Genomic DNA, 144,179 nt, shown 5'->3' on the forward strand with positions numbered 1-144,179 from the left:
GTTGAATCATCGATGAAGGTGACATAATATAGTGAGCCTACAAGAGATGGAACTGGGGATGGTCCCCATACATCAGTATGAACCAATTCTAACCTTTCTGCCTTGGGTGTCTTGCCAATCTTTGCAAAACTGACTTTCTTTGTTTGCCAAAGATGCAATCCTCGCATAGTCCGACATCTACATTCTTTAGATCCGACAACTTCCTTTTGACAGAAGTATCTTCATTCCTTTCTCGCTCATATGGCCAAGCCTTTGGTGCCATAGGTTTGATTTTCCATCAGCATCTGCTACTGCAATGATATTCTCTAAATTTGAGGTTACATAGAGAGTACCAGTCTTCTTACCACGAGCAATGACGAGTGCTCCTTTGGTAATCTTCCATTCACAGCCTGAAAAAGTTGTACTGTATCCTTCTCCATCAAGCTGTCCTACAGAAATCAAATTTCTTTTGAGACCAGGAATATGTCTCACTCCTGTCAGCTTCCAGGTGGTCTGGTTTGGCAGCTTTAGTCGGATGTCTCCTTTTCCGACGATCTTCAAGGTTTCATCATCAGCAAGATGAACCTTCCCAAAATCACACTGACATAGTTCTCCATGATTTCTTGGCATGACGTGGAGTGGAAAGATGCCCCTGAATCCAAGATCCATGATTCAATCGGACTGTTGACGCTTAGAATCATGGCATCACCTGTCTCCTCTGTCATGTTGGCAGATCCTTGTGTGCTGGTATCTTTCTTCAGTGCTCGACAGTCTCTTTTAAAGTGACCCTTCTTGCCGCAATTATAACAGGTAAAATCTTTATTTCCTGTTCTTGATTTTCCCCTTCTGGATTTCGATCTGCCACGATTTGAATTCCTTTCTGAAGTTCTCCCTCTGGACTCCGTGTGCAAGGCTGAGGAGGTTGATGCTTCACCCGATTCTCTCCGTCGAATTTCTTCGCTCAGTACCAGATCCCGAACATCGTCGAATTTTAATTTGCTGTTTCCCGACGAACTGCTGACTGCTGTAACGGTAGCATTCCAACTGTCTAGTAAAGATGATAAGAGAATTAAAGCTCGAACTTCATCATCGAATTCAATTTCCACTGAACTCAACTGGGTTGTGATTGTGTTGAGTTCATTTAGGTGTTGTGCCATCGATGCCCCTTCCGTCATCCGCAAATTAAATAATCGCCTCATCAAATGAACTTTGTTTGAGGCCGATGGCTTCTCATACATACTGGAGAGAGCCGATATAAGACCCGCCGTGGTCTTTTCCTTTGCTATGTTGAAAGCAACATTGCGGGATAACGTCAGTCGGATAACTCCGAGGGCTTGTCTGTCGAGAAGAGCCCAATCTTCATCCTTCATGCCCTCTGGTTGCTTTCCTGAGAGGGGTTGATATAGATTTTTCTGGTACAGAAAATCTTCGATCTGCATCTTCCAAAAGCCAAAGTCCGCACCATCGAACTTTTCAATTTTCACCTTCCCTTCGTCTGCAGCCATCGCTCCCACTCGAATCTGGCTTCTTTGAATCGTTTTTGACAATTTCTGCGAACCGCCGTGTATTTGAACACCTCCGTCGACAAATTCGTATCGCCGACAAAATTTCACTATTCACGAAATTCACTATTCACGTGAATAGTAACCCGCAGAAAAAATTGGCAAAATTCACAACCAAAAGCTCATGATACCAGTTGTTAGGAAATATAACGAGAACAAGTAATTTCCCTATAGCCAGATTAGTGAGAATACGAAATAAAAGCGGAAAAATAATACCCGAAAAATTGATAACGGAGTTCAGCCAATTATTCTTACGTCTCCGGACTGCTGCAGATCTTTTACTGAAGAGAAAAATTACAAGTGTTTACAAAACACACTTGAGAGAGAACTGGAAGATTTTGGGATGATTTTGAAGCTAAATGAGCTAGGGTATTTATAGTTGAAACTTAGGGACTAATCTTTGAAAATACCCTAAAGTACAATGACTAAATGTGTGATTTACCCTTGCCCAAATTCAACAAAACACAACAGCCCCTATTTTTGAATTCAACCGGCTGCCATCTAGAATGGCAGCCATCTAGAATTTCAACAGGGTAATGACACGGACTTGATGTGTTTCGACTCAACCAAATCTCATGAGATATTTAAAAAAAATTGGGAATTGAGTTCCCAATTTTTTTAATCAAATCTTTATTTTATCTAATAAAAATATGTATATATAATTATATTGAGTCATGTGGGGTATGAATTTTTATGCTAAAAATTAAATTAGATTTTAAATTAAATGAAATTTCTTTAAACTTGGATTGAATCACATGATAGATAAATTGATATATATTTAAATTAAATTTCAGATAAATCGAAAACTTCAACTAACCCTATCCCTACCCACATTTATCAACCGCGCGTCTTGGATTTGAAGTAAATGTTCATTGCTACATCTGATTTTGGCCATACATGTTGAAACAAACTTGGTGACATTCAAAGCATTGCTTTTAAGACCTTAAAGGTAACTATAAAAAGTTATTATATTATAATAGTAATATTTTTTATAGCAAAATTAGTAGTTTATAGCTAATCAATAGTTTTCAAAGCACACCAAATATTTATGATTTACACATCTGCTTATTTAATCGGTACAAATATCACACTTTTAATTAGTTAAATATTAAAAATATTATATTTCATAATGTTAATACAAAAAAACATTTGAAGTACAAAAAGACGACACATCATTAAAAGTAAAGTAAACTATATGTTTAGAGATCTACTTATTTTTCTAATTTTATATTGATGATTTATTTTTAAATCATATATGATACTAAGTTTTTGTTTTATTTTATTCATCCTTTGTTAAAAATAAAAAGAATTATTGATGTGATATATTTTTATTTTATTAATGATAATGTAATATTATCCTATGATAATATATTAATAAACGAAATGTGTATATGCGATTTAAAATATTTTTTGAGATGAGCAAGGGAATTGGGTTGGGCAAACCTTTCAGGTTTTCTAAACTCTGTGACAGTCTGGCTCATACTTAGCCTGACGTGGCAGAATACTTGATTTTCCAACGCAGAGCGGGAGAGAGCTGATCAGGTAGCCACGTGTCCAGTGGACAAAATTGGCGTGCATCATTGGGAGGGAACAACCCACCTGTCTGTAAACATACCAACAAAAATGGGTCCCGCCCGCAACAGTTACCCTTTAACAGATTCTCTCCAAATTTAACATAAAAAGTGAGTAATGCCTCAGCCCTTTGCCTCTTTCGAGAAGCAACACTTAAGCCTTTAGATAGTATCAGCCCTCAAAGGTTTTAACTTTTAACTGATTTCACTCAGTCAATTCACTATTAAGTAGATTCTTATTTATTTAAAAATTACTTATATTTTCATTAAAATAATAATATCATAAATAAATATTAAATTTATCGTCACGAAAGAAGGTATCGAAACAAACACAACCAAAAGAGATGTTATCGAAACAAACATTACTAGAAGTATTTTTCAACAATAAATAGAAGTTAGGGTTAGCGTTAACTAGCGTATGAGATGTTTTACTCTGTTAATATTTTTATAAAAGATTTTTTGGCGATGTTTTAAAAATTATATCTTAATATCAATTAAAATTTAAATATAATAATATTATTTTTTTTATTACCCTTCCACCGAATTTTTTTATACAAAATATCTTAAACTCAATATTCAAGTTAATTATCACTTGAATAAAACTTATTAATATAAATGACTTTATTTTAATTCTAATAATATTTCGATCTTGAGTTATATTACAAATTTTAGAAACTATCACAAAAATATATATTCTCAATCGACCATTAATAATAACAACCTAATCATACAAAGTATAAAAGAAAAAGTAAATTAGCCTTTTTTTTCCTTATAATTTTGTGGGGGAAATTGATTCATATTATCTTTATATCCATGGAGGATAAAGTATCACAATGCGTTGCCACTTGGCTGTCTTTTGAAAGTAGCTTATTTCCTTGTTATTAATTTGATATGATAAATATTAAATAGAAAAATATCTTGGAAAACGTGATAACGTGAAAATCATATGTATCATTGCTTTTAAATTGTAATGGTATATTCTATATAATAACTATTTTTGAAATTTTTTTTTAAAAAAATAATTATGATTTTATTTAGAAAAATTGGGATTTTCAAATTAATTTTAATTATTGTGAATTGAAGTCATCATTGATCATTGGGTCAGGGGCATATGTATGTGACTCCTTAGGGGAGTCACTACACACCCATTATTTTGATAAAAATGTTAAATTTAGTTTAATTTATTAATAAAAATAGAAGAAAAAAATTGCATACCCAAATTTTTTAGAATATAAACATTAAAATTTTGGACCTCATTTTTTAATTTTTAGATCCGCCACTACTTTGAGTTAGATAGGCGAATACCTAATGAAATTTAGTATTTGTTTAAAGATTTTTAATTATTTGACAATAAATATTTATACCTATACATACATGGTGCTTAAATCCGAGACCTCAAGTGATTACAACCAATTCCTTAACCACTTTAATCGCTTAGTTCGTGTCCATCATTTTATATTAAAATATTGACAATTAATTTAAATGTCTATTTATATTTAAAATACACTTAGTTTTGAGTACTTTATTATTTATATTTTAATAATCTTATTATTAGATTTAGCAATATAATTATACTTAATGTATATATATCGATTAAATATCTTCACTATATTGATATAAAGTAATACCTTTATAAATATATATTTATGGCTAAATTTTTAGATAAAATAAATAATTAGATACTTTAAATTGACTGTAAAATTTGATATTTATTATTTACGTGAACTAAACATTTAAATTATTAAAATATTCTTAATATAAGATTTATAAAAAAATGCAAAACTTATTTAATTTTATATTAACGTGGTGATTTCTTTGTATTTTATAAATTATAAAAATATCTCTTTTTCCATAGTCACCGTTAGTGTATTTTCTTCTTTATAGTTGTAATTAATTGTGGCATCAGTCTTAATATTAATAGTCGATCGTTAGTATTCATTATTTTTCTTTTGTTTTATTATAGAATATCTTTATTTTTTATTCTCAATAATATGTTTTTTTGTACATATTCTTCTGTCTTTATGACACGTTTACAATTGTTTTTGTTTATTTTTTTAGGGTTGGATTTGATACCGTTACGACTGATCAATGTGACACTTATTTGTTATAATGATGATATTTCCTTTTTTGGACCCTCAGATTGAATTTGGATATGCGATTTATGTTGGTGGATAGTACTTTCACGTTGCTCGATTCTTATTTATTGTATGGCGGTGATATTTCAATAGTTTGATTCTCTTTTATGGTTTGTTTACCGATGCAATCAGATGTATTCAAATTTATTTCATTCGTTTTTTACTTTTTTTCATGTATGATTTTTATATGATAGTAAGTAATTAATTTTCTCATGTTTAAGAAAATATGCTTATTATATATTTATTTTATAGTTATAGTTGTAAATATTAATTGTAATTTGGATATTTTCTATTTTTAATAAAATTAATTGTATCTATAAAAAAATATATAAATTATAAAAACATAATTTTATTAAAAACGAGAATTTAGATGAATTTAAGTTTTCAGTAAATACGTTTGATTATAGAATGAGATTTAAATCAGTTAAATAAAAAGAAAAAAACGGTTGCTCGAATAGAGTGAGATACAGAAATCATCTTACGGGAGAAGACCTGAATCACCTAATCAATAAACAACTGGATGGTGTTAACACGTGTCACGTGATGAGAAACTGGAGATCTCAACTGTATTTGTAGATTTATTATCCGTGTCTTCGACAACGAATCCGAACACTTTATTTCTAGCCAGAATCCCAACACTAATAAGAAATTCTAAAAATATTAGAACTTTTATATATAAAAAAGAATATATTTATATGATATTTAAATTAGATATAATTTATATAAACTTTAATACCAAATACATAGATAAGAAATCAATAAAATAACAATAAACATATGAATAAGTTCATAAAATAATAATATATAGATTTATATTTAAAAAGTTAATTTTTTTATAAAAAGAGAGGAATTTAACTATACATGTTAGAAATTTGAAAACCAAGGAAATATCAACAAAAAATAATAAGGTATAGGATACGAGATTTAACATGATTTGATGTTGCCTAACTCTACGGGCAAGATGAAAAATAATCTACTATAAACGTAGAGAATATGAATGATACAAACACTTGACATCACATGTATCTCAAAACTCGTAATAAATATTAAAATTCCGTGTATCTCAAAAACTTTTAATATCCCTACAAGATTATCTCTGCATCATAAATCTCAAAAGTTGTAGAGTTCCCCAAAAAGATTATATCTCTCTAAAATAATTATCTCTCACATTTTCTAAAGGCTAAGACATCATCTCTATTTATACAGTCAAATACTTGATTACAAATAATTATTATTCCATAAAAGACATTGCCTGAAATAAATATTTATTTTATTAAATAAACTTAATTATCAAGTAATGTTCAACCTCCAGAATTATAATAAAAATCCAACTTAATTACAAATTGTAATTTGAGTCAAAATATAACAAATCTCCCAATTGAACCAAATTTCATTAATATTTAGTCTTCATGTCTTCGACAAGTTCAATATTTATGTACATATGCACTCCCACTATGTCTTCAACGATTATAATTTTTATATAATCTCCGTTGAAGCAAACGAATTACATTCTCTTACATGTCTCCAAAATCGCTAATAAAAATTCACAATAATAAAGTCTTTCAAAACTCTACAGCCTGAACCACAATTCTGATACCACTTGTTAGGAATTTAAAAGTAAAAAAATAACCAATACGATATCAATATAGAACAATACATGCACATAAGATGAGATTTAATGTGGTTTGACCTTGCCTACCTCCACAAGTGAGAAGAACAATAATCCACTATAAACTTAGAAAACACAAAGAGTATAAGTACATAATATCACATGTATCAGTATAGTTATCAAAATCCGATGTATCTCAAAAACTCTCAACATTCCTATAAAATTCTCTTAAACATAAACCCTAAAAGTTGTAGAGATCCCAAAAAAGATTACATATCTCCAAAATATTTTTCTCTTATTCTAAAAACTAAGACATTATCTTTATTTATAGAATCAAATACTTAATCACCAAGAATTCTTATTCCATAAAAAATATTGTCTAAAATAAATATTTATTTTATTAAATAAATCTAATTACCGAGTAATTTTCAATCATTAGAATTATAAAAAAATTCAAATTTAATTACTAAATATAATTTAAGTCAAAATATAATATTATATTATAAGAGAGATTGTAAAAATTCTACACGCCTACAAATAAACGCACAATTCCTAAAAACTCTAGCTACATATTTTATATAACGAAGTTTGACGTGTTAAAAGAATTAAAGTCCTGGAACTAGAACAATCCACATTCACGAGATGATCAGTTAAACTTATCTATCAAAACAGATTTCAGGAACAGAGGCTATGGGAGACTTCGAAACCCCAAATGATTGTTACATATCCCATAAATTGCAATACATAAATTTATTTCACCATATTCATGTGAACGTCATAATGATTGTCCTCTCTCTTGTAGAACAATCGTGATATATAATTTGGTAAGGCTTAGTTCCCACAAATCAGATAGTGAGCCGTCAATTGTGATATCTATCATATTCCCGATCAATTGTGATTTTTCATTACTTTAATTTTCAAGATTTTCATTTGCGATTATCGGTAGATTCTTAATGATTTGATCATCTGTTGTGATTAATTTATCGATATAAATAGATTTTTCGTATCTATTTGTTTGTTTGATTTATAGTAATTATATATTTGTTGTAATATTATATATTATTTTTAATAGTATTTAATAATTTTTATTTTTATAAAAAATATATAAAAATATAAAATTATTATTAAAATTGCATGATTAAAATTATTGTTTATTAAATTTGAGATGATTATTATTATGTTTTACTTAGAATATAACTTAAAATGAATAATTATAATTCCCTACGTATAGAATTTTATTTTTTTTCTTCTATAAATAATATATTCATATAAATATATACGATATGAATGTTATATAATAATTATTATTATCGTATTTATACTTAATCATGTCTATCCTACGACGAGAAAATAGGGAGGGATAGTTATCTCAAAATGACAAGAGCCGTGGCCATGCCCAAAAAAAACATCCCATCAGACGAATCTAAGCTACAAAACAAAACAGCAAACATAAAATATATTCTGCATATCGTTTTTAAAACACAAAGGAAGACAAAAAACGGTAACGTTTAACATTATCACGTATTTGACTCATATAAGAAACGCCGTGTTTTTGACAGCAAAAAAGGCTCTTAGCAGCTTCCCTCGATGACCCTTGTACATGAAGAAACCAATTGCAAACAAGTTAAACCTGCGAATGATCACACATTGTCCTTCACGTAATCCGGATTAGTCAACCCTTCGAAAAGTATTGGTATCACTAATCAACAACTGATCTCTATTATTAAGTGTCAAATCAAGTTTACTTGCGCCAGCCCCCATCACATGTAATCTGATCTCTCTGTTGAGAAAATAAATAAATATTTGAGCGGCTTCTAGTAAAAAGAAAAGAATTTATGAAGTTCTCTTTAAACGCGGAAACACCAACCGTAATTATTTACATAAAAATAAATTAATTGGAGTGGCTTCTATTTTATTTTAAGATGGATGTGGTACAAAAAGAATTCCTTAATTGGATGTGGTACAAGTGGTGAATTTGTAAGGTCAAGTTCAAATCTTACCACCGTTATTCTTGATAGAGAATCTGTAAATTCCTATGTACATCCCAATTAGGTCTTAGATATGTCCTAACCCTGAACTGGGAGAGTCACCCCTGACTTAAACTTTATGTAACCAGAAAAAGAAAAACACAACTATATAAACTATTAAGTGCACATTTTCAACTTAAATTATTAAATTAAAATCTTATAAAATAAATATGTACTTGAATCTTAAGTTGATTAACATGGTTGCTAATTTAATGTATAAAAAAAATTAATCTATAGTCTGTGTAAAATTTATGCTTTACATTTTATTAAAGATTTAAGATTTAAAAGTTTAGTATATATAATTTAAAATTTATGGTTTAAGATCTTAGTATTTAAGAGTAAAACATATAATAATGTTGACTCAAAAATTTAAATATCTCATATATTAAATGATTTTTAATTAAAATAATATAAATATAAACATATTACATACTTTAATTTAAAATTTTAATAATTTAGACATCATATAAAAATAAAATTTAAAATGTAATTTTAAATATCCTTGGATTTTATTTGGATTAGATTGTATACATAGTTTGTGTTCGAATATAGTTTTCTCACGACATTTGGTTATGATTTGCGATTGTCGATGATCTTTCAATAGTTTGATATCTTATTATGGTTCATTTGTCGATGTAGTCAGATTTATTCGTATCTATATCTTACTAAGTTTTTAGATTAGATTTTAACCCTACACTTGTATACTCATCTATGATCTCAAGTGATTAATTTTTTGTATTGATGGTTATAAAAATGTATTTAATTTAAGAATACATTATAAATATTTACTATAATTTTAGATATTTTATTATTTTTAATAAAATTAACTATTCCTTTTTACATAATTATATATATTTGTTTTTTCACACTGATATATATATACGAAATATGGGGAATAGGAAAGAACGGCGACGGCGTTACCGTACCCGCAAGTAAGCACTGAAATTTTGACATCCAAATTATACGAAACAAAAGTCGGGTACGGCGCATTCCGTTTTAAAAATAAATAAATAAAAAGAGAGAGAAAAGTTGACACCAAGAAAGGAAGTGTGATTTGTCTAGTTGGAGAAGGGGACATGTGGGGTCCTCGATGTTATGACACCACTGGTCGACTTCACCTCCTTCCCTTCCACGCCATTCCCCTATCTATTCTCTATTCTTCCATGTACGGAATTATTTTCAGTAAATAAAATAATTATTATTTACAGTCGTAAAGCCTCTTTATAAAGTGAATCAAAGTGGAGTGGCATCCTATGCTTTACCCTATATCTTACATTTTCGGCTTTCTTACCCAAATTTAACCTAAAAAAATATTTACCAAAATAACACAAATTGGATCAATGCTCATTAACTATTTTGACAAAACACACCTTTGCCTACGAGAGAAAATGGATGCTAGATCAAAAATTAATCACCCATAAATGTTATTTTGACAATTAATTATTGTGAGGATGCTATTTGAGTTAAAAAAAAGCCTACATTTTCTTCTTTTTTTTCGCTCTACATATTTAGGTTAGGGTTTTAGCGTTTGGTTCTCATTATTTTCATAACCAAACCTAATATTTAGATTAGGGTTTTAACCAATGCATTTTCCCTTTTCTAATTGTAAATTTCATCATTTAAGACTTAAATAAATGGCATTAAAAATATGCATTTGGAAACTTGAAAATATATATTAAAAAAACTGGTTTTCCCTTTATCTTTAAGAACGAGGATACCAAAATTTAAACAAAGTATTTATGGGGAGATTGATTATCGTGAATAGGGAATTAATTGCTAAAAACAGCTTGAAGTTAAAGATAATAACATTATATACAACATGGGACTTTATCATAAAATTTATGTTGTTTGGTCCTAAAATGAAAATGGTCCTGCTCTATTTATGTAACATGTGTATTTCAATATTAATATTCAACGGACTACGGAAATATATTAGAGTACCGTAGGTTAGACGAGAGTAATGTTTAACGCCGCCTAGGGTTTTATTATTATTTTATTTTCCTCTTTATATTTATTTATCGGTGATGCTATTGGTCTTTAATCAAATTATTATTATCTCTGTTTTATCATTATTTTTTTGTATTATTTATTTATTTACTTAAATTTTTTATATATGTATCTTTGAGATTTTTTTGATTCACAAGTATTTTATATCTTAATGAAAATATTGAATGTTTTTATGTTCTTTTATCATGTTATTTTAAGGATTAGATTTAAAGTTTTCTCCGTAATTGATTATTTTATTGATTTGTTCATAATTTAGATCCTTAAATTGATATTCGAGTATTATAAATGCTCACAAATCACTAAAATTAGATCTTACTTGGGTTGTTGTAAAATCATTTTATCAATGCCGTCATTTTTCTAATAGTTTATGATGATTATAAAATAATATTTGGTCAAAAAATTTCTTAGGGGCTGTTTGTTTACTCCAGAATGATTAAGCACCGAATGATTCAAATGTTGAATGATTCAGAGGCATATGAATTAGCTCTGAATGTGACATGCTGTTTGATAGTGACTCTGAATCATTCAGAATGTACTTATGTGATGAATCATTCAGCACTGTTTTGCTGAATCAGTCAACAATGAATCATTCAGAGGTGCGAAACAAACGCGCTGAATGATGAACGGTTTAGCATTCAGCGCTGAATGATTCCATTAAGAGGCAAACAAACAACCCCTAAGTCACTAACACAGCGCACACACACCCCTAGACGCAACTGCTTGAACTCATTATATCTAAGAATAACAACACTCATTTTAACCACTAAGACCATTTAATGGATATTCAATATCATCATTTTTATGTTAGTGGTAATGATGTTTGTTTATACATATCATTTTCTTTTTTATTTTGTTAGTTTTTGGTCATATCTTCATAATCATATTTTAGTATTCAATGACTAGTTAATATTAGTTGAATCTAATTTTTGTAAATGTATCTTATAATTTATATATTTTTAACAAAATTAGTTATTACTATTAATTAAAAAAATAACGTAGTGTTTATAATTTTTGTCTCCTAATTAATTAATTTAAAATTTAAATTATATAAAATATCTGAAATATGACTTTTATGTAATTCATCTTCGGATGATTATGCCGTATAATTGAACAACCATAATATTAGTATTCTCATAAATAAATCAGGTAGTTGAACTTTCAAAAATAAAATATTTACATATATTTTTAAGATGTTAGTTGTGATCGACTAGAAATTTCTTCATGTAATTAGCAGTCACTTACGGTTAAAATAAAATAAAATAAAATATTCACTAAATATGTTTTTTCTTCAACTTATAAAAATATAATCGAATTAAGTCGATCTCATATTTACCCTTATAAAAGTATTCAGTAATAATTATTATTATACAATTATCCAAAATACTGTATATATAACTCTCTTATTATTAGAACAACATTCAATTTTTATTTTTTATTTTTTCCCTACCTAAGACAATTTTGGAATCCACTACCATTAATTGTTGGCAGTCCAGAAATAATCAACTAATGTTTTAATTTTTTAATTAATTAAAAAGGGGAAATGATAAATTTAATAAGCGAAAATTAAACAAAGAAGAGTACCTGAACAGTCGTGGGTGCTGAATGCTGATTCATACGTTTGACCTTCTTATGAGTCCTCTCGTCAGGCGATTAACTCAGAATTAGCTGAACTGAGTTTACACCGAGTTTGTTCATTTGGTTGTCAATTTCCCCACCCGCAAACAATGAGCGTGGCCATCACTCCCTATACAATTGACCAAAACGGTTGCGTAGTACACGAGCCGGATATAATCTCAAAGAAAAAAAAACCGTATTTAGTCGTTTTGCTTGCAATAAATTTACCACTTTCGAAAAAAACTCACAAAGCATCAAACAAATAATTGGTAAATAAGAAGCTGAAACGGTAAAAATATTTTTTACGGTTTCTTTATTTCCCTTTAACCTTTATCTGATCTCTTAGGCAAATAAAGACGGATGATCCCGTCATACGCACGGCCAACGGAGGGATATGGGTTAACGGCAATAAGACCGTAAAAACAATTACTGATCGGGGCTAAAAATGTAATTAACCATACCACGAGCTGTTTTACTGTTAAATTATTATGTTGTTTTTTCTGGTTTATTTGCTCTTCCTTTTAAGGCCTTGTTTTGTGCCTTCCCATTCTCACTTTGCTTTTTGTTTTCCATTTTATCATCTCTTTGCTAAGCGCACAGAAAAGAAAAGAAAAAACATACAGAGATTTAGAGATAGAATAGATATATTTTTAGATAGATTTCTAGATTTTAGGGATAAAGAGAAATGAGAACGAGGAGAGGGATTTGTTACCCTAGAGACGATGCTTGTATTGATGAGTCTGTAGCTAAACGAAGAGACTTTGATCGGTGTAACATGGGTTGCCGTAAACGGCAGAGATTCTCGCCGGTGGTTGCCGGGAAGAGTGATATGTTTGATGTTTTACCCGATGATCTTGTCATTTCTATACTCTCCAAGCTCAGGATTTTAGGGATAAAGAGAAATGAGAACGAGGAGAGGGATTTGTTACCCTAGAGACGATGCTTGTATTGATGAGTCTGTAGCTAACGAAGAGACTTTGATCGGTGTAACATGGGTTGCCGTAAACGGCAGAGATTCTCGCCGGTGGTTGCCGGGAAGAGTGATATGTTTGATGTTTTACCCGATGATCTTGTCATTTCTATACTCTCCAAGCTCAGCTCTTCCGCTTCTTGCCCTTCCGATTTCATCAACGTGTTGATTGTGTATGTCGTTTTCTTTTTTATCTTTTTATTACTGGATTTCTTGTATCTGGTGTATTTTTCTTTTGTTTCTTACGGATTTATTGGTTAATTTCGGGAAACAGATGCAAGAGGTTACATAGCTTTGCACTTCAACCTTTGGTATTATCGAAGGCCTCTCCGAAATTGTTCGCCGTTAAAGCTGAAAAATGGTCGGAGTCTGCTCACAGGTTCTTGAAGTCTTGCGCCGATGCTGGAAATGTTGAAGCTTGTTACACACTCGGCATGGTGAGTTAACTCGGAGAAAATGATTTGTTTTCTTATTGTTTTTGGAGAATTTAAACATTCTCTAAATGGTTAAAAGTTTTATGATTTGCAACAGATTCGTTTCTATTGTTTGCAAAACCGGGGGAGTGGAGCTTCTTTTATGGCAAAGGCAGCGATTAGTTCCCACGCGCCGGCGCTTTACTCCTTAGCTGTTATACAGTTTAACGGAAGCGGCGGCTCTAAGAACGATAAAGATCTTAGAGCCGGTGTTGCTTTGTGCGCGCGAGCTGCTTTTCTCGGGCACGTCGACGCTTTGCGTGAACTCGGTCACTGCCTACAAGACGGTTACGGCGTCCGACAAAACATAACCGAGGGCCGTCGTTTTCTCGTCCAAGCCAACGCCCGAGAGCTTGTTGCGGGTTTATCTTCAGCATCCGTTTCTAACATCGGTACGCGCTCTTGGCTCACGTGGACCCCACACCCGATCCCGCATCCCAACAACCGTCATCCGACCGTTCCCGGATGCCCGTTGTTGAGTGATTTTGGATGCAATGTACCTGCGCCGGTAGCGCATCCGGCGAACCAGTTTTTAACGGAGTGGTTCGGTTCCAGAGACGGATTTCCCGGTCCGGGTTTGAGGCTATGCTCGCACGTCGGTTGCGGGAGACCGGAGACAAGAAAACACGAGTTTAGACGGTGTTCGGTTTGTGGTGCTGTTAATTACTGTTCACGCGCTTGCCAGGCTCTTGATTGGAAGCTACGACACAAAGCCGAGTGCTCTCCGGTTGAACGGTGGCTGGATGAAGAAGACGTCGGTGGCGAGGGAATGGAAGAAGCCATTGCCGAAAGCTAAATACGGTAACGGCGATATTAACGGCCATGGTAACGTTTCAGTTCAAGTCCGTAAAAAAAGCAAAGTGAAAAATGAAAATGTGAAAAGAAAAAACAAAGGGGGCAGCTTTTCTTTATTTCCTTCTTCTCTTTTTGGATAAATTCCCTTTAATTATCTCAAGGCCTAAGCGTATAGACACTTTGATCAATCTTTTTATAATTACACAATTAACCCCATATTAGAATTCCAATTGACAAACGAGTTACTAATCACGTATTAAGCTGTTGCAATTCCAACTTTGCTTCTAGGTTGTTCAAACATTGAGCAAATTTGTCATTCATTTCACTTCCTATTTATGCTCACGTTGTGGCTTTTTGGAATTTAATTGGTTATAATGAACAATGATTTCAACATAATAAATTGAAGGAAGTAGTGATGAACCGAAATGGGTAGGGTTAAAATTTTTACTTATATATATATATATTGGATATGTTTTTTTACATATTTAATGGAAATATAAGTTTGTTTTAAATTCTTATAGTCTAATATAAAATTATGTGTCCGTATCGAGACGAAAGTATAATATTAATAACAAAGTATAAATGAAACAAAATTAGGTGGATGAGTAACCAAACTACCATAAAATTTTGGTTTATATCTTACTAATTGCCCTAGCTTTATGGTAAAGGTAATGGAATTCCTTGTCTCTTAATGTCAAAAGAAGAGTAGAAATCCATGCTGTTTTTTCTTAATACATCAGTATCTAAATGCATATTATATGAATCCTTAAATAAATAAATCAAACAATTGGGAAAACGAGAATCAGTCTATAATTAAATGATATTGGTGAATTATGTTTAAAAACAACCCCAAATGAAATGAGAGATGAGAAGCACAATTTTCATTTTCCAAAGAGGAATAGGGAAATTCTTGGTGTGTTTTGAGGCTTTTTTGACCACCAAAAAGTCATGTCTTCATTTTCCCTTTTTTTTTTCCAAAGGAGAAATTTGCTATGACTTTGTTCTTCATCATAATTCATAAATAAATAAATGAGGTGGTGCCATTAGAAAAATTACATAACTAATTACAAATTTATTATATATTTTCTACTTTAATTACTGAATTATTATTAATGTTTTATATTTTATTTTGATCATCGACTATTAAAGAATTAATGACAATACTAAAACAATTTTTTGAGTCTAATCACACACACAAAAGTAAAGTGTATAACCAGAGTGGAGAGGGAGATTCAAACCTAATACTTAATCAAGAATCTAGTTTGAATCTCTCCCTCTCCAAATGCACACCTAATTTTTTTTTTGTGTGTTATTAATTTAAATATAAGTTTTGGTGAAAAGTTAACATATATTTGACTCAGCTTGGCGTATAATTGCTTTTACAAAGAATCTACCCTTTCACAATTTAGTTTTTATATATCACCATCTTATTGGTTCAAATAAAATTATTTAAGATCGACACAAAATAACGTGAAATTTTAAGAAAATAAAAAATTATGTTAACGTTATTGTTTGTTTTTTAACATTTGATTATTAATAGTGATAATTTTACTTAAAAATAGTTCGATGATCGAAACTAAAAAAATAATAGGTTAGTGACTAATAGTGTACTTTACCCCACTATTTTTTTTACTAAAAAAATCAGTTTATATTGGATCATTATTATTAAGATTTATGGTGGTAGTCCAAACCATAAGCCCGATCCAGATTTCTTCCTTGCTATGACTTTGTTCTTCATCATGGATTCATATTTCTCGACCAAAATCTACTTCAAACTAAACCTCTATCCATAATTATATTTTGGGTTTTAGTGATTAAGATTTGGGTTGAAATTAAGATAAACCATCAAATATTTAAGGTTGTCATATCTCATTAATGAAAAAATATATATCTACAGTTAGACAATATTGGCATTGTTCAAATCTTCCATGTCGAACTGTGAGTTTTTCTTGATGGTCTAGTTATAGTGTGAGATTATGGAGTTATGCATGTCGAAGTTGAGATGGACAAAGATGAGGCGGTGGAAATTCTCAACTCACGTGGCTTGGTGCATGAGCCGACGATCACCTGAAGAATCAGAAACATGCTCAAGTTGCAGTGGACTGTCAAGATTGCTTATACACTCCGGGAAACTAACAAAGTTACTGATGGCTTTAGCTGGACATGATCACGACGGAAACATGAGACTCTCAATACTCCAGGAACCACACAATGAAACCCAAAATCTTCTCACCGTCATCAGGGCTGCGTCGAGAAGTATATACATCAAAACCAAAACCAAAACCATGGCACCCTTTCATGCATTTATCAAACCAAATTTCCCATATTTTCTGGCTTTAAGCTTATCTTTTGCTTGTATTCGTGGATTTTAAGTTTAAAATAAAAAATATATACTTTTACTTCGCTTCAAGTGAAAATTAATAATACGTTAAATTTATTAGGGAAAAATATACAAATGTTCACTAATATTTGAGTAAAATTTTGTTTTTCCCGCTGAAGTTTCAAAAGTAACAAATTGGTCATTAACGTTATCGATTTATAATAAATCGATCACTCACTGTTAACAGCTGTTACTGCAGTAACAAAATGCTGATGTGGCACGTTAAACCAACTGACCTAGAACCGTTTGAGCATGTAGGATACCCTTTGACCGATTATTTGATTCTCCTCTTTTTTTTTTTTTACTTTTTCTATCATCTTTTGTTTTGATTTCTTATCGTCAAACTTGCTTTCTCCATCATCACCGTTTGACTATGGAAGGCAGAGGAAGACATGATTTTGAAGAACTATATAGTATATAGAAATCTATGACGAAGGCAACTGAGCAACCGTCTCTTGAGATCAGGTCTTTATAAATGTATATGCATTGCTTATATATATATAAATAATTGGATTTGCAGGGTTGAAGAGAGGAGGGAAAAGTTGCAGATTGAGATAAAAGAATTACCTGAGGCCAAACATCAAATGCGGAGAAATGTCTAAGGAAGAAGACGACCTCATTATCCGAATGCACAACCTTCTTGGCAACCGGTTTGTATTTTCCACCTCCCAAACAAATTAAACTATGGAATTTTTATTATTTTACATAATTAATTAAATCATGTATACATTGGTTAATAATAAAAAAGAAAGAACATTTGTTGAGATGATTTTAACTATGGATTATTAATTTGATTAATAAATTGTAGATGGTGGGGACTGAGGAGACTTCTTAGTACATTTGTGGAGTGATGTTGCTAATGACTTTTATTTGTTTGAAACGGCGCCATACTATCAAAAATCATTTCCCAAAGAAAATGTGTGAAAATGGTTGCACCATGCAAACTTTTACTACTGTTTTCAAATGCTATATAAATTGGGAGCTACCATCCCCTTGTGTTCTTCTCACCTCTCTATCTTCTCTTTCTTGTCGTTTTGCTATTAAGAGATTCTCTTGTTAACCTTCTATGTGACTGCTAGGGCATTGGTGCTGCTTGTAATATGCTTGCTGGTCTTGCATGAAGTTTGTGGTTCGAGTTCGACCTGTTTCTCTTTATTTTTCATTTGGGGTTCCATTTTTAATATCAATGTTCTTATCTTTTTTATGTTTAACAGCCCGCATTTCTGGCCATGGATGCTCTTATGATTATTTTGTTTAGTTTTTTTCTAACTGTTGAAAGAAATTTATGAAAATATCGGTGCTTGCAGATGCTGCTGCAGGTTGATTTGAAGGTTGTTAGCAGTATATGTGGTAATGCAGTTGAGGACGTTAAAGAATAGTTTGCAGGTGGTTTAGATTTTTTTACCTGTTAGCAGATGGTTTAGAGTTTGTTTATAATCTGTTATGAGCAGTTATTGTTGTATGTGTACCTATATAAACTTGGCTTAAGTGCCTGTGTTGAATACAAGATTGATACATTTTCTTGATAAGCATACTGTGCTTCTTTATATGGTATCATTCGCCATTCGTCGTGGTGAAGTTGCTGTTGCGTAACTGAAGTTGGTGTTTGCGTGAAGGTCTTCATTCTTCGGCTGAGGATTGCGTCAAGAAATTGCAAAATGTTCACAAATAAGAAAGTGAATGTGGTTCTTGATGAGACAAATTTTCTGCTTTGGAAGCAACAAGTCCTTCTTACCGTGAGGATTCATCGTCTCGAAGGGCTGTTGACTGGTGCGATGCGAGCTCCACCGGTGATGGTCACTAATGAACATGGTGTATCAGTTGCTAATGAGGCTTACGATGACTTTGTCGCTCAGGATAGTGCTTTAGCCTCTTGGCTCCTGTCCACCATCAGCGCTCATCTGCTACCTCAGTTTGTTGGTGCAGAAACAGCTACTGCAGTGTGGAGTACTGTTCTGCAATTCTTTGCTAATCGATCCACGACGTCGATTATGAACTTACAATACAAATTACAGTCTCTTAGAAAGGGGGAAGATAGTATGAGGGTATTTCTTACCCGAGTTAAGGAAGTATGCGATGGCTTGGCATCCTGTGGCAGTCCAGTTCCTGTTGTGGAACACATTGTCAGCATCCTTAAAGGACTTCTAAGAGATTATCAACTGTTCATGGCTGTTATAACGTCCAGTGGTGAGTCGCTTCCTCTTGATAGAGTGTACACTATGTTAGTTGATGCTGAAACTCAATTAGCTGCGTTTGCTGCCCAAGAAGAAAATGTCATTGCAAATGCTCATGTGGCTCATGGCACGATCAATAATGCTGGTGGTGATAGTCGTAATCCAACATACCGTTTTCAGTTTGGTAGGCGTTCGGCAGGGCGTGGTCGAGGAAGACCACGTGTACAGTGTCAGCTTTGTGGCAAGGTCGGACACCTTATCAATCGATGTTGGCATAGGTTTGATGAAACCTTCACTGGTGTAGATGTTGATACAAGTCAGTTTCAAGCTAAGCAGGAAGCATCAAAAATAAACTTCACTGTTGTTGAAAACTCGAACTGTGATTGTTGTCGCACTAAGAAGTGTGGAGTAGCTCAAGCAGATGAGTCATCCTCTACTCGTGCTGAATTAGCGACTGGTTTGAATCAATGAGTGGTTGATTCGGGTGCTACACATCATGTTACACCAGAATCTAAGAATGTCACTCAACGAGCTGAGCACTTTAGCCCATGTAAGCTTATTTTGGGTAATTGAATGTCGTTAAAAGTTAATATGATTGGTAGTACTTCCTTGTCATCGTCATCTCGACAGCTGCTGTTGAATGATCTCTTATATGTACATGGTGTAACAAACAATTTGCTCTCGGTTTTAAAGTGTGCTAGGGATAATAGAGTGTACTTCGAATTTCATGCGCATGGATGTCTAGTTCGGGATAGCTCTACGATTGAAGTGTTGCTGACAAGGAAAGTAAAAGATGACTTATACGTGTTTTCGGGGACTGGCACATCAAGTGCTTGTAATAAAGCCCGAATTGATGTTGTTGATGGTAGTAGCTCTAGCTTGTATCACCTTTGGCATAGGAGGTTAGCGCATGCCAGTTATAATACTGTAATAAAAGTATATAAAGCAGTTGATGTGTCATTCCCCTCCAATATGAATGAAACATGTGATGCTTGTTGTGTTGGAAAGAGTCACAAGCTGCCATTTCCTCATTCGACCACTGTCTATCATCAACCTTTTGAATTAGTTTTAACTGATCTTTGGGTACCAGCACATGTTGCATCCAAAGGTTTTAAGTATTATTTAACGTTTGTTGATGCTTACTCGAGACATACATGGATTTATTTTCTGCAAAACAAAGCTCAAGCTGTCTTGGTATTTCGGTTGTTTCAGAAGCTAGTGCTAAAGCAATTTGGTGTTGCAATTAAGTCAGTCCAAAGTGATTGGGGAGGAGAGTACATGAGCTTGTCTCGGGTCTTGTTACAAGAAGGGATAGAGCATAGACTCTCATGTCCACATACTTCTGAGCAGAATGGAATTGTGGAGAGGAAACATAGACACATCGTGGAATTGGCTTTGGTGCTGTTAGCACAAGCTTCTATGCTTGTGCAATATTGGTTTTATGCTGCCAGGACTGCTGTGTACTCCATTAACCGGTTGCCAACAAAAGTGTTAGATGGTGTGTCTCCCTATGAGAAGCTGCTTGGTAAGAAACCAGACTATAATTTGATGAAAGTGTTTGGCTGCAAGTGTTTTCCTCATTTGAGGCCATTTTAAACTCATAAACTTGAGTTTCGATCTCAAGTATGTACCTTCTTGGGGTATAGTTCACAACACAGAGGCTTTTTATGCCTTGCATCAAGTGGCTGAATCTATGTCTCTAGACATGTAGTCTTTGATGAGAATGTATTTCTGTTTGCGGGACTTTCTAATAAACCGTCTACAAGTGCGGGTGAGGTAGATAGATCAGACTCAGCTGACCTGGAAATTGTGACTGATGTACAACAATTAAGAGCAGTTACAGAGGCTATGGAAACTGCTGATGGTCTGCCTGGTGCTGTGCAAGAGGTTTCAGGAGGGATGTCACTTGGAGGTGGTGCATCTGCTACTTCAGGAAATTTTGATGAAGGGTTGGCTTCTGAAGATCAATCACAGGTACATGGTTCTACTGATAATATGCAAAATGATAATGTTGTACAAGATACCTTGCTTTCCAATAATGATGTAGATGTTGTTCAAGAACCATTAGTGCCTAATGTACCTGCTGGAAATACCCACTCTATCCTCACGAGGAGCAAGTGTGGTGTGTTTCGACCTAAGGCGTATGTGATGGCTTCAGAAGCAGTGGAACCAATCAATGTGTATGATGTATTAAAATCTACCAACTGGAAAGCAGCAGTGTATGCTGAATTTGATGCACTACAGAGCAATGGTACATGGACTGTGATGAAGCTGCCACCTAGTAGGTCAATTATGGGGTGCAAATGGCTGTTCAAGCTAAAAACTAACCCAGATGGGTCAATTCAGAGATACAAAGCTAGGTTAGTTGCGAAGGGCTATTCACAAGTTCCTAGGCAGGATTTTACTGAAACGTTTAGCCCAGTAATTAAATTCTCTACGATTTATGTGGTGTTGTCGTTAGCTGTAGCGAGGCAGTGGCAGCTGCGTCAAGTTGATATAAATAATGCATTCTTGCATGAAGACGTGTACATGCAGCCGCCGCCAGGCTTTGAGCAATATGCTGACAATGGCAGCCACTTTGTTTGCAAATTGAATAAAACGCTGTATGGACTTCGACAAGCGCCTAGAAACTGGCAAGCACGGTTGAAACAGTGTTTGCTTCAGCTTGGATTCACCGAGCCTAGGGCTGACACGTCGTTGTTTGTTCGCAACAATAGTGGGGTTTACACATATATGCTCGTATATGTTGATGACATTGTTTTCACCGGAAGCTCAAATGCAGAAATTGATGATGTAGTACAACAATTAGGTCGCGTGTTTGCCTTAAAAGATTTGGGTGAGCTTGGTTACTTCCTTGGCATTGAGGTTGAGAGGTGTGAAGGTTCGGTAGTACTTAGCCAACGTAAGTATATTCTTGAGTTGCTAACAAGGACAGGTATGGATAAAGCGGGCTCGGTGGTTACACCTATGGTGTTGAGTAAACTGCAGCCTGATGTTGGTGAACTACTGGAAAATGCGAGGGAGTATCGTAGCATTGTTGGAACACTGTTGTATGCATGTCATACTTGGCCCGATATCACCTATATTGTGAATCTAGTAGCTCAGTACATGCACGCACCACGATAAGGTCACTTGGTTGCTGTGAAGAGAATCCTTCGGTATCTTGCGGGTACGCTTGAGTATGGACTTGTGATAGTTCCGTATGGAGTGAATGTAAAGATAATGGCGTTTGCTGATGCAGATTGGGGAGGTAATCGTGATGACAGGAAGTCGATTTCGGGACAATGTGTGTTCTTGGGAGATAATCTTGTGTCCTGGACGTCTAAGAAGCGGAAAACAGTCGGAAGATCCACGATGAAAGCTGAGTATCGCAGCGTGGCAGATGTAGCAGCCGAGGTGACCTGGATTGATGCTCTTCTTTCAGACATGGAAGTGGTGAAACAAGGAGTGCCGGTTATCTGGTGTGATAATAGTGGTGCTGTGGCCATGAGCAGTAACCCATTGTACCATGCAAAGGCTAAACATGTGGAGCTTGATGTGCATTTTGTGAGAGAAAAGGTTGCTGCCAGACAAGTGGTTGTGAACTATGTTCCAGCAAGCCATCAGGTTGCTGACGGGCTTACTAAACCACTATCCAGACCTTTGTTTGAACAGTTTCAGTCTAAAGTTCAGGTGTTTTCATTTGATAGAAGAACATGAAAAGAAAGCAGGGAGAATGTTAGCAGTATATGTGGTAATGCAGTTGAGGACGTTGAAGAATAGTTTGCAGGTGGTTTAGAGTTTATTACATGTTAGTAGGTGGTTTAGAGTTTGTTTACAATTTGTTATGAGCAATTATTGTTGTATGTGTACCTATATAAACTTGGCTTAAGTGCCCGTGTTGAATACAAGATTCATACATTTTCTTGATAAGCATACTGTGCTTCTTTATAAAGGTTGACAATGAACCAACAATCGGTGCTTGGAATAGGCAAAGCTTTAGGACGGGGCCATCAAGACCAGATCCCTTGCACCATAATGGTGGTAGCTCTAAGAAGCCACGAACTGACCCTTAAAATTCCTAATAGTCAAACGATGATAATGGATAAGCTTGACGAGTGAGAAAACAAAACAAAAGAGAAGTCAAACAGCTGATCAAAGGATGCCTCTCATGGTCAAACGAGGTTAAGTCAGTTGGTTTAACGTGCCACGTCAACATTATGCAGTAATAGCTGCTAACGAAAAAAGACTGATTTGTTATAAATCGATATATTAGTGACCAATTTGTTACTTTTGAAACTACATTGAGGAAAATCAAAATTTGCTCAAACATTAGTGACCATCTATGTACTTTAGCCAATTTATTAAGGTTTTAGTGGAAAAATATTATCATTTTTCCTAACTATCTTAATAAAATTAATTACAAAAAAATTAAATTTATTTTTATAAAAAATATTTTCAATTTCACTCCTTTATATGTGTAAATCATTATTATTTAGTTTTATTTTAATAAATGTAAATTTTAAATCTTTTAAAATCATTATTATTTAACTTTGTTTAAATATTATATTTAACAATTTAAATATTAAATTATACTCTATAATAAATCATTAATTACACTTTCATTTTAATTTAAATCACTCAATTCATACTTTCAAAAAAAATAATTCAATTCATATAATAATTAGACGTATATAGAGATAAATAAAGCTCTTATAATACATAGTCCATAATAATTAATAATTAAGATTATTATAATATAAACAAAATTATATTTATAACTTTAAATTAATTATTACTTATTTAATCAAAAAATTAATTATTACTTAAATCTTTATAATTATATAACAATTAAATTAAAATTTAATATTATAAATAGTATGAATTAATTTGACATTTTCAATTGTTTGTAGGAGGAGGAATAGATGGGCAGATGAAAATTAAAATCTATTCGCAAGTCTATAATCCATGGACCTTAGCCTAAGTTATAAAGGCAATGATAATATTTTTTATCCCAAAGAAACTGGGCCGAGTTGTGTTGAGCTTTAGCCCGAGTTTGGCTCCCCAGTTGCTCTACAATCTACATCGTAGGTTTCCCAATCTTCGCTTCGCTTTGCAAATTCAAGACTCTTCCTCTGGTAATCGCTAGTTGAAATCTTCGAACAGGTATTCCTCCTCGATCCTCTTTTTATTGGGTTTGTTCAATTATATTTTTTTATTGAGTTTATTTGTTAAACCTTGGGGTTTCAGCTCTTGTTTTATTTTTTCCGGGAAGAAAATGGGTTTCATAATGGAGTTCGCAGAGAATTTGGTGTTGAGGTTAATGGAGGACCCAAAAGAGAGGGATAGGAAATTCAGGGAACACGTTTACTCGATGAAGGATCGATGCGCTAAGACCAAGGAGATGTGGAGTTATCCACTGCGGCCTTATGGGTTCTGGACCTTTGAGCGCCACAATGCTCAGCTCCGTTGGGATCCTCAGATCAGCCAAGTCCCCGGACGTAGGGATCCTTATGACGACCTTCTTCAAGACAGCTATGCTCCCTCCTCCAAACGAAATTGAGGTATAATTATTCAGCAATTTCTGGGATTTTATTCATGTTCTTTTTATTATTATTTTGGAGTAAATTGTCTATGGGCATTGGATTTTGAGAATTGTATATCTGTTTCATTATTCGGGTTTCACTGGTTTGATCTGCACATTGAAGTTTGTTGATAGAAACATTTTAGTTGGCTTTGGGGCGGTTCACCCCTTCTGGTTTGGACGTAGAGCCGCAGCTGGTGGTGGATGGATCGCCCATAGCCGCCACAACCAAAATGCTTGCATCAACAATTGGTGCGCGTGGATTTTTTTTGGGGATGTAGGTGAAAGAAAGTTCTAGGATCAGTTTAGGGTTTAGATCATTGTTATATAGTTTCTTGATTTCTCTTAGGTCTGAAACTCTGTTTGATTTTAGGGAGAGTTCATTCATGTTGAAATAATTGCACTTCATCTCGCCTGACAGTTATTTTAATAGTTGGTGGTTCCAGAAAGTGTTAGAACTTGATCATTGTTTCCTAAGGTATTTTTCTTCTAAATTTCAATGCTTTCCCTGGGGTTTGAACGGTTCATCTTCATCTTAGAATTTCTAATTATTACCCTAATTTTCCCTTTGGAACATATTTATGCTCACTGTCTGTGTTGCTCGGACTTGGGTGTAACTGTACGATATGTGTATATGATATTGGTATTTTCAACTTCCTAAGAATTCGAATCGGACTTTAACATGAATTTGAAGGCAAACTATTTGATTTCTCTTAAGGTCTGAAACTCTGTTTGATTTTAGGGAGTTCATTCATGTTGAAATAATTGCACTTCATCTATCCTGACAATTATTTTAGTATTTGGTGGTTCCATGAAAGAGTTAGAACTTGATCATTGTTTTCTAAGGCGTTTTTCTTCTAAATTTCAATGCTTTTCCTGGGGTTTGAATGGTTCATCTTCATCTTAGAATTTCTAATTATTACCCTAATTTTCCCTTTGGAACATATTTATGCTCAGTGTCTGTGTTACTCGGACTTCGGTGTAACTGTACGATATGTGTATATGATATTGGTATTTTCAACATTTTCTTTGTCCCCCCCCCCCAACACACCAATGTATTTATTTAGAGGTTATATCCCTATGCTCATATCCAGATATGTGTTGGACACATGGTTTTAGGACATGGAAACATTAAGAAGATTGAAGGGTCAGAGTAATATAGCTCTCCATCATTTTAAAAGTATTGGAATGATGGAGATATGTTGTAATCAGTTCAATTTCTTTGGGTGGTGTTCTAAGAATTCGAATTCGAATTCGACTTTAACATGAATTTGAAGGCAAACTATTTGTCCATTAACATTTGAACTTGTTAGGATTAGTATATATTCCACAAAATGTTTTATTAAGTGATGCAAGCTGATAATTGCAATAAGAAATCCTTACTTTGTACTTGTTTTATTTAACAAGCTATGGAATAGTTATGGTGGTCGAGTTTTGACAAAACGCTGAATGGAAAGTGAATTTACAAGTTTTTATTTCCAACCTCAAAGTGATTTCTAATAGTATTTCCATTGATGTAGGAATCAGAAGCTGTCGGTAAATGGTTTGGAGTTTTATATACAAATGGGAAGTTGATACGTAACTATCTCTTTGAATTTGCTTTCAATTGTGCTGCAGGAAAGTGTCAAAACTTATTTTGTAGTGTACTTTTGATCATTTGGGAATTGGAGTCTGGATTATGGGTGGAAAATGATTGTCCATGGAACTCAATGAGTAAGACGTTTAAGAAAATAAATGCTTTGTGTTGGTAAAATATTTTCTGTGTTTAAATTCATCTTGTTTCGGTACAAGTTGGAAGCCATGATTGGTATACTTGGCTACAGATTCTTAGAGCAAACATCAAAATATTTGCCACTTTTATCAACCATTCATACTTTGATTTACATTGCAAAGAGTTTAGAACACTTGGCCAACGAGGAACCACTATTAAGATTTCTCGAAACCAAACACAACTAGAGGAGAAACGAAATCCCTAATACGACCCAGAATCCGAATTGGATTTATGATCATCTACATGAGTGAGAAAGGTTATCCGAAACATATGATAACCTTTCACCTCAACTCCTTCACCAAGCCGTTGTAGTTTTCCGACAATTCAGCTGCTTTGGAAACACAAACACCGAGTTGGAAGTCGAGTTGTGATTCAGTTTAACCCATAACTTGGTTGAGTTTACCACCAAGTTCAAATACTTGGCTGCAGCGTAATGCGAAGCTCCTCTTGATCCATTGGTTCGAGCCTCGTCTACTAGTTTCTGAGCTTTTTGGACCAAACCATGAGCTTGGCTGATGCTGGAACATGCTCATATAATGTGTGAAGCCTCGTCTACCTACAGTTATTTTAGTTAATACAAATTTATTGATTCATTCACACAACCCAAGCAAACCTCTGTTCTTTTAAATACTACAATTAAATTTAACCGACACGATAATTAGTTTCACACCGAGAAAGATTACGAAAAAAACAACAATATACGTCCTTGATGTACTCTCGTGAAACATTACTCCTCCAATCCCAGCTAGAAAGAGAACAGACGAATTATAGATCTTGTTTAGGAAGGAGAGGGTTGAATTTTTATGAGAAAAAAAGAGAAGTTTTATCTTTGAAATACTGAGGGAGTTGGAGAGATTTAAGGGGTTTTGACAGGGTAAACATTTAGTTGAGGTAGAGTTAGAATTAATTAGACTACAAATCACAAAAGAACGTCTAGAAAGGCTTCGTACGTAAATTCTCATTTTAGTACTAGGGATGAAACGGTAATTAAAATGTTTTCTTTCTTTATCAAAGTTTATGAGAAGGAAAAGGAGCCGGTATCTTGTCCACTATTTACTTCAAAAGGGAAATTTACCAAACAATTTTAAGTTGGGTTTACGCCCTGACATTACATTCCTGCATTCCTTTCAAGGAGCCTGAGATTTGTGGCGCTTCACGTTCTGAAGGATAGGCTCCTTGACCTACCAAAAGAATACAAGGGCAGGATACAACGTAAGAGAGAGGAAATAATTTTAACCACCTCTGGATCTTCATGATTTAAGCAAAACTAAAAGGAATTAAAAACATACCGTGCTTGTCTTCCTTCCTCGCTTATCTTGTGACGGTCTACTACAAATATGGTCTATCTCATCCAAGTTTCTGTTAACTCGGTCGTGGTCACATCCTGGGACAGTGCTCTCTCTTGAAGCTATTGGCTAAATAAATTACAAAAGGAAACATCTTAGTTAAGCTTTGCAGAACATTGTGAAACTAAAATATTCGGTATGGATGGTGAAGTAAAACTCAACCCAATTTGAAAAAATTTAAATAAAATTTGAGTTATAAAATAGTAATCAAATAATTAAAAAAATAGTAATTAGTGCATTGGTTTTTAAGTTTGAGTCGTGTCTCTCAACTTTGTATGATATATATATATATATATATGTTAGAATCAATTAGTATCATAATATGATAAATATTTACAATTAAACTTAAAGAAAAACTTGAGCAATTGGACTCGACTCAAATTTAAAATCATAATATGAATATATTTACAATTAAATTTAAAATCTGAAAAATAACACCAAATTCTTAAAATCTCTTATTCTAGTTCTCTATACTCCAATTGCCGGTCATTTCCGACCACCCATTTGTCAGTGAACGATTATCCATACGCCCCCGATCATCCACTAACCAACCATAACTCTTGCTATAATCTCAAAACCCAAAATTCCCAAATTTCTACCCTTTAATCTCTAACCTTTAATCCCTAAAATCTCAAATACCCAAACCTAGTAATAGTCATCGGCCACCCTTAATCTGGAATATAAAGTTGCCGATCTTAACCGTAGGCAATCATTACTTTTATTTATTGTTCTAATCGGTTGAGGTTTTGGGTTGTTTTAGTCGGGTTTTTTATTTAAAAAAAATAAAATTTTCAAAAAAATAATATAAATACGACACACGCCTTTTAATGGATTTTTTTTAATGATAATTACGGTCGAGACACTTAAAATGATAATATTTATAATTTTAGATACCTACATTGGCCGAAAAAAATTTAAGTGACTAAATAGAAAAAACAGTATAGTTTAGAGAATTTATTTGTTTATTAAGCCATTTTAAATCGGGGCATGCACATTTTAGACTAGTAACCATAGTAGACACTCATTCCAAACTCCTAACATAGCTGTCAAATCAGAGTAAAGGGTCTCTATCTAGTGGGAAAGAGGAATGGCGCCTTCAATTTGACACTAACCTGAGCCATGCTTATGGGGGAGTTTCCGTTGTCCCTGTTCTTTGAGATAGTCTGTTCACTTTGGTTCATGTCAGATCGGCCCCTCATGCGTGTAAGATCCGAACCAAAGGAGTGGAGGGCGCCGAATGTAGAAATATCCCTGAGGTTGCTTCCTAATAAACAGAAAAATATGCTCACGGTTTAAAACTTCATTCGTTGCTTAACTCTTAACAACAATACGAAACAGGTTCAATAGAGTACCAGGTCTCTGCATTTCCGGATGATTGGTCTTGTTATGTGGTTCATTGGTATCCATATCCTGCTCCAGTAGAAAGAGATAGAGATTTGCTTGCACAAGTAACAAAAACAAAAAATTCCAAGAATTACCATTGGGTCATTGGTTAAAACTCTCTTGACTTCCTGTAGCTCTTTCTCTGTCAGATTGGAGCGGATTACACGTTTGCCTGCGTTAACAACAGATCAAACACAGAGTAAATTATCTTATAAGACCATGTGGAGGAAATTGTTACAAGAGTGGCAACACAAACCTAGCCTACGGTTGCCTTTAGCTTCGATAAAACCGTCTCGTGTCATCTTATTTATAATATTTCGAATAACTCTCTGATTTACTTGTCAATCCAGCTTCTTCTGAAGTTTTGCAGCCGACACATACGTCATTGGAAGAGCATGGTACAAAGCCTAAAGTTACAATAATGAAGTCAGAATTTACAAACTGAGAAGAGAGCAATCAGGCAACCCTAACAAATTGCAAGAAATACTCAAGAAAACAACAGAAACTTGTTCACTTATAAGTTGCAATGACTTGAAATTGAAAAGCCTCGTGCATGTTAAGGTTTATGTTACAAAAAAGGCAAAGCAAAGCAAAGCTGAGAAATATTACTTGAATACCTTCATGTACATGTGATCTTCAACCTTTGGAAATTTCTGAACAATGTGGACTTGGCCATCCATTTCTTCTTTAACCGGAAACTCATAATCGGATTTCTGGTATTATTTTCATGATATCAAGGAGAATGATCTAAAGTAGATAATGAACATACAAATTTCAAATGTAAAAGAAATAACCTTCTGCTTGTTTATGATGTAATCGTCTTTTCCACTGCTTGATAAAACACCTTCCTTTAACAAGTTTGTCCATTATTTCTGATATCAATCAAAAGATATTAAAGTAGTAACAGGTAAAAATAGAAAACTTATTATAATAGAAGTTGAAAGGAGTTCAAATCCAGCACTTTAGAGTACTCCCTTTATGTTTAAACTTCAATTTCGACCAAATATTTCATTACCTTCTGTCAAAACCTGTATTTGTTCGAAATACCTTCTGTCAAAACCTGTATTTGTTCGAAATAGTAAGATTACAATATAGGATTATTACAACAAAAAGAAACTGCAGGATATCAAAAGTAAACCACCCTCACCTAATTTAGAGGCCCTATTGATATAAAAATAAATTAGGAAAATAATATAGCGCGTTTACCACTGAGATATCGGGGAAATTTGAGAGCACATCAGTAAGTGCAATAGTGTCAAGATGAAGATTATTGATCCAATTCTTCACACTTTCCAACTGTTGTTCATCTTCCATGTGATCTTCAGTATTATCTGTGCAGCAGTTATCAGATTAGTAGAGTTGCGAACAAACCTAATCCAGAGAAAGAATCTCATAAAGGAAGTAATAGGAGGAATTTAAAAAAAAAAAACTGTTAACGACTTTTTTATTCTGTTCTGATAACTTTAAAATGTTACCTTCATCCACCACGCTATTTTCTTCTTCTGGTCGTTGCGTATCTGGCAGAGCAACCATCAATCAGATTCTCGCAACAAAAGCTTATAAAACAAGATGGAAGGGACAGATAAGGTTTTGTGAAACAATTTAATTACCTACTGGTGCCACAATAAATTCTTCTTCTTGTGATTCACTAACCTGAAATCAGTAGTAAAAAATCGAAGACGTCAACACAAATTATTTGGATAATGGGAGAATGGGTTAAAGGGCAAGAGTATATAGACTTAACAAAGGATACAGTTTCTTTACCTCACTATCAGAATCAGAAGATTCATCTCTTTGAACAGAGTCAACACCGAGGCTTACTTCTTCATCTTGAATGTCATCATTTTCATCCCCACAAGGGTCAAGTACACTTTTCACCTGTACAAAGTTACAAGTAACGAAAACTTTGATTAATATATGAACCACAAATCTGAGCAGACAAAAAGCCTTCAAAACATTACCTTGAGAGCTAACACAAAATGCTTGCTGTTGACATTTCCAACTTCCATCCTTAAAGGATTTTTGGTCCACGAATTTTGAGCTTCATCTTCCATGCAGCCTCTAAAGAAGGGAGGCTCATAGTCCACTGGCTGTGCGTGGTTGAAATTAATGCATTACAATAAATTACATACCATATTTGTTAAGGTTGAACCTAGAAAACTTCTCCAAAAAGTGAAGTGAAAACAAGAAATCACAACATAGACAAACAAGTAACAAGTTGCTTGAGTTCAATATTCGAAGAAGCAAATACATGCTCAACAACCAAATACCAAATCCTCGTACGTGGACAATAAGAATTTCACAATTAATTTCCATATTTTACTAAGCAATTGGGAAAATTTTAAACTAAATTACTCCCAAACTTCAGGTAGAGGAAACAAAGGCTTCATGGAGAAAAAAAGCATACCGTCACATCTTCATAGTAGAGAAGTTTCATCAATATAGTACGCTGAAACAGAAAGATAAAACAACTGTCACAATTAACAATACCTTTGTTATTGAATGTAAAATAAATATTTACAAGGCTTAGTTGCTAAGATTTACCTCTTCGGGCATCTTATCCAGAGTTCTCATCAGCTGAACCAGAGTACGAATCATTTTACAAGCAGAATTCCTGAAATTTTAAATTGTCACAGAATTTTAACTTAAAAATGGCGGCTCTAAACAAAAAGGGACAGAAAATTGTACTGGTTTGAATGAATCGGATCTAAATCACCTCACTTGATTGGGAGTAACTTCAGAGGCTGAGTAACATTTGAATGCTTTGCCTTGCTTCTTGTTTCTAGTGCGATTAATATTCATTGAAACCTCTTGAGAATCAGAATTGGAATAACTAAAAGAGACTGCAAAGAGAAGCGGTACTCAATTTGTCAAATCAAGAATCAAACCATTAAAGCTTTGAATATGATAATAAAAACGGCGACAAAGAAATTTTACATGAGTATTCCTCAATCATTGCTCCATCTATCGATTCGCATATGCAGAACAACAGTGTTATCAGGTACTTTTTCTGTAATGCATCATACACACCTGCGAAGAAGATAAATTATCAAATAATTAGAGTCAGAGATAAAACGATTAGAACAGGAAAAATAAAAAAGGATAAGAATCAAATGAAAACAACTTGCCTTTCTCCATCCAATCAATCAGTCTACGAGACTCCGCATCCAACGGCATTAGCTTCTTGATCTTCATCTCTTTGATGATTGTCACAATTTTCGAATAATTAGCCAAACAGATTTTGGAAATTTTGAAAAGAAATTTGAGAAAGTCTTAGAAGAAGAAGCTAAACTAAAGCAGGAACGGATTTATCGTTGAAATAATTTTCTGGAAAAAGGCCTCTGATATAGCTAATATTAAAAATAGCAATACGAAGCAAGTTCCTCGCCTATTCGGAGAAAAATCAATTAACAAAGATGAGATCAACTTAAAATATTTAACTAAAGCTTCAAGTGACTATTTAAAAAAAAACTGATCCATAATCCATTTAGCAGCAAAATTGATTAGAGGAAAAAGAATACAGAGCAATTTTTTTTGGCGAAGTTGCGACGAAATAGAAGAAATCAGTACTTATATTAACAGCGGGCTTTTATATACAGCTCGAGACATAAATTACTGAAAATTTGACTCAAAATGACCATGCATTAACATGAATCATGATATCATCTACGAGCAAAATTTTCATCGAAGCTACAAAGGAAAATGTTCAGATCGGATGTGTATTTGGTGCATATAATGCTTTTAAGATCTAAGCTTCCTAGAGATGTTAAATTTCAGAACAAAAAACGAGAAAGGAGATTTGGTTTCTGCGTACGTTTATCAGACTTAGTTTTATCGAAGCACTGTAAATTTGAAGATAAAAGAACTATGTTTATAATCAGATCAAACAGGCATAAACAAATCAAAGAATTAACCACGAAAGGAACCAAGTCTAGAAACAGCGAACAAGGAAACTCAACCCTGTATCAAGCCATCAAATCAATGCGACGAAGCAAAAGGAAAAGAGAAGTAAACTAGATAGTTTAATTTTTTTTACCAAAAGGAGGGAATCCTGCTCGGTCATCTCCGCTTCTTTAACTTTTTGTGCAAAAACCTGACACGATGAATCGGCCAAAACCAAAACGAGGTCAGAGTAGAAAGAATATGAAGAAAACGTGAAATCATGAAGATGATGCGGAAATGATTGGATTCAAATCGGTTTCAGAGCTCACCATTGTTGGAGAGTTTTGAGAAAACTGAGTATTCAAATGGCAGAAAGAGAAGAGAAATTTGCAGAGAAAAACTAGAGTGTTTGGCTTGGAATTTTGAATCGCAGAAAGTAATAGCGGGAGAGAAAGTAGCTTGGAGAGTTGGGGAGTCGCTATTTATAGAAGGTCGGAATATGTTTAACAACGGTTATATCACACATGCAAACAACTGTGAAGGGCGGTGAGGTATAAAGTTGTTATTTTACATTAATGCTAAGGGTGTTTTAGTCATCACGACCTATAATCTAGTATTTATTTAGATAAATTATACATATAATAAATAATATATCAATAGAATACGTACAAACCTATAATCTTATGAGCAAAACATTAATTTTCTGTTTCATTCTTTTCCTAACAAATAGGAATTTTTCTCTCCTTGATGATTTTTTTTCTTTCATTTCATTCCATTTCATTTTTTTACGATATCCACTTTTATTTTTCAAAACCACTCATCATATTCGAAAATATTTCATTATTAATGTAAATATTTTTCTACCTAAATTAAAAATAAAAAAGGTGAGAATTTAGATTTAATCTCAAAATAGTCAATATTTTGAAATAATAGATTAAAAATTGTTAGAAGTTAAAGTTTGTTATTTTTTCTGTTTTACTTGTAACTAACTAGCAGTTAGTTAGATAGAATTATATATATATATATATATATATATATATATATATATGTAGTTTCTACCGTTTCTTCTTCGTTTTTTTCCATCTTTTCCTCTTGGCATGTGCTCATGGCTCTTACAATAGATTCCAATCATCCTCTTTTCCTGCATCCTTCAGATACGCCATGAGTTCATTTAGTATCGCATCAGCTCACTGGCTTCGAAAACTATAATGAGTGGAGCAGATCCATGTGTATCGCACTCTTGGCCAAGAATAAGCTCGACTTTGTGGATGGAAGTTGTCGAAGGAAAGATTATAAAGGTTTATTGCAATCTCAATAGGAGCGATGCAATGCGTTTGTGCTTTCGTGGATTTTGAATTCTGTGAGTCAGGATCTCTCTGCTGGAATTGTATTTTCTTCGAATGCAGAAGTTGTTTGGAAAGATCTCAAAGAACGGTTTGATAAAATTGATGGTTCTAGGGTTTTCTTCTTGCATCGATCAATTGCCACTCTTGTTCAAGGTGATTCGTATGTTTCAGTTTATATTACTCGACTCAAACTTTTATGGGATGAGTACACTACTCTTGTTCCTTTTTCTTCTTGCGATTGTGAGGTTGCACAACAAAATTCACTTCATGTTGTTGAACAACGACTCTTCCAGTTTTTGATGGGACTGAATGAAACTTACTCTACGCTTCGAAGTCAGATCCTCATTATGAAGCCTCTTCCTACAATTAATCAGGCATACTCTATGATTGTTCAGGAGGAATCTCGTCGAGTTCAGTTATCTGGCGCACCTATTGAAGTTTCTGTAATGTTCTCGAATGTTTTCAAAGGAAATGATCGAAGGCAGTTCAATGAGACTTGTGAATATTGTAAAGTCAAGGGCCATAGTCATGATAGTTGTTATCGGCTTATTGGTTTCCACCAGATTTCAATTTTAATAGGAAGAAGGCTCCTCAGGCTGCAATGGCGGTTAATTTTGTGAATTCTGTTAATGGAGAGGTTGAGACTGGTTCGGTGGTTTCCTCTCCTGTCTCAACTATTCATACTTTCACTCCTGAGCAGTATAATCAGATCTTAAGCCTGTTGAACAAGAGCTCGGCCTTAGATTCTAGTGTGAATCTTGCAGGTACTGTTGCTTGTAGTTTACCTGCTTCCAATGATATGTATGTTCGTTGGATAGTTGATACTGGTGCAACTGATCATATTTGCTTTTAAGGGCCCGCAATTTCATGTTTCATGTCCTTCCCATCATTATGTCCATATGCCTAATGGTCAAACTGAATTAGTATCCCACATAGGTTCTCATAGGTTGACTTCTGATCTTGTTATCTCTAATGTCTTGTTCGTTCCTAGTTTCACCCATAATTTGCTTTCTGTTTCTCGACTTGTCAAAGAACATGGTTGTGTCATTTCTTTTTATCCTGACATTTGTATCTTGCAGGATCTTTACACTGGCATGATCAAGGGGTTTGGTAGAAGGTTTAAAGGGCTTTATATTTTTGAATCCACTAAAAGAGCTATTGATTTGTTTTCTACAAAAAAATGTAATTCTTTGGTTAGTTCTGGGAATATTTCTTCTGTTAATTATGTGCTTACTGCTTCTGTTTCTAATAAAACTAATCTTTGGCATGCTAGATTTAGGTATGCTTCTGCTTCTGCTATGAGAAAATTGTCTTCTTATGTTTCTGATAAACTTGATACAAATGTTGTTAATGATTGTAGTGTATGTCTTTTGGCAAAACAAACCAGATTTCCATTTCCCCTTAGTCTTACTAGATCTTCAAAACCTTTAGAACTCATTCATATAGATTTATAGGGTCCTTATAAGATATATACTCCTAGCGGTCATAGGTATATTTTGACTATTGTTGATGATTACACACGAATGACTTGGGTATATCTCTTAAGAGTTAAAAATGATGTTGTTCTATTTCTCAAGCAGTTCCTTTCTTTTAACTCCACTCAGTTTTCTTCTGATACTAAAATTTTTAGAAGTGACAATGATACATAATTTTTTAATTCTTACTGTACTCCTTTTTTCTCTTCTCTTGGTATTTTGCACCAGAGTTATTGTGTTCAGACTCCACAACAGAATGGAGTTGCAGAGAGAAAGCATATACATCTTTTAGAAGTAGCTAGGGCTTTACATTTTCAATCAAAGGTGCCTGTTAAATTTTGGGGTGAATGTGTGTTAACAACTTGTTTCATTATAAACATACTTCCTTCTTCTGTTTTGCAATGGAGAACTCCTTAGAGTTTTTGGTTGTTTGTGTTATGCTACTGACCCAAAACCAACAAATAAATCTGCTCATCGAGCCTTACCTTCTGTTTTCATGGGATATTCTAATACCAAAAAAGGTTATCTTTTGTTTCATCTTACTTCTAAGAAGTTTTTTGTTAACAGGGATATTATTTTTCATGAACATGTGTTTCCTTTTCATTTTCCTGTTCAGGCATATTCATTTTTTCCTTTTAATCCTTCTATTCCTGATTCTGAGTTCTTAGTTCTTTCTTTTGGTCAACAACCTGTTCTTGTTGTACCACCTAATTCTTCTTCCATAACTGAACCTGGGCAATCATCACAATAGTTAGAATCTGCTATAGGTCCAGTAGCTCCAGTCTTAGTTAGGAAGTCTACTAGGGTTCCTAAACAACCTCAATGGTTGAATGACTTTGTTTGCAATTTTGTTTCTACTTCTGCTTATCCTATTTCATATTTTATTTCCTATAATCATCTTCCTCTTGTTACACAATCTTTTGTTTCCTCCATTTTGCATCATGTTGAACCTAAATCTTATCATGAGGCCATTCAACATCCGGAATAGGTGTGGGTTATGAAGGATGAAATTCTTGCTCTTGAAACAAATAAGACTTGGTCAGTTGTATCCTTACCTTCTGGGAAAGTCCCTATTGGTTGTAAATGGGTTTATAGGGTTAAATATAATGGTACTGGTATTATAGAAAGATTTAAAGCTCGTTTGGTGGCCAAGGGTTATAGTTAAAAAGAGGGTGTAGATTATGTGGATACCTTCTCACTAGTGGTCAAATTGGTTACTGCTTGTTTTCTTCTCGTCATTGCTTTTGTTTTTTATTGACCTTTGTTCCAGCTTGATGTGTATAATGCCTTTTTACAAGGTGATTTGTCTGAAGAGGTGTATATGGAAGTTCTTCCTGGTTTTTGCAGTCAGGGGGAGAATAAGGTATGTAGACTGCAAAAATCACTTTATGGTTTGAAACAAGCATCTAGACAATGGAATTTGAAGTTAACTGAGGCTCTTTTAGGTGTTGGTTATGAACAAATCAAATTTGATTATTCTTGTTCACAATGAAAAAAGATAAGAAGATTGTAGTCTTGTTGATTTATGTTAATGACTTGCTGATTACTAGCAATGACAGTGTTTTGATTGATGATTTAAAGAGTCTTTTGAACATGAAGTTTAGAATGAAAGACCTTGGTGAGTTGAAGTATTTTTTAGGTCTTGAGATTATGAGATCGAAAAAATGGATCTTAATTAATCAGCGCAAAATATGCTCTTGAATTGATTGAGGAAACATGAGTAAGTGGTTCAAAACCAGCAAAGACTCCCCTTGAACAAAATGCTAAGCTTACTACAACAGAGTATGATGAGCTGTGCACAAAAGGAAGTAATGAAGTTGATGAGTTATTAGCTGACAAGAGTGTTTATCAAAGGCTCATTGAAAGACTTATTTACCTCACACATACCAGACCATATATATCTTTTGGTGTGCATTACTTGAGTCGGTTTATGCAACAACCTAAAGAATCTCATTTGCAATCAACATTGAGGATAATGAGGTACATAAAAAAAATCCTAGTAAAGGGATCTTGATGGATTCAAACAGTAGTTGTGATATTGAAGCATATTATGACTCAGACTGGGTTGCATGTCATATTTCAAGAAGGTATGTTTCTGGTTTTTGCATTAAGCTTGTAAATTATTTGATTTCATGGAAGTCCAAGAAACAGAATACAATAGCCAGATCATATGCTGAAGCAGAATATTTGGTTAAATGGTTTAGTTAAAGAACTTGGATTAGAAAGGAAGTATCCAATCAAGCTATATTGTGATAATAAAGCTACTCTTCAGATTGCAGCTAATCCAATCTATCATGAGCGCACAAAGCATATAGAAATTGATTGCCACTTTGTAAGGGAGAAAATACAAGGACTTATCAAAACAGAATTTGTATCTTCTTCAGAGCAATTAGCAAACATATTTACTAAAGCTCTAGGAGTACAACAACATGAGTATCTTGTATCCAAGTTGGGGGTAAAAAATATCTTCTACCCACCAACTTGAGGGGTGTTAGAAGTTAAAGTTTGTTATTTTTTATGTTTTACTTGTAACTAACTACTAGTTAGATTAGAATTATATATATGTGTAGTTTCTATTTTAAAATAAAATAATATGAGGTATTTTTTTCATCTGATTTTAACAAAAATAGTATTATTTTAATTTGATTAATTGAAGTTTACTTTTAATAGTAAAAATAAATAAAATGATATACTAATAAAAGAATAAAATTTTCCCAACTTATACACACTTCCTTTTGCAACAAATGCCGCTGTTGTGAGATTTCAAATTTGATATCATGCGGTTGATGATGTGACAACGGGCACAAGTGTCCCAATGAAATTTTTGTTTTCCTTTGTAGAATAAAGATCCATTTTTTTTGTCAGTCACCCTGCAAAAACAATTCACCGTGCTATAATGTATTACATAATTTGGGAGTTTTATCTTAAAACTGTCAACCGTACATGGAACATGGTGGTGCTTCTGATGGGGGTTTGCATCTGTAGTAGATATTTCCAGGCAGTTGTTGGAGTAGCGGGAAATTAACGGTTGGCTTGCCTTGATGCTATTAATATCGCAGGTTGATGACTCGTTAGCGCCTAAAATGGATTGGATTTGGAATCTTTCGTGCTCAGAACGTATTCGTTTCTTCGTGGCATAATAACAAAATTACTTAGAACATTTTAATTTTGGGTTAAAACAGACCTTATTAGATTAAAATTGTTAATTGATCAACTATCAACATATGTTATTGACGTAACATATGATACATCACCCCAAGTAATGACATAACATGCATCATATCACTTAAAATAGTGACATAACATGTACCACATCAACAATTAAACACATGAAAATACCACGGCAACATGTCTTGACTATTAGTCAACTAATGGTTTCCATCCAACAAAACTATTTTGACCAAAAATTAGAGCGTTGGAGGTTAAAAGCTCCAAAATAAAGAATATAATACAAAGCAACCATTTATACAAACGTTGGTGATAATATTGTCATTATACCTTTCTTCACAAAGTAGTTCTAGAAAGGTTAAACATGAACCAGATCCACACTCGAAAAGGCATCACAGTTGATTATTGTTGTTTTCTATGCTTAAATGAGATTGAGTCAATTGATCATACTTTTCGTAAGTGTGCTATTGCATGTGAGGTTTGGCAGGCTATAGGCATTATACATTAAATCAACATGATTTATTCTCTGTTGATTTTCATTGTTGGATACCCGAAAATTGGAATAAAATTATATGAAAAGATACTGTTTTTGCAATGTCAATCATGGATTACTGAAATATTATTACAAAGAAAACATACCCCTCCAAGAATGGATTGGTCAAAGGTAAGAACAAAACATTGTTAAACTGCCTACAGATACAGATTAACAAGGTAATGCCAAATATTGAAAGACAAAATGCTTATTATTATTATTATTAATATTTATTAAATTACTAAATGGATAACAAATTCTATCCAAGAGTGCGACCCTAATCAGATTGTAATAATAGAAAGGGAAACAATTGCCAAAATGTGGGAAGAATCCACTTGTTTCAATTTTCTATATCTCATCAGGTGAATCTTTAACCTTCCAACAAAATATAACCAGAATGGTTACCACGAGGATTATTCAAGCAAGTACCTTTATCGTGGAGGAGGTGGAGGAACATGGGATTTCGCCATTCCCACCCATGCAACGATTCCAACAGCAAGGATTACCCATCCAAATATATCATACTTCAAATCACTGCTCTTCTTCTTGGCAGCCTGAAAATATACAAATAAATCAGCAAAAATCTTCTATCAACTTGGAGAAAAGTGAAGGGACACTGTCATATTTGTAATGTTTCTTTGGGCTCAGAAGTCCGAACTCCATGAATAAAGAATCCATCCATAAATATTTCATTACATCCATTAAATGAAACAGTTATGAAAAAGAAAAAACAGCAACTATGTCTTTGAGGTCGTCGATCTTGAACACGATGTCTGACAAAACTAATTATTAGAACACTTTTTTCTTTATCTACTAAGCAGGACTTTTTTATTACCTAAACCTTACTAAAGCAAAAGTACTAACGAAGATCTATGTTAACAAAAAGAAATTCTTTTCAATAGGAAATTACTGGCAATCCCTCAAACAACTGTATGCAATGCCACGTCTTCAACTTTCTGTTACAATTCTCTCTCTCTCTCTTTTTTTTGGGGGGGGGGGCGGGGGTAGGAATGTCCATTGCAACTGTTATTGATGAAGTGATTTTGGCGCAATCTTACACCGATGTGGAAATATTTACTTGAGTACATCGTTGGAGAACTAAGATTAATGATTTGAAACCAACCATAGCATAATCAAGGCTTACATATAATTATAGGAATTAGTCATTCACATCTGGTAATACATAATGAACTTATGAATACAACATAGTAATTGCTAACTTAGCTCACATGATAAGATAGGATAATGCAAGGAAGCACTTCCATGGAAAAAAATAAGGGAACAAGCAGGGAATGTTTGGAAGTCGAAGAACATGACTACTAAAAATACTCACAGTTGAAGTTGAAGAAGCTGAAGATGCCCCACCCATAATCTGTTGGCTAGCTGCAGCCTTTTGGAAGTCCAGATGTATCTCTGGAGCCTAAGAAGACGAACGAAATCCAAACTTTATTAGAAAGTACATGCAAGTTGCAGCAGGACGACCACTCAATCCACACTCCTTTTAATACTCGTTTCTTTTTCCTCAAGAAAATAAACAATATCCATTTGGCACAATAGGAAATTAAAGAAATTCAAAACAGCATAACATTGATAAAACAAAAGGAAAACATCAATCCCACTAGCCTGCTGTAGTAACAAAATATCTTATTATGTACTTAAGAAATAGCCATAACTTTATCATTGATGAAGTTTATATCAAATAATTATCACTTCAAACAATGCAGCTAAAAAAGTTAAAACATTAATTAAGTTATATACCAAAGTTTGTGAGGTTTTATTCACATAAGGCATAAATCTTCATGAGGTGTCAAAAACTTCTAGTTGTATAATAAAGGAAAGCAAGTTTACCTTAGCAGCAACTTCCAAAGACTTTCGATAAATCTCATTGCCTGGATCCTACCACCCCAAAAATTCACCAAATTAACTACCAAACTCTCGATTTAGAATTTTCAAAACACACAAAAGAGATAAACAAAGAAGTTACCGCATCAACTGCTTTTTGGAAAAACTGAGCTGCCTTATCAAAAGAAACTTTTGCCTCATCAGAATCCGTAGTCATAAATGCAGTAGTTGAGAGCGCGTTTCCCATGCACCATAAAGTTTCATGCCTGGATGGATTTATCGCCAACGCCTCATCAAATTTCGAAATTGCATCTAAACGATCAATATCCATAGCATTAGCAAAAATAATAACAAGTGGAAAATATAACATATTATTAAATTCAATAACAGGATGAGAATACCATTTATCATATTATTTGCATCCGAAACAGTCTGAAACTGAGCTAATTCGAGCAACGCCCCTCCCCATTTGGTTAAATTCTGAAACCAAATTTAACAGACAACAATGAAATTCAAAGCAAAAAATTAAAAAAAAAATACACAAATCTCAACCATAGGAGAACATTGCGAATAAAAGAACCAAAACCCAATTACTGTCAAAATCGAGCAATTTTAAACAAAGAAACGGATAAATATATATTCTTCAAAAGGAAAAGAACGGAGGCAATAAAAAATAGAAGGAACCTCGGTGTCAAGAGGGTCATTGGCGTAGGTGGCTTCAGCGGTTTTTCGAGTGTGTTCGGCGACCAGTAGGCGATCGAAGTCAGCTTGAGAAAACTCCATTCCAGTTATTGTTTTCTTCTTTTAGTGTTGAAACTGATGAGGGTGGCCGCTAGGGTTTTATGTTCTATTCGATAAGTGTTGGGAAGGGAACATACGGTATGAGCAATGCGCGAAGTTGGACTAAAAGACCGTGATGTCCCTCGGTATTTGGCGCTCCTTTTGCCTTGACTCTTTTTAGGGTCAACAATAATATTTTTTTTTTTGGATAAATAAATTTTTTATTTATCCAATGAAAAGGAACAGCAAAACATCCCAATTGGGATTTAAACAAAGTTACTTACAACAAAAATCAGTTTAAACTCCAATAATTATATAAGTTCATATTCACATAGTCAGTCCTATTGAAGTTTCTGTCACTGAGATTGAATCGAACGAGGTCTTTTATATCTTTTAAGACTTGATCCACTGTTCTTGATTCTTTCCTGAAGATCCTTCGATTTCTTTCATCCCAGATCGAGTAAATGTATGTTGTCCATGAAAGTTTCAGGATGGTGGTGAGGAGTGATTTGCCTTTCCAATGTTGAGAAGCCCATCCAATTCTCGTTTCCCAGGTAGTATGCATGATGCACATGTTAGAAAGACTCATGATAGAGTTCCATAGAGAAGTAGCAAAAGAACAGTCCATAAACAGGTGATTTATAGTTTTAGTCAACTCTCGACATAAGCAACATAAATCATCAGAAACGATACCCATTTTAGAGAGCCTTTCCCGAGTAGGAAGTCAATCAAGAATAGACATCCATGAGATAATACTCAGCTTGGGAATGTGCAGTGGAAACCAGATAACTTTATGCCATGGTACCTTTGCATTTTGTTCTCTCAATTCCTCCCATAATTCTCTGGTTTTCGAAATCCCTTTGTTAATAATAGGGATGGCTTCAGTCCTTAATTTGATAAGCTTCCTAAGACACCAGCTGAAGGAAGAACTTGCACTGATGCTCTGCTTTTAATAACATAACAGTAAGTCCATGCAACCCACGGTGATCCATCAGCAGCTAGTAATTTTCGAATGAGCTGAACCATGCAAGTTTTATTCCATGTTCTGATATTTTTTAAACCAAGACCCCCTTCAGATTTGGGTCTGCAAATTTTGTCCCAACCAATCCTAGCTCCTGATACAGCCTTATCTGATCCTTTCCAAAAGAATCTTGAGCAGAGCTGTTCAAGTCTTTTAATAACTTTCAAAGGAAGTAAAAATTGCCTACTCCAGAAATTCACCACACTGTAAAGAACAGATTTGATGAGCTCAAGTCTTCCTGCATAGCTCAAGAATTTTCCAGACCAATGTTGGATTCTTTGTTTGATGCTTTCAATAAGAGGCATGCAGTCAATTTCAGTTAACTTTCTGATAATAAGAGGAAGTCCATGATATTTGACAGGTAAGAATCCAAGTTTGAAACCAGTAGCAGATTTAATATTGTCCAGAATTCTAGAGGAGATTCCAGCAGAAAATAATTCAGTCTTACTAACATTTAGCTTTAGGCCAGACAACTCATAGAAGTGATCAAGGACGGTGATAACTCCAACAATTGATTCAAGGTTTCCCTTGCAAAAAATTAAAAGATCATATGCGAAAGATAAATGAGTGATGCCAAGCTTTTTGCATTTAGGGTGATACCCGAATATGCCTTTTGTAGCAGCAATATTGAGTAACTTAGAAATGATATTCATAGCAAGCACAAATAAGATAGGTGATAGGGGGTCACATTGTCTTATTCCTCTTTGACCCTTAAAATAACCTATTAAACTCCCATTGAAGGAAATAGAATATCTAGCTTCTCTGAAACAGGCTTCAATCCACTTAATAAAAGGAAAAGGCAGCCCTATCACAATAAGAACAACAGATAAAAAGTCCCAATGAAGAGAATCAAAGGCTTTATGAAGATCAATTTTGAGGGCACACCTTGGAGAAATGTGTTTTATGCCATATCCTTTCACCAATTCTTGAGCGAGGAGAGTGTTATCAATTAAAGATCTACCTTTCACAAAAGTTGTTTGGCTAAGAGATATAATCCCAGGCAGTAGTGAAGTCAATCTTTTGACAAGGATTTTTGTGATAGTTTTGTACACCACTGAACAGCAGGATATAGGTCTGTAGTCCTTGACATGACTGGGGTTTTGAATTTTAGGGATCAAAGCAATAATGGTTGAGTTGAAGGCAGGACTGATAAAATTCTCTTGGAAGAAAAATTTTACAGCATTGATGACATCTTCCCCTACAACAGTCCAGGATTTTTTGAAAAAAAATGAAGTGTAGCCATCAGGTCCTGGTGCTTTATCATTTCCTTGTTGAAATAATGCCTCCTTGATCTCTTCAGTAGTGATGTTTTTAATTAGGTCAGAGGCAGCTTCACTGGAGATATTTTCTTGGAGGAGGTTTTTTAGATATGAAGGATCAGTTGGGAGGACTCTAGGATCAGAAGTTCCTAGTTGTAATTTAAAGAAATCAATGATCTCTGTAGACATAGCATCAAAGGACTCAAGTCGTTTCCCCTCATTATTGACCAGTATTCTAATGGTATCCCTTTTATGATTAGAAGCAATGGCCATATGAAAGATTTTAGAACATTTGTCTCCTTCTTTAATCCACTGGATTTTTGCTTTCTGCCTAAGAAACATATGCTCTATCTCCTCTAAGGCAGTCATCTCCTTTTGAGTTTTCAATTCTTTGTCCATAGAACTGATGCCTTTAAGAGTTTCAATTTGAATTTGCTCCAATTCTGTCTTCTTAAGTTTAACTCTAACAGAAATGTTACTGTAGAAGTCTTTGTTTAATTTCTTTAGGCAAGGCTTGAGTCTTTTAAGTTTAGAGAATAATTTCTGCATAGGGTTACCATAGGAAGGTTGTTGCCAAGACTGGTGAACAACTTCCAGGAAGTTTGAATGGGTGGTCCAGAAATTGAAAAATTTATAAGGTTTGGGTCTGTTTGTTAATCCAAGCAAGACCCATACAGTGATCCAAAGGGCCAGGGGCAGTGAATTCTACAAAAGAATTTTTGAAAGTAGTAGACCAATGAGGATTGATGAGGACTCTATCTAGTTTTCTTGCTAGGAAAGAATCCTTTTGTTTGTTGCTCCAAGTGAATGATGGGCCAAAAAAAGGATGGTCATGCAAGGAAAGATCTTGAATCACATTTTGGAAGTCAATCATATCAGCAGAAAGATAGGGTCCAAGGATGCATATAAAAATCCGAACACAACATAAAAAAACTTGACCCGAACCTGATTTTTAAAAAAAAAAATAGACCCGACCTGGTCGGATTTAAATGCCCATCCCTAGTTAAACGATGCATATAATTTCCCCTTTTTTTTATTTAGCAAAATCTATAGTAAATGCTAGTTTGCTTCTGTATTCGTATTTGATTAGTTATTAAATTAATGCGTTTCTTATTGAGTAAATAAAAGTTGAGACTAGTTATTTATTATGACGCACCAAATATTACAGAAATCAAAATATCTTCCATTCTTTTTCTAATTGCAATGACAAGTGTTAACCTAAGAATTCAAAACAAAGGACATCAGATACTTACATAGCAACTTTTGACAAACTGAATTTATTTTCTGCGAACATATAATTTTCTTCTTCAAACTTACAATAATCTTTTCCAGCTACTAGTGCAATAAATCAGAATGGATGTATCATAATTTCAAGGTGACAAGGGCCCGGAAAATACTGATACCACTGAAGCCGTTTCATCTCTTGGGACAGGGGAAGAGTTGAAATTTGTCCGAGGAAATATCCTTTTCCCTTGCTCTTTGTTCCCTTCTTTTATGAACGATGTACTTTGAGTCACTGCGCTTTTGCTGTTTGATCCTAGCTGCTGGATGCTCAAGGAAAGTCTCCTGTTTAAAGGGGTTGCATTGGCAAAACCTCCATTTAAGCTCTTGTTTGAAAGGCGCCGATTATTGGTGGTTGGCTTAGATGTAATGAAGTTTTCTTGCTCGATGACTACCTGGCTCGGACCTTCATCTGCTGAGAATTTTTTCTACATATTAGAGAGGTCTGGTTAAACAGGCTACTATAAATGTTGAATTTTGATTTTGGTTGAATGTGGAATTATACTGACCCGTTGCCTTTGCTTTTCTTCTTCTCTTTCTTGCCTAGACAGGTTGTACTCTTCCAACATTGCCAAAAGAGGTACCTAGATAACCACAGTTGTCATTCCCTCATGGCAGCTTGTTTGAGATTAATCATGCTTGATATGTTATATGAAAAACATAATTTCAAGTTAGTACATGTAGAGTTTTTAAAGCCAGGGATCCAAGTAATTAGTTCAACATCTGAGAGTTGCATGTCTTGACGCATTCCATGATGGTTTTCCTTTTCAACATTTATTTCGTTTGTTAATTACTTATGATCTATTTGATAATTTTCTTGTGGAGGTTATCTAATTAATGTTATATAATCATGACCTAGACGGCAAAAGCATGTGGAAGTTCAGGAATAACTAATCAGAAATGTTAAATCTAAAACCCAGAACATAAAACTGAGTCACTTATGCTGGGTCTTGTTATTTTTTTACAGGTGCTGGATATATATTGATCTTTCTGTTTTTTAATTACTGTCGTGCGTACTTTCAGTGAAGAACAATTTTTCTTTTTTCCTGTTTGATTATATGCACAATATTGTTAAACTATAACAGAAACCTACTTTTTTGTCAATGTGTAATCAGAGGAATATATGGTTTTACCTCATCGTACAAGAAAACTTTCCTTCTTTCTTCTTCCCAACTCTTGGTTTTTGCTATGAGTGAATCCACCAATGCTGCATGAAACTGTTTTCTGAGAATCTATATCTCGAAAAGTACATACTTACATTTCATGTACACAATAAGAGATTAAGATTCATTGTTTGACGCTTGAGAAACCTGCTTCAAGTTATAATGCTAAAGGCTTCACACAATCTAATAGATCATGCAACTTTTGTAACTGTCTAGTTCAGGTTAGTTAACGAATTCGGTGTAATATTTGTAAATGCTTATGCAAGTTTAGAAAAGTTTTCTGGTTTGAGTCAATGCCATGAGGAGTGCTTTAGCGAGATTTAGTTCCATAGGGAATTATCTCTAATGTGATGGAGATTTTCCTTTTTGTACCTGGGATTTTGTTGACTGTTACTCGGGCCCTTTCTGCACGTCTCAGGTTCCTATGAGCTCCCCTCCTGACAGAATATCTATTCTCATCCTGAAAATAGTTATGAAATAGGAAATGTGAAGCAGATTCAGCTAGAGATATAGCCAACTAGTTATGCAGAAAAATTGTTTTAAGATCATTAACCATGCTATATTCTTCCAGCCAGCGTTCCTCATCACGAGCTAGTATCCATTTCTCCACCTTCTCCATTATGGTTTTTCTGCTGGAAGCTTCTTCCTTTTCTCTTGATATCTGTTCATCTATGCTCATGAGGAGCTCGGCATGGTCAATCTCCCCTGTTGTACATTATATAGTTAGGTCCTGGCCTCCTGGGTACTTTAGATTTGAACTAGAAGAAAATAAAATTTGAAAACATATGTTATTTGTTCAGTCCCACCTGTGTTTATCAGGTTTAGTATATTTTCCATCTCCGATCTTGAAGGAATCTCCATGTGAGATTTATTGCAAATGTCTTCAAGCTCACTCTGTTTCTTGAGAAACAGCTCTTTCATTTTGCTTGCCTTTAATTGATCCAATCGCTTGACTTCGGCTTCAGCCTTGAAACATTTAAAAGAAACTTTTAAGTTTGTTGTTACTTTGATAGTTTGAGGTGATGGTGGTCTTATACAAAAACCTGTTGGATTATCTCCAGTGTAAGGCTTCCGGGATCAGATACTTCTGCCGATGAGACTGACAATAGATCAATAACATGAGAAAACAAGTAACGGTCTCTATAGGATGTATCCATTAGGCTCCACAAGTTTTTCAGTGCTTTACCAAGTTGGTGAAGCTGCAACGTTGACAAAAATTCAGCTAAAGATTTTGGCATGAAAAAAATTTACCTTATGACAGAGCTGTGGGCTGTCAAGGGAAAGGAAGAACAAGTGATTGTGGAAGAATCTTATGTCGTTCGTGGCAAAAATTGTGAACTCAAGCAATCCACTGTCTTCTCTTTTTACTTTTTAGGCTTTGACTATGATTTATTTTATGTTGTCCTTTATGAAGTTAGATAACAATTAAGAACTATGTACTTTTTGCTACATGCCAACAGCATGGTGCCAGAGCCCCTTGTAAGATCTGTTCAGAAAAATAATGGCATGACATTTTACCTTCTCAAGTCGCTTTTGTTTTTCTTCTTGCAGAGACTCCACAGTGCTGTTGAGTTTGGCCAAAATACCATCACTTATGTTTTTCGAAATTCCACACAACTCATTCAAGCTCGGGTGAACCTTTGTAATAATCATGGAAGATTCCATCCCCAATGTTGCTGACAAATTGTGAACAGCTGCTATATAGTTTTCCACTTGCTGGAGTCTGTTGTTCTTCAGAAGAACAAAACAGGAAAGAAAAGTGAACAGCTGTGATGCAACTTCCTTGATAGAAAATTTGAGGAGATTATGTACCTTCTCATTGTAGAGTCTTTGTAGCTCGTTCTGATATTCCTCAAGTTTCTTCAAAGAAAGATCATTCTCGTTCACTGTGACATTTGTTATCGAGTCATCATACTCCGACTGACCAGCAATTTCGGCAGATATTTTCTGGATTTGCCCTTGTATTGCTCGGAACTGGTTTACTCTCTCTTCTTTCCTCAACCGCATCTCCCGCAATGCTGGAGTAATGGAATCAAGTTGTTGCTTTATTGTTCCTGACATTTTCTCTGGCTGCAGGCACAATAATTAGGAGGTCATAAAACCAAGCAATGTACATTTACTCTTCCATTATATTGCATCTTGACTGGATCAAATGCCCTTCTTTTATCCAATTTGACCAATGAAAAGGAAAGTTGTTGTCAATAGTTTAGTTTATGACAAAAAATTAATGAAATCTAAATTGCTTTGTAAGGTACCCGTCCGGGAAGGGAACGTTCACCAAGGGACAAAAGAAGGTGAGTGAATTCAGCTTCAGATTCAGCCAGTTCCTGATGCAGGCGAGCTCTTGACATATTGGCACGGTCTACTTTTCTCCGGTACACCTCCAGACATTCTTGTTCTAATTCTAGTAGAACCTTCTCTCTTTCCGACTGATCTTCTCCAACTTCATTCCATATCATCTATTGCGTCACATATCACAATATATGATCTGATTACAACCACAGCTTATGTAAAAATATCAAAACCAAAATAAAATAAAATTTGATGAATCTCTTACCTGCAACTCTTGAAGTAAATATCCACATGAAGTTTCTAACAATGCAGAGCTTCTCATTCCAGGAGGCGCTTGGAACGATCCCATCCTATCTGTCTTTCAGTGCTGGTTTCTGCTGGGAGGCTTGAAACTGCTAGAAACTGGATGCTTTGGCTTGGGCACTGGGCCTAAAACAAGGTGGAACCTGTTGGTTTGAGTTCTTTGAGATGCAACCAAACCATGTTGTGAGAAAGAATAATAGGGGTGTGAGCTTTTTGCTTAAAAGACAAGGCTGGCAGTATTAGGTGCTAGTGAAGCTTTGGGTTAAAGAGTCATCCATTTTTCTGGATTTTCCAGGTTCTACCTTTCCACCTCATCACTATTTTGATTTAAATATGAAAAGAAAAGAAAATATAACTCCCTCCATCTTGTTTACTTTAGGTATGTATTGTAAATCAAACATTATATTGTATGCATCATATTTACATTCATCTTAGGTAAAGTCTTTTTAGATTATATTTTACAGCAACTTGATTCCTAAGCAATCTGTGTCCTAATGGAACATTTCTTCAATCCTTTGTTAAAATGTCAGAGTCATAAAAAAAGTTCCCATATGAATTTCTGATCTTTACTCTAGGATGCTTAAAGTTAGAAGGTCAAAGACAATATTCCAAAATTGCAATAATTTTGAGATTCCTTCCATAATTATGATTAGGACCAAAACAAATATAATATTCATTTGAGAATTTGGGAATAGTTAGAGCATCATTTTCAGCCCTACACACCTACACATTCCACCTCATTCACCTTTCTAGCAAAGATTTTTATAGGAAATTAAGGTGTGTCTTCCTTATCATTATCCCATTGGGGCTCAATGATTTTCTGGGGATTAGGTTTAGAGTGAATTAGATGCCAAGAGTACTGAGGACGGCCAAAGCAGGGCCCCCTACTATTCTGAAAATTTATACTTTAAAACCAAGCTCCATTTACTTTTGTAGTTAAAAAGAGGTTGTCTGGAAAGTGAAAGTGAAAACTATGTGGCTGCTTTGCCAATTGCAATCAGGGAATGCCAGACTAAAAGCTTCTGACTTAAGACTTGGGACCAACCGTAAGGCAGTTGGCTCAAAAGACACATTTTTTTAGTCATTTCTTATAGAATGTTCTGAGGGTTGGTTTATTATCTATTCTTAATTATAAAAGTTGAGTTGGTATCACGATATAATAGCATAAAATAATTGAAAATCTTTCTTTAAGATTTTAGCACAAGTAGCGTTGAATTTTTTTTAACAAAAGACTAATGAATTTATATAGAAATCATTTACCTCTATAGTTATTTGTTGAATAATTTTCAAAATGTTTTTTTTATATAAGATACTGAAATTCACTCGCATCTTGAATGTGATAGGATCTAGTATTATTTGAGAATTTTAAATTTCTGGTAAATGAAAAATTATCGTGGTGAATTGAAATGTCAAAAGATATATTTACATTAAATAAAATTAGATATATATTAACCAAAAAAAAAAGACGAGGGGTTGCACAACTTTTGAAATTAAAAGCGCATATACATGTAATGGAGCTAAACCTGAACTACTAATTTTGGGGACTCCTAATAATAAGATTACTTATGTGGCTAGCAGAGAAGGGTATAGGAAGGCATGTCTTCAATACGCAACACATCATCCATCAGGAGTTCTCTTTCCAGTTGAGCCCTTGTTGATTTCAACACATCCTGTTTTGTTTACCACCCACCAACCCATATATTATTACTTACTCAAAACTCACACTTTTATTATTGGGAAAAATAAGAATGTTGGGCTTCTATTCTTACATTAAACTCCATGTACGTGGCATTTCTCTCCAGCCATTGTTTGTCCATAACCACGAATGCCACGCAGTAGATTAAGTCAAACGCCCTTTCATTTTCTGTTAAAAAAAAGGTGTATCAGTTGTTTCATCACTATTAGGTAACCTATTTCACTCGTATAGTCGTACTTCACTTGTATTTGGAAATGTATATGCAGTCACGGACCCACACTTACTTGCTCATCCTGACGTCTGAATTTTCTTTTTAGTTATTGATTTTTATAGATATTATCCATCCTGAAATTTTATTTGTGTCCACACACTATTGTAAAATTTTGTGTTAAAGTGTGTCCACCCTAAAAAACTATTTCTGAATTCGCCATTGTGTATATGTGTTTAACATGGTTAGATTAGGTAAATCCCATTACTTTGTTTTACTAGCAACACTTGCTGGCTCTTACCTGATAATATCTGTAAGAAAACTGATCTGATAAATGTCCTAGGTTTCACTGCAAATCCCCATAATTTGGCATTAGCTTTCATCTTACTAACTTCAAGAAACTTGAACTACTAGATATGATATTTAGGAGTTGAAAATAGCATAGTTAAGGTATTCATCACCCACTTACTGGCATCAAGGTCAAGCATTTGCATGATCATGAATGTGATATTTACGCCGGCAACAGCAAATGGATACTCCCAAGCAGATCGCTTTCCACCTTGCTTCTTTAATAAACGTTGAAATGACATCTGCAATAACAAGTCACAAGATTGAACAATGCATTATCATGACGGTGGTAATTGACTTGTCAGCCGAGGATCCTCAACTATATATAATTGAATCTCCTCACTAAGTACTCAAAATCGAATGGAGTGTCAGATATTTATGTATCCAACAATGCTCACGAGAATGATATACTTGCCGAGAATGTCTTGGCAAAGAATAACAGGTTCTCCAAAGAAATAAATCCAGCACCTCTGTTTGACAAGGAAAATAAATCAGAAAACGAGAACCAAAAAGAGAAATAATTTGCCAAATAAAAGCTAACCTAAAATCAGTAGATGGATCCCTTCCCTGCCATCCCATTTCTTTCCACTGATCCGATATCAAGCCATGCAGTTCCTTTCCAGGGTATGTAACAGACCATAGTGCTCTCAATGCTTCCTGTCGCCATGAAAATTGTAGGTAAGTTGGCTGAAAGAAAAGAACATGGAACTGATAATTTAGATTGCATTTAATTTAGGTACAATTATTGCATCGGTGTATCCTAATGAAATTGGAAGATTTTGTTGTTCTCAGTAGATGTAGAACATAGGTCTCTCTGATCTAAGTTGGTGTCCTCAATGGACAACGCTGAAGTGTAAAGTAAATGACCGCCTTCATATCAAATTTCTGAGAAATAAAATGAAAAATACAGAATCAAACCTGATGATCAGGCCTGGAACTGTCAAAGTACACCTTCATCCTGTGCCTCAACTTCCTCAATCTTTCTTCCTGCAATTTGCTAACGGAACTAACATATGTAAGGAAATAACATAAATTAGGAAAAACAGAATAACCAGCATAGTGCATACTTTTTTGTTGGTCAGTGTTTAAAGTGAAACCATTATTTACTTGCCTGTTTGGGTGTCAAGTTAACGCAGATCCCTTCATATGCTCCCTTGCGCTTGAAACAAACACAAGTAAGGCCCTTACCAATCCAAGCTGGCCTTCCACATGCTGCACCATCTGCATACATTGTTACAACCATTGGACTTATTTCTTTTTCACGTTTCCCATCCAAAATCTATTTACAATTACTGCTTCAAGCCCAAAAATAAGTTGTTTAAAAAAATGAAGTGAAAAACAAAAGAACTTTCATGAAACAAGCAGAAACAAGGACCATTTTTTGTGCTTTCGAAACTGGCTGAAAAGCTGAACCGAACCATTTTACATCAGTCTATAGTTCACTTGACATGTATGAAAGAAAAGGAAGGAAAAAGGGTCCAGGTGGTGCCGAAACTCTCTTTTCACGTCTAATTTTGCTAATTCCACGGAAGAAATTGGTTCATGAATTCTGGACTTCGTCAGATCAATAGCGGCTTAGTGGGTATGTAGCGGTTCTTGGTCTTCTCAGTGGCACTCGCATGCAAGGTGGTGGGGACCGCTACCAGATGACTGATCTAGTGGATAACGTCATTAATGAGCACGTTCACTCGGAAGACGAGTTTGTCGTGCACGTGCTCCTACGTTTAATATTCTATACAACAAAGTCCAGATTTACGTATTTAAGCCCATAAACACCACGAATTCAAAGCAAAATAATCACACAAAATGTATTACTTCAGAATTTGAGCACGCGCATGAGCTGTTTATTGAGGACCTCTTCCCCGACCAAAAAGACATATCTAAGAATTATTATATAACAATAAAATTTGATGTATATTTAATTTAAGTTTAATTTTTTTATTTATTTTAAATATGATTAAAAAATTTAATTTTAATTTGATATATATAATATTAAAATAAATTTTAATTTAATAACACAGTTACAATGTTGTACATATTGACTTTTACATATTTTTATCAAAATTTAATTAACAATATATATATATATATTTCAAACTGGGGTGACATTGATTCAACGTATATTTAAATTAAATTTGATATGATATGACTAAACTTGAAAAAAAAGAATAATCTAAAAATTCAAAATCATAACCTATTAAGTACAATTTGTTCTCTAATTAATATTTATGTTGTAGGTTCAATATCTATTAAGAATAAAATTATTCTTTTCCTCTTTTACTTATAAATTATTAAAAAAAGAATTTCTATCGTAATATATTAAAAATAAAATCAAACTTCACATCAAACTGTCAGCATCATACCAAAATCAGCTACATGAACAGTGGTTTTATCTTGTGACTACACAAAATCTATAAAATAAAAATTTATTTAACACACATGTATATTATTTACATAGTCTAATGTTTAGGTTAAGTATTGAGATACGTTCATGTGCTAGTGACATTATAATGTGTTTTATGAGGACGAACCTAGGCTAATCATGGACCACAGACGGAAGATTATTGAGCTGGAACGCTACAGAAACCCTAAGTTGCGACCAATCCGGCATGATTCCGCTAAAAATCAGTTCAACAATCGATCCCAACCATTTATCGCACGACAAATGGAGATTAATCAGGATTTTTTCTTTTTCTTTTGGGTCTTGAAGTCAAAATGAGTTAAATCATTTCCAGATTCTGATTGAAGGAAAAGGATCGTCTACCAGTAGTCCTTACTTATCTCCCCCACTAAAAAAATATTCTTCATAATCATCATATTTTCCTCTATTATTTTTCGATCGCGTCCGAAAAATAAAGAAAAATCAATTTCACAAAATCATAAATCTGACGAGAAAAAAGCCGAAACGGAATACAAAGAAGCTGAGCGAATCGAGAACTCTGGAATCAACGGCAACGCCATTGTTGTGTTTGGGAGCAATAAATAAGAATCGCCGCGAATACATATATGCAAATAATACAAATTCCGTTTACAAATTGAGCATCGAAGAAATACCTGAAGAAGCAGAGCCGTGAGAGCAACGGTTAAGGGAAGAGGAAGGGGAGAAAGCGCGGATCGCAACGCAGCTTCCTTGATTCCTAAGGACACAACTCATTTTTCTATTCGCACAGCAAAACGCCTTTTTGTAGCTTCTCGATCTTTATTAGAATAGATATTGAGAGCATACATTATATAGAAGGAGGAGGAATCTATCTCTGTTTCTGTTGGGACCGGAGTTGTTCTTATGCCAGTGAGGGAAAGTGGGCTAATTATCAAAAATCATAACTACCCCGATTCACTCCTTTGTTTTGTTTCGGTAGTTGCAAGAAGAAAAACAGATTATAAGGAATGTGACTTTTTTAGGCCTAACTTTATTAGTTTAGTTTTTTTTTTTAATTTTATTTTGGTTACTATAGAGAATTTCGAGTATTTTATAAATAAGTATATGTATTCAATTATCATACTATATGAATGTCATTGAGTTAAAAATTATCCTAGACAGTTTAAAATCAATAAATTTTGGTTATAATATTTATAAGGGTAAAGTATAGTAATGGTCATTGAACATTTCTGAAGCTTGCATTTAGGTCCCCCAACTTTTAAAACTTACAATACAGTCTCCTAACATTTATTCTGTTTGCAATATGGTCCCCCAATTTAAACCACCGTTAGAAATTAGGGTAAATTATATAAAAGGTTATTAAACTTTTCAGACACTTGAATTTAGGTCTCCCAACTTTTAAAACTTGCAAAACAGTCCTCAATTTCATTCTAAACCCCAATTTCCAAAGTAATTCAATTTCATTCTAAACCCTAAATTCCAAAATAATTCAATTAAATTCAATTATGTCATATTTATTATTATTTAATTTCATCTTATTTCATGTGATACATATTTTTTATATAAATATAATAGTATAATTCTTATCTGTTGAAGAAATTTTTTAATTAAAAAAAGTAGTTAGGATATAGAAGAGGTTGAAAATAATTCAAATTTTAAATTTATAAAATGTTATTTTGACGTATAAATAAAAGTGTAAACTACTAGGTTGACAACTTAACTATCTAGCCCTTTTTACTTTTGTCATCGATCTTTTAAATTTATCAATCATACAACATAATTATTTAACTATTTCAACTAAGCCACTAGTCGTTACCAATTGATACAAATGATGAAGTGGCAGTTAAAAGGAATTGACATTATTATACATTCAGTCTTTATTATTTATATAATCAATTTGGTCCTAAATTAAATAGAATTTAATAAATTAATCATTTAATTAGGATCTGACATGTGTTAGCACATGATCATGACACGTGTCATTGGTGACACATGTCACCACCTAATTATTTATATATGCTATCAATTTGGTCCTAAATTAAATAAAATTTAATAAATTAATCATTTAACCAGGATCTGACATGTGTTAACACATGATCATGATATATGTTATTGGTGACACATGTCACCACCTAATTAGAAGAAAATTAAGTTACAAAGAAGTAAAATTTGGGTCTTGGGCAAACTCAAACCTGAGTCACGCAAATGAAATATACAGGGTGGAACCACTAAGCTAACACCATCGTTTGTGTTAAGAGATATACAATAATACATATACTAATAGTATGACCAATGCCAGGAAAAAAAGAATATAATGGAAAATGGAAATAATGAGATTTGAACTTCGGCAAAAAATTTGAAAGCAATAAATGATGGGAAAATATTATATTTTTTCACAATAAAAAATATTATATTTGATAAATTGTTTGATAGATTTAATATATTTTTTAAATATTAGTTGATACAATATTTTAAAAGAATAAATTTAAGATTTATATATTTTTAAACTAAATTTAATAATTATATTTTTCATATTTATAATTCATGATTATATATATAATCTTAAGTTGAGTATTTCTAATATAATTAATAATTTTAATTTCTTATTAAAAATAAAATATTCAAAAATATAAATGATTCATACATTAATATATGAATATATATTTTTTATTTATACATCTAAATATAAATATACATTTATATAAATATATTTTTATTCGTATATTGAAATATTTTGATTAAAATATAAACATATTTTAAATACTAGTTTATACAAGAAAAATAAAATATATCAAAAATATAAATGATTCATACATTTAAATATAAATTGAATCATTTATATTTTCTATACATCTATATTTAATAAGAAAATAAAATTATTGGGGGACTGTTTTGCAAGTTTTAAAAGTTGGGGACCTAAATTCAAGTGCCTGAAAAGTTCAATGACCGTTTATATAATTTACCCTAATTTTCTAACAGTGATTTAAGTTGGGGGACCATATTGCAAACGGAATAAATGTTGGGGGACTGTATTGCAAGTTTTAAAAGTTGGGGGACCTAAATGCAAGCTTCAGAAATATTCAGTGACCATTACTATACTTTACCCTATTTATAATTATCATATTATATATATATGTATATATATATATATATATATATTAAAGTTTATAAATATAATCTTTTAAAGTTACACTCATTAAATAATTAAAAATAATATATATATATATATATATGCATTGTTGTTAATTTCCGGCTGGCTCATGTTAATCTCATCTTTGATATGTATTGTTTATATTATTAGTATAATTGTTTTAAATTTTAAATTTATTTTTTTTATTTTAATCAAGAATGACATCAACATAATATAAATGATCTAAAAAATCTGTCATGTTGGCATAAAAGTTCCTTATAAAACGTATATTTTAAAAAGCATCTTCACTTATCACATATTTATTAAAAGAGTGTCATTTTGATAATAATTGTTTTATATATCATTTTAATAAATTAATAAAAGTTTTAACTTTTAGATCGACCGTGGTCAGCTATAAGTCGGCGAAGCTTTTTCAACAATAAGAAAACAGAAGTGTGAGGGGAAATGCGTGGGAGTGTGACTCGTGGCGGGGAGATGCGTGGGTGAGTCAGGTGGGGGATTAATCGTAAAGTTTTTAGAGTGTGTTTGGTTGGTAGAATATGAGATTTCTATAGGAATAGATTCTACATTTTTTTTGTTTGGTTGGTCGGGAATGTCATTTCTGGTAATCTTATATTATTAATAGTAGATTTTTAGGGTATATTATCGGGAATGTCATTACCTCTTTTTCCTTAGGTATTGTTGGATTACCGGTGTTTTGGACTAAAATGTCTTTAAAAAAAATTATTTAAAAAATATTTTTATTCTGTCATTGAATAATAAAAATTTTACGAATGTTAAATTACAAATTTATCCTTAAACTATTTTAGATTTACAAAAAAAAATCTATAATTAAAATTTTTTTCATTAAATATTTTTATATTTTCTATTTTGTAAAATATTATATAAATTTTATGAATTTAATTTTTTTAAAGAAAATATATAAATATTTTCTACCTTGTTAAAAAATAAATATATAATAAGGATAATTTGGTCAAATAAATATTCTAATAAAAGAAAATAACTTCAGTGACTAAAAATGTCTTATAATATACGATTTTAACCAACTTTTTTTGGATTTGCGAAATTGATCAACAAATTCGCAACGCGAACTCCAATTTCGCAACTCAATTTCTAAATTCGCAACGCGATTTCCAAATTCGTAATACTGAATTTCAAATTTGCAACTCGATTTCCGAGTTGCGAATTTTGTTTTCCCAACTTGATTTTTGAATTCGCAATACGAATTTTAATTTCGCAACATGTTTTATTTTCGCAACACAAATGTTTTGGGTATATAACTACGCAGCAGCAGCAGCAACTCATAACCTAAATCCCTAAATCGCAACTCTTTCCATCTTCATATATCACTCTCTCCAGCGATATCCGTTCCTATATCCAACGACATCCTTCCCTATCTCTAATTTTTTTTATATAATTTTATTTCTATATAAATTTTCAATGATTTCTCTCCCAAATTATCAACTATCAACTTAATAAAAGTATGTTTTTCTCTAAGTTAGTGATGATATGTAGTTTATAGCTCGTTTGTTTAGTAAATTAATTTACAATTTGTAGAATGAAATCATCTAATGTTGATCATGTTTGGATAGATTTGTGTTTTGGAGAGTCATAGGAGAATGTTCATGGTGTTTTACAATATATGTCTTTACCCATGAATCTTCAACTAAAATTGTCATTAAAAAAGTTAACTTATGAAACTCTAATGTTACGTGTTGCAAATAAATTGAATTTAGAGCCTCTAAGTGGATTTAGGCTATCTTATCAGAGAAAATGTAAAGTTTATTTGTTAACCAACAATGAAGATGTTTAACGATTCATTGCTTACATTAGTGTTTCGCAAGAAGATGATGTTACATTGTATGTTGTTGAACCTAGAAGTAGTGAAATTGAGTTAGTAGCGGGTAGTAATCAACTAAGTTCTTCAACCCCAGTTTATGGTGCTCACAATGTACAACGTTGTTATCAACCTCAAAATTTAATGGTTCCACCACAATTTCATCACCAAGGAAATTTTATTTCACCACATTTTCAATTCCAAACACAATATCAAACACAATCTCAAAACCCACAATCTTTTCCTAATCCAAATCCCAATAAACTTTCAGCATCAAATTTCGGTTTTCGTATTGACCAGTTAGACGATAATGAGCCAACAGAAAAAATTGTGAGTACTAGTCAGTATTCGAAATTTGATCTTGGTCAATACCCGGACTTCGTTCTTGGTCAATACTCGGATTTTGATTATGTTTTAGAAGAAGAAACAGACCCTGCGTGTAATGATTTTGATATTGGTCAATACCCGAATTTTGATGATGAAATAGCCGCTGCCGAGGAAGATGTTGTTGATAATAATGAGGAGGAAGTTACGACTGTAAATGAATATGTTGAACATCCATTCTGTAATTCATATAACCCTGAAGAAGAAAAATAAGAAGAAGAATTCCCTGAAGAAAATAAAAAGAAGAAAATGCCACGAGAGTATAACTGAAATATGCCAGAATTACTTCAGATACCGGAAGAAGAGTTGGTAAAGATAGCAGTTGATTGCTACACAAAAGTTATTCGTATCAAGAAAGATGATTGTTTTGATACAAATGAAGACTTGAAGATAGCTTTGTATACAAAATGTGTGGAAGATGACTATCAACTAAAAGTTAACAAATCAAGCAAAGATCGTTTCAAAACAAAGTGTATGATTGACAAAAACTGTACGTGGCGTATGATTGCAAAGAGGATAAAAGATTGTGAAATATTTCAAGTTAGGACTTTTATTGATAAACATACATGTTCAAGAACCCAAGTTTTTTCTCACCATAGACATGCAAACAAAAAGGTGTTGGGTGGTTTTCTGGCCGAGTTAATGTTTTTGAATGGCATGGTATATCGGGGACATGAAATTATGACTGACATGAATGCTCGGTCCAAGATTAGTATCTCATATTCTCAAGTTTGGAGAGCCAAATGTTATGCCTTGGAATTGTTGAGGGGGTCTCCAGAAGCATCATTTGCCCAACTGTCGGCTTATTGTCACAATTTAAAGCTGAAAAATCCTAGGTCGGTAACTCATATCAAAACAGATAGAGATTGACGCTTTGAGTTGCTGTTTATCGCCATTGGTGCTGCGGTTAGTAAATCAATATAATTTTGTTGACTCATTTTTGTTAGTTACATGCATTTCACATTTAAATGATTATATTTCTTGTGTATATTATTTTGTAGATTCGTTCGTTTATTACTTGCATGCGCCCAATTATTATAGTCGACGGAGCACATTTGAAAGATCGATACCTTGGAGTAAACTTATTAGCAGTAACCATGGATGCTAACAATGGGATACTACCAATAGCTTACGGGGTTGGCAAATCTGAAACCTCTGATTCATGGACATGGTTTATAAGGCATCTTATGGATTGCATAGGTCCTATTAACAATCTGACAATCATATCCGATAGGGTAAACTCAATTGACAACGTTGTTAGAAGGTGTTTCTCAGATGCTTTTTATGGACTTTGTGGTTTTCATTTGTACAGAAATCTAAAATCAAGGTATGCTGGTATAAAAAATCACAAATGGACATACTGGAAGGCTGTAAAAGCTTATTGGAAAGTGGATTTTAATAAGCATATAAATTGTTTAAGACGTGTTTTGCCTCAATGTGCTCAAACACTAGAAGATATCGGGTTTGAAAGATGGTCAATAGTACATCAACTTGGAGCAAGATATGGTTTCATGACGTCTAATAGTGCAGAATCAATCAACGATTTAAGTTGTCATTCCCGGAAATTACCCATTACTATGTTAATGGAGTTTTTTCGAGCCTCTATTGAACAATGGTACTACAAGAAAAGAAACCATGTAGGTATTATTTCTTTAAATTCGTAACTTATCATATTTATATATTTTACTAAGTATTATTTATTTAAATTTACGGGAACATTGGAACGTCGTGTTACACCATGGACTGAAAAAAAGATAACGAAATGTGTTGTGAAGTCAACGTCATGGAGAGTTGAACCATGTTCAAACACTTTGTTTGAAGTATTGGATAATAACTTAAATGGGCTTGTTGATCTAAATGCAAAGACGTGTAGTTGTATGAAATGACAAACATCTGGTTATCCGTGTGGCCATGTTATAAAAGTTGCTCTTCATCTAAACCAAGATGATTCAAGCGCATACGCTATGGATTGCTACACTACAGAAGTATATCGACAGACTTATACCGAGATTGTCTACCCTATTCCACATCATTCCGAGTGGGACATACCAGATGACTTACAAACAATTTTTGCCACCAGTCATGGACATCAGACTACCTGGCCGACCAAAAAATCACGATCGTATACCATTTAAGGGTGAAGAAAAGAGGATATCGACATGTAGTTGGTGCAAGGAAAGTGGTCATACAAGGTTGACATGTGGATCACCATTGCCATCACAATCATCTTTTCCTCTACCAAAATATGGATCCTCATCAAAATCCAAAGCTCATATGGTGCCAAGCAAAAGAAAATCAAAATCGTAATCAAATCAAAATCTCAATCACAACCGGCTTCACCTTTTGGGACTTATTAACGTAGGTGATTTTTAAATGCAAACGTTGTATTATGTGTATTTTATGTGTGAATGCATACATTTTCAGTTAGACATTCATTAATAACTTGAGTTTGAATATTGCTATGATCTGTTCAGTTGTTTTCACTTATCAGATTATTGTCTATTATCTTTTTGAAGGTGTTTTCCTTGAATTCGCAACGCGAAAGTCAAATTCACGTTGCGATTTTCGCGTTGCGATTGTTGCAAAAGTCAAATTTGAAACGCGAAAAGTAAAATTCGCAACGCGAAAATCACAAAGCGAATTTGACTTTCGTAACCATCGTAACGCGAATTTGACTTTCACATTGCGAATTTAACTTTCGCATTGCGAAAATGTACCTTCAACAGGTCTCTTTTGCCTTTAACATAATACATATTGAAATTTTCTTAAACAACAAATCAACTTTAAACAAGCAAAAAACAATTCTTATTTACACATCTAAAAAAAAATCAACATCATATTTAACCCCAGACAGTATCCAAATGCTCCTAGCAATAGCGAGCTTACATCCAAATACATTCACGTAGCTCACTTCAAGATTAACCTGTAGAAACCAAACATTTGCTCAAAAATAACACTTTCTACACATCTAAAACCAACAAACAACAAATTATCTAGGTACTTAACCAAACATTTTCAAACCAATAAAGAGTATATATGTTAACAACACTTGCTCAAACTTACCAATTTGTGTTGTTTATACACACTTTTAGCTCGCAGATGCAGGTAGGCAACGTTTCGCATATATCGCTCTAGCCATAAAATACCGAAACCATAACCCTACTGCATCTCTATTTCTATATGTGGGAGGTAGAAATTGTTTACTTCTTGTCGTCAAACGTTCCAAGCACATACATACAAGAGGACCACAATCCCCTCTGGCTCTCTCCGTTTGATGTGGCGCTATCTCGTCTTTGATCATTGTCACTTTAAACTTTTTTGGCTTCTTGTTTCCAGAATTAGTCCAATAATCAATCGCATCCAAATATTTAGCCAAATGAGCGTTTCATCCCTTACAAATAATATATCTCAAATCAGACAATGGTATGTAATTCAACATGCTGTCATATACTATCATCTTCGGGGATGGGAGCTGAAGCTCGACGAGAAGCCAATGACGACGTTCCAAAACAGGGATATACACATGCAATCATAAATAATAATTCATTGCGCACATCAAATAAAATTTATGAACACCTTTAAAATATTCAAAAATAAATACTAACCTTATCGACCTCCCACCACGCAGGATAAAGTTTAGCTTTTCCATTTCCCAACACATATGAAGCGTCTCTCTAATCCTTCAAGTGAGCTACGTGAAAAGACGAATACATAATAGTCCATTGCGTATTTTTTATTTTCTTCAATTTCCTTATTATCAGAAGACATGACACACATGCATCAATATATTGTTTTATAAGAAAATACATATATTAGTGAATTTAATAAATTTTAAAAACAATTATTCAAAATGCAATATAAGAAGAATATAAGACTTATTCCCCATTCGAAATAGCCATTCTCTTCAACCCCTTATAAAACACACCACCAAGACCGATCAAGAAACAAATGCATATCATCGTCGATTTTGCATATGTCAGCGTAACACCCCTGGCTCCGCTCATGTAGATAAAAATCAATTGCGGTCTTAGCCCAAAGGGTATTATCCTTAATTGTGTCCGGTAGTTTTCTCCTCTCCACTTCAGATACCGGAATGGTACTGACTGATAACTGATACGAAAGCCAGCTCTCATCCATCATATCGGGCACGCAAGGGGGTTTATCAATATGTCGACATAATATGCTATGTGAATCGGGCTCTTGAACGGTAGGAGGGGTCTCTTGAACGATGATAGTGGCCTCTTGAACAGTGGGAGGGCCTCTTGAACGATGACAGGAGAATCGGGCTTCTTCTTATGGAGTCTTGGAACTAATGGGATTAAAGGAGACGTAATGGCACGTGCACGACGTCTGATGCGTGAACCCCGTCGTGCAAGAAAAACCCAACGTAAAACATTTACATTATCGGGCCGCTAAAAATAAATTAATACATAAATTAGTAAATAAACAAATAAATAATGCCGAAAAAAGGTTATTTGCATTTTTTTAGTATAGTATTAAACAAACTTACCTCATTGCGTAGAGTATGAACCTCATTCTGTAACGATACAACAATCTCACGTAAAGCGATTACCTTATCACGTAAAGTAGATACCTCACCAAGTAAAGCAGATACCTCACCACGTAAAGCACCATTGTCATCGCGTAAAACCTCTACCTCACCACATAAAGACTGTACCTCATCACGCCATGCACCATTGTCGTCACGTAAAGTACCGACCTCCTCACGCAAAGCACTGACCTCATCACATAACTCCCCTAACTCATCCCGTGGAGGTAGAGAACAGGGAGATAAATGTCGTGGCATCTTTGCCGGTCGCCTATCATGAGGTGATGGTGGAGAAGAGGCTCGATGATGTGATGGAATAGGTGATGGCTCTCGTTGTGGAGGTGTATAATCGGCTCGATCAGGTGATGACTCTAGGTGTCGAGCGGTAGAATCGGCTCGGTCAGGTGATAACTCTCAAAGTGAGGGGTGCTCATCATCCGTGTCATAAAAAAAAAGCTAACTAGCTTACCACCAATCAGTGGAAAGCTCAGCCTCTGTGGGTGTCAGCCTCTGTAATGGATAGTTGGCCTCCTAAAAATATAAAAGCTCAAACAAAGTTAAACGTCTACTAGTAATAACTTGTTTATATATGGTAATATTTGTGTTAACTTACATCATTAATCGTCGTATATGGTAGTAACTCTTCTCAATCCAACAACCGAATCCTCCTCCAGGAAATAGCCCTAGGAATATCATTTGAATTTTTGATCGTAATATGTATGCATGCTGGGAAAAGCCTCAAATACCCAAATATACAAACAATATAATACACAAACATTAGTAATTGTTAAATAATTAATTATAATTTTGGAAACATTATATAGAAATTCTTACCTTAAAGGCCCAAATAAAGTCTGCCAAAGTGTATTTGGAACCATGGCCATGCAAACTTTTTCAGTCCTCAAAGGCAGACGAACTCTTTTCCAGGTAGCTTTCCATAGATATGAACCCCACGAAAACACGTTCCATGCATTTAGGTCTTCTACCAATAATATTAGGTCCTCAGAAATATGTTGTCAGGCCTCTTTGCCTAAAAAACCGGTATGCAAAAGTAATAAAAGGCATACTCGGACAACATCGAGGTCATCCATCCGAGTAAAACCATCTTTAACAAGTAATCTTTTCAAGTTGTCGACGTGTAAACTGGGCTTCGCCTTTGCCAGCTCAGGAAACACCCGAGATAACCATGATGGGCGGGCGATATGACTAGTATACCGACCTACTTCATAGTGTCCGAAGCATAGACCAGTGATTAAGGAAAACTCCTCCCACCCAAAATAAGTATATGCCAGTGGAAGAAGAAACCATATCTCTTCATCACCACATTGTATCCTCTCGGGTAGATCGTTAGTCATGGTCTGAAGAAACAAATGGGTCAACATAGCATCTCCACCTGGATATTGTACTTTTAGCTATGGCCCGAAGCAAGTATCCTCAAACAATTTTCTTTGTACATGTGTAAGTGTCGACGCAATTGTAATGGCTAGGCTTAATTTATTCCTTAGAGTCAATGAAGCCGAAAAAAAAAATTTAACAAAAAAAAATAAACATACCAAGTTAGATATACCAAAAGCTACAAATTATACACTATAAACAGAAATGATATTAAACAGTGAAAACAAAGCCAAATATGTTTCAAACTAGCACGGTATTCACCCAAGTCATTATTCTATCATAGTTCACAAAATGCATCAGATAACATTCTAGAAGTAAGCACTTATATAAACATTTAAAATGACAACATATAGGTTTAGTGCAAGTTCAAGGATAACATAAAGAGTAATAGTTTATTCTTGAAACTTAAATTCGCAACACTGTGAAGTTAGTATTTATCTTTGTTTTTTTGTTGAAGTAATGCAATTCATTTAAGTTTCAATTTGCAGAAGAAGAGTAGTTTCTAAAACTTAAAATCGCAACGCGAAAATGAAAATCGCAACTCGAAACTAAAATCGCGTTGCGATTTTCATTTTCGTGTTGTGAATTTAAGTTTTAAAAACTATTCTTCTGTAAATTAAAACTTGAATGAATTGCATTACTTCAACCAAAAGACAAAACAAAGATAAATACTAACTTCACAGGGTTAAAGACTAAACAGTTTAGCAGTATTGGCAGCAACCGAATGAATTTACTAAGCAATCTAAGTGAAAGAATTAATCTATTATTGAAATTATCAGTAAATTTATCATCAATTTAAATATGAAAAATCTAATAATAATACAAAAATTTTAAAATAAAAATAATTAAAAAAATTAACCCTCGGTGTTTGATTTTTCATTTGTGGCTGTGAATGGTTGTGAGGGTGGCTCTGAGATATGAAGATAGAGGGGGGTCGCCAGATATGTGGACGGATTTCGCCGGAGATAGGGACGGAAGTCACCGTAAAGAGTGAGAGATGGAGATGAGACTGAGTTGTGATTTAGGGTTTTAGGTTATGATTTGTGATTATATTGTTTACATTTGTGTTGCGAAATTAATATTGTGTTTCGAATTCGAAAGTAAAATTCACGTTGCGAAAATAAACACGCTTTGCGAATTTGACTTCTGTGTTGCGAATTTGGAAACTGAGTTGCGAAATTGGAATTCGTGTTACGAATTTATTGGTCATTTTCGTAAATAAAAAAAAAGTTAGTTAAAATCGTATATTATAAGATATTTTCGGTCACAGAAGTTATTTTTTCTAATAATCTTTTATTCTTTTAACTAAACACGATAATCTTACATTTCTGTTAAACCAACCAAATATAAAATACAACATTTCCCGTAATCCTATTCTCTGATAATCTTTTATTCCCACTTATAATCTTACATTTCCTTAACTAAATGTACCCTTAGCTATTAAAAAATGAGAAGGCTGATGAGAGTTTACTTGACTTCCAGTGTGTTGTCATTTGTCTACGGGTGCTCTGAATTTGCTGATTTGATGTATCCGACACGTGGCTTTGCATGTTGAGATTAAGCAAAAACTGAAAAAGGCAAAAACCAAATGAAAGGAAGCCGTTGGTTTCTTTCGAGACTTTTAGAAAGTGTAGGGCAATACGCCAACACGAATCATGATGTCACCCAAAAACCATTTGCTTCTATTTGTTTTTTTTCTTTTTCTAAAAAAAAAATACGAAAACATTATTAACCATGGTTTAAGATTGTATATGGATAGAATAAACAAACATGAACGTATATATATATATATATTTGACTCATTTATATTTATGAATAAATTTATTTATTAATCATTTACAACCTCATTTATTTATCAATAATATTTTCTTATAAAAATATTAAAATAATATCTCTCTATTTATATATTTAAATTTCAACTCATTAATCTAAATATACTCATATACATATTTATACCATTGTGAGTGTATGTATCTCTCATTATAAACAGATATATTTACAAATATATAAATAAATATATTTACGAATATTAAATAAATTGAGTTTAAATATATCAAATAATAAACAAACAAATACGAATAAACAACTATATTTATTTGAGTCTTACACAAAAAAAACTAAAATATTAGATCATATCCGACTTACCTTGCTCACCAGTCACCAGTATACTGGTAAAACTCTGGTTCATGAGCTTGGTAAAGTTGACCCATGATGTTGGCTTGTGACTTCCTACCTGCCTTTCTTTGTTTCCCGCATTGAGATATTACAAAAAATGAGGAGAGAAGAAAAAAAAAAGATAGTGATTTGCAGTATCATAAAAACCAAGAATATGAGATCATCTCTTCCGCCGCCACCAATCTGGAATTTTCAACCTTCTATTCCTATGTATAGCAAGTTCGACCCCGGGAAGCTTGTGCTTTACCTGTCTCCATAACATATACACCGCATCTTCCTTCTTTGGAGGGTACTGGAATTCGTAATGATGGGAAATCTGCTTAAGCCGTTTCCACATTTCAACCCATCTGTCCTTTGGAAATTGGCGCAGTTTATTGACCAAATAACCCGGCTTTAATGCTTCTTCCATGGAGAAGAAAATTGAGAATTCGGTGTAATCGATTTCGTCCTCGAAGGGAAGCTCGATTTTGTCGCTGACAACCACCGGAACACAATGGCTCACAATCGCATCGAATAGTCGGCAAGATGATGGAGTGTCCCCAGCAGGATGCAGACAGAATTTCGACAAGCGCATTCCCTTTGTTGACTAACACACAAGGCGGAAGAAATAAGATGTATAGTATAGCGTAGTTATTGCATTAACATTTGTTAGAAAAATACAATCTGAATTACTTTTCCTACAACTCGAAGAGGAGATTACTTTGTTTTATATTTTGAATGTAATAGAAATGATTAAATAAACTGTCTAAAGCATGGATGGATCGAAGGGTGCAGTCGTACTCCTTGGAAATTTTTAAATTTTCATATAGTTTACATATTTGGGTTACGACGATAGAGGTGAACCAAAAAATTGCAGCCGTGGTTTTAAAGAGAGTTGTACGCTTAGGACGGTGAGTAGTCTCTGACTCAGAGAGAATCTCTTCTCAGTCTTGCATGAAGGGTTTATATAGTAACTCTTAATACAGGTGTTAAGCCTAGGGTCATGATGACTATTCGTATATTAGTAGAACGTATGGATATGACCGACTGTGTATTTATTTCTGGCAGATTATATAGGCCTACAAAAAATCATGTCAAAAGATTGTGGGAAACTTGAAAGATAAAAGTACGAATAGTCAAGCATGGTAACTAAAAGTAAGAACTAATGTTGATCGGAACGTCTAGAAACTAGATATGCAGCAGCTTACCATTTTAATGTTAGATGGGGTTGCTGCACTCTTTTCGTAGTGAACATCAGCAATGCCATTCAATATCTTAGCGAGTTTGACTCGAATTTTGCCTTCCTGCAACAGAAACAGTCTCGATGAGTAACATCATTCAGAACAGAAATTTTACAAATAGAATATTTGCGTCTTAAAAACATACATCTTTCCTGACAGTGTTTCCCCTGAAGAAAATAAGGGTAGTTCGATTCTCATATGGGTCTAGAGGGTCATCATCTGTAAAGGATTCCACCACGTGTACATAGGGGGAAACTACATCTTTGCTTAGAGTTGACATGTTTCTGGGGTAGCGACCAAAATCTACAATAATAAGAATAGATGCATTCAACTGCTGTCGATGAAACCTGAAAGCATTTGGATGTGTCATGGGAATTACATGGTCTCTGCCTCCAGACCTTTGATAGTACTTGGATTGTCGCAAGAATTCCACTAACTCGCCCTAAAACAAGAGAAATATACATTACATTGTATTAATAGATATTAACTGCACAAAACTCAAATGTCGGTTAATGCACAGATTGGTAATTTAGCATAAAAGAAATCCAACGAGTGAAGCGTGATAGTAACTCCTACAACCGTGCAAGTTCATAACTAGGGAAGGTCATGCGTCGGGTTTTTTGCCCACCTGAACCTGACCCGAAAAGTAAACCTTTTCTCTATGCACCTGACTCGACCTAGTTTTTAGATAAAAACCCGCACTCGACTCGACCCGACCTAACCTTACACACACATATATATATATATATAATTCATTTTATTAGGTAAAATAAAGGCCTGATCCCAACTTGATCCATCCTTCCAAAATCTTTTTTGACTCAATTGAGTCTGGTCAAAATCTGTCAGGCTCGGTCATAACTTTTCACTGCTTTCTTTCAAATAGAAAAAGACGTCATATTTATGTTACTTTAGAACAAAGATGCAAAGAACTTGTAACAAATCCTTCTGTGTTTAGTAATCACTATCATCAATGATAATGAATCTATATTTGCAAGTATAAGGTGCATCATGATCAAAAGATTAACTCAAGTATAAGCTGCATAGTTTATACATTGTCTGAAAGCTATATTTTATTAATAAATTCTAAAATATCCAACATGTTGTCCTTCCACGATGCTGTGCTAGTTCCTAATGACCAAACCATTGGCTAATACTTCAACAAGTCAAAAACACCAGCAAAGCGCCATTCATTTACTTTCATAAAATCAATTTGCAATCTCATCCTTTTTTCCATTTTAGTGAATTGACTTATGAGTTAAACAAGTTACCAGGAGAACGTATTATTTTGCTAACTTGGTTCAAACTTTTCCACTGGGTTCTTGTGTTTTGGAGCAACCACTGGAAGTGATTTTCGAATTTCTCAAACAGAATGGAGCAGGATCAGCTAAATTGCTATGTCAGCTCCGACTCCTTAATCTACTTTCATTCCTTTACTCAAAACTTATTAAATCATTAATCGCGTGCCTATTTAAAACAAAAGGTTTCCAAGTTAATTTCCAGTGAAAGAAACAAGGCAAGAGCAAAACAGCGCATTAAACCGCAGTTGATATAAATTAAACAGCTTAAAGCGATCAATTAACTTTCCAATAACCTGTAATTGGCGGTCGACCTCCGTCTCAGGATCCGTCATGTTATGTCCGTGCGTATTAACACTCAACGAAGAAAAAAAGGGCACGAAAAAGGCGTCCGCGGTTTCAGGATCCGAAACCCTAACCGCCTCCCTCTCTTCTCCTTCGCCGTTGTAAAGCAGCGACGCCATCAGCCAATATTCCACGCTGTGTTGCCTCCTTACCCCTCCATTGGCGGGCCACAACGGCAAGTTCTCCATGATCACCGGACCCGCTTCCTCGGCGTACCGGCGACCCATCATGGCGACGTTGAATTTCCGAGGGAGGTCGTACATGTAAACCCGGAGAGGACGACCGGTAGCACAGATTGAGCGCTGCGCCGACTGTAAAGAAAAGAAGTATGACCTGATATCAACGTTGCCGATATAGATTGAACATGAAACCAAGAAGATGATCGCCAATGCTAAACAAATTGCCGCTTTACCGTACATTTTTCTTTTTGTGCTTTCTGTTTCTAGCTGCCTTTTGATGCCTTCTTAATTGATGATTTCGATTCTGTTATTTTAACACGGGTTAATTGCATGAGACATCTTTACATTTTGAGTTAAATTTCAAATTAATCATTAAATTTTCAAAATAGTTAAATTGAATCTTAAAATGTGTATAATATTTTAATCAGATTTCCCATTAATAAGATGAGTTAAAATTGAAATAAAAAATAATATTTTCTCAAAATATATTTATTTGTTCTTTCCGTCCAAATTAAATCACGTGAATAGACTAGAAATAATCAAGTTTATATACTGAAACATAAATAATAAATAACATTTGAGTTAATTGCAGCATGCATCCCCAAACTATGTCTCTTATTATAAACTGGTCCATAAACTTTTGAAAATTTTAATTTCATTCCTAAACTATGACTCCCACTCTAAATTGGTACCTAAACTTTTGAACAGTCCAAATGCATCCTCAAACTAAGACCCTTATTCTAAATTAGTCCCCAAACTTTTGAACATTTCAATAATATCCCCCTAAATCATTCAAAATTTTGAAGTTGATATTAGAATATTTAAAAGTTTGGGGATCAATATAAAATGAGGGTTATAGTTTGGGGATGGATTTCGTATGTTCAAAAACTTGTGGACTAATTTAAAATGAAAGCATTGTTTGAAGATGAAATTAGAAAGTTCAAAAGTTTAGGGTTTGATTTAAAATGAGGACAATAATTTAGGGACATACGTTGCAATTAACTCATAACATTTTCACCAAACATAACATAAGCCTGTTGGATGATAATTAATTAAAACAGGTATATTTTTTTTTGATAAATCTAAATAAATATAAGGTAATATTTGTCTAAAGATTCTCAACTCTTTAACAATAAACACTCATATACGTTGCAATTAACTCATAACATTTTCACCAAACATAACATAAGCCTGTTGGATGATAATTAATTAAAACAGGTATATTTTTTTTTGATAAATCTAAATAAATATAAGGTAATATTTGTCTAAAGATTCTCAACTCTTTAACAATAAACACTCATACTTCCCGATACGTAATACTCTAACTCAAGACCTCAAGAGACAATAAAAGATCTTTTTAAATACTAAGGTCGAACAAAATAGACCTTAATGTCTGATTGAATGATCACTTTAATTATAATTCTTGTTTAAACACTTTAACTCTGAATATTTTAATTTTTATTAAAATGACTATAGTTTTAAATAAAATTAATATTTAATTAACGATTAGTATTTATTGCATAATTAATAGTTGTTTTTAATATTATGATAATTTTTCACCTAACACACGATAATATTTAAAACCCATTTTTTTATTGTAAAAAAAAGAAATCAGTTGTTGGATGCGCATCTCTATAGTGATTGACCCATAAAATATGATTTTGGGTTGGACCATACATACAATATACCTTTCTCCTCATTTGCTTAACTTTTGATTTCTTAGCCTAAAATCCAACCCTAAAAAATAATCCAAAACCCTAATCCGTATCAGTATATTTGTCCAAATTGTGTTATATTCGTCGTTGCTTTATTCTTCTGCTCGGCGCACCCGCAGAAGCATAACACCTTAGGAAGCAGGAGCAGCAACGACTAACGAGATCAGCCGCCATGGTTCATTTCTCTTAAATTTGTTCTCCCAGTTTATATTTTGAAGTCTCTTCTTTGTTTTATGAGATTTTGTAACACTGAACTCCAATTTGTTTTGAACCCTTGTTTCTTGAGGTGAAGTATTCGAAGGAACCCGATAATCCCACCAAGTGTAAAGTCCCATTTTGTTCATTTTTTAGCTTTTCACTTTCCTTTTTTTATGATGATCAGATTTGTTGTATGGAAACTAATGGCGATTGGTTGACTTTTTGCAGCCTGCAAGGCAAGGTGCTCTGATCTCAGGGTTCATTTCAAGGCATTATCATCACTTCTTGATATAATTTGACTTAATTCTTGATTCAAAGTTCGGAGTTTTGTTGAATATCCCCGAAAATAATCATTTCACAGTAATAAATGATTGTTAAATTAGATTTAGATTAGCTGGTACAGTAGTTTTTTTTCAAAGCATTTATACTTGTATTAGCCATCATATTTGATGATTAAAGACTGTTGTGGAACTTCTCTGTTTATTTCATTGCTTGGGAGAGGATTGTTATGTGATTTTCAGAAACTTTTATGATGCATTGTTTACCGTTATAGATTTGTTTTTGGCTGAGTATTTGGATTCTTAAACCTGATGAAAAAAGCAGGTCTTTGTTGCCTTTTTGTGAACTCGGCTCTTGTAAACTTCAGGAAAATTACTTGTGCATTTTTCTTGGGTAAAGCTCTGGATTTTACTGGTGCCTGATGGTTCAGTAAATGATGCTACATTTTGCAATCCTCCTTTAGGAATTTAGTTGCTGGATTGATACATATGAGTTCAATTGTTTATTGAGGTGTTTTGATGATGTTTGGTCCTACTTTTGGTTGAGATTTTGTATTCTTAAACCTGATGTAATAAAGCAGGGCCTTGTTGCCTTTTGTGAACTAGCTTCTCGTAAACTTCAGGGAAATTACTTGTGCATTATTCTTGGGTGAACCTCTGGATTTTATCGGTCCCTGAAGGTTCAGTAAATGATGCTAAATTTTGTAATCTTCCTTAAGGAATTTAATTTCTGGATTGATACATTTGAGTTCAATTGTTCATTGAGGTGTTTCGATGTTCTTTACTCCGATTTTTGGCTGAGATTTTAATTCTTAAACCTGATGTAAAAAAGCAGGGCCTTGCTGCCTTTTGTGAACTAGGTTCTTGTAAACTTCAGGAAAATTACTTGTGCATTGTTCTTGGGTGAACCTTTGGATTTATTGGTGCCTGAAGGTTCAGTAAATAATGCTACTTTTTGTAATCCTCTTTAAGGAATTGAGTTTTGGGATTGTTGTATGAGTTCAGTTGTTTTTGAGGGGTTTTGATGGTGTTTGGTCCTGTTTTGGCTGTGATTTTGGATCCCCAAACCTGATGTACAAAAGCAAGGTCTTGTTACCTTTTCTGAACTAGGTTCTTGTAAACTTCACTAAAATTACTTGTGCATTGTCCTTCAGTGAACCTCTGGATTTATTGGTGCCTGAAGGTTCAGTAAATGATGCTACATTTTGTATTCCTCTACAAGGAATTGAGTTTTCGGAATGATATATATATATATATATATGAGTTCAATTGTTTCTTGAGGCGTTTTGATGTTGTTTGGTCCTATTTTTGTCTAAGATTTTGGATTCCTAAACCTGATGTAAAAAAGCAGGGTCTTGTTGCCTTTTGTAAACTAGATTCTTGTAAACTTCAGGAAAATTACCAGTGCATTGTGCTTGGGTGAATCTCTGGATTTTATTGGTGTCGGAAGGTTCAGTAAATGATGCTACATTTTGTAACCCTATGTAAGGAATTTAGTTTTTGGATTGATATGATATGATTTCAATTGTTTCTTGAGGCATTTTAATGTTGTTTGGTTCGATTTTATGTTATATTTCTCTCCTTCCCTTTTGTTATTTGTTGCCAATTTTGTGCTGTTACTGTTTCCTGGTGCTCATCAGTGGGTTATGGTTCTATAGAACACAAGGGAGACAGCTTTTGCCCTCAGAAAGTTGCCTTTGGGTAAGGCCAAGAGGTATTTAGAGGATGTTATGGCCCACAAGCAAGCCATACCGTTCCGACGCTTTTGTGGTGGTGTTGGTCGAACTGCTCAGGCAAAGAACCGACATTCTAACGGACAAGGTCGCTGGCCTGTAAAATCTGCCAAGTTCATCCTAGATTTGCTGAAGAATGCAGAGAGTAATGCCGAGGTATGCCTAGTCCCTTTTTTTTGAGTATCCGTCAACTGTTCTCTTTTCAGGTCTAACAATTTGCTGTGAATTTCTCAGGTCAAGGGTTTGGACATAGATGCCCTCTATATTTCTCACATCCAAGTAAACCAGGCTCAGAAACAAAGGCGTCGTACTTACCGTGCACATGGAAGAATCAATCGTACGTATTAAAACCATGCACTTATTGTTGTATATAGATTATTCCATGTAGTTCCCATGTGTTAATTGGAATCTGTTCTCATTTTCCCAGCTTACATGTCTTCTCCTTGCCACATTGAATTCATTTTGTCCGAGAAGGAAGAGCCTGTCAAGAAAGAGGTAACTATTTTTGAACTTTTATACGAACATTCATTTTTCTTGAAGTATCCATATCCGACCTATCAATACGTTTGTTTTCAGCCTGAGACTCAATTGGCAGCTAGCAAATCCACGAAGTCCCAAGCCTAGGTGATTCCTATTGAGCAATGCTATGAAGGAATGGTTTCTCACTTTTGTTTTTCCTTATATTTTGAAGTGGCTTTGAATTTTTGCAACATAGAATGGGTTTATTTTCTTTTGGTCTTCGAATCATGTTTAGTTTAATGTTATCTGAGATTATTATTTTTAATACGAAATCATTAATTATCAAGTTAATTAAATAAACACCCAACTAATTATATATGCTCATTAATCAATGAAAAATGAAAAAAAAAGGTTTAAGGTATCTTTTTTCCTTAAAAAGATCTAAGTCAGGTAATCTTAAATAAAGAATATTGTAGGAATATTTGAAAAAATATTTGAAATAAAATTGAAAAAGATGCAACATTAACTCCGAGATCTGAATTAAAAATTGTATTATGGAGTTAAGAATTTTTTTGGATAATTCGATAATAAAAATTAAAATGTTGGTATTTTAATATATTCATATGGTATATAAATATTTATATAAAACATTTTTAATATAAAAAACAATTATTTATTTAGGAATTAAATAACTATTTAACTTAATTAATTGATAGTACAACATTACTTTTTTTTTATCTCATAATTAATCTAAATTAAATAAAAATGTGATCTAAAAAATTCTTCACCCACAGACCACAGTGGCTGGCGAACAATTATAGCAGTAGTCAACAATGGTTAACTCGTTAGAAGCAAATGCAAGTTCTTTATTTATTTCTCAAAGAGCATTAAAAAATTCATAATCATTAATAAATCTTGCAAACTTGTCATGATATCTCACCTTTTATTCCTTGTTTATAGACTCTACTCAAACCTTAACGTGCCTTAGCTGCCGATATTGCTTGCTTATGTGTTTTGATATATCCAAGTTTCCTCTTAACCTGCACTGGGTATCAGCAGTGCCTAAACGGCAAGTTATCATCTCCTTTTGTCTTCTATCTTTCGTTGCTTTTTGATATTGTAAATCTGAAATGGTGAAATAAATGAAACCCCATCAAGGTAGCATTGCAGGAAATCAAAAGCATATTAAAATAACAATGTTAAACTCTGTAAAAACCAAATTCTATAAGGTCTTGCCATCATCTTGTCCCTGTCAACCTCTTAGCTTAGCTACCCCATTTCCCATATATGTATATATACAAGTATAAAACCGAGCTTAATCTGAGAATTCTAAGACTCGGGCATTAACTGTACAGTATGGATTGCAAAAGGATAGATGTAGTAGACGGGACGAGAAGTAGGAGCTTTCGCTACGAAGACTACGGTAATAGAAGAGCCTTTTTGCGGAGCTATCCTCTTCAATGGGGTGAGGATGAATGTAACACCCTCAGACCGATACGGGTGACTTGATCCGATCCAACGTGTCACATTAAAGCTACTAGAGCGACCCACAATAAAAAGAACAAAAAAATTAAAGGTTTTATTAAAACATATAAAGTTACAAGTGTAGAAATCTTTCAAATCGTAAAACATAATTCGTTCATACATCCCATCATAAAAGTTTCAGACTCAATATAAAAATCAAAATGTGACCTACATGCCCCCTAATTACACTTGTACCATACTCTATAAGCAAAGCCGAAAGAACTCTCATTACTTAAGTCGATAGCTACATTAGATCGATCTTTTAACCTGAAATGGTGAATAAAAGAGTGAGCTTTGGGAAGCTCAGTAATACAGAACTGCCAGGTGATGCTGAATAAACATCTACAGGTTTTCATGATGAGCTGATGTTCTACTGATATTTCTTCAAGTAAAATACAGGAAGCTTACAGTTCAGAGGACCAGGTTTAGGAGATCAGAATAGGGTGTTTAGTGTGTTCCCACAAATCCAGAATAAATAAAATCATAGATTAAAAATAATAGTATTTTATTTCAGTAAAACAAATTTTTAAAATCATTGTAATACTCTACTCGAACACTCCATATGCAATCTCTCAAAACTGCATCCATAAAGACTTACTCTAAGCACACAACAAAGGAGCCACCATAAGGGAGTACCTTGGGGCTTATAGGCCTACCCAAGGATCACCTTAAGTCCGTAAGGAATTACCAGCTTGATCAGAACTGAACCTCCGTACTCCAGACTCCTACCCATACAGTATCCAGTAGAAATCAAATTAAGCAGTAAACTATAATATCAAAATTATGATCCAATAAAAAAATTGTAAAAATGACAATGTAGTTATTTAAATCACATAAATGCCCTCCACCCGGACACCATATTCAATTCCCAAGAACTGAATCCATAAGGACTTACTCTAGGCCCAATGGACCTAGGAGCCAACCTAAGAGAATGCCTTGCGGCCTGAGAGCCTACCCAAGATCACCTTAGGTCCGTAAGAAATTACCAGCTTGATCAAAGCTGAACCTCCATACTCCATAATCCTACTCAGACAGTATCCCAATAATCGGTTCATATCATAAACAGTAAATTCCATGATCTATAAATCAGGCATAATTATATTTTCCAGTGGAAACAAGTAACCAAAGAGCATATATCATGTAGCCATAGTTTACAAACAGTAAATCAATAATTCAGAATTTCGAACAGTTAAAAGACTCAGTAAATCAATAATTTCGGTAAATCACATTCCAGGATAGATAAAACAATCATATAGTACATAAGGAACACGCTAGAAAATTCAGTTATATAAAATTTAGTAATTCAGTTGCATAAAATTCAGTTTTTTGGTCCCTAATTAAATTAAATGTATTTTATATAAAATTTGGGGTGTGACAATGAAGATGAAGAACAAACAGTGACAGCATCCAAAGGAGATCGTACCAGAAAGAAGCCTATGAAGAAGATGATGCTATCTGTCTATCATTGTAGTAGTGAAAAGGTCGTGATTTTGAGGAGATTCAAGGATAAGCTTACCGTTTATGTCGTTGCTTGTCTCCCGATCCGCTTTAAGTCGTCTCTGTTGCACTAATTTCAGTTTGATTCTTCTGTGTTTATCATCTTTATTCTAAATTCCGGATTTCGCTATCATGCATGGTATAAGTATCCTATAAACCTTGTGTTTAACTCAATTAGTTCATATATCCATTCTAAAGTTCAAATCTTTCCATCTGCAATCATTTTCTCTATTCTCAAACTACAGCCTCTTTTATACCAAACTAAAACCTATGCATCCTCCACACGAAAGCTGTTATTTTAAATAGAAACAAACTGAAATTACAATCAGCAATGGAATGGGTTTCAGTAAGACAGTTGGCACATGAAGAAAAGGAAGACAAGTCGGTTTGACAAAATAAACGAAAGGAAACGGATTACGCAATTGCATTAGTCCATTCACCATAAGCTTTAGGTACACCACAGGTAATGTTAGAAGACAATGAGAACATAAAAACAATCAATAAACAACAATCAGAAAAAAGAATGCTCAGGAACCTTTGAAATAAGTTTTCAAATAGTTTTTCCAAAAGTGTTAACAAAACTCTTTCCATCATTCAAACATTTTGAACATGCTAAATTTCAACAAGAGGCACATTTGCTCACATGACAAAGACTGTATCCGTCTTCTGAACAGTCACACGGTGTGCTCCTTGTTCAGAAAATATTATTGAGACGCCCATTGTGAAGCAACCAACGGCCACCCAGGGACTTAAGCGTTCACCTGATTCAAGAAATATACAAATTAGTCCCACAGATTGTAATGCATTACTAATAAAAGGAACACTTGTTATGCAACTCTACTAATAGTGGTCAGGAAATAAATAGATATATTTGTTTTATGGGGAAAAAAAACTTGTGAGGTATAAACGAGATATTTGGCCAAACATTTACATTAACATGCCCTATTAGATAAATAGCACAAGAAACAACTTATATCATTATGTGATTTCCTGCAAACAAAATCTCATATCAAGTTTATAACAATCATTGTTCATTCAACACCGATTGAAGCAGTGAACTCAAAAGTCAATTGCATTTTAGTTGGTATAAACAACATATGGAAATAGATTTAGTTGCTTCTAAACTCCAATTATGGAAATAATGATGGAACATCAAACTCAGATAATTATTCTTATGGAACAATAACCGATCTAAAACCCCATTTCAACACATTCCAATTCTAACTCATAACTTTATGAGATTTTAAATCCAAAATAAAGAACAACTTCTATATGCATAGGTCTAAACTTGTGTCATTCATTTTTAGTCTCATTTCCAGCATCATTTCAGATTCACATTATATGTCCAAAGACGATTCACAAGGGGGATAATGTAGGCATGACTATTCCAACTTTTCAATGAGATTAGAAAGAAATAAATCAAGCAATTCAACAAGACCTACCTATTCTGGCCGCCTTCCAAAAGAAACCACGGAACCTGTCATACAAACATATTAAACCGTATTAGCTCCAATTCTTACTTCCTAAAAATGGATTGTGATGCCAAAGTTGAACCTATAGTTGCTAGACATATAAACAATATTAGCATAACCAATATGGATACTAAAGAGAAAAGACAAAGAGGACCAAGATTAACTGGAGTCATGCAACTTTAATTTATCTTAATAGATAAAAAAAATAAAGAAGTTGAGTTATCCAAGGAGATCACAAGATCTATTAAAAAAAAACTAAAAGTTTCTCATGTTAGGATTGAGAATTCTACTTCCAACTTCACCAATGCTAAGTTACAACTATATCATTGTGACCATATTTGTTGCCTTGCCAGTTGCCCCCAAAACAGTCAATTTAATTTGCAAAATTACATCAAAAGCAAGACATAAGACAAAGTAAACTAGAATGCTCAAAGTTGAGAGAAGGAAAAAATACGAAACAGTCTAGTTGATCATCTGTTTTCCCTAATATTTCTCTATTGCATATGGGAATCAGGGTTTTATTGTTGTTGTATCTTTAAAAAGTAGATAAAATATCAGTTTGATCCTTAAAAATTAGATGAAATATTAATATTTTATTAGAAATGAAGGAAGCTGGATAAAAGGCTTTACGACAAATATTGGAAAAGCTTCAAGTGCTACGGCAGAAATCTGGGGAATCAGACAAGGAATGATCCTATCAAAATCGTTGGGGGCGAGAAACCATATAAATATAAGGGTAAAGTATAGTAATGGTCACTGAACTTTTCTAAAGCTTTCATTTAGGTCCAACTTAAAAACTTGCAATACAGTCCCCCAACATTTAGTCCATTTGCAATATGATCCCCCAACATTTAGTTTGTTTGCAATATGGTTCCTGACCGTTTGACGTCGTTACACTACCGTTAGTACGTTTGCAATATGGTCACTAAACTTTTCAGGCACTTGCATTTAGGTCCCTAACTTTTAAAACTTGCAACACAGTCCTAAATTTCATTCTAAACCCTAAATTCCTTTTCAATCTCGAATTTCATTTTTCGCTTCTCTCTTCTCATTTCCAGCGTAACTTTTCAGTCGGGGAATTATTTCACTTCTATTCTGATGGACTAAATATCTTTCATAAGGAGTACTAAAAGTTTTGATTAAGAAGAAAGAAAGAAAATTAAATGGTTTTGGTTCAAAACTAACATTGAATAACAAAAACCAAACGAGAGGTGAATGCACTGTTTGTGATTTCATTATATTTGATCATCTGTTGGAAAATCTTTAAGCACAAGAATTAAACGAAGAAATTATTATGTCATTTATAAAAAAAAAATTACAGCTTTGTTGGTGACTTTCAACAATGATTGTAACACCCTTAACTCATATCCGACCCGAATACAAGTCCAAGGTGTCACATTGACTTTTCAAACTTTGACTCTTATTGAAAATCCCGGGAATTTTTTTAAAACTTCCATTAAAACGAAATACTTTAATTTACATAAGACCATAAAATACAAAATCGATCAGAGTATTCGTAATTAACACTTATTACATGCCAACACTCTATACATAACCAAGTACATACTTTGTCAATTACTTCTGATCTGATCTCTTAGTAGTATTGCTGTCCGTGCTACTTCTATTTCCACTTTTCCTGATTCTTGGTACCTACGTGTAAATCACTTACACGCTAAGTCATAGACTTAGTGAGGCAATAAATGAATATGCAACAATAAACTTATGAATGTTCATACTTACAATTGGATCATGACATTTCAATATGCATGTATCTATCGCACGATAACATATAATGCACATACGAAACTTACCTTCTTGTATCACTTTCACTGTAAATCGGTATTTCAATTGCATAGCCCATGTATATTATTGAGATTAGAGGTATGTGAGTGCATTGAGGTTGTGCACTAATGCTGTCACCACAGCTCGTATTTATTCCCTCATGGGGCACCGAACCTTAGTTCAGTATTCGTCCCGTAGGACTCCTACATCCCGAAGGACTACGTCCCGAAGGACTATTATAGGTGTAATTGGCATGCCAAGAGTCGAGGGTATAATAGTCCTTCGGGATGTAGGAGTCCTACGGGACGAATACTGAACTAAGGTTCGGTGCCCCATGAGGGAATAGATACGAGCTGTGGTGACAGTATTAGTATACAACCTCAATGCACTCACATACCTCTAATCTCAATAATATACATGGGCTATGCAATTGAAATACCGATTTACAGTGAAAGTGATACAAGAAGGTAAGTTTCGTATGTGCATTATATGTTATCGTGCGATAGATACATGCATATTGAAATGTCATGATCCAATTGTAAGTATGAACATTCATAAGTTTATTGTTGCGTATTCATTTATTGCCTCACTAAGTCTATGACTTAGCGTGTAAGTGATTTATACGTAGGTACCAAGAATCAGGAAAAGTGGAAATAGAAGTAGCACGGACATCAATACTACTAAGAGATCAGATCAGAAGTAATTGACAAAGTATGTACTTGGTTATGTATAGAGTATTGGCATGTAATAAGTATTAATTACGAATACTCTGATCGATTTTGTATTTTATGGTTTTATGTAAATTAATGTGTTTTGTTTTAATGAAAGTTTTAAAAAAATTCTCGGGATTTTCAATAAGAGTCAAAGTTTGAAAAGTCAATGTGACACATTGGACTTGTATTCGGGTCGGATATGAGTTAAGGGTGTTACATTTAATGGTATCAGAGCTACGCTTTAGTCGATTCTCGGCATAAACCGAAGTCTAGAGTATCTTATAAGGTATACATGCCAACAAAATAGTGAAAACTTCTGATCTGATGGAATAGTAAGTATGATGTTTTGCTAATAGAACTATATGGTTGTATTTTTATAGATGTCCGGATAAAGTAGATCTAGAAATGAAGCGGGAGACGATAGACCCGCTGAAAGCAGTAATTCACCTGCCCTGGCCAGGTAGAGTGAAGAACAGACATCCTCTGGAATGCCTGTCAATGATCAAGATATATTCTTTAGAACGTTAGACGCGGTATTGACGCGTTTCCAACCTCCTGTTACTTCAACTCCAAAAATGAATGTTGCGAAAGAGTTGAAGAGATTAGGAGCTCCAGAGTTTAAAGGGGAAGCCAATGAAGGTCATGTTATTGCGGACCTTTGGCTTAATGACATGAAAGTCATGCTTACGGGACTTCATTGTTCCGATGCTGAGAAGTTGGATGGGATAATTTCATTATTGAGAGGACAAGCAAGGATCTGGTGGACTAATGTTACATTGAGGATATCTAATGCCCAAGTAACTTGGTCATTATTTTTAGAAGAATTCAAGCATAAGTATATTGGAGATCAATTTGTTCATCAAATGAAGCAAGAGTTCATGAATTTGAAGCAATGGAATCACACTGTATATGAGTACGAGTGTGAATTCAATAAATTGAGCCGCTTTGCTGCCGAGCTAGTTCCTACTGAAAAGGATGCTTGTGAGTGGTTCGTAGAGGGTTTACGTCCTCGGTTAAAGGAAATGTTGATTGTCTTGAATTTATCATCATTTCAAGAAGTAGTTAACCATGCCAAGGCTCTGGAAAGAGCTCAGAACGAGAGATTTGAAAATTTGAGAGCTCAGACAGTCAAAAGATCGGGTGCTTCTTCGAGTTCCACACCATAAAAAACGGGTAAAGATGCTAGTGTTCGACCCCAGGTTAGATCAGAATCAGTGGCATCCTCCGCTAAAGGATCAAATCAAGTGAGGGGTAGACAAACTCAGTCAGTGGGATCTGGAGTTGGGAGAACTAATCAGAGTCAAGCCAGACAATGCCCATATTGTGGAAAGAATCATTCAGGGATATGCCGGATGATTTTTGGAGTCTGCTTTAGATGTGAGGACGTTGGGCATTTTGTTCGGGATTGTCCAATGTTAACCAGTGAATCTGTACAGCCAGAGAAGTCTGTTTCTGTAGCCCAGAGGGGAAGAGGTAGAGGCAGAGGAAGAGGTCAGTCAGAGTCCTCTGCTCAACAGGAGATACACTCCACTGCTCGAGTGTACAATCTCAAGACAAATGAGGATTGTGATGACCCATATATTATAACAGGTACCTTTCTATTGTTTGACAAAGGTGTTATTGTATTGATTGATCTGGGATCTACATATTCATATATTACTAGTACGTTAGTAAGAGAATTGAACATTCCTTTAGAAACTACTAGTAATGAAGTAATAATGACGAATCCACTAGGGCACAGTGCTCAGGTAAATATGGTGAGCCGAGGGTGTCCCATATGGATTCAGGGAATTGAATTTCCTGTTAATCTGATGGAATTACCTTTTGACGAGTTCGAAGTGATACTGAGGATGGATTGGTTATATCGTTATTACGCTGATGTCGATTGTAGATTGAAAAGAATGACATTGAGAAGTTCTGAAGGAATAGAAGTTATTGTATTTAGTGAAAGATGGAATCCATTAGCAAGTGTGATTTCAGTGATGACTGCAAAGAAGTTACTGCTACAGGGATATCAAGGGTTTATTGCTAATGTATTGGATGTTAGAACCAAGGAGAAAGGGATTGAAGAGATTCCTATAGTCAGAGAGTTTCTCGATGTATTTCCTGCAGAGTTGCCAGGTTTACCTCCTGACAGAGAGGTAGAATTCCAGATTGAGATAATACCAGGAACAACGCCCATTGCAATGGCACCATACAGAATGGCTCCAAAGGAATTACAAGAATTAAATATTCAATTAAAGGAGTTATTGGACAAAGGGTTTATTAGACCAAGTGTATCACCTTGGGGAGCTCCAGTTCTATTTGTTAAGAAGAAAGATGGATCAATGCGTCTTTGTATCGATTACAGACAACTCAATAAAGTGACCATCAAGAACAAGTATCCACTTCCCTGAATCGACGATTTATTTGATCAATTAAAGGAAGCTTCAGTGTTCTCAAAAATTGATCTACGTTTGGGTTATCATCAATTAAAGATTCAAGAAAAAGATATTTCGAAAACGGCGTTTAGAATAAGATATGGTCATTATGAATTTATCGTGATGCCGTTTGGAGTTATGAATGCACCAGCTGCTTTTATGGATTTAATGAACAGAATTTTCCAACCGTATTTGGATCAATTTGCTGTGGTGTTTATTGATGATATTTTAATATATTCAAAGTCAGAAGAAGAGCATAGTTCACACTTACATATTGTTTTACAGATTTTACGAGACAAGAAGCTTTATGCTAAATTCTCTAAATGTGAATTCTGGTTGAATGAAGTGGCATTCCTTGGACATGTAATTTCTGCAGAAGGAGTTCAAGTGGATCCCCAAAAGATTAAAGCTATTATGGAGTGGAAAGTTCCAAAGAATGTATCGGAAGTTAGAAGTTTTCTGGGGTTAGCTGGTTATTATCGAAGGTTTGTTAAAAACTTTTCGATTATAGCATTACCCATGACTAAACTGTTGAAAAAGGAAGTAAAATTTGTTTGGACTCAAGAATGTCAAGAGAGTTTTGAAAAGTTAAAGAAGATTCTTACAGAAGCTCTAGTGTTAGTTCTACCCGAGTCTGGAAAGAACTTTATAGTGTATAGTGATGCGTCTCATAGTGGTTTGGGATGTGTATTAATGCAAGAAGGCAAAGTGGTAGCCTATGCTTCGAGACAACTAAAACCGCACGAGAAAAATTATCCAACACACGACCTAGAGATGGCGTCAGTAGTGTTTGCTTTAAAGATCTGGCGTCACTACTTGTATGGTGAAAAGTGCTACTTGTATACGGATCATAAGAGCTTAAAATACTTGATGACTCAGAAAGAGTCGAATTTAAGACAAAGAAGATGGGTGGAATTTCTCAAGGATTATGATATGGTGATTGATTTCCATCCTGGAAAGGCAAATGTGGTAGCTGATGCCTTGAGTCGAAAGACGTTTGCAGCTTTGCGAACTCTTGATGCTAGATTATCGTTAAGAGAAGATGGTGCAATTTGTGCAGAATTGACAATCAAGCCCGTTTGGCTAAATCGAATTAAAGAATTGCAAGTTAAAGATGAAAAGTGTTTAAAGATGATACAACAGATAAAGAATGGAGAGGGTACAGATTATGAGATTAAGTCTGATGAGAACTTGTATTATCAAGAAAGATTAGTAATTCTGGATGATGATGAATTAAAGAATGATTTGTTAACGGAAGCTCATTGTAGTCCATTGACAATGCATCCGGGAGGGAACAAAATGTATATGGATCTTAAGAGTCGATATTGGTGGCCGGGAATGAAGAAAGACATTTCAAAATTTGTATCAAAGTGTTTGACCTGTCAACAAGTCAAAGCTGAACATCAAGTTCCGTCAGGATTGTTACAACCAATTTCAATTCCTCAATGGAAATGGGAAAACATGACGATGTATTTTGTGACGGGTTTGCCTTTAACTCTGAACAAAAAGGATTCAATCTGGGTAATCGTGGATAGATTGACTAAGTCAGCCCATTTTATTCCAGTACGAACTGATTTCTCCATGGATAGGTATGCTGAATTGTATATTAGAGAGATTAAACGGTTGCATGGTGTACCTATTTCCATAGTTTTTGATCGGGATCCTAGATTCACATCACGGTTTTGGAAGTCAATACATAGAGCATTGGGAACTCGGTTAAACTTCAGTACAACGTTTCATCCTTAAACCGATGGTCAATCCGAGCGAACTATTCAAATTCTGGAGGATATGCTAAGAGCTTGTGTTATTGAATACAAAGGATCGTGGGAAAGGTATTTACCACTTGCTGAATTTTCGTACAACAATAGTTATCAGTCAAGCATCAAAATGGCTCCCTATGAAGCTCTATACGGAAGAAGATGTCGTACGCCCTTGAACTGGTATGAACTTAAGGATCGAGAAGTTATTGGTCCTGAGTTGATTCAGAATACAGAAGAGAAAGTTCAAGTAATTCAAAATAATCTGAAAGCTGCAGCTGATAGACAGAAATCGCATGCTGATTTAAAAAGGAAAGAAATTGAATTTCAAGTTGGAGATAAAGTGTTCTTGAAAGTGTCTCCGTGGAAGAAAATATTGAGGTTTGGACGTAAAGGAAAGTTGATTCCTCGGTTCATTGGACCTTATGAGATTACTAAGAGGGTAGGATCAGTAGCATATCCGTTATTTTTGCCACCTGAAATGGAAACGATACACAATGTTTTTCATGTCTCAATGCCTAGGAAATATAGATCTGATCCATCTCACATTGTGACTCCTGAAGAAATTGAAGTCCGACCAGATTTAACTTATGAGGAAGAACCTGTTCAAATATTAGCTCACGAAGTTAAACAACTAAGGAACAAGACTATTCCATTAGTTAAGGTCTTGTGGAGGAATCACAAAGTAGAGGAAGCAACATGGGAACGTGAAGAGGACATGAGGATTAAGTACCCCTACCTCTTTGCATAATGAAAATTCGAGGACGAATTTTCTTAAGGGGAAGAGAGTTGTGATATCCTCAATACCGGGTTAGTGACTAAATTGGAAAGTTTTAGATTTTGGTGATTAAAATAGAATGAATGAATAGAATAAAGATTTATATGTAAATGATTGTGTAGGATTGAATTGAAAGGAAGAAGGAATGGAAGGGCAAAAGAGCCATTTGCAAGGAAAATTAATTAAAGAAGGGATAAGGATATATATGAGTACAAGTGGGATGAAAAGAAGAGAACACCAAAGACTTCCAGAGTTATCTTCTTCTTCTTTCTTCCTTGTACGTGTAAACCAAAGCAAAGGTAAGATTTATGATTATTGAGTTTCTTGTTAAATTTAATATTGGGTTTTGATTATTAGATGATAACTAAGCTTAAGGAAAGCTTAAGTTATCTTAACATCAAAGGATGATTGAGTTAGGAGAGATTTAAGATTTGAAGTTCTTAAATGAAATCTTGGAATAGAGTTCATAACTAGAATTGAAAGTTATATTTGACTTGTCATCAATCTAGTTAAGATATACGAAGTGTTAAAAACGGAATTCAAACATGTTGATTTATTAATGTAATTCTTGAATTACATATGAAGGATATGATTTGAAGGTTTAAGATGAAATAAATGAGTATAAATTGGTTTAAGGATGTGTACTAGAGTTAATAATGAAAAAGGGGATTAAACATAAAGGATTTAATCCAAATGAATGAACTTTCGGGTTCAAAAAGAGGATTCTGGGCAGAGTGCACCGATGCACATTCATGGTGCATCGATGCATCAAGGTTAAAACCCAGAAATTGTATGAATGTGCATCGATGCATTGGTAGTGCATCGATTCACTCTTTTAAAATAAAAACATCGAATGCAATTGGTGCATCGATGCATAAGGAGTGTATCGATGCATCATAGCAATAATACTACATCGAATACCTTTTATGCACCGATGCATCAGTAGTGCATCGATGCATACCTTTATTAAAAGGTGAAATTGACTTTTCTCTTAGTCTAAAGAGTGAATCATTAGAGTATATTAGTTATAATACTGATATAGATCCATGTGTGATTATGTAGATACTAAAAGTAAGCTTATTCCGGAACGATCAAAGGATTAGAATCGAATCAAAACAAAGCTAAGGTGAGTGCATAATATATGTATATTATAATGGAATAAGACTTGTGATAAGTCTAATCCCTATGTTGATTTTTATAATACAATAGTTGTGAACATGCATACATGATAATTATTGTGATACATGCATAAGATATATATATGTTCATGTGAGATGATATGTGATATGACCTGTGATATGAGAACATGATATGAAGTGATATGAGATACATGATCACAAGAGAAATGATATGAGTACATGAACATATGGAAATATAAGAATAATGCCCATAGTATACGATATGAGAATTATAGGTGTAATTGGCATGCCAAGAGTCGAGGGTATAATAGTCCTTCGGGACGTAGTCCTTCGGGACATAGTTGTAACACCCTTAACTCATATCCGACCCGAATACAAGTCCAAGGTGTCACATTGACTTTTCAAACTTTGACTCTTATTGAAAATCGCAGGAATATTTTTAAAACTTTCATTAAAACAAAACACATTAATTTACATAAAACCATAAAATACAAAATCGATCAGAGTATTCGAAATTAACACTTATTACATGCCAACACTCTATACATAACCAAGTATATACTTTGTCAATTACTTCTGATCTGATCTCTTAGTAGTATTGCTGTCCGTGCTACTTCTATTTCCACTTTTTCTGATTCTTGGTACCTACGTGTAAATCACTTACACGACAAGTCATAGACTTAGTGAGGCAATAAATGAATATGCAACAATAAACTTAAGAATGTTCATACTTACAATTGGATCATGACATTTCAATATGCATGTATCTATCGCACGATAACATATAATGCACATACGAAACTTACCTTCTTGTAACACTTTCACTGTAATTCGGTATTTCAATTGCATAACCCATGTATATTATTGAGATTAGAGGTATGTGAGTGCATTGAGATTGTGTACTAATGCTGTCACCACAGCTCGTATCTATTCCCTCATGGGGCACCAAACCTTAGTTCAGTATTCGTCCCGTAGGACTCCTACATCCCGAAGGACTACGTCCCGAAGGACTATTATACCCCCGACTCTTTGCATGCCAATTACACCTATAATTCTCATATCGTATACTATGGGCATTATTCTTATATTTCATATGTTCATGTACTCATATCACTTCTCTTGTAATCATGTATCTCATATCACTTCATATCATGTTCTCATATCACAGGTCATATCACATATCATCTCACATGAACATATATATATCTTATGCATGTATCACAATAATTATCATGTATGCATGTTCACAACTATTGTATTATAAAAATCAACATAGGGATTAGACTTATCACAAGTCTTATTCCATTATAATATACATATATTATGCACTCACCTTAGCTTTGTTTTGATTCGATTCTAATCCTTTGATCGTTCCGGAATAAGCTTACTTTTAGTATCTACATAATCACACATGGATCTATATCAGTATTATAACTAATATACTCTAATGATTCACTCTTTAGACTAAGAGAAAAGTCAATTTCACCTTTTAATAAAGGTATGCATCGATGCACTACTGATGCATCGGTGCATAAAAGGTATTCGATGTAGTATTATTGCTATGATGCATCGATACACTCCTTATGCATCGATGCACCAATTGCATTCGATGTTTTTATTTTAAAAGAGTGAATCGATGCACTACCAATGCATCGATGCACATTCATACAATTTCTGGGTTTTAACCTTGATGCATCGATGCACCATGAATGTGCATCGGTGCACTCTGCCCAGAATCCTCTTTTTGAACCCGAAAGTTCATTCATTTGGATTAAATCCTTTATGTTTAATCCCCTTTTTCATTATTAACTCTAGTACACATCCTTAAACCAATTTATACTCATTTATTTCATCTTAAACCTTCAAATCCTATCATTCATATGTAATTCAAGAATTATATTAATAAATCAACATGTTTGAATTCTGTTTTTAACACTTCGTATATCTTAACTAGATTGATGACAAGTCAAATATAACTTTCAATTCTAGTTATGAACTCTATTCCAAGATTTCATTTAAGAACTTCAAATCTTAAATCTCTCCTAACTCAATCATCCTTTGATGTTAAGATAACTTAAGCTTTCCTTAAGCTTAGTCATCTAATAATCAAAACCCAATATTAAATTAACAAGAAACTCAATAATCAGAAATCTTACCTTTGCTTTGGTTCACACGTACAAGGAAGAAAGAAGAAGAAGATAACTCTGGAAGGCTTTGGTGTTCTCTTCTTTTCATCCCACTTGTACTCATATATATCCTTATCCCTTCTTTAATTAATTTTCCTTGCAAATGGCTCTTTTGCCCTTTCATTCCTTCTTCCTTTCAATTCAATCCTACACAATCATTACATATAAATCTTTATACTATCATTCATTCTATTTTAAAACACCAAAATCTGAAACTTTCCAATTTAGTCACTGACCCGGTATTGAGGATGTTACAACTCTCCCCCCTTAAGAAAATTGGTCCTCGAATTTTCATTATGCAAAGAGGTAGGGGTACTTAATCCTCATGTCCTCTTCACATTCCCATGTTGCTTCCTCTACTTTGTGATTCCTCCACAAGACCTTAACCAATGGAATAGTCTTGTTCCTTAGTTGTTTAACTTCGTGAGCTAATATTTGAACAGGTTCTTCCTCATAATTTAATTCTGGTCGGACCTTCAATTTTTTAGGAGTCACAATGTGAGATGGATCAGATCAGCATACGATTTCTGTCTATCAGCTGCAGCTTTCAGATTATTTTGAATTACTTGAACTTTCTCTTCTGTATTCTGAAACAACTCAGGACCAATAACTTCTCGATCCTTAAGTTCATACCAGTTCAAGGGCGTACGACATCTTCTTCCGTATAGAGCTTCATAGGGAGCCATTTTGATGCTTGACTGATAACTATTGTTGTACGCAAATTCAGCAAGTGGTAAATACCTTTCTCTATGTAATGACTTCCAAACCGTGATGTGAATCTAGAATCCCGGTCAGAAACTATGGAAATAGGTACAGCATGCAACCGTATAATCTCTCTAATATACAATTTAGCATACCTATCCATGGAGAAATTAGTTCGTAATGGAATAAAATGGGCTGACTTAGTCAATCTATCCACGACTATCCAGATTGAATCCTTTTTGTTCAGAGTTAAAGGCAAACCCGTCACAAAATCCATCGTTATATTTTCCTATTTCCATTGAGGAATTGAAATTGGTTGTAACAATCCTGAAGAAACTTGATGTTTAGCTTTGACTTGTTGACAAGTCAAACACTTTGATACAAATTCCGAAATGTCTTTCTTCATTCCCGGCCACCAATATCGACTCTTAAGATCCATATACATTTTGTTCCCTCCCGGATACATTGTCAATGGACTACAATGAGCTTCCGTTAACAAATCATTCTTTAATTCATCATCATCCGGAATTACTAATCTTTCTTGATAATACAAGTTCTCATCAGACTTAATCTCATAATCCATACCCTCTCAATTCTTTATCTGTTGTATCCTCTTTAAACACTTTTCATCTTTAACTTGCAATTCTTTAATTCGATTTAGCCAAACGGGCTTGACTGTTAATTCTGCACAAATTGCACCATATTCTCTTAACGATAATCTAGCATCAAGAGTTCGCAAAGCTGGAAACGTCTTTCGACTCAAGGCATCAGCTACCACATTTGCCTTTCCAGGATGGAAATCAATCACCACATCATAATCCTTGAGAAATTCCACCCATCTTCTTTGTCTTAAATTCAAGTCTTTCTGAGTCATCAAGTATTTTAAGCTCTTATGATCCATATACAAGTAGCACTTTTCACCATACAAGTAGTGACGCCAGATCATTAAAGCAAACACTACTGCCGCAATCTCTAGGTCGTGTGTTGGATAATTTTTCTCGTGCGGTTTTAGTTTTCTCGAAGCATAGGCTACCACTTTGCCTTCTTGCATTAATACGCATCCCAAACCACTATGAGACACATCACTATACACTATAAAGTTCTTTCCAGACTCAGGTTGAACTAACACTGGAGCTTCTATAAGAATCTTCTTTAACTTTTCAAAACTCTCTTGACATTCTTGAGTCCAAACAAATTTTACTTCCTTTTTCAACAGTTTAGTAATGGGTAATGCTATAATCGAAAAGTTTTTAACAAACCTTCGATAATAACCAGCTAACCCCAGAAAACTTCTAACTTACGATACATTCTTTGGAACTTTCCACTCCAGAATAGCTTTAATCTTTTGGGGATCCACTCAAACTCCTTCTGCAGAAATTACATGTCCAAGGAATGCCACTTCATTCAACCAGAATTCACATTTAGAGAATTTAGCATAAAGCTTCTTGTCTCGTAAAATCTGTAAAATAATCTGTAAGTGTGAACTATGCTCTTCTTCTGACTTTGAATATATTATTAAAATATCATCGATAAACACCACAGCAAACTGATCCAAATACGGTTGGAAAATTCTGTTCATTAAATCCATAAAAGCAGCTGGTGCATTCGTAACTCCAAACGACATCACGATAAATTCATAATGACCATATCTTATTCTAAACGTCATTTTCGAAATGTCTTTTTCTTGAATCTTTAATTGATGATAACCCGAACGTATATCAATTTTTGAGAACACTGAAGCTTCCTTTAATTGATCAAATAAATCGTCGATTCGGGGAAGTGGATACTTGTTCTTGATGGTCACTTTATTGAGTTGTCTGTAATCGATACAAAGACGCATTGATCCATCTTTCTTCTTAACAAATAGAACTAGAGCTCCCCAAGGTGATACACTTGGTCTAATAAACCCTTTGTCCAATAACTCCTTTAATTGAATCTTTAATTCTTGTAATTCCTTTGGAGCCATTCTATATGGTGCCATTGCAATGGGTGTTGTTCCTGGTATTATCTCAATCTGAAATTCTACCTCTCTGTCAGGAGGTAAACCTGGCAACTCTGCAGGAAATACATCGAGAAACTCTCTGACTATAGGAATCTCTTCAATCCCTTTCTCCTTGGTTCTAACATCCAGTACATTAGCAATAAACCCTTGACATCCCTGTAACAGTAACTTCTTTGCAGTCATCACTGAAATCACACTTGCTAATGGATTTCATCTTTCACTAAATACAATAACTTCTATTCCTTCAGAACTTCTCAATGTCACTCTTTTCAATCTACAATCGACATCAGCGTAATAACGATATAACCAATCCATCCCCAGTATCACTTCGAATTCGTCAAAAGGTAATTCCATCAGATTAGCAGGAAATTCAATTCCCTGAATCCGTATGGGACACCCTCGACTCACCATATTTACCTTAGCACTGTGCCCTAGTGGATTCGTCACTATTACTTCATTACTATTAGTTTCTAAAGGAATGTTCAATTCTCTTACTAACGTACTAGTAATATATGAATATGTAGATCCCGGATCAATCAATACAATAACACCTTTGTCAAACAATAGAAAGGTACCTGTTATAATATCTGGGTCATCACAATCCTCATTGGTCTTGAGGTTGTACACTCGAGCAGTGGAGTGTATCTCCTGTTGAGCAGAGGACTCTAACTGACCTCCTCCTCTGCCTCTACCTCTTCCCCTCTGGGCTACAGAAACAGACCTCTCTGGCTGTACAGATTCACTGGTTAACATTGGACAATCTTGAACAAAATGCCCAACGTCCCCACATCTAAAGTAGACTCCAGAAATCATCCGGCATATCCCTGAATGATTCTTTCCACAATGTGGGCATTATCTGGCTTGACTCTGATTAGTTCTCCCAGCTCCAGATCCCACTAACTGAGTTTTTCTACCCCTCACTTGATTTGATCCTTTAGCGGAGGATGCCACTGATTCTGATCTAACCTGGGGTCAAACACTAGCATCTTTGCCCCTTTTTGATGGTACAGAACTCGAAGAAGCACCTGATCTTTTGACTGTCTGAGCTCTCGAATTTTCAAATCTCTCGTTCTGAGCTCTTTCCAGAGCCTTGGCACGGTTAACTACTTCTTGAAATGATGATAAATTCAAGACAATCAACATTTCCTTTAACCGAGGACGTAAACCCTCTATGAACCACTCACAAGCATCCTTTTCAGTAGGAACTAGCTCGGCAGCAAAGCGGCTCAACTTATTGAATTCACACTCATACTCATATACAGTGTGATTCCATTACTTCAGATTCATGAACTCTTGCTTCATTTGACGAACAAATTGATCTCCGATGTACTTATGCTTGAATTCTTCTAAAAATAAAGACAAAGTCACTTGGGCGTTAGACACTCTCAATGTAACATTGGTCCACCAGATCCTTGCTTGTCCTCTCAATAATGAAATTATCCCATCCAACTTCTCAGCATCGGAACAATGAAGTCCCGTAAGCATGACTTTCATGTCATTAAGCCAAAGGTCCGCAATAACAGGACCTTCATTGGCTTCCCCTATAAACTCTGGAGCTCCTAACCCCTTCAACTCTTTCGCAACATTCATTTTTGGAGTTAAAGTAACAGGAGGTTGGAAACGCGTCAATACCGCGTCTAACGTTCTAAAGAATATATCTTGATCATTGACAGGCATTCCAGAGGATGTCTGTTCTTCACTCTGCCTGACCAGGGCATGTGAATTACTGCTTTCAGCGGGTCTATCATCTCCCACTTCATTTCTAGATCTACTTTGTCCGGACATCTATAAAAATACAACCATATAGTTCTATTAGCAAAACAACATACTTACTATTCCATCAGATCAGAAATTTCCACTATTTTGTTGGCATGTATATCTTATAAGATACTCTAGACTTCAGTTTATGCTAAGAATCGACTAAACCATAGCTCTGATACCATTAAATGTAACACCCTTAACTCATATTCGACCCGAATACAAATCTGAGGTGTCACATTGACTTTTCAAAACCTTGACTCTTATAGAAAATCCCGAGGATTTTTAAAACTTTCATTAAAACGAAATACTTTAATTTACATAAGACCATAAAATACAAAATCGATCAGAGTATTCGTAATTAACACTTATTACATGCCAACACTCTATACATAACCAAGTGCATACTTTGTCAATTACTTCTGATCTGATCTCTTAGTAGTATTGATGTCCGTGCTACTTCTATTTCCACTTTTCATGATTCTTGGTACCTACGTGTAAATCACTTACACGCTAAGTCATAGACTTAGTGAGGTAATAAATGAATATGCAACAATAAACTTATGAATGTTCATACTTACAATTGGATCATGACATTTTAATATGCATGTATCTATCGCACGATAACATATAATGCACATACGAAACTTACCTTCTTGTATCACTTTCACTGTAAATCGGTATTTCAATTGCATAGCCCATGTATATTATTGAGATTAGAGGTATGTGAGTGCATTGAGGTTGTGCACTAATGCTGTCACCACAGATCGTATATATTCCCTCATGGGGCGCCGAACCTTAGTTCAGTATTCGTCCCGTAGGACTCCTACATCCCGAAGGACTACGTCCCGAAGGACTATTATACCCTCGAATCTTGGCATGCCAATTACACCTATAATTCTCATATCGTATACTATGAGCATTATTCTTATATTTCATATGTTCATGTACTCATATCATTTCTCTTGTGATCATGTATCTCATATCACTTCATATCATGTTCTCATATCACAGGTCATATCACATATCATCTCACATGAACATATATATATCTTATGCATGTATCACAATAATTATCATGTATGCATGTTTACAACTATTGTATTATAAAAATCAACATAGGGATTAGACTTATCACAAGTCTTATTCCATTATAATATACATATAGTATGCACTCACCTTAGCTTTGCTTTGATTCGATTCTAATCCTTTGATCGTTCCAGAATAAGCTTACTTTTAGTGTCTACATAATCACACATGGATCTATATCAGTATTATAACTAATATACTCTAATGATTCACTCTTTAGACTAAGAGAAAAGTCAATTTCATCTTTTAATGAAGGTATGCATCGATGCACTACTGATGCATCAGTGTATAAAAGGTATTCGATGTAGTATTATTGTTGTGATGCATCGATGCACTCCTTATGCATCGATGCACCAATTGCATTCGATGTTTTTATTTTAAAAGAGTGCATCGATGCACTACCAATGCATCGATGCACATTAATACAATTTTTGGGTTTTAACCTTGATACATCGATGCACCATGAATGTGCATCGGTGCACTCTGCCCAGAATCCTCTTTTTGAACCCGAAAGTTCATTCATTTGGATTAAATCTTTCATGTTTAATCCCCTTTTTCATTCTTAACTCTAGTACACATCCTTAAACCAATTTATACTCATTTATTTCATCTTAAACCTTCAAATCCTATCCTTCATATGTAATTCAAGAATTACATTAATAAATCAACATGTTTGAATTCAGTTTTTAACACTTCGTATATCTTAACTAGATTGATGACAAGTCAAATATAACTTTCAATTCTAATTATGAACTCTATTCCAAGATTTCATTTAAGAACTTCAAATCTTAAATCTCTCCTAACTCAATCATCCTTTGATGTTAAGATAACTTAAGCTTTCCTTAAGCTTAGTTATCATCTAATAATCAAAACCCAATATTAAATTTAACAAGAAATTCAATAATCAGAAATCCTACCTTTGCTTTGGTTTACACGTACAAGGAAGAAAGAATAAGAAGATAACTCTGGAAGGCTTTGGTGTTCTCTTCTTTTCATCCCACTTGTACTCATATATATCCTTATCCCTTCTTTAATTAATTTTCCTTGCAAATGACTTTTTTGCTCTTCCATTCCTTCTTCCTTTCAATTCAATCCTACACAATCATTTACATATAAATCTTTATACTATTCATTCATTATATTTTAATCATCAAAATCTAAAACTTTCCAATTTAGTCACTAACTTGGTATTGAGGATGTTACAATGATACTTAGTTCATCTTAGTAGTATTTATCAACTCTGCATTTCTAACCCCATTTTTTTCTCACAAGTATTTCATCGAACATCTATGCTTCACCTGAGATGACATATATCTAACATTACACCTTGAATCGTTGATGGTCTCGATAGTCCCTTGTTCGGGTCTTCTTTCAATGGACCCTTATTCAAGTCAACACCTCCACATAATTCAAAGTTAGATTAGAATTTCACATGCATCCTCGACTGAAAAGTCGCGCTGGAAATGAGAAGAGAGAAGAGAAAAAGGAAATTTGATATCGAAAAGGAATTTGGGGTTTAGAATGAAATTTAGGATTGTATTGCAAGTTTTAAAGTTGGGGGACCTAAATGCAAGAGCTTGAAAAGTTTAGTGATCATATTGCAAACATACTAACGGCAGTATAACGGCGTCAAACAGTCGGGGACCATATTGCAAATAAACTAAATGTTGGGGGACCATTTTGCAAACGGACTAAATATTGAGGGACTGTATTGCAAGTTTAAAAAGTTGGTGGACCTAAATAAAAACTTTAGAAAAATTCAGTGACCATTACTATACTTTACGCTATATATAATAGAAGCGGATGCGAAATGGGTTGTTGAGGCGATGAACAAAGAAGTTTCTCACGATCTGCAAAAAGAACTAATCTTCAAAGACTTTGAATAAATATGGAAAGAGGGATGGATCGCTGAAATTAGACATACCTGGGAGAAGGCAACCGATGCGCGGACAGATTAGCTAAAATGGCTCTCGAGATAGGTGAAGGGACGCTGCTTCTTGAGGAGCCACCCGAGGAACTGATTCCTCTCTTACAAGCGATAAACATGGGATAGAATTCCTGAGGTGGTAGATCACACGTGTAGTCTCTTTCTAATGTACCAAAAAATAATAATAAACTTAAATTTTAGAACTTAATTTGGTGTAGATGTATGTTGTAGGGATCTATACTTGGTATGAATACAACAATCTAAGTTTCGATATCTTGATTTATTTATAAATTATTTTAAACAACGAATCTTAAAACAATATTTATACTTTCAAATGTATACTAGTCTAAAGAAGGTATTGATACCCTAGTAACAAGTATCAATACTTAAAAATGTAAACTTTTGCTATTTGGTGCTTGTAAATTTATGTGCTTTGCTTTCGTATCTACATAATCTGTAAGTTTTGTGACTTGGTCATTCAATGATTAATTAAGACGACATGCTTCGACAATAAAAGAAAAGTAAGATTTGAACTTGATTAATGCTTTAGTAAAAAAATGAGAATTGCTAAAAGGCGTGCCTTAATTGTATGAATTACTTCCATGTCTACAAGTTTGACATGTCATGCAAATTAGTCCTATGCTGATTAAGTAATTTGTTATGCCGTTAAACTTCAAAAATTTATAGTCGATACTTTAAATTATTGCAACTTGTGATTATGCCCTCATGTTTAATATGATTTGAGAATTGGTCCTCTAAAATATAATTGTGTGGTTGTTATAAGTTTAAATGGGTAAAATATAAGTTTGAATACACCGTTTATTATCTAAATTAAAATTCAGGTCAGATAAATAGTGTTACATCAGTAATTTAGAGCATACAATCTCCCAAATCACTATATAGAAAATTAAAAACTCATCAACTAACAGAACCCATCAAACGACCTTAGTAGTTAAAGTGAGTGTTATTCTCCTTAGAGGTCCCGAGTTTAAGCATACACATCTGCAATGTATGTGTGTATTATCAATGGCTAAAAAAGATTTTAAACAAATACTATTTTATAATCATATTATACTATTAAAAAATCCTCATCAGCTAACCCATATCATACATGTTACATATACTAGTTTAATTATTTTTATTCAAATTTTACATTCGTTCCCCTATCTTAATGATTTATATACTACGAATGGATTTCAAAAAGAGAATAATTTTATTACAAACATATGAATATAATGAAACATAAATTTAAATTAAAACATAATGGATGTAAATATTTTCAAAGTGATGCAAAATTTTTCCATGGCAAAGAAAAACAGGGACAGTCCCTTTTGCAAAAATCAGTAAAATCTTTTAACTTCCTACACGATGGACCGTGTTCTTTCCCTTCTTCCCAGACAATAATCATATATGCTCTTAATTATGTCCCAATTCTTTCAAGATTCTCCGAAACAGTTTTCATCCTCGGTCGAATCTCAGGGCCTGCTTCGGTGCACGCCAGAGCAACGTGGAAAACAGCCAGCACTTCTTTCTTGGCATGCGCTTCTTGTAATAACATGGGATCAACCATGTCCGACAACGGCTTTTCTTCTTCGAAACCTTTCTTCACCCACCTTACGAGGTCCGGGACTTCGATGGAAGTTGAGGTAGTCGGCGATAGCTCCGGAGACTTCCCCGTTAACATCTCTAGTAAGACGACTCCGAACGAATAGACGTCCCATTTTTGTGTCGCTCGGTTGCCAGGGTCTCGAGCCTCCGGCGCTTGATAACTGTTGGTTCGTTCCGTTTGGATTGATTTGTAAGGCAGTCCACCTATGAAGCCGCCGGATGAAGAATCGGGATTGTTTCCGGTGATGGAAATGAGCCTGTTGAGGCCGAAATCGGAAACGTAGGGCTGGAATTCGTTGTCGAGGAGGACGTTCGACGGCTTGACGTCTCCATGAACGAATTTTCTAGGACTGCATTCATGGAGATAGGCCAAACCACGGGCTGCTCCCTTTGCAATTTTTAGCCTTATGGACCATGAGAGGCTTGTTGATGGTTGACCATTTCTGCCTGTAAAAAACAATCTCATTCACCATATAATCAAAATCTAAAGTATTACCCCCCCCCCCAGTTGTCAATGCCCCTTTCTTTATTTTATCATATGATGCATGATGGACCTACCATTTGGTAGTATTCATTTAAATCCTATTGAACCAACCAACTCCATAACCTACCCCCACAACATTAATATTTTGTATACATATGGTTCTCTAATAATTCTTTAAATACAAGTTTTTTTTTTAAAAATATTGCGTATTCGTGCTAAATATATAATGTTAGAGTTTAAAATAATTTCAATCTAAGTAAGAAATCAAGTTTAACTAAAAGTAAGAAGCTTATTATATTTCATTTTGATTGAGAGTAGGAAGCATAATTTGAGTAGGCTTTTATGTTATGCAAATTTTCTTTGTAGCGAGTAATTATTCCTATCAATAGATACTAAAGATTAAGGTTAGATATTAAGTTATTCATGAGAATCTCTTTTATATTTTTTATTTTCAATATTAATAAAAATTCTTCACTTCTATTCGTATTTTTTAAAAAATCAACATAAAATCTTAATATCTATTTTATTATAGATCATATGTATATCATTATCCTTTAAACTCGAATTTCGATAATGTGATGTAGAGAACAAAATTCTTATATGTATGTGTACTGAACTATCGACTTTAGAGTCAAAATTCTCATTTTCCTAGGGCATTTCTTTTGTTTGTTCATAGTGTGAGCTATAGAATAACTACAAATTACAACGGCAAGGTATTGCATCTCCATAGACAGCAATTACCACGAAAGGGACTGCACTGCCGAGACCTAACGAGTCCTCGTGGGTGCGTAAACTACACTCACGACGGGGTCGGCCACTTTGGACCACTTCATTTCTTTATCGTATTATACTTAAGAATTATCATGGTCGAGTCTGAGTTTTTTATTCCATCTTAAATTTTTTATTTGTACCCAATCTAATTTTGAGTTTAGAAAAATTCCTTTGAGCGAAAATTAGATATTTTTAAGTTAAAATTCACACTTAATTTGATCTAAATCGACTTAATATATATATATATATATTCATTTCTATTAGATAAAATAATGAACTAATTAAAAAGTGAAATAGAAATGAGTTTATTATAAATTATCCTTTAATATATAAGAGATAATTATAGTACTATAAATATAAATTCGACCCAACTCGACCTCACTCTTAAAAAGAAAAAAAAGCTTGATTCGATCTGAACCTTAAATTTCAAAATAAAAAATTAACTTTATTAAATTGTATCCAGTCGAAACTCCTAAGATCGGGATGAAATATTCATCCCTAATTATTACCATTTAGCATCAAAAAGACCAGTTATCAAGTTTCGTTAGCAAAATAAAGACGTTGAATACAAGAACTCAACCTGACGGGAGCTCATCTCAAAATTTACTACTCGAAATTTGGTTAGACTTCGAACCTAGTATTCGAAGTAAGCTCGAATTATTCGAACTCAATTTGATTAAACTTATGTAGTGAAGAAGAAGAAGAAGAAGAAGCTAACCTCTCATGGCATTAGCCAAGTTGCCATTGGAGATGAAATCACTAATGAGAAGCTTTTCGTCAGGAGCCCAATAGTAAGCTCTCAACTTCACAACATTCGGATGCTTCACTTTACCAATCGCCTGAACTTCCGCCACAAATTCCTTATACCTCTGCTCTCCACCTTCGCCGCCCAATCGCCGAACAGCCACCGGAACCCCATTTCCGAGCACCACTTTGTAAACTATCCCAAGCCCACTCTTACCCAACACATAAGCCGACGCTCTAAGCAACTCGTCCAACTCGAAACTAAACCCTTTATCAATGGCGACCAACTCACCTTCCGCTTTTCCGGATTTATTCCCTTTCTCGTTGTCTTCGAATTCCGAGTCGTCGTTACGACACCCATTGATGCACTGAAATGCACAAAAGGAACAGAGTTTCCCTTTGTAGTTATCGCCGAACTTGGCTTTTCCGGTGCAACTACAGCCGTTTGAAGAATCTTTGTTTTTCCAGTAAATATAAACTATAATCAATCCGATCAACGCCACACCGACGGCATCAGCCGCGGAGATTAATATGATTAAGCCGGGAGTGAGCCCTTTTTTCTGGGTTTCACCGGAATTGGGCCCCGAATTTTGAGTCCCTGAAGAACTTGTGCTGGAATTTTTGCAGGTTTTTTGAAGAGGAAACCCGCATAAAAGAGGATTGTTTAGAAATGCTGTTGGTCCTTGATTTGCAAACGATCCCGTTTCAGGTATTTCCCCGCTTAAATTGTTGTGCCGGAGATCGAAACTGACAATCACCGGTAAGTCGCCCAAGCTTTTTGGTAGATTACCAGATAAGTGATTGTAGGATAAATTGAGAGTGCCCGACAATGAGTTTAATTCTCCGATGGTACTAGGGATCGGTCCGTTGAATTCGTTCGACGAAAGGTCGAGCTGAATCAAGTTGTCCAATTCCGGCCAAATTCTGTCTGGAATTTCGCCGGAGAATTTGTTTTGAGCCAAAATCAACCTCTGCAACTGCTTGCAGTTCCTGAGATTCTCAGGCAAAGAACCCGACAGCGAATTGTTGGAGAGGTCGAGGTTTTGCAGCTTCGGAAGCTTGCAGATCGAAGGAGGCAGCGGACCGGACAGATTGTTACCGTACAGGAACATGCTGTGAAGTGACGTGGCGTTGAACAGTTGGTCCGGTATGGAACCGTAGAAGTCATTGTTGTGAAGATTTAACCTTCTGAGATAGATTAAATTCCCAAGCTCCGACGGGATATACCCCCGGATATTCTTCCCGGAAACGGCGATTCCGACGACACGTGGGTCGGCGGATCCTGATACGTTCTTGCAGGAAATGCCGGACCAATTACACGGCGTGGCATCGTCCTCATTCCAGTTGGCTAAAAAGGACTGGCCGGAAGATTGGTCGACGGCGGATTTCAACGATAGAAGGGAGAGACCGTCGGGTGAAAGGGAAAAGGCTGGTTTCGGGCTTCGGAGGAGGAAGACGAAGAAGAGTGGAAGGAGAGGAAGCTTCTTCATGATCAATAAAAGAGAGTATCTTTCTCTTCTCTTCTTTGTGAATTAAAAATGTGGGCTTTTAAGACACTAGGCAAGAGTTTAAGACTTGAAATTAAATGATTAAATAAATGTACATCACCAACAAAAATACCAATTGCACAAGAATATATGAATGTAATTATTAGAGGTGTGTTAGGATTTTACACTGTAATTGTATAAAATTTTACTATTCTCTTAATTTTATTTATAGTTATTATAGGTTTTATTTTTTAAAATAAGGTTGATTCATATAATGTAATTATATGAATTATCTAACACTTTTACCGATATTATACATTATAGTTATATAAATTTTAATTTTTAAATAATATCATATATGAAATTAAAGATGTAATTATACGCATGATTATGTCAATTTTCACTCTCTTAAGAACTGAAGAGTGTAATTGAAGGTCTTCAATTGCACTGAATTTAACTAGACTCACAAATTATAATAGTTGTCCAAATACAATACAGTTGTATAATTACACTCAAATCTAACCATACAATGACTTTCTAAACATGCCTTAACTTTTCAATAGTTACTGCTAAATGCTCAAATAATGACCTACTCTTTTAGGTGTTTATATAAGGGTTTAACCTTTTAAATTGTAGAATAAAGAGTAACATTTTTGAATATGCTTAAATAACGGTAACCTTTTAAAAATATCAAATAAAGGCCTAATATTTTCAAGTCCGTTCAAATAAGGATCTAAGGGTTTTTCTTAATTTGCTCAAATGAGAGTCCTTATTTGAAAACATTACCAACAAATTATGTCTTTATTGAGTGAACTTTAAATTGCTAGACTAGACCATTATTTAATCCATTTGAAATGTTAGTCCCTTATTTGAATAGATACAAAAATATTAACCCCTTAATTAACAGATACAAAGGATTAGGTTCCTAGTTAAGTATTAGTCTAATGATATTTTATTTGGTATAAAGAATGAAAATGAGTGATGATAGATTTTTTCTCTCTCAAATAGATTAAATATACAATAAAAAATTTAATCATTTAATTAATAATTTTTCATATTTATTCCTTTCTATTTTTTATATTAAACAAAATCAATCATATGAATATAATTTAACCCAACAAATTACTGTCTACCGATCATTTATTGACGAATGCTTAACTTTGAAATGTGATAATAATAATAATAATTTTAAAAATAATTATATGAAATAATAAGTGGATCCAACTTCTCGCGAAAAACAACAGTGGATGTCAGTTGAGTAGAGTTGTTTGTAGTAGAAGAAAAGCAAATTTATTGAAATTTGTGATGCTGATATTTTGTTTTATGTCATATTATTGGGAAGTATCACGTGTGGCAGATTTAGTATACGGTTAAGAAAATATGTTATTGATTTTATTATTATTTTTTAATAAAATCGATAAAAATTATTAAAAATATTATTATTTTTTACCGATTTTATTATTATTGGTTGTTTTACCGATTTTATTAACATATCTGGTAAATCACTACCTAAAATATTATTTTTTTCTACCGATTTTATTATTATTGGGCATTTTACCGAAAATATTAAAAAACATTAGTGTTTTAGGTATAAATAATAATGTTTTATCTCCCCCTATCTCTTTGTCTTAGCTATGAATGTATTGTTCAGTTTACTGAATTTGGCTACTATGAATGGAATTTTCAAGTTTCATCCCAAATGCAGGAAGATAAAGCTAACTCACATGTGCTTTGCAGATGATCTTCTTATTTTCTGCAAAGGCACCATTGACTCTATTACTGGTGTGCAGTCTGTCCTTGATATGTTTTATTCACTATCAGGGTTAAAACTTAATGCCAATAAATGTGAGATGTTCACTGCTGGAATCACCCCTGAGCAGTGTGCTTTTATCCATGAGATTATAGGCTTTAAACAAGGGAATCTCCCTGTGAGATACTTTGGTGTTCCCCTGGTGACAAGGAAAATCTCTATGAATGATTATCAATGCCTAGTTGATAAGATAAGGGCAAGACTAAGCATGTGGGCTAACAGGCATATAAGTTTTGTTGGTAGACTGCAGTTAATTCTACATGTTCTTTTTAGCATAGCTAATTTCTGGTGGAGGCAGATGGTCCTTCCTCAAGCTACAATCAAGAAAATCGAGCAGCTTTGCTTTCGCTTCTTCTGGAAAGTAGCTGATATGGCTGCTAAGGGTGCACGAGTCAGCTGGAAACATATATGTCTGATGAAATCGGAAAGAGGATTGGGTGTTATTGACTTAAAGGGATGGAATAGGGCCTGCATAGGGCTTTTGATCAAAAAACTATTGGCCAATGAAGGCTATTTTTGGGTAGCCTAGGTTCGCTCTTATGTGATCAAGGACTTGGACTTTTGGCAAATGAGTGTCCCTGTAAACGCTAGCTGAAGTCTTAAGATAATTCTAAAAATGAGACCTGTTGTGCCTCAGCTACCCACTGGCTCTGTTAATGACCTTAACACAAGGAAATTATGGGAGGAGCTGCGCACACATACCCTATGGTCTCCTGGCACAGGTTAGTTTGGTTTCCAGAGCGCATCCCCAAGCAAAGTATCATCTTGTGGATGGCCATCCTTGATAGGTTCCTAACTCGTACCAGATTGTTACGAATGGGATTGAGTCTTGACAATGACAAATGCTTACTTTGTGGTTCTGAGCCCGAGTTTAAAAGTCATCTTTTCTTTGGTTGTGCTTTTGCGAAAGATCTATGGGGCAGAATCCTCTTCTTATGTGGTATGGTTCACAATGTGAGTACTTGGGATAAGGAGCTAGATTGGGCTATCCGTCTCCTTAAAGGAAAGTCCTTCATTGTACAAGTTGTGAAACTTACTCTTGCAAGCTATGTGTATGGCATATGGAGAGAAATGAATAATATGCTGTTTGGAGGCAGATGTGTGGATGAGCTTCTGAATGACATCCGGGAAGCCATACAGATTCGAGTTCAAGGATGGTCTAGCAACATGACTGACTCAAGAAATGTGATCCTTTGTACAAGCTGGGGTATTTCATGCTAGATCTTCTTTCTCCTTGCTGGCTAACTATGTTTTTACTGTTTATGTAATGTACTGTTGTAGCAGTTTTTTCTGCTTTCTTGGGTAATGGAAATGGAATTATCCAAATAACAATGTTTTAGGTAATTTTTTACCGGTTTTGTTAAAAAATAATAATAAAACCAGTAACGTCTTTCCTTAACCGTATATTAAAGCTGTCACACGGTAGAACTTCCCCATATTATTTGGAATTTTATTTTTGTAAGTTTGGGAGAACTATGAAGCCTCTCCCTCCTTTTTGGAGTTCATTAAATTGTTAAAAATGGTTAAGTCTCCCTTTGATACATGGTCACTGAAAAAGTATTTTTATAATTAATGTTCAAATAAATATTGTATTTTTTCTATTTTTTTAATACATAAACAACTAGAGTCTAACTAGAATTGAGAAGATCCTTGTGCAAAATAATAGACAACTCCACCAGAGGCTCCATAAACATAGTGGCACCATCGGAAGCACCACGGCTCAACGTAGCCAATCGATCCACAGTAGTGTTCTGCTCTCGACGAACATGCTTGATCTTTGTAACCCAATCATGAAGCTCATAGGTAGTAATTACCAATGCACTTCCTACTAAAGCCTCGGACAAAGGTTACATATTCTTCTAACATCAAAATTATCGTTTCCAATTCAACACGTAAAAATCCTAACCTCCAAACATGCACTAAGATATCGTGTGTAGCCCAAAGTTGAGCAATGAGGACCGAACATATTCCTAGACTTTGTGTGAAGTTGAAAATCTTTAATTTTATTTAAAATAACATTTTACATTGTTTAAATATTCTTAGTAAAATTATACTTTCCATTGAAATTTGTGAAATATAATCATTTCTTAAATATTTTTAAATATTTTTTTGTTGACAACGTACTGCGTGAATCTAAATTCTGTGAAGATAATAACACTTATTTTTTATTACCAAGACTTTTGAAATTATTTTTCTCACTAGCAACATATCCTGCCATTATTATTTTAACAGTTGACATCGTCTGAATACTACCTGTAAAATAATTTTTTCCACTAATAATATGTTAAATCATAATTATTTTAACAATTGACATCAACTTTATATTTTATCTGTGATTTTTCTTCTCACTAACAGTCCATGACAAAGTAATGTATAACATGGAAGGAAGCTCATGTCCCCCAATTTTTTTATTTAATTCAATTTTAGGTCCTACAATTTTAAATATTAATGAAATTAGGTCTTTATTTCTCTCAAATTTTTTATTGATATATCGTTAGATCTTTATATAATTTACCCCTTAAGATTCAATTTTAACTCCACTATTGTTAACAGTTAATTAACTTGGAGAAAATTTTGATTGAGTTAATTTTTAGGGTAAATTCATGTTTAGTACATGAACTATTACTTTTGTTCTGTTTTGATATCTAAACTTTATTTTGTCTCAAAACCATACCTAATACGTAGTTTATGTTTTATTTTGGTATCCCGCTGTTAAAAACTTAACGTTGATGTTGACATTTCATCATAAGGTAATTCCACGTTAACATTAAAAAAGTTTAGAAAAATGTCACATCAGTAATTTTGTTAATTTTTTAACGACAAAGTATCAAATTAAAACTTAAACTAAACGTTAGGTATGATTTTAAAATGAAAAAAAGTCTGGGTATCAAAATAGAATAAAAGTAATAGTTTGAGTGTTAAAAGTATAGTTTACCCTGATTTGTATTTTATCGAGATCCGAATGGAATGAATGCTGAAAACTTATGAATAAGTGATCGGGTCGGGGCATGAGAAAGGAAGAATTGTAAGAAGGGGACCTACGAGAGGGGAGTAAGATACAAATCCCCATAACTTATCACCAACTTTAAAGACTGCCATTGACCTCTCAGATCAATAAAGCCTTCAACTACCGATTTGTTACAGGCTTAAAAGCCGGGTATTTTTGTTAATATATATTCAATGCATCTATCCTTCTATCCAATTAGTTTTAATTTATTTTATTTTAAAAAAAATAGTATAATTTTAAATATAATCATTTTAATTTAAAATTTAAATGATTTAAATATGATATTAAAATAATTTATTGACCCAATTAAATAAGTTTTAAAGAAAATATTTAATATAATTATTTTATAAAGACTTAATTAAAAAATAAATACTTAAGTATATATTTTGATAAAGAATATTCTAGATACTTTTAGATACTTATATAACTTGATATAGTTAAAGTATTCAATTCTTAATCTAGATATTTAAAATATTTTTTGGTGCAAAATAGTTACCTAATGTATATAATATTTTTATATAAGTGCTTAAAATATTTGTAATCAATGTTGCGTGTCAATTTTTAGGTGTATAGATAAAATGTATAGTATTTTAAATATAATATTTATAAATATACTTAATGAAATATATATGATTATGAATGATAATTTAACTTGAAACCGATAGATTCGGATCGGGTCAAATTTTATATAAGATGGGGCTAGGACGATTTTGGGTAGAAGGTGAAAAATATTAGACCCGACCCAAGGGTAACATTATAATTTTATCCTACAAATTTAGGTATAATTATTATAATATCCCATTTTATTTATATATATTTTTAAATTAGGTTATTATTTTATGTTGGGTCGAGTCGGACCAACTTAAATTTGTACTCCAAAATTAGGGTTGGATTAAGTTCGAATAGAAGAAATATGCTCTTCGGATCAAACCGAATGGAGAATATATAATACATATTTTTTGAGTCAGCTCAAGTTGATTAAAAATTCGATTCAACCTATCATTGTTCCATCTCTATGTGTGATAAAATAATTATAAAAAATGTATAATAAGAGAGTTTAAATTATTTAAATATTAATTAAATTATAAATTATATTTTATAAGATGCATGATACCAATATTGTATTTATGATTAAAATTTTAATATATTTTAAAAATATATACTATATTTACATAATTAACAAAAAGATAATTGAATTCATATTATTATTATTATTATTATTATTATGGGTTAAAATATACTCCAAGTCCCAATTTTTTTAGTGCATTTGAACTTTAGTCTCTTTATATTTTTTAATTTAAAAATTTAAATTCAGTTATTAACACCATTAAATTCTTTTGTAAAAATTAGATTAATTACAACATCATCTATTTTGTTACATGATTGCCAAGTTTGTATTTTTATTTCAAAATGTCATATCAACAGATTTAGTATGTAAATTTTAGTGATATTATTAATTAGACTTAATTTTTTAATTCCAAAAGATTAAAGATTAAATTCCTGAAAAGAAAAGTAGGAGGACTAGTTTGTTAATCTAGAAAAAGTATAGGCACTGTGAGAATATTTAACTCATTCTTTGGGACTCATGGTTTGAAAAGTTTTGCAACTAATTTGATTAACTAGGGGGAAATCATGATGATGATTTAGATCTATGTCACTTTCAATCATAAAAACATGCTTAGAAGCTAACAAAAGGAGGAGAGATAAAGAGTGAGAGTAGGTTTTGTTATTCCATTATCTCTCTTTGCTAATTATTCCATGGGCTGTATAAATCATCATCATCAATAATAATAATAACAATAAGGTATGATTTGTAATTATATTGTATAAGCTGGTGAATATTGAGTAGTACATCATCTATAGACTATAGAGGATAAAAAATAGTTACCTCATTGTCTCAAATCGTTTCATGAAGTAATTTTTTGATATATTTTACCTCTTAAAGTTTAGATAGTTACATCATTTGTCTCAAATCATTGTTAACTTTATTAAAAAAAATAAGGATAAATTGCATATTTAGTCAGTCAATTATTCTTATTAGCCGTTTTGGTAATCAAACTATATATTTTTAAAAACCATAACTAAACTTAAGTTTTTATTCCTTACTGATCGTCCACCGTTAAAACACTTTACAAAATATAAAAAGAAAATTATATTCGACCAAGAAAATTATATTCGACCAAGAAAATTAATTAATTATATAAACTCAATTCAGATTATTTAACGATTTTCCTTTTTCCTTTAAAGGTAAAGCAAATCTCACTATCAAATTGATATGTTGGGTGATTTAAAAAGATCATAGACGCCGAGATAGGTACCCCATCATGCTCAATTTATATGTTGGGTGATTTAAATGATCAAATTTGTTCTAGTTTTGATTCGAAATCAAAATTATTTACTCGAATTTATTGAGAGAAAAAATAATCTTTGGAATCGAATTTGTTTAGTTTATGAAAACATCAATGGTGTTTCTATATATATATATCAAACACGTAGGTGTTGCTTGCACTCTAAGCAAATGGGGTATATTATGGGATCACTTGCACCATAGCCAGTGCAATGGTGATGAGAATCGGCTCATGATTACAGATTGCTTAGATCAGCTCGATGCTTGAATCAAAGAACACATGCATTCTTCCTTTTTGCAGGAAACTAAACTTTAAAGAAAAGTGGAAACTCCACTGTAAGGGGTCTAAAGCAACACCAAAATGGTTCGAATTTAAAATATTCCACACCAACAATGGCAAACCGATCAACCAATGCTCGCACCACTTGTCTTTGTGGGTTAATTCTCAAGTAAATTGAAGAATCGATCATAGGCTCATAGCGTCGGACTCTATCCGATCGAGGGTTTGAAGAATGCGGGTTAGACTAAGTTTAAGCACAACCAACAAATAACGGAAGATTTTATGTTAGAGGTTTTTATTATAAGAGGAGATGAATTTATATTTTTTTTTATATTTTTATGTTAAGCACAACCAACAAATAATGTAAGATTTTATGTTAGAGATTTTTTTATATTTTTTATTTACAATCTAATTTTATATTTTTTGAAATTTACATTTTAATGATTAATTCATTTGAATTTGATACTGAAAAGACTTGGTATAAAGATGACCATCTTAATTCAATTTATTAAACGTACAACATTGCGATTCAAATTTTTAACCTACTTGAAAAATTCGATCCTCGTTATTAATTGTTTTAATAGACAAAGAATAATAAATTCCGAATACAAAATAAATTAAGATAGTCTTGGATAATAAAATTTAATAAATGGAGACAAATACTCCCCTATTCATCTATATAAAAATCAAGTCTCCTTGATTGTTGCTAAGGATAAAAAGGTAATATTATAAAAGTAAGTTTGTCATCTAAGATATTCATATAACAATTTTATATAGTTTATGCTAAATGTATGAATATTATAAAACCACAACGACACCTCTACCGAAAGTTACCGTTTCCGTTTTTATAATATAATAAATGTTAAAAATATTTATGCCATATTACAAAAAATTGTATTTTAATATTTATTTCAATCATATAAATACTAATTAAGCTTCTGTTTATAGTAATTTAATTAATTAGTTAGTATTAAAATATTTTAAAGCACGGTATATTTTACGATATATTTGGATTAAAGTTAATAAAACAGAATTTGAGAGAGAAATTTTTAATAAAGTAATATTTCTGCATAAATCTTGATTAAAAATTGTTATTATTTCTTGAGGTATTAGGTTTAAGCATTATATATATAGAGGTATGAACGATTATTGTGAAATGGTTAGATATATTGAATATATACTACTTTATACTCACCCAAAATAATGTAAAACAATAATGTAATATTTTTATTTTAATATTTCAATAATATTGATCCCTATTTATTTTTGAATTATATGGTTTAATTTAATTTATTTAATTTTATTTAATCTTAAATTAATTCTTATTTTTTTTATAACTTAATTTAATATTAATATTTATAATATTCCAATCTTTTTTATTTAAAAATTTAATGCCAACTTATTCATTATACGACTAATATAAAATTATTCTTCTAATTCTAATATTAATTTATAATAACCAAAGTATAAAAAATAATGTGAAAAAATATAAAATTTCATTATAAGTTTTATTTTATACAAAGTATGAAAAAGTTGAAGCGTTAATATTTTATTAGTAAATTACACTGATGATCCCTTTTGTTTTTCCTTGTCTTATTTTAGTAATTAGTTTTGAAAAAGTTATGTTTTTGTTACTTTTATTTTTTGGTCTGTCTTATTTTGCTAACTCGACCATCAACTCCCGTTACTTTGTGATACGTCACTTGACACCATCATCAATCACGATCGATTTCCACTTCACTCCCCCACTTCACAAGTGTAGTTTTCCACATTCCTGGGCACAGCAAGAATGTTCCTCTCACCGTGAATGGCAGGACTGGGATTTTTAATAGCTAAGGACGGACGCATGATTTTCTATTAGAGAGTGTCAATTTAGGAATTTATTGGGATGTAGAATTATAAAATTTGAGATACGAAATTAGATTATAGTAAGAAAATACAAAAAAAAAACTAAACTATAGGGGAATTTACTCACACTCCCTCACTCCATCCCGACTAATAATAGCTTTAGGCAACAACCTAAGGAGAAACTTGACAGCTGAAATTGAATCACAAGAAACATCAAGTAGATACAGCATGGACGATAGCTCATCCTTACCAAGCTTCCACCTTAATGGGCTCTTCTCGTCAGCTGCAACTATCTGCAGAAGTAAGAGATAAACTGGGAAATTGCAGCAAAACTGAGATGTAAGCCTTCAGTTCTTCAAGGTCCACTTCTCCCCTGAAAGTATTTGAAGCATGAACAGTTTTTCTCTGATAACATGAAACTTGGGAAGCAAGCAACGTGTCTTCCTGAGGTAGAATGATAGTTTTGCCTTTTAGCTGGTACATGAGAATTGTTTGTCCTGTTCTGTGAATTAAAAAGAAGTTGATGAAGGACAAGACGATGCTCATTTGTGTAAACATTTATAGCCTCAAGCAACAAATCCCTGATGGAATAGCTATTCTGCTGACTGGTACTCTTTCTTGATACCCTTCCCTTCTTGCGCTGTTTCTGCTACTCTTCCATATTCAGCTTCAAACCGACGGTCCACGACAGCGGTCTACAGTGACCAGTGACAGAAATCGACAGTGACGAGTGACAACCGAGAATGGGAACTTTTGATGAATCAACACTATTTACATTACGCACAACTGGAACTGATCTCCAATTTTTATAACCACCTGTGTATTAAGGATGAATCGACTAATTGTTATTAAATCGATTTTGGAGAATTTTGTATGTGCCTTAGGTTAGAAAGTGGCATTTAACTTAGTTGTAAAAAAGAGACTTTGTGGGTAAATACAAATGGGATGGTTGCTTCCCATGGATTTGAAAAACTCTAGATGCTCGAGGCTTTGTTAAGGAGTGCGTAAATGTCTGGCGGATGGTGTGAGAGAGTATTGTGTGGAATAGGGTTTCAAATAGTGGCCCGTAATGGAACAACCATCGTTATATAGTAGAAGTGACGGCAGTCGAAGTTGCTATTGCGAAAAATAGTAGTGTGAAGCGAAATCTCACCAATAATAGTGGATCATGGACGTAATATAACGGGTGTGGTGGTGGATCGTGGCAATAGCAAGCCGCTATTTTCGCTATTGTTCTGTTATTTTAAAAAAAATCAGCTCTTTTTTTAAATAAAATAAATCAATTCCTCTAAAAAAAATTTACTACCGCATCAATACTTGCAATGACTACAATAACATTCATTATGTTCGTAATTAATATAAAAACAATAAAAAATCAACTCCTCTAAAAAAATTCACTACCGCATCAATACTTGTAATGACTACAATAACATTCATTATGTTCGTAATCACGATAAACCGAAAATACGATCGTAACCGCAATTTAAATCCATGATATAGAATATGGTGCAACAGTGCAGGATTCAGAAATTTAAGAATGGAATCCAAAATTTTAATATTTTATCTTAAAAATAATGGGTATGTCATTTTTTTTTCATTTTTCCTTAATAAATAAACTAAATTTGATCATTTTTCTAAAATAATGGGATGCACTTGGTCCCTGGGCCTTAGCACATCCGCTCCTGTGGCGCAGGCCCACAATTTTATGTTAGGAAAGTAAATTTCTAAAATTTTAGGATGGAATGAACTTATAAATTCTAATAAAAAAACAAATTATCATTAAAAAATACAATGAAAAAAATTTAAAATATATGATAATTTAAATTTTTCAAAAAGAACAATTGCTTTTATTTGCCTCCCTCGATCCATCCCTAATACGGTGGATGAGGCCCTTGAATGGATTGTTGAGGTCAAACCGCCAAGCCATGGGGGGACCTTATGATACCCGGGATGGAAGTGTAGTAATAAAGAATCACCCATTCTCTGTCGTCAGAACAGCTTATATAGCTTTGGATTCGAACCCGCAACATGAGGGTGATAAACGGTGGTTACAAGTTTGGAAGTATAGAGGATCGCAACAGGTCAGGACGTGCCTTTGGTTGGTCTGTAAAGCATCGGCTGCTTACTAATGAAGAACGTGTAAGGGAGGAGGCATATTGATTGGGATTGGAGCTGTTCGTGCTGTGGCAACTTTGGAACATGCCAGGCTTGTATTTGGGACATGTTTTGAAACGGCAAACATTTGGATGAGTGTGCTTAAAGAAGATAAACAGGATGAGTCCATGAACAAGGACAAAAGGATTCAGATTATCGCTAATATCAAATTTATATAGATTTCAACAATCCTACTATCAATTCGATTATGTATGAATTATTTTATACTTTCGAAGTTATCACCATACGCTCTGCTCAAGCGAATCTCTGTTCCACTCAAGTAATTCTCTGCATTAGTTATCCTCCGCTCAAGTAATTCATTTGCACAAATGATCCTCAAGAGTCAATAGGTACTCCGCAGTCCGCACAAAATGAATCTTTGCAGGATTGAACTGTGAAGGTTTAGAATTCCTATCTTTCTTATATGCAATAATATTATTTACGTATAATTATTATTAGATTGTTACTACATTATTTCTAATAATGATAATGAGGCTCTCAAACAGGGTTATAGTTTACGGTGATTACAAAGTAGTATTTCATAATCTTTTTTGGCCATCGATAATGTATACATACTCTTCACACACATATGCTCAACAATGCACATATACCTCTAAGGAAAACAACATTCTCTTTTATCATCGAGGTTATTTAATGGATTCTCAAACAAGATACTAGGCGTACGATGGAGGGGGCGTGCTGGGAGATAACCGAGGCCAGTGGGTGGCTCGATTCAGCAGGAATGTAGGGCGTGCGTAGGATATGAAGGTTGAGCTTTGGGGCATTTGGGATGGCTTAAGATCCGCTTGGTCGATTGGGTATCGAAATATAGAACTTCTTGCAGCAATTCAGGCCATAATACTAAATTGTGGTTATGGTTTCAACTGCAATGTCACGATTACATATATTAGGAACGTTACGACATGATTTGTTTTCATCATGTTATATTACGATCGCAATTTAGCACTATGATCCAATTATAAACAGATTTAAATAAGATGAAGGTGTGCTATCTCTTTTGCAAGCAATTCGGGAGTTGCCAATGGAACGTGAAGGTGAAGCATCTCCATCGAGAAGGGAATCTTTTTTTAGGCTGTAACGATGTAATAACCTTTATTTTTAGTCTCTTTTATAAAAAATAAAATAAAAATTATCTGATATATAGATTGTATAATTATAAAATTATTTATTTTAATTGTATGTATCTTATTTAAGATTTCGAGTTTAGAGTTTAAGATTTTAAATTTTAAAGTCTTAATATCGGTGTTTTAAATTTTAAGAATTATGATTAAAATATGTTGATTGTAAAAAATAAATTTTGGACTGCACTATCAAACCAACAGCAATAATTCTTTATTTTATTGCAATCCAAAATTTGATTGCGGTCCAAAATTTATGAGAAACAATTTTAGATTGTAATCAATGTCCGATTCGTGGAGTATAGGATGTCTTTTTGGTTAAACAAACATTATATTCATATTAAGAGGACGAAAGAATTTTTAAGATTTTTTTTTGAACTCATCAATTATTGGTGTGGTAATCAACGATGACCCGAACAATAACTAATTGTAACAAGTAGTAGTCGAAATATGGGTTGGTTCAAGTAGAACAAAAGAGGAAAATAAAGAAAAATAAATAAATATCTATCTATATAGATAGATATATAGATAAAAATAATCATTTTAGTACAAGTTTAATTTTTTGTAGGAATCTAAAAAGTAGTTTTAGTGTAAATTATCATGTCATCACATTGTTTATAATTTAGTAGTGGAATTACCACAACAAGAGTAATATCAAACACCTTTTGATATGTTACCTTGTTGGCTTGACGATTTATCAATTTCATTCTTAATACAAGCACCTTTTGTAGTGAGAGTTTAGTATCAACAGCTATCTATTTGATCTTCTATCTTGTCTTATGATTCATGTTGATAACACACTTAAAAATTTTAACCGAGTCATTTTAAACCAAAAATAAAAAGAAAACAAGGAAAACGAAGAGAAGAAAGAAGTTCACATTCGACTTTGATGGATCCCCAACGATTGAAGCCTCCATTTGAAGATTCTAATGGTGCAAAAGCTCTTCTTCGAACATAGAGCAATATATCTTCGTTCAGGCTCTATCTAGCGACAAACGACGAAGATTAGAGAACAAGAAACTAAAACATTCAACAGAGATTAAAGTATAAGCTGTTTTTGACAAACATTAGGTTTTCGTTCAGAAACAAGTGTGTTGAGAAATTTTAGGACTCATTTGGCTGTTGGTTTTGGTTACCGACAATGGTCAGAACGAAAGATGATCGGAACCAGCGATGGTCGAAATGTGACTAGGTTCAGGAAAAAAGGAAAATAAAAAGAAAAGAATAATAATTAATATGTGGATCCAAAACAACACCGTTTTGATGTAAGATTGGTTTTTTGTAGGGATCTAAAAAGATATCGATTTGGTGTAAATTATCGAAACATGAGTGACGTCATAGTTGAATTATCAAATTAAAAATATCTAAAGTTTAATAACGGAAACAAAAGTGAGAATAAAGTCAAATGATGAAATGTATACTTCACCCTTGGTTTTATGCAACTCATCGATGCACATAACCATTAGTTTAGTATTATTAGATGCTGTTTTTGCATCCAATATACTATGTTTATTGATTTTTTTATTTTTATTTAAAAAAATAAACAATTAACGCATAACATGTTTATTCCTTCCCCTACAAAGATGAATCCAATGTGTGTGCAACAAGAGCAGCAAGGAAAACAAACAAAGCATTGGAATCGTATAATTAAGCCGTCCAAATCAAAAGAATAGGAAATGCATTAAATGCCAGATTCATGCAAGGAACGTGGACACAACCAACCAACACTTTGAAAATCACATGCAATAAGTGAGCTCCGCAAATCCCATATCATCTTACTATTTATTATACACTGCCCTACTAATCAATCATCCATCCACCACACAGCTCGTTTCCAGTTCCTACATTTTTCTAACCTAACCAAAGCCCTTTTGTTTTAACCCACTTATTATTACCCAGTTGTCCACACCGTTTTTGCTCGCACTAAAATCGAGCTAAAAACGAATTCAAAATGTCAAAATCTAAAATCAATCAAATACAAACATTAACATACAATGATAAAAAAAATAATAAAAGAATCATAAAATAAATAAAATCGAATTCTCAATTTCCAATTATAGAGATAATATATAATCGATTTAGGGTGTTGTAGGAGTGTTTATCATTCCTCACACGCAATCGATCCCCAAACCCCTTTTTATTTTAAAAAAATGAATCTTTGGTTACACGCAGACTTATTTATCTTTTAAAATGATGCTTTCTTATCTTTTAAAATGATGTTTTCTTAAAAATACTTTTAAAAGAAATTTTTTAGGTATTCGACCTACCTAACTCAAAAGGTCGATGACGACTCCAAAACTTTTCAAAATCTTTTCGAAGAAAAACCCCAAGTCGTACTAAGTTTTTTCCCCGTCCAGGCGAAAAACGGTGTCGACACAAGTGTAATACATGTTCCAAATACGTGAAGTGTTAAATTATCTAGTTTAAAAAATAACAGGGACCTAAATAATATTTAAACCAAAAAAATATAGATTATTGTTTAATTTATCTTAGGGACTTAATAGATATTTAAAATACAGAAAATAGTTTGTTAACGACCAATTTAACTAATTTGGATCTAAAATACAATTGAATTGAAAAATATAGAGAGACCAATAATTAAGTTTAAAACTAACATGACCAAATATATAATTAAAAAATAATGTGAGTGAGTCGGGAGCAGGGTTCCTCCCACGCTCCTCGTAGCTTTGTTTAGGAATGCACATTTGAATCAAGCTAGACGTGTTTTAATCTGATTGAATTTTATATGATCATGATTTTACTTTTTTAAAAAGTAGGAAACGGGTAGATTTTTTTGACAAATGAGATCGGATCAAATTCGAATTTAGAATAAAAATATTTGATCTAATTTGAGAATGATAATATAATTTTATATATTGAGAGATAGTTGCTACTCCTTTCTATGTTTTTATTTTTAATTATGTCCTGTTTTACTTTATAGTAACAGTAATTATACATGTGTTTGTGTCTGATCTAATTAGATATGGATTTTTATCTCTAAAATTAAATCAAGATTAAGTAAAACTTTCCTAAACCTAAATCAAATTAGATAAATAAAATAAAATAAAATAAAATAATATTTAAATTAAATTTAAATAGATAAAAACTCGACCCAATCCAACTCATTATGTTGTCTAACTCGGTCCCAAATGCCAACAAAAGACTTAGATATTACTACTCACTATTAATATAAGGTTAAATTATAGGTTTAGTACTTAAATTATTGCTTTTGTTCTGTTTTGGTATTTCAACTATCTTTTCACTCTTATTTTGGTCACTAAAATTTAAACTTTTTCAATTTTATTACTCAACTTTCAAATTGTTCATGTTTTGATCATTCTAATTTATTTATTAATATTTTTGTGACATGACATTTTTTATTATTATTTTATTAATATATAATTGAAATAAAAATAATTTTAAAATTATACCCAAACCCAAATCACAAACCCCTCATATATTAATAAAATAAGTTATAGTGATTAAAATATGAGTAATTTGAAAGTTAAGTTAATAAATTTAAAAACTAAACTTTAGTGGCCAAAATAGAAGTGAGAATATAATTGAATAATGAATGATGTAATTTACCTAAAAAGTTTTTAACCGCGAGTACCAAAAATAAAACTTAAACTACACATTAAGTATGATTTTGAAAATAAATAAAGTTTAAGTACCAAAATAGAATAAAAATTAATAATTTAGGTACTAAAAACATAGTTACCCTAGTTTAAATACTGTTCAATCCTAATTCGGTAACAAATCGGGTTCCGTAACGAATTAATTAGATAAGATTAGCACAGGTCCCACGCCCAATGATTTGATTTTGCAGCAGCTACAGAAATCCAATGAATATTTGGGTGTGAATTCTTGTAGTCTTTTGCATGGTTTTAATTTGTCACGTATATAGGTAAACAATACCCAGATTTTCCCCCTAGCTTTAACTTGATGGTTTAAAAGAGAGAACAAAACGTGGCTGCAACAGTTGGGAATTAATTGCATTGCTCTGTTTCATTTCGGCAACGTTGTGGAACTGTAGACAGTTGGATCATTTTCACGTGGTAATCACATGATTTATGACACCGTGTAGACACTAATTTTCGTCGACACATTTTTTCCCCCTTTATATGTACCTACATATTTATATATATACATATTTTGAAACTACGTATATAATATATAGTTTTTAATAGTTTTTAAAACTATATAATATATAGTTTTAAAAAAGACATTTTAGAAAATATATATAATATATAATTTTTAAAATCATTTTGAAAACTTATATATATATATATATAGTTTTTGAAAACATTTTTGAAAACATATATATTATAGTTTTAAAAACATTTTTTTGAAAACATATATATTATATAGTTTTTGAAGATATTTTTGAAACCATATATATTATATAGTTTTTTAAACCATTTTGAAAACTTATATAATAAATTGTTTTAAAATCATTTTGAAATTTATATAATATATAGTTGAAATTTTTTTTTGAAACATATAATATAGTTTTAAAACGTTTTAAATTTATATAATATATTTTGAAAATATCTTTGAGATATATTTATAAAGTTTTAAAACATTTTTATCATATAGTATTTTTTCTTTTTTTATTTATTATTTGTTTTGTTTTATTATTTATTTTATCGTTTTTGGGTGTTTGTACAGGTCCAAGAATCCAGTCCAGTGCACAGGTCAAGTAGTTGGGCCTGAACCAGCCCAAGACCCTTAGGGGGTGTTTGGTTCAAGGAATGTGGGATTCCCATGGGATGGGAATCCCACATTCCCATGTTTGGTTGACTGGGAATCTCATTCCCGGTAATATTTTATTACCAATAGTAGATTTTTTGGGGTATATTACCGGGAATGTCATTACCTCCCTTCCCTTAGGTATTGTAACATTACCGGCGTTTGGACTAAAATGCCCTTAAATTTTTATTTTTTTTCAAAATATCCTTCTTCTGTCATTGACTACGAATGTTAAATTACAAATTTATCCTTAAATTATTTTAGATTTACAAAAAAGTCTATAATTAAAATTTTATATGAAGTTTAGGGGTTAAATTTTTTTTACCCTTTCATTAAACATTTTTTATTTTTAATTTTGTAAAAAAATTATATAAATATTATGAATTTAATTTTTTAAAGAAATATATAAATATTTTACAATTTGTAATATTATACAAATATAATAAGGACAATTTGGTCAAATATACATTCCAATAATCTTTTATTCCTTTGACCAAACACGGTAATCTTACATTCCTGCTAAACCAACCAAACACAAAATACAACATTCCCAGTAATCCTATTCCCTGGTAATCTTTTATTCCCTGGTAATCTTACATTCCGTGAACCAAACGCACCCTTAGGGTTTCCCACATGTCTCACAGCACTGCGCCGTATGGGAAACCAACACGGCCAGTCATGCCAACGGCCAGTCATGCCAAACGGCCAGAAGTCCGGCCGAGATCCCCGGGACTGAACCATCCCGAGGTACTCGGCAACAACCCCACGATCCCGCTCATCTCGGAACCTGAACGGCCAACACCGGGGCTATAAAAAGCCCCCGGTTAGGCCATGCAGAGGGGAGGGTACCCACGGTGGAGGACATCATCAATACCCAAACAGAGAACAAAGATCATCACAGAAACAGTAAACCGAGACAGAGAATCCACAATACCGAACACGGTAAACATCAACCACCACACATACCCACAGAAAGCCAACAACAACAGTACCCACGAAAAACTACGAAACCAACCAAAGACGAAACAAAAAACATTTCAAAACCCACATGCAAGGAGAGCAAACTAGTAAATAACCAGATCACGCTGGAAGTCGAAAAAGCCACCGACGAGAAAGGCAAAAGACGAGGCTTTAAGCGTAGATCTACGCCGGTGGGGGATTTCTTGAGTGTTTAGGTTTCAGTTTCGGGTTGGGGGCAGTGAGACGAGCGTTTGGGGTCTTGGTTTTTCGGCCGCGCGAGCGGCCGAAACGGCGGTCGGAGCAACGAGGGGCCACCGGAGGGGCGGCCGGAAATCGCCTTGAGGAGAGAGGCCAGAGAGAGATTCAGTTCTCTCGTTTGAGAGAGAGACCCGAGTGAGAATGAGAACAGGGGAGGGGTTCTGGGCCGTTTTTGGTAGATATATACCCCCCCATGCGACTCGTTGTGAAGGGGGGGGGGTTTTGCATTTTTATCTGCGGGTTAATCCCGTTTCAGGTCCCCCGTATTTTGTTTCAATTTACGTTCACCATTTAATTCGAATATTGTCCCCTAATTACATTTCCTTCCAAATTGGTCCCTTTTATTTATTTATTCATTTCTTTTCATTTTTATTTCCAATTTCGTACATTTGTTTTTTTTTTTTATATATTTATTATTATTTACCTCTTACTATTTCTTTATTTCATTTTTATTTAATATTTTTTATATCTATTTTTATTAAAAATTTCTTTCATTTGTCTTCACTAACATTTTTAATTTTGTAGATAAATTCCAACAAATCAAAGGTAAGTAATTTGAATCGAATTTTTTAAATTTTAATTTAAATGTCTAGTTTTTGCTATAAAGACAACCGACAAATTAATTGGTACCGAAAGGGCGGTTCAAGGGTGCTAATCCTTCCTTGACCGTAACCGACTTCCGAACTCGATACGTTTCTGGTACAACGCAGATCAGGTAAGATGGTGTCCGGCCCACCTAAATTCGTTTTAAAGTGGTCGGTGGCGACTCCAATCCACATTTTCAAGTCGAAGCCCAATTCCGGGACCCAACCGAAAGACGGTTACGACAGCTTGGCGACTCCGCTGGGGACCGGTAAGTGAGTCAGGCCAGAATTAATTTTCAGTTGTCTTTTTATGCGAAAATAGTAAATTTAAATTTAAATTTATTTATTCGATTCCAAGTTACCTTTGATTATTTTTGAATAAATAGTTGTACTGACATTTTTTCAATGATTTCAGATTTTTAAAGTTTTCCATTTAAGGCTCTATACCCGAGCTCCGAACCCGTTTTAAGTGGGGGTGAAGCGACGCATTCGTGTGAATTTATTCACCGCATATGCCTAGCAAGTAGCCTTCGGGATTCATATACCTTATGTCTTCGTGTGAATTTATTCACCGTGCGGGCATAAGAGAATGTGTCCTCTCGAGTTTAACTTAGTCCACACAAGCTTGTAATAGGCTTAGGACTAAGGGTCTGGCAAGCCCAAGGGCACCAGCAAGAAACTCGAGTACCTTTTTAGAACCTAAACCGGGAGAGTACAGAGAATTAGAGCCCACCCCAAAACCTCATTCCAAACCCTAGGCTATTTTGTTTCATGCTTTATTTCTGTTCAAGCATGCGAACTAGACAAATATGCGGTTAGGATTTGTTTGAAATTAGCATGTGGGATAGAAATCATGTCCGGGTAGGAATATTAAGCATGTTCGGGTAGATATCATGTGGGGTAGGACTTTTATTTTCATGATTGCTTTTTATTATTTTCACATCACTAACCTTTTTCATTAATTGTTCTCTTTTGTTTTGTTTTCATCATTCGCATCATTTAAACGAGGTGTTGATCCACCAAAAATGTGTTTGTTAAACATAAATAATCTGCATTAATGGACAAAGGAGTTATAATACAAGATACAAAAAGCTCAGAAGTCCAACCGTGATCAAAGAATACTCGGAGGCAAGGGTTGCAGGGGCAAGACGAGGAAATAGTTACTGACCTGGAGAGTCCTTTCAAAAATTACGAGAACAAGATGGTGAAACCCTAGCTAAGCCGGAGACCATCATTGATGAATTCCAAAAACAAGTCGACAAACTTCGGATGGAGGGTTCCAATGGCACTTTCGTTTGGAACGAGCTCGGCATAGAGTGAAGGCCGGAGATGCAGTCATTCGAGACCTTTTTTGGGGCAAGCAACTTATCACCCGCACAAGTTTAGCCAAAGGAACCGGAATGGTTCGACAGGATATTCAACCGGTGAAAAAGCGGAAGACGAATCAACTTTCCAGAGGCTGTGCAGATCTATACCATCAAAAAGTTTTTTTGTCTCTTCAGACGTAACATTTTTGTCCCCAATAAGGATTATTCAGAATAATAGGCACATTTTTCGGATCAATGCCTCGAACATTTCATGCATCATACATTCAGACATATGTGCATTTTGTTACTTTTCTTTACATTCGCATTATGATTCCTTTTTTTTCATTGCATTCACCTGTCTCATCAAAAATGAGAATATTCCGACCCTATGACATATAAGGAGCTTTACCAACATTTGTTCGACGCACATGTGGTGTCACCATATCCAGAGAAATCCATGAAGCCCCGTACCCCAAGTAGTATGATGAGAACGCTCATTGCAGCGGAGTCCCGGGGCGCACTATCGAGAATTACTCCACAATCAAGAGAATCATACAGAAAGTACGTAACAAGAATCGGATCGACTTCAACAACTTGGGGGCATCCAAGTGAGGAAGACCATTTCATCATTTGAGACATTTTGTTTGAATTTGTTTTTTTCATTTTTTTTCTCAAGTTTTTATAAGGATTTTTAAATAAATTTATGTTACTTTAAATATGTTAAGCAATGGATCACATTTGCAAACTTGCAATTCTTTGAATATCATTTGAATTAAGAAACTCTGAAATGGTTCAAAGTTACATATCTTTGACGAAGTAACATGATTTAAAACAAGGAATTTGACTTTACCCAGAATGTACACTCAAACCCGTACCCTGCTCTTGAAATTAACCAATATAACATTTTCCTTTCATAAGGTGCGGACAACATGGGGCATCCTTTTGCATATGACATTATTATACTTTTTTTAAAGACGTTCAGTGATGATAACGATCTTCACAGATGGAATAGTCGAGTAAGTGAATCTAGTTTAGGTCAATTGCTTGAAAATTGAACTCTAAAGATGAAATTTTTTACTTTCAACAACACCTAGACTATAACAGGTTCTTCTTGACAATCTTAAGAAATTGAATCCGTAAAAATTGAGCTATTCCGCTAAGGCAATTGGTTTATAGAGGAACTTGAAAGCCCTGGCCTTATGAGTAGATTACGTTCAAACCATGACATTGCTCGACACTTGGCAATTCGGTGTTTGCTCCACTGCTCTTGTCAGGCCGAAGACTCTGTGATGAGATGAACCCTTCAGTTAACTTGATAAGAGTGATTATATATTAAGCTGTCCCTCTAAAGCAATTGGTTTAATGCCCCGGCTTTATGGATTCAGCTAGCCAGATAATGACAAGTTAATCAAATTTATCTAAGCAAGAAATTTTTGGTAAAACGGACTAAGGGAGTTAAGGAACACCTGTTATAGTCAACTACACACGAGCACTCAAGAATTTCATTTTTAGACCGATGTTTTTGCACTGCCTTTGTTAGAGGAGCCTACAAAGCTTGAACAAATAGAAGATTTCAGAGGACTGAAATAAAGGTCTAGTAAGTGATCATGCTAGTTGCGTCATCTTGTCCGCACCCAATTGAAGTGCCAAAGCATGTCAAGATACTTTAAAAAAATGATGACATTTTTTCCAAAACCTTAGAAAGGAGGTCAAGCGAAAGCCAACCCATCCATTTGAACATTTGTCAAAGAGCTGTAACTCTGAAAACGTTAAAAGAGCTATTGATTCCTTTGATATTCTTTGAACTCACATTTACAATTTGATTCAATTGCGAACAATATTTTACAACATTTTTATCATGTCTCTCTCTTAAAACAAGAAAAAGGAGAAAAACATTTTCAAGCAAAACAGTCTCAGATGAAAGGTCTGTAAGCCAAAGCTCGGGAAGCAAATGGGGCACGATCCATTCCAAGGACCTGATTGACAGACAAGCACGAGACTCCATCCAGAAGATAACACATAATTCATTCATATCGCATGCATCTTAAACATACTTAGGTGCATCACGTTCATCATTTTAGCATACACGTTTTTGCAGCTTTTAGAGTCAAGTTTTGACTTCAGGATGAAGGATACTCGATTCTCAAGCGCCTTCAAAGAAGGATGGTGGTTGATTAACTTGGCAGTAAGAAGCTACACCTCAACCGACTTGACATCTTAGAACCAATTTCAGATAGGTTCGAGAACCAGTTCAAAACAAATCCAGTTCGACACAAACTCAACCATGAGCACGAAGGATATTGGACTTCAGACAACGCAAGTTCAACTTCACGACGAAGGGACCGCTGCTTGTCAAAAACACTTCCCAATTTCAGAGCCAATTTCAAATTCCCAGCGAATGATATTGGACTCAAGACAACGCAAGTTCAACTTCATGACGAAGGGACCGCTGGTTGTCAATAAACAACTTCCCAATTTCAGAGCCAATTTCAACTTCACAGCGAAGGATATTGGACTCCAGACAACGCAAGTTCAACTTCACGACGAAGGGACCGCTGGTTGTCAATAAACATTTCCCAATTTCAGAGCCAATTTCAACTTCACAACGAAGGATATTGGACTCCAGACAACGCAAGTTCAACTTCACGACGAAAGGACCGCTGGTTTGTCAATAAACATTTCCCAATTTCAGAGCCAATTTCAACTTCACAACGAAGGATATTGGACTCCAGACAACGCAAGTTCAACTTCACGACGAAGGGACCGCTGGTTGTCAATAAATATTTCCCAATTTCAGAGCCAATTTCAACTTCACAACGAAGGATATTGGACTCCTGACAACGCAAGTTCAACTTCACGACGAAGGGACCGCTGGTTGTCAACAAACAACTTCTCAATTTCAGAGCCAATTTCAACTTCACAACGAAGGATATTGGGCTCCAGACAACGCAAGTTCAACTTCACGGCGAAGGGACCGCTGCTTGTCAAAAACAACTTCCCAATTTCAGAGCCAATTTCAAATTCCCAGCGAATGATATTGGACTCAAGACAACGCAAGTTCAACTTCATGACGAAGGGACCGCTGGTTGTCAATAAACAACTTCCCAATTTCAGAGCCAATTTCAACTTCACAGCGAAGGATATTGGACTCCAGACAACGCAAGTTCAACTTCACGACGAAGGGACCGCTGGTTGTCAATAAACATTTCCCAATTTCAGAGCCAATTTCAACTTCACAACGAAGGATATTGGACTCCAGACAACGCAAGTTCAACTTCACGACGAAAGGACCGCTGGTTGTCAATAACATTTCCCAATTTCAGAGCCAATTTCAACTTCACAACGAAGGATATTGGACTCCAGACAACGCAAGTTCAACTTCACGACGAAGGGACCGCTGGTTGTCAATAAATATTTCCCAATTTCAGAGCCAATTTCAACTTCACAACGAAGGATATTGGACTCCTGACAACGCAAGTTCAACTTCACGACGAAGGGACCGCTGGTTGTCAACAAACAACTTCTCAATTTCAGAGCCAATTTCAACTTCACAACGAAGGATATTGGGCTCCAGACAACGCAAGTTCAACTTCACGGCGAAGGGACCGCTGCTTGTCAAAAACAACTTCCCAATTTCAGAGCCAATTTCAAATTCCCAGCGAATGATATTGGACTCAAGACAACGCAAGTTCAACTTCACAACGAAGGGACCGCTGGTTGTCAACAAACATTTCTCAATTTCAGAGCCAATTTCAACTTCACAACGAAGGATATTGGACTCCAGACAACGTAAGTTCAACTTCACGACGAAGGGACCCCTGGTTGTCCATAAACATTTCCCAATTTCAGAGCCAATTTCAACTTCACAACGAAGGATATTGGACTCCAGACAACGCAAGTTCAACTTCACGACGAAGGGACCGCTGGTTGTCAATAAATATTGCCCAATTTCAGAGCCAATTTCAACTTCACAACGAAGGATATTGGACTCCTGACAACGCAAGTTCAACTTCACGACGAAGGGACCGCTGGTTGTCAATAAACAACTTCCCAATTTCAGAGCCAATTTCAACTTCACGGCGAATGATATTGGACTCAAGACAACGCAAGTTCAACTTCACGCGAAGGGACCGCTGGTTGTCAACAAACAACTTCTCAATTTCAGAGCCAATTTCAACTTCACAACGAAGGATATTGGACTCCAGACAACGCATGTTCAACTTCACGACGAAGGGACCGCTGGTTGTCAACAAACAACTTCTCATTTTAGAGCCAATTTCAACTTCACAACGAAGGATATTGGACTCCAGACAACGCAAGTTCAACTTCACGACGAAGGGACCGCTGGTTGTCGACAAACAATTTCCCGGTTCCAGAGCCAATTTCAACTTCACGGCGGAGGATATTGGACTTGGAACAATACAACTTACTTGGATTTCAACTTCACGATGAAGGATATCCAATTCCAGGCTCAGCTTAACGACGAAGGGTCACCCGCGTTTCAACTTCATGACGAAGGGAATCGTGCACACAAGCAGCATCAATCTCTAGATTGGATTTGAACCTCGCGACGAAGGATATCCAACTCAAAGAAGGATTATCTGTCAACAAAGACCTTCGAGTTTGACTACGCTCAGCTCCAAGGCACATCATATTTACAAATAGCTCAAGACAAGAAGAGCTATCTATCAACAAAATCGTTGAGTTTGATTCCATTCAGCTCGACGGCACATCATTCACTACTTTTCGGTTGCAGTCGAGGTTTCTAAGTCAAGAAGAAGACTCGGGTTAATCGTGCCTCGTAACAAAGAAACTATTTTCCGGCAGTATAGCTTAAGTCGAGAAAAGCTATCTGTCAACAAAGACCTTTCGAGTTCGAGTTCGTTCAGCTCGAGGCCTATCACCACATGATGGAGTCAATGAACTACTTTCCAGTCGAATTTCCAATCAGAGTCTTTAAACCGAGGAAAAGACCGAGGCAGACTACAACGAGAAGCCACATCCCGATTCAAATCCCAAACTACGGCTTCAATTCTATATCATTCCAAGATGAACTCGGCTTCACGACGGAGGAGTCATCCGCAACCCAATTCGACAGGGAGTTATTTTCAACTCCACATAACGAAAATTTGTGTCTTTTTATCTTTGTCCTACTTTTCGTTCCACGAAAAAGGACAAAGAGGGGCAGCTGTAGACACTAATTTTCGTCGACATTTTTTCCCCCTTTATATGTACCTACATATTTATATATACATATTTTGAAACTACGTATTAATATATAGTTTTTAATAGTTTTAAAACTATATAATATATAGTTTTAAAAAAGACATTTTAGAAAATATATATATATAATTTTTAAAATCATTTTGAAAACTTATATATATATATATAGTTTTTGAAAACATTTTGAAAACATATTATTATAGTTTTAAAACATTTTTTTGAAAACATATATATTATATAGTTTTTGAAGATATTTTTGAAACCATATATTATATAGTTTTTTAAACCATTTTGAAAACTTATAATAAATTGTTTTAAAATCATTTTGAAATTTATATAATATATAGTTGAAATTTTTTTTGAAACATATAATATAGTTTTAAAACGTTTTTAAATTTATATAATATATGATTTTGAAAATATCTTTGAGATATATATTATATAAAGTTTTAAAACATTTTTTATCATATAGTATTTTATTCTTTTTTATTTATTTTTTTTTGTTTATTATTTATTTTATCGTTTTTGGGTTTGTACAGGTCCAAGAATCCAGTCCAGTGCACAGGTCAAGTAGTTGGGCCTGAACCAGCCCAAGACCCTTAGGGTTTCCCACATGTCTCACAGCACTGCGCCGTATGGGAAACCACCGGCCATGCCAAACGGCCAGTCATGCCAAACGGCCAGAAGAGTCCGGCCGAGATCCCCGGGACTGAACCATCCCGAGGTACTCGGCAACAACCCACCACGATCCCGCTCATCTCGGAACCTGAACGGCCAACACCGGGGCTATAAAAAGCCCCCGGTTAGGCCATGCAGAGGGGAGGGTACCCACGTGGAGGACATCATCAATACCCAAACAGAGAACAAAGATCATCAACAGAAACAGTAAACCGAGACAGAGAATCCACAATACCGAACACGGTAAACATCAACCACCACACATAACCCACAGAAAGCCAACAACAACAGTACCCACGAAAAACTACGAACCAACCAAAGACGAAACAAAAAACATTTCAAAACCCACATGCAAGGAGAGCAAAACTAGTAAATAACCAGATCACGCTGGAAGTCGAAAAGCCACCGACGAGAAAGGCAAAAGACGAGGCTTTAAGCGTAGATCTACGCCGGTGGGGGGATTTCTTGAGTGTTTAGGTTTCAGTTTCGGTTGGGGGCAGTGAGACGAGCGTTTGGGGTGAGTCTTGGTTTTTCGGCCGACGCGAGCGGCGGCCGAAACGGCGGTCGGAGCAACGAGGGCCACCGGAGGGGCGGCCGGAAATCGCCTTGAGGAGAGAGGCCAGAGAGATTCAGTTCTCTCGTTTGAGAGAGACCCGAGTGAGAAATGAACAGGGGAGGGTTCTGGGCCGTTTTTGGTAGATATATACCCCCCCATGCGACGTCGTTGTGAAGAGGGGGGGGTTTTGCATTTTTATCTGCGGGTTAATCCCGTTTCAGGTCCCCCGTATTTTGTTTCAATTTACGTTCACCCATTTAATTCGAATATTGTCCCCTAATTACATTTCCTTCCAAATTGGTCCCTTTTATTTATTTATTCATTTCTTTTCATTTTTTATTTCCAATTTCGTACATTTGTTTTTATTTTTTTTATATATTTATTATTATTTACCTCTTACTATTTCTTATTTCATTTTTATTTAATATTTTTTATATCTATTTTTATTAAAAATTTCTTTCATTTGTCTTCACTAACATTTTTAATTTTGTAGATAAATTCCAACAAATCAAAGGTAAGTAATTTGAATCGAATTTTTTAAATTTTAATTTAAATGTCTAGTTTTTGCTATAAAGACAACCGACAAATTAATTGGTACCGAAAGGGCGGTTCAAGGGTGCTAATCCTTCCTTGACCGTAACCGACTTCCGAACTCGATACGTTTCTGGTACAACGCAGATCAGGTAAGATGGTGTCCGGCCCACCTAAATTCGTTTTAAAGTGGTCGGTGGCGACTCCAATCCACATTTTCAAGTCGAAGCCCAATTCCGGGACCCAACCGAAAGACGGTTACGACACACCGAAAACGAAAAGAGATGAAAAAGAAACCTTTCTCTGGATCACGCTGAGGTGATTATGACAATTTCCCCTTGCAAAGACCAAATAATCAAGTTATAGATCTTATTCTTGAGTCTAATTGAGTTAACCGTCTCAAGTATGACATTCATTTTAAATTAGCCTTTAAAACTTTAAATATTTTAATTTTATCCTTAAATTATAATTATCATTCTAAATCAGTCTTTAAACTTCTGTAAATTTCAATTTCATCCCAAACTAATATGTATATGCTAATCACATCCCTTGTTAATAAAATCGCTAGGTCAAGTTATATTATTTTATGTTCGGAAAAAATTATATTAAATTATGGTTGAAAGTAATTGGATATTTGGATAAATTTGAAGATGAAATTATAATATTCAAAAGTTTAGGTATCAATTTAGAAAGAGGGTCATAATTTATGGATAAAATTATAATGTAGAAAGTTTTATAACTAATTTTAAATGAGAATCGTAGTTTGAGAATGAAATTGATATGTTCAAAAGTTTAAGGATCAATTTAAAATTAAAATTATACTTTGGGGATATATGATATAATTAACTCTTATTTGATAGAATTTTATAAATATAAAATTATTATAAAATGTACAAATACTTATTTAATTTTAATTTAAATATTTTTAACAAAGTTTAATTTATAATTTATAAAATTGATTTTTTATCAAAAATAAACTAAAGGTGATTACAAAATAATACTTGTTATAATGTAATTTCAACCATTTGACAATGAACGTTCAATCACATTTTCAATCATTGATACTTGAACACATGACCTCTAGGAACAATAATAATTTTTTAACCACGGAAGTAAATTGGTTCATGCAATAAAATTGAATACTTCAACATTTTAATATATCAAAATATTCAATTTTAATATAAATATAATTTATGTTTTAATAGCAAATTTCATGAAATTTAATAATATAGTGTGACGTAGATTTATCATGGTACAACGTAAATATGAAAAAAAATCAGGTGATGAGTCCGTAACTCTTAAACACGCTTTTTATTATATTTTGTTGATTGGATTTTCACTTAAGGTTAAAACGCACCGTAATTACACATGTATTTTAAAAGCTGATTGGATGTGTTTTTATTTTATGTATCTAAAAGATGTTATTTTGAGAATTAATTTTGAATTGATTTCGATTTATATATATATTTTTTAAAATGGTGATATTTGTATAAATAGATCTTAATTTAATATAATTAACAAATTTATTATTCAGGTATTTGGACCAAGTAACACAAAATTACTTGATGAAATAGTTTTATTTTTTTTTTACGATTGTATCTGATTTAACAAGATTAATATATGCTTAAATTATAAAACGAGTAGATAAAAACACTCAATATTCATAAAAAATTAAAATTAAAATTAAAATAGACAAAAAATCAAATTAAAGTACCCAACAATATCATGGCAAGCACCATAATTAGAATGTTTTGTTTCCTATTCAAAGAAGACCTTGTAGGGCAACGGCAGTCCCTTCAGTGTCACTTTTAAGACAATCCCTTGATTTAAATTCCATTTCTGCCTACTTATTTCACTCTAATTAAGCAGGGTTTAGTTAGTTTTTTGATATTGCAATTGTCACATATGGTCTTTTGGATTTATAGTATTTCCGTAGTCAATCCTTCGTAATATTTTTAAGATAGTATTACTATTGCTTGTGAATTTAAAGTTGTTAATTTCCACAAATAAATTTTTGAAAACAAAATATTGTCTTATTAAATATATTTACAAAAGTAAACAAATTACAAAATGAGTAATCTTTTTCTTTGTATAAAAAATCTAAAATTATTCATAACTTTTAAACTGGTAAATATTAAATTATTAGAAATTTAATTGCATTCGATTTCTTAAATTATTTTTTTAAAATTAAATAATATAACGTCTCAATATTTACATTAATTACATCCGTAATAGGAATCTATTTTTTTTAAATTTTATGGTATATTCTTTGGTACCAAAGCATCTAATTCAGTATTAAATTATTTATCGCGGCGATCTAATTAAAATTGACCAAAGAAATGTGGTGTTTATGTATGTATAAACAATTGTTCATTAAACTGCAAATGTTTGGATGCTCCAGTTTCTTACATATACATCGATGTCGGAAACTTAACCATGTTGCTAATAACAATATAGATCCCAAAATAATATTCTTTACATCTTATTAAAATTATCATTTATTATTTTTCTTTGTGATCATAATTTTTAATTTTATCTTTTCATTATTTATAACGTTTAAATATATTTTATAAAATTAAGAATTTTAAATAATTTAATAAAAAAATTTAAAAAATAATCATTAAAAATAATAAATAATAAATTTAATAGGAAGGGAGAATAATAATAATAAAGGTAAACTACACGTTTAATATATCAACTATCATTTTTGTTTCGTTTTGCCCACTCAACTATTTTATTTCAAAATCATATCTAACGTTTAGTTTTTGTTTCATTTTAGTAAGTAGCTGTTAAAAAAATAACGGTGATATTAACATGTCACCGTAATGTAATGTCATGTCGTTATTAAAAAATAAAAGAAATATCATATAAGTAGTTTTGTTATTTTTAACTGGAGTGACTATAATGAAACTAAAACTTAATATTGGATATAATTTTAAGATCACGCAAGGATTATCTAATAATAATCCTTATATTTTTAGGGGTGGAATAATGATGAGGCCGCATGTTAAGGCGCCTATGTTGAGAATTGAGATCTGACTTTTATAGTTTTGACTCTGACGTGACACCTTAGTTTGTTTTCTCCTGTTTCCTTCGCCTCGGACCATCCGTTTTAGCTTTCGGTCAAATTTTACGGGCCTTTTGGCCCCACTTTTCCTCAACCGTTTCATTCCTTGGGTCCACCCAACAGTTAACCTTTCCTTCTAATAACAATTAGAATGGATTAATAAGTAAATTCGAAATTTTACTATAGTTTTAAATATATTAAATTTCAAATTTGACTTTATTATGGGAATGAGTGATTTATAGTGATTATATACTGTTTACATCTTTTAATATAAACAAATAATTATAGTCGGTAAGAGAATGATAATCGATTGATGTTTAATTTTTTTTTTGAAGAGGTAGAAGAGCGGAAAATGGAGAGAAGAGTTGTTCATTTCTTTCTCGGTCTTGATCGATGGATTTTACAATGATTTTTAATACGTATGTTAGAAGTAAAATCATGATGATTACTCATAGATTATCAAACTTGATAAATTACGATTGACTGACAATAAATTTAACTTTAATTAAGCACGTCGATATGTCAAAACTTCCCTAAGATTTCATTAACGTGCATGATATAAGAAATGATATGGATATGATATAAAAATATAAAATATGTTACAATTTTCACGACACAATGATAATGGTAATTAATTAAATAACTAGTCAAACCTGCGTAAATTCCCTTTCTAACCTCCTTATATCTTGAAATCACCGATATGTCCTCACCAAACATTATCGTCCTTCGAGTAATGTTTTTATTGTACCTAGATATGGGCATGGATTAATTTAAGAGTTCATGGATTTGATATGGATTTCAAATTCGTAAATTTCAAGGTTATTTTATAAAAAGAATAAAATAAAAGTGGTTGTGTTGGGTGTATTGTACAATGATCTGGGCAGTTATAGGACGAGCGAGTTGCCTTGTCACCATCGATTATAAAATAAACAAATTAATAATGAGAAAATCGCCTCAATGACCAAAAATGCCTTATAATATATGATTTTAATCAATTTTTTTTGGATTTGCCAAAATGACCAACAAAATCGCAACGCGAAATAAAAATCGCAACGCGATCCCCAGAATCGCAAATCAGTTTCCAAAATCGCAACGCGATTCTTGAAAATCGCAATGCGATAGTACAAATTCGCGTTGCGATTTTCCAGAATCGCAACGCGAATATGAAAATCGCAACGCGAACACATAAATCGCAACGCGTATCCGTAAACCGAAACGTGTATCCGTAAATCGCAACGCGTATCCGTAAATCGCAATGCGTATCCGTATATCGCAACGCGTATCCGTAAATCGCAACGATAATCCGTAAATCGCAACGAGAATCTGTAAATCGCAACGATAATCCGTAAATCGCAACGAGAATCTGTAAATCACAACACTGAAATTTTGGGTATATAACTACGCAACAGCAGCAAATCATAACTAATCCCTAATCGCAACTCATTCCATCTCCATCTATCACTCTCTCCGCGACATCCGTTCCTATATCCAACGACATCCTTCCCAATCCGGCAACAGGTTTTAGTTTCGCAGCTCGTCTGTTTAGTAAATTAATTTACAACCATGAAATCATCTAATGTTGATCATGTTTGGATAGATTTGTGTTTTGGAGGGTCATGGGATAATGTTCATGGTGTTTTACAATATATGCCTTTACCCATGAATCTTCAACTAAAATTGTCTTTACAAAAGTTAACTTATGAAACTCTAATGCTATGTGTTTCAAATAAATTGAATTTAGAGCCCCTAAGTGGATTTAGGCTATCTTATCAGAGAAATGGTAAAGTTTATTTGTTAACCGACAATAAAGATGTTGAACGATTCATTGCTTACATTAGTGTTTCACAAGATGATGTTACATTGTATATTGTTGAACCTAGAAGTAGTATTGTTGGGTCAGTAGCGGGTAGTAATCAACTAAGTTTTTCTCAAAACCCACAACCTTTCTCTAATCCAAATCCCAATCAACTTTCAGCACCAAATTTCGGTTTTCGTATTGACCAGTTAGACGATGATGAGCCAACAGAAAAAATTGTGAGTACTAGTCAGTATTCGACCAGTTGGACAGAAGGCTACCTGGCCGACCAAAAAGTCACGATCGTATACCGTCTAAGGGTAAAGAGAAGAAGAGATCGACATGTAGTCTGTGCAAGGAAAGTGGTCATACAAGGTTGACATGTGGATCACCAGTGCCATCAAAATCATCTTTTCCTCTACCAAAATATGGATCCTCATCAAAATCCAAAGCTCATATGGTGTCAAGCAAAAGGCAATCATCTTTAAAATCCCAATCACAATTGGCTTCACCTTTTGGGACTGTTAACTTAGGTGATTTTTAAATGCAAACGTTGTATTATGTGGATTTTATGTGTGAACTTTTAACATTTTCAGTTGAATTAATGACTCAGGCCAACCATTTTGACTTAACCAACTCTTGTTATTCAGTTGTTATCACTTATTAGGCATGCATTTGACTATCGCAACACGGAAATTACAATCGCAACGAGAGAATCGCAATGCGAAATGAAAATCCCAACATGAAAATCGCAATGCGGAAATGAAAATCGCAATGCGAAATGAAAATCGCAACGAGAGAATCGCAATGCGGAAATGAAAATCGCAATGCGAAATGAAAATCGCAACGAGAGAATCGCAATGCGAAATGAAAATCGCAACGAGAGAATCGCAATGCGGAAATGAAAATCGCAATGCGAAATGAAAATCGCATTGCGATTCTCTCGTTGCGATTTTCATTTCCGCATTGCGATTTTCATTTCGCATTGCGATTCTCTCGTTGCGATTTTCATTTCGCATTGCGATTTTCATTTCGCATTGCGATAGTCATTTTTGCCTTCAACATAATGCAGATTGAAATCAACAAAATCAACCATTACATTTCAATCAATTAAACAAGCACAAATAAGAATTATGTTCGCATCAATTACATAAATCAACTTTTACAAATCATCTTTTACAAATCAATTAAACAATCAAAAAATAAGCAATAATTCTTATTTCCAATCATCTACTATTGAATCAACTTTTACAAATCAATTAAATAATCAAAAAACAATCAATTAAACTATTGAATCAACTTTTGCAGCCATACATCATTTTCACGCAGTTCACTTCTGAGATTAACCTGCAGAAACCAAACATTTGCTCAAACAACACTTTCTACACATCTAAAACCTACAAACAGCAAATTATTGAATTCTAGGTACTTAACCAAACATTTTCAAACCAAAAGTCTATAAACTTACCAATTGTTTATGGACATTTTTATAACGCGGATGCAGGTAGGCAACGTCTCGTATATATCGATTTAGCCATATAATGCCGAAACCACAAGCCTACTGCAGCTTTATCTCTATCGGTGGGAGGTAGATACTTGGTGCTTCCCGTCGTCAAACGCTCCAACGCCAAGCATACGAGAGGACCACAATCTCCTCTGGCTCCTTCCGTTTGTTGTGGCGCGGTCTCGTCTCTAATAACTGTAATATTGAGCTTCTTTGGCTTCTTGTTTCCAGAACGAGTCCAATAATTGATCGCATCCAAGAATTTAGCCAAATGAGAGCTCCATCCCTTAATAATATCTCTTAAATCAACCATGATATGTAATTTATCATGCTGTCATACACTATTGTCTTAAGGATGGGAGCTGAAGCTCGACGAGAATCCAATGTTTACGTTCCAAAACAGGGATAAACACCTGCAACCATAAGTAATAATTCATTCATTTGCGCACTTATTTCATAAAACCTTTAAACTCAATCTAAAATAAATACTAACCTTATCGACCTCCCACCATGTAGGATAAAGTTTAGCTTGTCCATTGCCCAAATCAAATGATTCATCTCGTGCATTCTTCAAGTGAACGGCGTTAAAAGACGTCGGCATAATTGTATCGTATATTTTTATTTTTCTTAAGTTTTCTTATTATTAGAAGACGTGTCACCCACGCATCGATATGCTGTTTTACAAAAAAGACATATATTGACTTACATAAATTTAAAAAAAAAATTAATCAAATTGAAATATAAGAAAATATAAGACTTACCCCCCCATCGAAATAGCCATTGTCTTCGACCCCTAATAATACGCCCCACCAAGACCGATCAAGCAACAAATAGATATCATCGGTTAGCTTGCATATGTCAGTGAAACACCCCTGGCTCCGCTCATGTAGATAAAAATCAACTGCGGTCTTAGCCCAAGGGTGTTATCCAGAATTGTGTCTGGTAGTTGTCTCCTCTCCACTTCCGATACCGGAATGGTACTGGCCGTAACTTATACGAGAGCCAACTCTCATCCATTATGTCCGGCACGTCAGAGGGTTTCTCAAGAAGCCTACATATGACGCCATGTGAATCGGGCTCTTGAATGGTGGGAGGGACCTCTTCAATGATGACAGTGGCCTCTTGAACGGTGGGAGGGGACTCTCGAGGAATGATAGGGGGGCCTCTCAACGATAGGAGTGGACTCTTGAGGGATGACAGGCGAGTCGGGCTTCTTCTTGCGGTGTCTTCGCACTATTGGGGTGTACGGAGACTTAATACACGTGCACGCTGTCTGATGCGTGAACTCCGTCGTGCAAGCATAACCCGACGTAAAGCATCCACTCTATCGGGCCGCTAAATAATTAAATACAAAAATCAGTAAATAAACAGACATGATATTTAAACAGTGAAAACAAAGACAATAGTTTCAAACTTGCATTGTATTCACCCAAGTCATTATTCTATCAGAGTTCACAAAATGCATCAGATAACAAAGAAAAATATGTTTCAAACTAATACCATGAAGTTAGTATTTGTCTTTGTTTTGTCTATTGGTTGAAGTAATGCAATCCATTCAAGTTTCAATTTGCAGAAGAAGAAATAGTTTACTTTCGCAACACGAAACTTAAAATCGCAACGCGAAATGAGAATCGCAACGAGAAACCAAAATCGCAACGCGAAACCAAAATCGCAACGCGAAATGAAAATCGCAACGATAGAATCGCAATGCGAAATGAAAATCGCAACGAGAGAATCGCAACGCGAAATGAAAATCACAATGCGATTTTTGGTTTCGCATTGCGATTTTGGTTTCGCGTTGCGATTCTGTCGTTGCGATTTTCATTTCGCGTTGCGATTCTCTCGTTACGATTTTAAGTTTCGTGTTGCGAAAGTAAACTATTTCTTCTTCTGTAAATTGAAACTTGAATGGATTGCATTACTTCAACCAATAGACAAAACAAAGACAAATACTGACTTCAGGGTATTAGTTTAGCAGAATTGGCAGCAACCGAACAAATTTACTTTCAACCAAAAGACAAAACAAAGACAAATGCTACTTCACAGTGTTAAAGAATACACAGTTTAGCAGAATTAGCAGCAACCGAACAAATTTACTTTCAACCAAAAGACAAAACAAAGACAAATACTATTTCACAGTGTTAAAGAATACATAGTTTAGCAGAATTGGTAGCAACCGAACAAATTTACTTTCAACCAAAAGACAAAACAAAGACAAATACTATTTCAAAGTGTTAAAGAATACACAGTTTAGCAGAATGGCACAACCGAATAAATTTACTAAGCAATCTAAGTGAAATGGCTAATCTAAGTGAATTACGAGTAAATTTATCATTAAGTTAAATATGGAAATCTTAAACTACCTCGTTGCGTAGAGTATGAACCTCATTCTGCAACGATACTATCATCTCATGTAGACGGCAACCTCACCACGTAAAGTTGACACCTCCACACGCCATGCACCATCATTATCGCGTAGAGTACCGTAGGTTGTCTGGCCTCTCTGCCTAAAAAAGCCGGCATACACAAGTAGTAGAAGGCATACTCGGACAACATCGACGTCATCCATACGAGTGAAACCAGCTTTCTTATTAAAACAATTTCTTTAGGTCGTCGACGTGTAGGTTCGGCTTCTCCATTGACTCATCCGGAAAAAACTCCTTCGCCCAAAACAAGTATACGCTGGTGGAAAATGAAACCATATCTCTTCCTCACCACGTTGTATACTGTCGGGTAGATTTGATGTCATGGTCTGAAGCCACAAATGGGTCAAATTAGCATCTCCACCCGGATGCTGTACTCTCAGCCATGGCCCGAAGCGGTTTCCTCAAACAATTGTCTTTGTGCAGGTGAAAGCTTCGAAGCAATTGTAGTGGCTAGGCTAACTTTATTCCTTAATGTCAATAAACATACCAAGTTAGATATACCAAAAACTACACTGTGAAGATATACCAAAAACAATAAACATAAAAAGTAGTAGTTTATTCTTGAAACTAAAATTTGCAACACTGTTTTGTCTTTTGGTTGAAATGAAAATCGCAACGAGAGAATGACTGTCGCAACGAGAGAAATGAAAATCGCAACGAGAGAATCGCAACGCGAAATGAAAATCGCAACGAGAGAATCGCAACGCGAAATGAAAATCGCAATGCGATTTTGGTTTCGCGTTGCGATTTCATTTCGCGTGCGATTCTCTCGTTGCGATTTTCATTTTTCTCGTTGCAGATAGTCATTTTCACGTTGCGATTTTCATTTATCTCGTTGCGACTCTTCTGCAAATTGAAACTTGAATGGATTGCATTACTTCAACCAAAAGACAGAACAAAGACAAAGACAAATACTAACTTGAAAATCGCAACGAGATAATAGCAACGCGAAATGAAAATCGCAACGAGAGAATCGTAACGCGAAATGAATCTAAGTGAAATGGTAATCTATTATTGAAATGACCAGTAAACTTATCATCAGTTTCAATATGAAAAACTACAATAATGCAAAAATTTCAAAATAAAAATAATTAAAAAAACTAACCCTCGGAGGTTGATTTTCCATTCTGAATATTGTGAGGGATTTGACCGTGAATGGTTGTGAGGGATTTCGCCGGAGATGGGGACGGAAATCTTCGGAGATGGGGACGGATTTCGCCGTAGAGAGTGAGAGATGGAGATGGGACTGAGTTGTGATTTTAGGTTTTAGGTTATGAGTTGCGATTACGGGATTTTGTCTTAATATTCGTTTTTGTAATTTGAAAATAAAATACGCGTAGCGATTATAATGGCGCTTTAAAAATCGCGTTGCGATTTACGGATACGCGTTGCGATATATGGATACGCATTGCGATTTACGGATACGCGTTGCGATTTACGGATACGCGTTGCGATTTACGGATACGCGTTGCGATTTACGGATACGCGTTGCGATTTATGTGTTCGCGTTGCGATTTTCATATTCGCGTTGCGATTCTGGAAAATCGCAATGCGAATTTGTACTATCGCATTGCGATTTTCAAGAATCGCGTTGCGATTTTGGAAACTGATTTGCGATTCTGGGGATCGCGTTGCGATTTTTATTTCGCGTTGCGATTTTGTTGGTCATTTTGGCAAATCCAAAAAAAGTTGGTTAAAATCGTATATTATAAGGCATTTTTGGTCACTGAGGCGATTTTCTCATAAATAATTTGTAGACCGACGAATGACTTAATAATGTAAATATAACCTTGCAAATAATTATTTTAAATTTTAATATTGTAAAATTAATTTTTTAATAAAAACATTTTTTCTCAAAAAAAATGTCTATATGATATGTTGTGTCACCTCTTATAAATTTCAAGAATTTTTCCATATGAAAATAATATATTATATCTCTTCAAGGTGCAATATTAGGCAAAAACTCACGATATAATGCTTTCAAAATAAATAATTCACGAGATAATGTACTCCCCATATTATTTGCTGAAATAGGTTGAAATTCACAGTTGGTCGTAGGCCGCCCTACTACGTCGCCATGGCTTCCCGGCGAGCTGCACAGAGATAATGGACGTTTTAACGTCTGCATGGGTCATGCACGTCCCCAACACAGGTCGCCATACACTCCCAGCGACCTACAAGGTCGCCATGCACTCTCAGCGACTTTGTAGGTCGCCATGCACACCCGGCGATCAACGTTGTGATTCCAGCTGATGCTCTGCTTTGGTGCTTTGCATGGGCCATGTGTGGCATGTGATAGGTCGCCATGCATGCCTATGGTCTGCTCTCGCTGCGCCTCTACTCCCATGCAGCGTGAATTCAGTTGTATTATTGCAGCCCTTATTGTTGTATTATTACAGTCCTTCAGCTCACGTGAATGACAATTTGAGGGTGAATAATTGAAACAGATGAGGTGGGTGGTTATATTATATATTGGATGGGGTTAATGAGTGAAACATAAAAGAAAGAAAGGGAGAAGAGAGCAAAGGAAAAGAGGAAGAAGAAGAAAGGGATAGCACAACATCGAGGTAAGTTTTTTAATTTTTTAAATTAGTTTATTATTTTAAATTATTAGTTTGTTAGTTTATGGTTTAAGGTAAAACAAAATTTTAGTTAATTAGTTAGTTAGTTTAAGGTAAAACAAAATTTTAGTTAATTAGTTTGTTAGTTTAAGTTTTATTATTGTTAGTTTCAGTTATATCATACATAAATATAAAATTATTTATTTAGTTTGTTTGATGGTTATATATTAAAAAAATAATTAATTAGTGTGTTAGTTAGTCTAATATTTAATTAGTTTGTAGTTAGTTAAATAGTTAAGTTATATATATTTTGGTTGTTGAATTTATATTATATAAAAAATTAGTTAATTAGTTTATTAGTAGTTTAAGTTTTATTATAATAAAAAATAGTTTATTAGTTTAAGTTATATAAAAGAATAATTATTTAAATTAGTTTATTGTTATAAATTATTAGTTAATTAGTTTATTATTATAAATTAGGGTAAAACCAATGTTATTAAAATTGGACTGGACCAGTCGGTTCGACCGGTTGAATCGTGAACCGATGGCCTGTCCAGTCCGGTTAACTCCCAAAATCGAATTAGCACAAAACCGGTAAAGAACCGGAAGAACCGGCTGAAAACCGGGAAAACCGGGGTGAACCGGCTGAAAACCGGCAAAGCCGATTTGAATCGTCGGTTCACTTTTTTTCTTTAAAAAAAATTAGACCAAACAACGTCGTTTGTTCAACGAGCTGAGTCAAATTCGAGTATTGCTGAGCTCGACTCGAACTCGAAAACTTTAAAAGTAAGCTCAACTCGACTCAAAAACTCACGAGCTACAAATTATCAACTCAAAATATAATATTAAAACTTGAAATCGAAAAGGCTCGAACTCAAAAAAAAATTTAGAAGTTCGATTGAAGCCTAAAATTTGAGCTCAATTGAAGCGAAAGAATAGTTCTCTTTGTGCTCACCAAAAGGCTCCATGATTTTTGAATATCAAATTACCTATATTATTTATAGAAGTAAGTTGGGATGCTCTTCTATGTTTCTTAGCCATGTGAGATTGTTTTGTTCTCATATTTTTACTCTTTAAACTTTTGGGATACTCTTCTATGTTTCTTAGCCATGTAGGATTGTTTTTTTGAAACAAATGACATCATTTGTTATGATTTTTTTAAACCCCAATTTTATTTTTTTGATTATAATTATATAATTATATTTATTATTTAATATGTTTTACCTTAAATATTATGTTGTAGTTGATTTGAATCATTTTGTTTCACTTGATTTTATGGTTTTTAATTTATATATGTTATGACTTGTGATATTTTTATACTTTTTAATATTGTAAACTTAAAAAATGTGTTATATATATATATATATTAATATTGCTTTGAATATTATGTAAATTTTAAAAAATATATTATTTTATATAAAATCCGGTTCAACCGCGATAGAACCCGGTTGAACCAGTGAACCAGTACCTTCACCGGTTCAATGTCCGGTCCAGTTTTGAAAACATTGGGTAAAACAAAAAATTAGATAATGAGTTTGTTAGTTTAAATTATATTATTGTTAGTTTAAGTTATATCATATAGAAATAAAAAATTATTTAATTAATATGTTTGATAGTTACATATTAATAAAAATAATTAGTTTAAATTAGTGTGTTAGTTAAATAGTTAAGTTATATTTGTTTGTTGAATTTATATTATATAAAAAATTTAGTTAATTAGTTTTTTAGTAGTAAATTATAATTAAAAATCGTTTATTAATTTAAGTTATATTAAAGAATAGTTTATTAGTTAAAGTTATATTAAAGAATAGTTAAAGTTATATTAAAGAATAGTTTATTAGTTGTTTAAGGAAAAATTTACGTTTAACTTATATTTTAAAAAGTTTAGTTTGTTAGTTTATTAGTTTAATATATTATAAGTTATTATATTAAATTTTTTTGTTGTGTTGTAAATTAGTTAGTTAGTTTATATTAGATTATATTAAATGATTTTTTAAATATTGTTGTTTAATTTTTTTTACAGATTCATTTCAATGGCTGACCAAATTCCACTACTGAGACTTGACAATGAACATATTTCAAGTCATTTGGGAATAATGGTGAATAAAATATTTGTTTAATGAATTATAATTAATAAATATTTGAATATTATTTTATGGTTGTGATAAATTTTTTGAAATATTTAATTGCAGGATGACGAGCAGCGAATTTTTCGTCTTCGGCTACATAAAGTGCCCAAGCCACACCCATTGATATAAGAAAACTTGCAAGAGGCTGAATTTTGGTATGTAACATTTGTGCGAG

General features: G+C 33.9%; 8 protein-coding genes, 1 long non-coding RNA gene, 5 other non-coding genes and 1 pseudogene across 19 annotated transcripts; 8 read left to right on the forward strand and 7 right to left on the reverse strand.

Annotated features, from left to right (window-relative positions):
• Positions 1-13,024: 13,024 nt before the first annotated feature.
• On the forward strand, positions 13,025-14,920 carry LOC120170440 (F-box protein At1g67340-like). Of its 2 annotated transcripts, XM_039178383.1 has the most exons (4): positions 13,025-13,272; positions 13,477-13,647; positions 13,749-13,911; positions 14,006-14,920. In XM_039178383.1, exons 1-4 carry the CDS (start codon positions 13,190-13,192, stop codon positions 14,741-14,743), a joined length of 1,155 nt encoding a protein of 384 aa, XP_039034314.1. In that variant the 5' UTR covers positions 13,025-13,189; the 3' UTR covers positions 14,744-14,920. The 2 variants fall into 2 exon arrangements, with proteins under 2 accessions (XP_039034314.1, XP_039034305.1); XM_039178374.1 differs by lacking the exon at positions 13,025-13,272 and having other exon boundaries at positions 13,469-13,647; positions 14,006-14,916.
• Positions 14,921-24,329: 9,409 nt separating this feature from the next.
• Positions 24,330-26,611, forward strand: LOC120170452. 3 transcript variants are annotated; one of them, XM_039178397.1, is made up of 3 exons: positions 24,330-24,436; positions 24,542-24,839; positions 26,380-26,466. In XM_039178397.1, exon 2 carries the CDS (start codon positions 24,554-24,556, stop codon positions 24,836-24,838), a length of 285 nt encoding a protein of 94 aa, XP_039034328.1. In that variant the 5' UTR covers positions 24,330-24,436; positions 24,542-24,553; the 3' UTR covers position 24,839; positions 26,380-26,466. The 3 variants fall into 3 exon arrangements, with proteins under 3 accessions (XP_039034328.1, XP_039034338.1, XP_039034324.1); XM_039178407.1 differs by having other exon boundaries at positions 24,338-24,441; positions 24,526-24,839; XM_039178393.1 differs by lacking the exon at positions 24,330-24,436 and having other exon boundaries at positions 24,566-24,839; positions 26,380-26,611.
• A 1,146-nt stretch (positions 26,612-27,757) lies between these two features.
• On the reverse strand, positions 27,758-34,348 carry LOC120173620 (annotated as a pseudogene).
• A 5,461-nt stretch (positions 34,349-39,809) lies between these two features.
• LOC120170503 (mitochondrial import receptor subunit TOM20-like) lies at positions 39,810-42,540 on the reverse strand. Its single transcript, XM_039178450.1, has 6 exons — positions 42,289-42,540; positions 42,006-42,084; positions 41,747-41,916; positions 41,611-41,658; positions 41,096-41,182; positions 39,810-40,316 (listed from the first exon to the last, which is right to left on the reverse strand). Exons 1-6 carry the CDS (start codon positions 42,385-42,387, stop codon positions 40,194-40,196), a joined length of 606 nt encoding a protein of 201 aa, XP_039034381.1. The 5' UTR covers positions 42,388-42,540; the 3' UTR covers positions 39,810-40,193.
• A 3,406-nt stretch (positions 42,541-45,946) lies between these two features.
• On the reverse strand, positions 45,947-50,074 carry LOC120170470 (65-kDa microtubule-associated protein 8). Of its 3 annotated transcripts, none has more exons than XM_039178419.1 (11): positions 49,666-50,074; positions 49,364-49,567; positions 48,921-49,178; positions 48,627-48,839; positions 48,152-48,307; positions 47,915-48,074; positions 47,662-47,813; positions 47,481-47,568; positions 47,079-47,152; positions 46,455-46,529; positions 45,947-46,373 (listed from the first exon to the last, which is right to left on the reverse strand). In XM_039178419.1, the coding sequence occupies exons 1-11, from the start codon at positions 49,747-49,749 to the stop codon at positions 46,035-46,037; spliced, it is 1,803 nt and encodes a 600-aa protein (XP_039034350.1). In that variant the 5' UTR covers positions 49,750-50,074; the 3' UTR covers positions 45,947-46,034. The 3 variants fall into 3 exon arrangements, with proteins under 3 accessions (XP_039034350.1, XP_039034357.1, XP_039034365.1); XM_039178426.1 differs by having other exon boundaries at positions 46,260-46,360; positions 49,666-50,070; XM_039178434.1 differs by having other exon boundaries at positions 46,274-46,357; positions 49,666-50,070.
• Positions 50,075-51,259: 1,185 nt separating this feature from the next.
• Positions 51,260-53,020, reverse strand: LOC120173640 (ELMO domain-containing protein A-like). Its single transcript, XM_039180736.1, has 7 exons — positions 52,874-53,020; positions 52,497-52,612; positions 52,371-52,425; positions 52,077-52,197; positions 51,909-51,956; positions 51,473-51,567; positions 51,260-51,373 (listed from the first exon to the last, which is right to left on the reverse strand). Exons 1-7 carry the CDS (start codon positions 53,018-53,020, stop codon positions 51,275-51,277), a joined length of 681 nt encoding a protein of 226 aa, XP_039036667.1. The 3' UTR covers positions 51,260-51,274.
• Positions 53,021-53,063: 43 nt separating this feature from the next.
• LOC120170524 lies at positions 53,064-81,362 on the reverse strand. Its single transcript, XR_005520775.1, has 4 exons — positions 81,321-81,362; positions 75,456-75,466; positions 55,010-55,113; positions 53,064-53,176 (listed from the first exon to the last, which is right to left on the reverse strand). It is a non-coding gene; the product is annotated as an uncharacterized LOC120170524 (long non-coding RNA).
• On the reverse strand, positions 67,801-71,112 carry LOC120170489 (probable arabinosyltransferase ARAD1). Its single transcript, XM_039178442.1, has 4 exons — positions 70,638-71,112; positions 69,192-69,488; positions 69,014-69,109; positions 67,801-68,412 (listed from the first exon to the last, which is right to left on the reverse strand). The coding sequence occupies exons 1-4, from the start codon at positions 71,103-71,105 to the stop codon at positions 67,987-67,989; spliced, it is 1,287 nt and encodes a 428-aa protein (XP_039034373.1). The 5' UTR covers positions 71,106-71,112; the 3' UTR covers positions 67,801-67,986.
• Positions 72,563-75,575, forward strand: LOC120170514 (60S ribosomal protein L17-2-like). Its single transcript, XM_039178454.1, has 7 exons — positions 72,563-72,755; positions 72,867-72,903; positions 73,007-73,047; positions 74,715-74,945; positions 75,024-75,126; positions 75,217-75,284; positions 75,366-75,575. The coding sequence occupies exons 1-7, from the start codon at positions 72,753-72,755 to the stop codon at positions 75,411-75,413; spliced, it is 531 nt and encodes a 176-aa protein (XP_039034385.1). The 5' UTR covers positions 72,563-72,752; the 3' UTR covers positions 75,414-75,575.
• LOC120174242 lies at positions 73,372-73,504 on the forward strand. Its single transcript, XR_005521154.1, has one exon. It is a non-coding gene; the product is annotated as a small nucleolar RNA snoR74 (small nucleolar RNA).
• On the forward strand, positions 73,628-73,759 carry LOC120174211. The gene has a single exon (XR_005521147.1). It is a non-coding gene; the product is annotated as a small nucleolar RNA snoR74 (small nucleolar RNA).
• Positions 73,882-74,012, forward strand: LOC120174219. The gene has a single exon (XR_005521149.1). It is a non-coding gene; the product is annotated as a small nucleolar RNA snoR74 (small nucleolar RNA).
• Positions 74,132-74,262, forward strand: LOC120174235. Its single transcript, XR_005521152.1, has one exon. It is a non-coding gene; the product is annotated as a small nucleolar RNA snoR74 (small nucleolar RNA).
• On the forward strand, positions 74,398-74,529 carry LOC120174227. Its single transcript, XR_005521150.1, has one exon. It is a non-coding gene; the product is annotated as a small nucleolar RNA snoR74 (small nucleolar RNA).
• A 17,988-nt stretch (positions 81,363-99,350) lies between the features above and the next one.
• Positions 99,351-103,188, reverse strand: LOC120170528 (receptor protein kinase-like protein ZAR1). Its single transcript, XM_039178472.1, has 2 exons — positions 101,576-103,188; positions 99,351-100,049 (listed from the first exon to the last, which is right to left on the reverse strand). The coding sequence occupies exons 1-2, from the start codon at positions 103,089-103,091 to the stop codon at positions 99,415-99,417; spliced, it is 2,151 nt and encodes a 716-aa protein (XP_039034403.1). The 5' UTR covers positions 103,092-103,188; the 3' UTR covers positions 99,351-99,414.
• Between the last annotated feature and the right edge of the window lie 40,991 nt (positions 103,189-144,179).

The sequence above is a fragment of the Hibiscus syriacus genome, unplaced genomic scaffold (genome assembly GCF_006381635.1).
Source record: "Hibiscus syriacus cultivar Baekdansim isolate YM2019G1 unplaced genomic scaffold, ASM638163v2 tig00003041_pilon, whole genome shotgun sequence".
Taxonomy (NCBI): domain Eukaryota; kingdom Viridiplantae; phylum Streptophyta; class Magnoliopsida; order Malvales; family Malvaceae; genus Hibiscus; species Hibiscus syriacus.

Bases quoted from the DNA above. Each gene is read 5' to 3' on its own strand.
- LOC120170528 (XM_039178472.1), bottom strand. From the start codon at position 103,091: ATGAAGAAGCTTCCTCTCCTTCCACTCTTCTTCGTCTTCCTCCTCCGA. The intron at 100,050-101,575 runs GTTAGCTTCTTC...TGTTTTTTACAG, and splicing joins CTTGGCTAATGCCATGAGAG to GCAGAAATGGTCAACCATCA.
- LOC120170452 (XM_039178393.1), top strand. From the start codon at position 24,705: ATGGGTTCTGGACCTTTGAGCGCCACAATGCTCAGCTCCGTTGGGATC. The intron at 24,840-26,379 runs GTATAATTATTC...CCATTGATGTAG, and splicing joins CTCCTCCAAACGAAATTGAG to GAATCAGAAGCTGTCGGTAA.
- LOC120170489 (XM_039178442.1), bottom strand. From the start codon at position 71,105: ATGTACGGTAAAGCGGCAATTTGTTTAGCATTGGCGATCATCTTCTTG. The intron at 69,489-70,637 runs GTTATTGGAAAG...CTCTTGTTTTAG, and splicing joins AGGTCGACCGCCAATTACAG to GGCGAGTTAGTGGAATTCTT. The intron at 69,110-69,191 runs GTATGTTTTTAA...TTTCTGTTGCAG, and splicing joins GAAACACTGTCAGGAAAGAT to GAAGGCAAAATTCGAGTCAA.
- LOC120173640 (XM_039180736.1), bottom strand. From the start codon at position 53,020: ATGCACTATGCTGGTTATTCTGTTTTTCCTAATTTATGTTATTTCCTT. The intron at 51,957-52,076 runs GTAAGTGGGTGA...GGGGATTTGCAG, and splicing joins AATGCTTGACCTTGATGCCA to TGAAACCTAGGACATTTATC. The intron at 51,568-51,908 runs GTAAGAGCCAGC...TTTTTTTAACAG, and splicing joins TTTCTTACAGATATTATCAG to AAAATGAAAGGGCGTTTGAC.
- LOC120170470 (XM_039178419.1), bottom strand. From the start codon at position 49,749: ATGGGATCGTTCCAAGCGCCTCCTGGAATGAGAAGCTCTGCATTGTTA. The intron at 49,568-49,665 runs GTAAGAGATTCA...GTGACGCAATAG, and splicing joins ATTTACTTCAAGAGTTGCAG to ATGATATGGAATGAAGTTGG. The intron at 47,153-47,480 runs GTACAAAAAGGA...AGTTTCATGCAG, and splicing joins AACAGTCAACAAAATCCCAG to CATTGGTGGATTCACTCATA.
- LOC120170440 (XM_039178383.1), top strand. From the start codon at position 13,190: ATGAGAACGAGGAGAGGGATTTGTTACCCTAGAGACGATGCTTGTATT. The intron at 13,273-13,476 runs GTGTAACATGGG...TAGCTAACGAAG, and splicing joins AAACGAAGAGACTTTGATCG to AGACTTTGATCGGTGTAACA. The intron at 13,912-14,005 runs GTGAGTTAACTC...GATTTGCAACAG, and splicing joins CTTGTTACACACTCGGCATG to ATTCGTTTCTATTGTTTGCA.
- LOC120170503 (XM_039178450.1), bottom strand. From the start codon at position 42,387: ATGGAGTTTTCTCAAGCTGACTTCGATCGCCTACTGGTCGCCGAACAC. The intron at 42,085-42,288 runs GTTCCTTCTATT...ATTTGGTTTCAG, and splicing joins ATGACCCTCTTGACACCGAG to AATTTAACCAAATGGGGAGG. The intron at 40,317-41,095 runs GTGAGTATTTTT...GTATATTTTCAG, and splicing joins CAGCTTCTTCAACTTCAACT to GCTGCCAAGAAGAAGAGCAG.
- LOC120170514 (XM_039178454.1), top strand. The intron at 74,946-75,023 runs GTATGCCTAGTC...TGAATTTCTCAG, and splicing joins ATGCAGAGAGTAATGCCGAG to GTCAAGGGTTTGGACATAGA. The intron at 75,127-75,216 runs GTACGTATTAAA...TCATTTTCCCAG, and splicing joins TGCACATGGAAGAATCAATC to CTTACATGTCTTCTCCTTGC.